Here is a 111,920-nt window from a genome sequence, read left to right as displayed (position 1 = left end):
GGCAGGGATGCTACTGGCAGGAGCTCCCACCCACGATTTGGGTGGCTGCATTGGGGTGCTCCTTGCAGGTGGGACTTCCCCACTGGCAGAGGCAAGCAGAACTGGGCAAGGCAGGGCAGAAGGACTTCTCCACTCCCTCCAGCACAGCAGATTGAGGGACTAGACTTGCAACTAAGGTTAGCGCAACAAAACTCATTTCCTTAACATGCATCTTTAGGACGGTGCATGGTAACCGAATCCAAACAGAACAGTAGGCTTCAGTTCTGGAGTGGTGGTGCTGGGGAAAACGAATTGTAATTATGGGAGGGAATCCTGGATCGAGCCCCCACCTTCTCCCTTCTGCCAAACACACTGCAATTAAGAGTGCAAAATTCCTGAGCGTCCTCCACATAATTTCTGAAAGCACCGACTTCAAAGACTTGAAAAGTGGGAAAGAGGTACAGCGGCTCACTGACGAAGGGATATAATTATAGCTGAAAGAGGGGGAAAGGGAGAGAGAGAAACGCACACCAGAGCTCAGAGTGCGATCAAGGGGTTGCTCATCATCGTCATCACACACAGCTTCCCTTTTCTATTTATCTTCTGCTTTTTGTAAGCAGAGGCCTCTATTTACAGACGCACAACCCTATTAGGAACAAAGGCACATTCTGTTTGATGTGAATCAAATGTAGCCTATAAAAGGGAAGTCTGTGCCAGGTTCTTCTCTGATAACATGTTGTTTTCTTCTTAGCTCTTTGATACTTTGGCTGTGTTTAACTTCCCTCCCTGCTCCCCATTTCTGGTGACGAGGCAGGCAGAGATACATTACTGACCCCACCCCACCCCACCCCACCCCACCCCACCCCACCTGCCTCCATGTGCAACAAACCCAACCCAACACCCCATGGAAATAAGCCTTCTGTGGCTTGTGCCACAAACCCAGTGGGTTAACTGAGGTCAGATGGGGTTCCATCCAAATGAAAGTCCGGGGAACCAATGTGACCATCATGGGCAACTAGTCCTCATGAATAAATGCATTGCCAAACAACTGTCATGTGGGTCACCCAGCCTCCCTGTGTAGCACTTTTTGCCTATTTTTGAGACTTCTTTTCTCCCCAAATGAACATGTGAACAAATGAAGCTGTGTTATACAACATTGGACCACTGGTCCATCAAGCTTCCAGCAACAGTTTGTGGGCTGGGGTGGAGTGTGGTGGCGCTGCTTAACTGCCTTTCCAACATGGAGGTCATCACCATTAACCAAGGGGGGGGGGAGGCAAGCACAGTTAAGGTGCAGCAGCAGGAGTGTCAGGTTGGCACTGTGCCAACCGCCCCATGCCCAGGTCACCCTCCCTCTCTTGGTTACCAGCAGCGACCTCCTCACTGGAAAAGCAGACAAGCAACACCCCCTCCCCACCCACCACTACTGCTAGCTTGATATTGTCTATTTTGACTGGCAGTAACTTTCCCAGCTCTATAATATCCTTTGAGGTGAGGCAGTACTTCAAGTTTGGTTGCACCAGATAGATAGTTCTATAAATGCATTATTCCATTGGCAGTTTGATTTTCAGTTCCTTCCCTAGAGCATGGAATTCACCTTTTCCACAGCTGCCAGCCACAAACTGGGGTGACCTCTTCATTGAGCTCTATCCCCTGAGGTCTCGTTCCTAGGCAGTCACCTCAGTTTCAGACCCCATGAGCATATATGTGAAGTTAAGTAATGTTTATGCATACACTCATTTACATTGAACTGCATTTGCCGTTTTACTGCCCATTCCCTCAATTGGGAGAAATCCTTATGAAGCTCTTCACAATCTCTTTTTGTCTTAACCATCATGAACACTCGGGTTTCGTCAGGAAATCTGTCTACCTCACTGCTCACCCCTAACTCTTTAATAACATCTCCTTTAGATTATTGATCTCCTCTCTCTCTTTCCCAGAAAAATAAGTTAGTTTATCCCAGGAGGCAATTGCAGAGTGGAGTTTTATTCTGTTTGGTGCGTTCTTTTATCTATTATTTTATATTTATTATTAGTCACTTCATAACAGAAGCCTCATATACAGGTATACTGTTAAATGTGGATACAAAGCTCCTTGTACCTCCATTACTTCTCTGCTATCCACAGGACATTCTCCTTGAGATTACTGCCTTCCTGCACTTTTCCTTTCCTCGGTTGGGATTTTCTTATACTCTCTCCTTCTCAGAGTATCCCTGGTTTGATAAAATCCAGACTGAGGGATGGGAAAGTGTGAGAAGGCAGTGATTTAGAGGAGAACGTCATATGGAAAATTAGAAAAGTGGAAAATTAATGGAAGTACAGGAAGTGGACTATTCACATTGAACCAAAATATGGATGAGCCTGTAGTTCTCTGGGTGTCATACAACTCTTATTTAATTCAAAATTTAAATTAACCAAACAAATTATGCAAATCAAAAACGCCAACATCAGCAATCAGCATGAGCAAACAAATGAAGTAACACAATTTTTTTTAAAAAACCAACCAACTGCCATCTACAGCAGAGACGTAGAAAACCAATCCTTAAGAAATAATAGCATTATCTTTACAAAGTAGTGAGGTTAAAACAGTATAAAAAGGCAATGTTTCTTCAGACTTCAAACAATCCATTTTCTACCACCATCAAAGCTAAAATAAGAATACAGCACATACTTTATTAACCCATTCCATTTCAGATTAATATTGAACTTTCCAACCACAAAGTTAGCCCGAACTTTTCATCTTGTATTTGAGGATTAATTACCCTTCAGTTTCTGACTTGGGAGTTTGTAATACTTTCCACTCTCACAGAACGGATTACACCATATCCTTCATAAAACCTCTCTCTTTGTTTTCCTGTATAAATCATTATTAAGTCAGCTGTGGAGGGGGGAAGGGTGCATTGGCAGTTGTGACTCCTCTGTGCAAACAAGAGCAAGACAGGAAAGCAAGCTTTTATAGTCTTGCGTTTGGCCTCAGGAGCTATTATTTGTTGCTCTTCAAGACTGGTTCCAAGTGAGGTCAAAGGGAAATATTACACATTGCAATTGCTCTCAGAAAGCTGCCAAAATGACAGGAGGAACTACAAATTGTCAGCTACAAATTGTCAAGCAGCAGGAACAAGCCAGCCAGCCTGCCTATAACATCAGATGTAAGGAAGTGACTGGCAGGTGTGAAGGGTAGACAATCTCTGTTACTCTTAGAACCTATGACTCCTCTGTTTCCATTTGTTTGTTTATTGTTTTTTGCATTTATATTCCAGCTTTTTCTCCACTGAGCTCAAGGTGGAGTACATGATTCTCCCCTTCCTCATTTAATCCCCATGACAATCTTGTGAGGTAGGTTAGCCGAGAGGCAGCGACTCATGTTAAGGCAGTGACTAGCCCAAGCACACCTAGGAAGAGCTTCATGGCCGAGTGAAAATTCAAACTCTGGTCTCCCAAGTCTTAGTGCAACAGGTGTGAATGGGGCCAAGTACGGTACTTCCCATCTGAATTCCTTCCCCCATATTTCACAAATGCTGATTCTCCTAGTGTAATTTGCATGAATGCACAGCTGAGCCTTGCATTTCTCATGTTAAGATTGTTGGATACATATTAATGCCACATACACAAGATGACACCAGGATATTCTTTGCCAATTGAGCAGAATTAGGCACCTCCAGTTCTATCTTTTCCACAATCAGACTAGAGTGGGTTAGAATCTTACTTCATCCTGAAACATTAATCGAAAAGGTAGAATAAATCTGACCATTATTTTCTACTCTTTAACCTTTCCGACTGTGTGTGCAACAGGATGACTAAAGGATGATAAGGAATCATTCTCTACTCTACCTTAAGAGATCTTAAGTATTCATCTGCCCCCAAGGCCTGAGGTTCACTGCTCTAGACCTTGGAATTTGCAAGACAGGGAAGTACGTATGTGTCTCATCTGTGTCACAAATGCTCTCAATATCTATTAAGTCAAAGGGTTCTCTAGTTCCCAGGGGCATTTCCTATACACAAGCTGCAGAAACCAGCAGAGTGTGGCAATGACTGGTGTCAATGGGTAGGAGTAACACCACCATAAGCAAGATTCCAGGAGCAGCAGGCCCCAGTGCTCATGACAGAGTTCAGAGGCCCCAGAGCCTGTGTGAATAAAAGAGTTATACCTCCAGTGTCCAAAGTGTGCGATAGCCAGCCTCATATAACCAACATACTTCAATCTAATTAACGCATGAAGGGGTTAATACCATAGAGTAAGCTGTCCTGCCAGGTTTAGTGAGAGGTCACTTCCGCTTACCCTGGGAGGCAATGGGTAATCAAGCCTATTGTTCTATTTTCTACCTGATGTCCTGAACCCCTGGCCTACCTGGCAGTAAGTCAATATGCCTAGTCCAAAGTCTGGGGGTCAAGCCACACAAGCAAAGTCCAAAGGTCAGGAAACACATTCTGGGGTCAATCCAAGTAGCCACGCCTGAAGTCCCATAGTCAGGATACATACCAGAGTCAAACCTGAAGCACAGTCCCATAAAGGTCCAAGAACATCCAAGCCAAGGGCCATCAACATGGGCAGTTGAGCAGACTCAGCACCTCAGCTCTGTTTCCTTTTTGTACTTTGCATGCTGATTTCAGCATCTGGGCTTGATGAGGCGTGTGGCCCTCACCTGTTCTAAGCCTACTTCAATTGAGGAATCACACCCCTCCCCCCCCAGAGCTAGGGAGCTCCACCTGGCCAGCTAGGGAGCTGGACTATGGGCCCTTGCCTGCCTCAGCTTCCTAGAGTGCCACTCCTGCTGCTCCCTATGCCTCAGAGCCTGCCACATTTGTGGGGACAGGGACCCCTTTGGCTCTGGCTCCTGCTTCTCCTGTACATTGACCTCCCTTCCCTCGTCATCGTCCATCACTCTGTACTTTTTTCTCCACCCCCCCCATTTGCCCCCGTGTATTCCAGTCCCAGCTACAACACTTACTGGGATCCTCTTCCTCTTCTTCCTCCTCCCTGTCATTCTGCCAATTCATGACACCTCTCACAAGCTACTCTTGAGTTCCTATACCAATAATTTAGGAAGTTTTACCACTGTAACCAAGCCACATTTTACTGCCTGTGCAACTTTTTCTGAATGCTGTATGGAAAAGCCCATGAACCAGACCCTTGGAGAGTTTGTAACTAACCCAACTTTTAACTTGCCAAACATGTGGTCTTTTCCTGTACTGGGGGAATAGGGAAGTTTTGGAACTCACAAGGGCATATTTTAAAGGTCTAACAGACTATATTTCCACATTCATGTTGGTCTGATGCAGTCGAAATAAAAAATAAAAAATAGTCCAGTAGCACCTTAGAACCAACTAAGTTTGTTCTGGGCATAAGCATTTGTGTGCATGCACACAAAAACTTATACCTAGAACAAACTTAGTTGGTCTCTAAGATGTTACTGGACTATTTTTTAATTTTTAATTTTTCTACACTTTGGTAAAACCACAAAATATGCAGCAAAGAGTTCTTGCCCCAAATTTGTATCTTGGCACCCAGGAATTCTTCCCTTCTATATCTATATATATTTTTCCTTGAACCAACACAAAGGGCATAGGAAAGCTGAAATTAGATGACAGGGACAGGAAACAGTGTCTAAAGGATAAAAATGGTCATTTGTGTGTTGTTCTGCATACCTGCCATACTATGATGTATGGCTATAAATATTTATTAGGCATCCAGAAACAGGAGCTCAAACAAAGGGAACTAAATGAAACCACAGGGCACCAATCAATACTCCAATTTTCCAGGCTATGCAAGGGGATGTGCTTCAGGAGTTGGAAGTTGTACAGTTTGGCTCAGATAAATTACGTTTGGGCCCCAGCACACTGCGATGGCAGTCTTGTTGGCCATATTTCTTGCTGGTGTGAATGCTGGCAGAATGTTAATACTTTTATATCCTTTTTTAAAAAAAATAGAAGTTCCCCAAACCCCACCCTCACAAACGCATTGAAAAATAATGAGGCGCTTAGTTCAGAAAGACAGGCTGTATTTTTGCTTTATTGGGATTTTATGAGGAACTGTTCATTAAACCATGTGCTACTTGTAGCTAACGAGCTTGCATCTGAGGCTTCTTTGGGCAGCAGGGACGAGAAAGACTGAACTTGGCATTTTAATTAGTTCAAAATGTCTGCTATGCTCATACACTCAGAAAAGTCAAGCAGAGTCTTGTTTCAGTTACAGATGGGTAGCCGTGTTGGTCTGCCATAGTTGAAATAAAAAAATTCCTTCCTGTAGCACCTTAAAGACCAACTAAGTTAGTTCTTGGTATAAGCTTTCGTGTGCATGCACACTTCTTCAGATACACTGTGTATCTGAAGAAGTGTGCATGCACACGAAAGCTTATACCAAGAACTAACTTAGTTGGTCTTTAAGGTGCTACAGGAAAGAGTCTTGTTTAATATGGACAATTATTAATATGGACAATTATTAATATGGACAATTATTATGATGCCATGGGTGAACCTTGACAACATTTAAGTTTGGATGCCTCAGCTTTCAGAAACATACATATGGCACATGGGGGGGGAAATAAAATACAGAGAGCCCACTTTAAGTATGGCAGGAGACAAGACTTGACAGCTGAGTCAGCCGTCAAGTTGCTGGTACACTTAAGGGCGATCTACTTTCACACCTCTCCATTCTTAAGGAAATCAGCCCTGAGTGCTCACTGGAAGGACAGATCCTGAAGCTAAGACTCCAATATTTTGGCCACCTCATGAAAAGAGAAGACTCCCTAGAAAAGACCCTGATGTTGGGAAAGATGGATGGCACAAGGAGAAGGGGACGACAGAGGACGAGATGGTTGGACAGTGTTCTTGAAGCTACCAGCATGAGTTTGACCAAACTGTGGGAGGCAGTGGAAGACAGGAGTGCCTGGCATGCTCTGGCCCATGGGATCACGAAGAGTTGGACACGACTAAATGACTAAACAACAACAACAACAACAACAACAACAACACTTTCACGCAGCTGTGTATATGCACAGCACTGGAAAATAAATAGATTCAAACCAGAGTCCTCATGACTCGCGAGGAGACCCTCCCTGGAGCCCAAAGAGGACTTCAGTGAGAGCATATGAAACTCCAGAGAGACCTGAGTGGGACTTTTTGTAGGCTGCTAACCCTCCCTGCTGCTTTCCCACATGTCCTTCAGCCTCCAGTTGGCCACAAATCTTCAACTCTAGTCAAAGAGAGAGTTGTGTGGTGAGAGATGGGGAAAGAGAGCTGGAGAGCTGAGGAAAATAGGAGTTAAGAGGTTTTTTAGAGAGTGCTCCCTACTTATGCAATTTTCGCTTATGGGCATGGGGCCTCGGAATGTAACCCCTGCGCAAGTGCGGGGGTGCCTGTATCATGCCTGTTTATCATATGTTGGAGATGTGATCATGCTACAGCGAAGAATTCACTATAAATCTTCTCTTTATGTCAAGTGTGCAGCATTTTTGATCCTTTGGATACAACTTCCATCAGCCCCAGCAAGCATGGCCAATGGCAAGGGATGATGGGAGTTGTAGTTCAGCACAATCTGGAGGGCAAAATGTTCTCCATGCCTACTTTATGTCTTTCAACACACATAACAAACTTAAAGGAGGATAACTCATATATAGATGTTCCTCCTCGTCGTTTTGCCGCAAAGCAGCTTACAAAAAATAAAGTGAAAAACAAGCAGATCAACACAGTAATGAAAACGATAAAAGCAGCAGTAAAACCAACTGGACCACCAACAGGGCAAAATGCAATTTAAAAGTACTGAAAATGGATATACCCACTAAAAGTATGTGTGAAGAGGGCAAACTTTGTGCGATACCAAAAGGAAAATAAAAAAGTGGTTTTTTTCTTCATATGTTGGGGGAAGGAGTTATTCAGTTTGGGGCGGCCACACTGCCTCATTTCCAATCGGTGCATATTCTGTGGCTTCTTGCTAAAATCCCATAACTTTCATAGCACAAATGTATTTTTTGGGGGGGGGGAGGTTCCACTCTTGCTGCACTAGAGCCCCTCCAGATGCATCCGCAGAACTTGTGACTCACAGGTTTCTGTGAGTGATCTATAGTTCCCAGCGCTGCCTTCATGCTGTGACTATATTCCTGCTGGCCACCGTCTCCCTTGCCCTGGGGCAGTCCAGTGTGGGAAGGGCTCCATTCAATGGTAGGAAAGCCGCAGCGGCATCTGACGTCTTGAGGTCCAGACATACAACAATCTGTACCTAATTTGGAATTTGGATCATTGTTATTTTTTATGTCCAGAGGATGTCTGGGAAATCTGAATGAATAGCAGATCATACTCTTGGTGGTTGTCGTCTTTGCTCATCTCTGTTATTGGAACTGAGATTTCCAACGTTGCTGCAATTTTAACAAAAGCGCAGCATCTTCAAGGCTTATCCTCAGACAATTCAATTGCTCTTGCAAAATTCCCAACGTTAGATGGGCAATGTGTTAACACTCAGGACCGCCTATAGGTGAGCTGAGGGAGAGGAAAAAAAGGAAATGAATCAGGCCCTCAAGGTCTTTTTTTGGTGGGCCGTGGCAACATTTCACATGCCCCCCCCCCCGACCCTGAACTGCCTTCCAAAGCCAGGTAAGCAAGGCACTGGGCTTTGGGAAGGCAGCACGAGAACTGGGGGGGGGGGGTGGACATCGGTTTTTCACCTCACTCCCCACCACCACGTGAAAAAGTAGTGTATGGCCTACAGGCTCTGTGTCAAAGCACTTTTGCAGCCCACTTGGTATGAAAAGTTGGGCTGCCTTGGTCTAAATCTATGCTTTCATATCCCGGCTTCTTCTTCCCCGCACTTTTGCCCCCAGCTGAGCTCAACACACTCCTGCAAAGCCCTCCCATGGGCTTTGTTCTTCCCCAGCAAAGCCACCATCCGTCACAACTTGAAGACTGTACTGTAGCGTTCCAAACCACAACTGAAATTTGAAATACATATTTCAGCCACATCCAGAGATGTCGACAATTTCTTCCAGATAGCTGCCTTGCGCTGTTGTGCTCTGAACACCCAAAGTATGGACGACTGCCATTTGCGGCTTCATTGCAAATCTTTAGCTGGAATTTATTTGTAACATTTGCCTGTGAGTACTAACCCAGCTTGCTAGAAGATATTCATATGATCAGGATTCCGTGATGCCTGAAGCCTTGCTACATGCATTGCAGAGTAATGGGAGGATTTGGGGTTAGGAATAATTAACGGCACAGAGGAGGTCCACATCCTGAAATGGTCTGTTTTCCTTTCCCATTGTCTTGTTGTCGGTTTGCTCCAAAGTCTGCTCTCTTTTCCCACCAGGGTTCCTATAATTTTAAAAGCTGAGCAAGAGGCAAATATATTACCAGCTGCACCCTTTTCACAATGTGGAGCCTGCCGTGGTTGGAAACTTTGTACCTGATCCATTGTTCTGCTCATGTGGCATCTTAAGAGTTGAAAAGCCCAGTCAGAGTAGGGAGGGAGTAAGGCAACAACAATAAAAAGAAAAAATACCTTACTTTGGTGGATGCGTTTCTTTAACAATAAATACAGCACCTCAGGGGGGAAGAATCCTGACCCTCCCTCCCTCCTGGATCATCCTTCTTTGCAGTCAATTAGCCTACATCACTTCCCCTCACCTTGGGAGGAAATGGGCAGCCAAGCCTTTTGTTGTACTCAGTCTAAATGCGAATTTGATGTGTGAGGAGCCCCAAGCTGCTCCTTCCAGCCGCATGGCTTTAACCAGCCTCTTTTGTTTCAGACAATAATGGAGTTTGAATCCAATGTTTTCCTATACCGATTGTATAGGAATGTTTACCATTTTGTATCCAAGCAACATCTTACTGCCTGTGCAACGTTTTCTGACCGTTGTATGGGAAAGCACAAGAACCTGACCTTTAAATGGTTTGTAAGTAAACCATTTTATAACTGTGGTCTATCTGTGTGCTTGGGGAAGTGGGAAACTATGGAAGGAGCTCTTAAAAGGGACATTTTGGAATTCACTGAAAAGGGCACATTTTAAGGTTTTGCAGCCTATATTTCCATGCTGTATGTTTTGCCATATTAAATCTCTGCAAGGGTTCTCTCACTTGCCCCAAACTTGGATCTTGGCCACCAGAATTTCCAACAGACTTTGCATTCAAAAAGTGCCTGGTTCAATTCCTGGCATCTCCAGGTAAGATTGGGAAGGACTCCCACCTGCCTATAAGGAGAGCCAGTCAGTGACAATACTGAGCTAGATGGACCAATTGTTCTTCTGACTTTGTACAAGGCAGTTTCCTATATTCAACACTGGCTCTGGCCTGGTGGAACACTCTGTCTCATGAGACCAGGGCCCTGCAGGATCTGATTTCTTTCCACAGGACCTGTAAGACAGAGTTGTTCCGCCTGGCCTTCGACTTGGAATCTGTTTGATTCCCAACCCCCCTCTTCTTTTTCCTTTCCCCTTCTGTGATGGAACTCCTATTTGGGGACTTCCCTGACTTTTTTTCTGGCCCATGTAGGACCAGTCTGGAAAGTTAGCCTTGGTGAAGACTTGACGTTTTTATCCCCCAAAAAGTTTTTGATTTGCGTTTCCATTGAAATGAGGCTGTATTTTAATATTTTTATGTTGTATTTTAATCTTGCTTTTAAGTTTTATTTCAATCAATTTGTTTTTATATCTGGCGTTAGCTGCCCTGAGTCCAGTCTTGCCTGGGGAGGGCGGGGTATAAATAAAATTTATTATTATTATTACTATATTCCTTTCCTGGAACAGGTAGTTGTGTCAGTCTTGTCATGGTCAGACTATGGTCAGACCATTGTCTTGTAGAAGCTCAGATGTCTGTGGCACAAAGCCTTCCATTTCTTTGTCTGATTGGAATGTTCTGCTCTGGAGATTGAGGAATCCCCTTGGTTTCCAGGACAGCATGTATGCAGGGCGGTGGTGGAGAGGGAAGGATCTAGTCATAGACTTTTTTGTCGAGACTCAGGAGGCTAATCAGGGCTGTTCCCTATCAAGAACAGCCTGGAAGAAGTATTTGAACTGGTCCAAATTCACCACGAGGTTGCAAAACGAATTGGCACAGAATGGTGCCCATGTTCTTCCTAGGCATTCCTTTATTATCTTCCAAGGAAACAGTCCCCATTGTTAAAGAACTGCATTCTCATTTTTGTGGCCACAGTAATTGGATGTTTGGTATTATCTAGAGACCTTGCAGCTCTGTCTCTAATTCTACTGTTTTAATTTTAATGAGCTTCTCAAGCTGTATGTTTTCTCGCACTTTTCTCATGCCACCCCATCCGTCTCACAGCCACCGCCTCATCTCAGGGAAATCCACAGCTTCACCAACCTCAAAGTGAATATCTCTGTGTGTACATATCACACATTTAAAATACATTTAAAGCACATGATTTATCCCAAATAATCATGTGAGCTGGAGCTTACCTTTCACAAAGCTGCAATTCAAAATATCCTTATACTACAGTTCCCATGACTCTTTGGAGGAAGCTATGTGCTCTACATGTGGTTTTTAATGCCTGGTTTGTACGCAGCTTAAACCCAGCAGCATGAGTTTCCTTTGTTTTCTGCGCATAGATTCCAAATTGAGTTTTGACAGCATTTAGACAGGCAGCTAACCCCCTTCAATTGCAGTAATATTGGTGGTGTGAAGCACTGCCTAATTATTTCAGAATCCCTTTTTTTCTGCAAAACTCTGGTGGGTGAGAATAATTACAGAGCCGGGAAGACAAGGCACATAACACACGCACATGGCTCTATCTTAATCTAGGCTTGCAGCATCACGGTAGATGAGATGATGATTTCAGGTGCACACAAAAGCTGAGCTCCTCCTCCTGCTCTTTATCTGCCATGCCCTCTGAACACTGGCTCTGCTGGAGAGGGAAATTCCTTTGCTTAAACATTAAAACCCAACCTCAAGAGGGCTGGGCAAAAGATGAAAAGCTCCCCAAGGCAGTACTTCTCCTCCTCTTTTTCAGGCTAGTTTCCATTTAAATGTCTGCAAAGGCAGCCTCCTGCTGTTGCTTATTTTGTGGCTGGTGGGAGGTCTCTTTCTCCCTGCTTCTTCAGGATGGGGCATTTCAGCAACTAGACACCAGAAAGCCACTTTCTGGCTTTCCTCTGCTGATTATGTTTGTGCGTCCCTTTGGGGAGAATGCCTCTTACCTTGCAGCCTAATAACAGCAGCTGGCTAAGCCTGGACGAGTGGTTTTAGGTGGCACTGGGAGGAAAGCCTGATGAGGAGAAGCAGAGAGAGGGAGAATTCAGACTGTGGTCACCAGCCTGATACAACCCCTTCTTCTAGGAGGGGCAGGAACCTTGGAGGGCTGGGTCACTCATTGTAGGTGCCCCCCAAGAAGATGTTCCTGTAAGGTCTCTGAATGACCCAAGAGCAGAGGTTTAGGATATGAGGAGATTAGATGATGACCAGGAGTGACAAAGTTCTCCGATGTCTGCTCTGCTAATGGTTTGGGCTGTGCTTCTGCACTGGGGGATTGAGCAGACCCTGGCCAGAGGAGGAAAGTCATGGGAGCACTGCACAGGTAAGAAGGGCTGGGTGTCAGTGTTGGGGTGGTTGGCTACACTTCATCCTCTGATCTTCAGCTCCTCAAATGAACTTGCCTTCTAAATATGGAATCATGATTATATTTCAGAGCTCAAATACATGGGCTCCCAAGTCCTTATCCCCCCCCCCCGAAATAAACCATGATGTGTGGAATTAAAAGATGGGAGGGACAGCAAAGATATCATGTAGGGTTGAAGTAGATTTTTTTTATATAAAACAACAACAACTGGCTGCTTTGGACTTTTCTGTGTCAGGTTCCATTTCAGCTGTGCAAAACCCTTGTGTGGAGAAGCATCTCTTGGCAAGACAAGAACTGTGTTATTGTGTTAGTTAACCTGGAAGTTAGTTTTCTTTCAGTTCTGTCATGTTATCTAGTTGTGAGTGAAAGTGAGTTATATTGATGAGCCTTTTGAGAACAATGCTTTTTTTCTCTCTCGCACTTGTTCTTCGAGAAATCTCAGTTGATTAAAGCAAAAGTGCCACGCTGCCTGATCCTGTGCGTGCTTGATCAGAGGTCCTCCTGTGGTCGATGGGGTTTTCTCCCTAGTCTATGTGTTTGAGATGGTAGCAGTAGTAAATTTACTAAAATATCATTTGATGGAAACTTTCACGGCATTCAGGAAGGAGAAGATTTTGACACCCACCCCACCAGTCCCCTCTTCCAATTAGCCATGTATTCAAAGATGCATTCTTGAAAGTAGCAAATTCTTGGGGCTGTTAACCGTGATAAGGTTGCCATATTTGAAAAAGTAAAAACACCGCGAAAGTTGTTGACCTTTTTAAATGAAAAGTTGTTGAGCTGTTTTTTAGACAAACTCCAACATTGTCAAGCTTTTTTTTTACATTTTTTTTTTTTTACAAATTGGCTTCAATTTCAGCCCTTTGATCTCTACAGTTATTGGAACCACAGCTGTGGAGACATATATGCTGGGTCTTCTGAAATAACTTTTAGAAGCACCTTTTTAATACAGAAAACCCGTGCACAATTGTTGCCCCTAATGAAGGCACTTGCTGAAATGTTTAGTCGCATTAATAAACTCTCCTGGCACCTGTCTGAAGCTCACCTTATTCTGCTTTTCTGGGCAGATTTGGTGCTGTTATTATTATTTTTAAAAAAAATCCATTCCACTTTTCTTTCTTTTCGTATTTCAGTCTCGCATATTAACATATTTTTGCGTGGTAAGTGCTGCTCCACATGTTACAACACTGCTGCATTGAGGACACATCTGTCTAGCTATTGACGTGCAACCCACATCACAAATGACCATGCAAGGGACATATGCCAACAAGCTGTGGTTTTCGGTGCTTCCCAAGTATGGGCACAGAGCAAAATAATCCCCACGTGTGCAACCATTGCACATTACTATCTTCATCTGAGATTTACATTCATTCCTAAAATGCATTTCTTCTGCATAGGAATTTTGTTCTACATCTAACAAAACAACTCTAGCTTTGAGACTCGGTTCAAATGTTCATGCTGTGCTAGAGCTACTGATCCTTGTTAAAAGCACCAGAGAAATTGTTTCTCTCTTTGCAAGTGTCTACACGAATATAGAAAATGAATGTGTTTGCCATCTTGAGCTGATGACTAGTTATATGCATTGCCTTCGTTTGCTTCTACTAAACAGTTATTTTGTGGTGGGTGGAGAGAATCTACCCCACAGTTAACTCACTAGGTTTTCAGGATTTGTCAATGTAATTTTAACTTTGCATAGAAATTAAACCATTTATATTTTGATTTGTTGTTAACAGCATTTAATATACTACTTGTTTGCAAATAGAACTTCTAAGCACTTTACTAATGGCAGGGATGACGCAAAACATAAACCTGACAGAAAGAATAAAAGCAAGTATAAACACAAAATGCTAAATTCCCCTTGGAATCACAAGAATTAAATCTAAAATATTCATATAACATGATAGTTTATGTGCCCATGGGCTTATCTGTAAGTGTAATTACATCTAGGCATGCCCGGTCAACATTTTTTTGATGCCTTCTCTTGGCAAGCGGGAATATTGTAACAGGCAGCGATGTGCTTTCTGGATTGTCCCAAGACACATTGCAGTGAACGAGCTCAACAGGGTAGTCTGGAAATGTCCATTTGCAAGTCCAAATCTATTCTGACCTGTTTTCTTTCCTGCACACGGTTTCAATTTTGGTGAGGTCATCATTTCCCCGCACATATCTGAGGGTGTCCAATGTTTGGAACTGGCCAGTAAGATACATAACTGACAAGGAACCAATTAAATACACTTTTTAAAATATATCTGCACATATTTTCTCCCCTCACCAATACAAAATCAAAGCAGTTTCAGTCATTAGTAATCTGTCTTGCTTTGAACCTGAGAATAAAAACTCAATTCCAGTAAGAAGAAGGACTAATGTCAATTTCAGCAGGGTCATTTCAAGGATAAAATCCTCCCGAGTATAGAACATTTCTGAATTGCCCCTCGATGGAAAAAGGAGAGCAAAATGTTCGAACAGACTGCATAAGTTCTTCAAAGCTCTTTATAGTTACATATTGCTAAGTGCTTTTAGTCTTTGAAACTAAGTGATGGGTGATGGGTGATTATTTCTATTCCACTTGTGGTTCTTTTCCATTCATATCAGCAGTGGGAAACATGTGGCCCTCCAGATGTTGTTGGATTCCCTACTCCTAGTCTAGCAACATCTGGAGGGTTCCTCACCAAACTGACCAAGCATAGTGAATCTCTCTCTCTCTCTCTCTCTCTCTCTCTCTCTCTGTGTGTGTGTGTGTGTGCGCGCAAGAGAGAGATAGAGGGAAGTGTAAACTGAGTATATGTTACTTAAACTATTCTTCCATATGTGTCTTAAATAAGCAAGATTCTTCGATTCCTGAGGTTAGTAATCTAGGATAATGAACTGATTTCTGGACAGCACAGCAATACACAATTTTATGCTTGTGTATTGTACCTCTCCGGGTGCTTTCTAAAAGGGATTTAATATGGTGGTGGTGGTGTTGCAAATGGGTCGTTGAGAACAGCTTTGGTTTTCCTCACCAAGGGTAAATTTGGGGGAGGGGAATACAGACTAGTGTTTTGATTTCGATGTTTTGTGGATGCTTCAAAAATCTTGTGTGTGCGAGGAGCACACTGATCCCAGAAGAAACACCTGGCTTGCTCCTGACGTCTCTTCACATAGTTGGGTTCTTCTTCTGGGGCTGCTGAGCAATCTCTAGGGATGCAAGTTTGATTTCAGCCCATTTCCTAGGTTTTCTTTATTTATTTTAAATTACTGAAACAATTGCACAGCTATACTCTCCTGGAAGTGACATTGCCGGTGCCTTTCCCACTGTTAAAAAAACCATATTGCCTTATGTCAACTGTTGGAAGTTATTTAAAATGTAGTCAAGGGAAATAATGGGGGAATCCCCATTCCATGGTAAATTTTACCTTTTGAACCCCGGATGAGATTTCTTTTGCCAGGTTCAGGAGATTTTTTTTGTCTGCGTTTATTTTTACGGTGCGCTGAAGCAGGGAAATCCCCTCTCCATCCTGAGCTTAATGTTCAGTGTTGTAATATTGTACTGCATAACATTAATTTCCATATGTTATCCTTTCAGATGAAGGATTTGTGTATTGCATGGGGTATTTCAAATATCTAGAATTGCGATAAGATCAGGATCTTCTATGGTTCCGTTACATAATCTAGACACAAGACAACAACAGCCCCCTCTTAGACTACTTATATTGAATTTATCGGTGGCAGAAAATGTTGTATTTGTCAGGCAGTGGAAACGGCTTTCTGCACCATCTGCTAAATATTAACTCATTAAAATAACAGGGACCACGAAGATGGATAAATTAATGGATTGTATCTGAAGAAGAAACAATATTTAGTCTTAAGTTTTTTATTTGAAAAATGAGGAAAAGGCACAGAAACCATATCATGCTAGGCGGAGATTTCTTTTGTGTGTGAGTTTTTAAATCTGTTTCAATCTTAGTCTTTACCAAGGAAGAATAATTGTAACCCTTTGATGGTGGGTCTGGTGCACATTTCAGTACAAACTGCACATATTAGGTGTAGCAACACCTTGACTGAGCAGTGGCTCAAGGCAACCAACTAGTACATATATTATTTATTAAATTTGTGAAGGAATTCCAGTGCAATCTAACTGCACAACCTTTGATTCTTTTCTTTACACAGTAGTTGTTAACCAGTCTGGTGCTACAGCACACAACTGGGAGCGTGGGAAATGCCAGTGGCACAGGAAAGCACATCTCTCATGAGCTGTGCCAGTTCTCAAAGTGGAATGTTTGCTTCGAGATTTTGCAGGAGCAGCGTGGGCTGTAAAGCAAATTCCATTTGCCCACATGAATGCATCAAATCTTCAGCGTGAAGATGGATCCAGAAGCATACAGGACATGAAAGAATGGACAAGGGGCGGACGTTCCCAAAGAACTCGGCCCTAGAGAAATATAAAAAAGCAAGAAAACAATTTGCCTAAGAGTGTATAAAAGCAATGGAGATACAGGGTTGTAGTCAACTAAGTCCTACTCTGACCCGCTGGAATAAATGAACCTATGTTAGTTATGGCCATTAATGTGAATGGATCTACTCTGAGTAGGAATAGTATTGGACGTTGCGCACATACAACATTGTACTATTTCAATTGTTCCATCTGCATAAGCATTGCAATTTGCCGGATGAAACACCCCCTAGTCCCCCCCCCCGTGCTGCTCTTTTGGTTCTCTCAACCCCCTTGAGCCAATTTTGGGGGGCTGAAGGGGGAGGGGATGGGGGAAAGCCCTGTTGCACAAGTAACAATTAGTATCAATTGCATATGCATTTCAGCTATAGACTGAAACATCTAAGGCAGTATTTCACTAAACAGTTCCCCTAGCATGAGGAGTTTTCAGTTCACAGTGAAAGTTCCCTGTGCAACCGCTAAATGTGTTCTAGTGGTGCCCCCAACCCTCCAGAACAAATTATGGGGTGCGAGCAGGGAGAAGAGAGGGTGGGGAGTTCCATTCTGCAGCTAAAATTCCTTGAGCTTGGACAGTGCTTTTCTTCTAGAAAAAAGGGTGTCAGTACTGCGTACTCTTGAGTGTCCCCAGGAAAAAACCCTGCACTTGGGGAACTCTTTAGTAAGAAGGCATCCAGAAGGCTGATCTAGAAAGCCCTCAAACACAGCCTTTGTTCTGAGACAGGAATTCTTAAATTGAGACACGATGGGCATGCAGAGGCCCTGATCCACACCCCTTTCTAGAGTTCACCCATATAGGCCTCTGAGTTTCAGTTTAAAATAATTAAGTGGAACATGTTCAACAGGAGAACTCAGCCAACTAGCCTTAAGTCTGAGAGTTGTGCTGAATTCCTGCTACAGGAATGGAGAATGGCCTCCATCTCTTAGGGCCTGGCACACATCTGCCATCTGACGAACAACCAGACTGATGGATAACTGGCAAAGTTGAACGCATTGCATGTACTGACAATACCAAAGGCTGATTCTCTCCAGTGCGTTTCAGAGACATGAGGAACCACTCCCAGTACACCTGGCAGGTGCTTCCATCACAATCTTTTAGAGCTGCCAGATCAAACCCACCGAACTGATGGTTGCACGTGGCCGAAATTAAGATGTCATGTAGTTTTTAGAACACTTGTATATTATGCAACCTGATGCTTTTTTGAGTGTTTTCACACAGAAGATATGAAGGGCATATTCCTCACTCCCAACCCCAGTTGTATAACTTCAAGTGAACATGTTAATATGAATGTTTGCTGTGGAGATTTTGCAGGAATAGCATTACGCTTGCAAGTTCAAACACCTTATACAAATGAAAAGCTGACGTTTAAATCGTATGCAGCATAAATATCTCAAGCAGGCTGTTGTGCTTGTGAGGTTCTGAGGGACTTTGTGCATCCAGAGTGCTATGCCAGTTTGGTTATTTTAGAAGCAGGGCTGCAGTCAGGCTGCTTTCCCTCCCTGCTCCCTGCTTTCTTCTCTTTAGGGCCCAGAGTGGAGCTCCATCTCTTTGCCAGCCAAGGGAGATTTCGGCTCCTGTGTAACTTAAGAGCTTTTGAAAAGGCTGCCCCAGGCATTCCCTTGATCTCTCGGATGATGTGGCCCTCCTCGAGTCTCTGTTAAAAGTGAAAGAAGGATCTAGTCAGAGTCTTCGCAACATAATTTGCCTCACTTCTCTCAAGTATCCGCAGCTGCTGTTCTGTAATCATTAATAAGATTCTGCATAATCCCTCGCTGCACTTTAATCATTAAGAGCGTCTGTATAATGTGGGAGGTGAACTGAAAATAACTGCTTTGGCTTTCATTTTACGTCAGTTTGAGGCCGAGGTGCTCCAGCATCTCCGAGGAATCTGTCTGCAAGCCGCAGACAGCTGAGCTGCTCAAAGTGCCTGTGGTGACCTACCACAGTCAGTCTTCCCATTGAAGAAAGCAACACGGAGCAACTTTGTCTACTTGAGGAGGAGCATCACACCTAAGGATCTAGGAGAAGGGATCTGATTTTTTAAAATGGGTAGTTCATTTACATCAGGGGGTGTCAACATTTTTGGACTCCCATGGGCCAGCGGTGAAGTGTGCTTTAATGGCGCCCAGGGCGGGCGCACACATGTGCCGGGAGAGCTGGACAAAAGGAGCCCACTGCATGCCAGCCCAGCTCTTGCCAAAGTGACACCAGCTCTGAGCCTCTTTGCAAGGCTGGAATGATCCCAGCCTTGTGAAGCGAGGTTTGGGGAGGGCAGTGTGAGCAGCACCCCCACCCAATAAATGTGCCCCCCACGCCCCTGCCATGGGCACATTTGCAAACTAGAGAAACTGTTGTGGGCATCTGGCATGCAGCACATTCTCCCCCACATGCACACAGGGTTCCTGCAGACACCCCTTTTTTCACATCCATGATCCTTTGTGCTCATGATGCTATTAGGTGCTCAAACATGATCCCACTTTCAACATAGTTTGCATCTGCAAAAGTTTGGGGGCAGTCGCACTGCTTCATTTCCAATCAGTGCATATCCCATAACTTCCTGCTTCCTGTTTATTTTTGTCCCAGTTTTGTTGCTCTGTAGCCTCCCTGGGCAACAGCCATGTGGTAGCATTGAGGAAATGTCACACAACAAATGAAAGCAGAATCAATCCACCACTAATATAGCACCTGTGTGGAGGGGCACTCACTCGCCCCTCTCCTGTAACCCCAGTCATTAGGCTTGGGAGAGAAAAAAGGAAATAAGAAGCCAAACCTATTTTTAGTATTATATATGCATGCGTGGAGGTGCAGAAGTTTGTTGTATATATCCTACCTCCATGCATCCATCTGAAGACACATCAGAACGTGTAGGATCTTTCAGATCTCAAAACTAATATATATAGATGTGCACATGCCTCTCACCATTCTTGCATTCATAAAACATCTGCAAGGGGGTAAACTTGAGGGCTAAGGAAAAGCCCAGTAGCTTTGATGTGACTAACGGCATGCTGACTGATACAGGAAATGAAAACAACATTAATGACAGCATCCAACCAAATCTGGTGAATCAGTTGCAGGCACAGGATAATTTACTTTGCCAATCTTTAGTTGGGATAGATGAATGCAAGGTTTTTTGAGTTGTACAACTCTTCAAGGTAGCTTGTTCAACCTAGATCAAGAGAAAAGCTGGCTGCCTGTGTGCTGTGGCTGCCCAGCTGGACTCATTGGCTCTTAATCCCAAACGAGGAAGGTTAGAACTGCAATTAAAGGCCGTCTACATTTACTATACTTTTAAAGCACATGACTACCCCCAAATAATTCAAGGAACTGTTGTTGGTTAACAACAGGTGCTGGAAATGGTAGCTCTGTGAGGGGTAAACTTCAGTTCCCATAATTTTGTGGGGGGAGTCATGTGTTTTAAATGCATGGTGTGTATTGAGCCTTCCTTACTTCCAACTATTAATGACAGAATTACAAAATGGCTATCACTTCCATACAATTATCAGGCAATTTTCTTGCAATGGCTCAAGACCACCATTTCCTTTTCCTCCTTAGGCAAAGAATAGCAGTTAATTTAAAATGTGGGTTTCTTTTTTTCCTTTTTAAGGAAAGAAATTATATAGGTGTTGCATAAGCATGTGGAGCCTCCAGGTAAGGTTTAATCCCTTCCTATTTGCCCCCACCCCCCAGCACAATATTTGGGAAGACATCAAACGGTGGGTGTTTTCCCTGCTGCTAAATGGACCTAATTTGGTGTTGCTGGTGTTTGTTTGAAACACCGCAGACAATCTTCACGCGGCTCAGCTGGTCCTGCGAGGCTGGTGTCTGTGCTTACCAGATGTTTTCTGTCATAGCGGCTTATCCTCTTTTCTTTTTCCCTCAGTCCATGTGATGCCCTAGGGCCACACATGTGTCTTCCTTTCTTCTGTGAATAATCTGAATTATTTGGAAACTGCCTATCTTTTTGTGGAGACGTACGTAGATTTGAGTGAGTTTGTTGATAGCTAGGCCTGAGGCCAAATCCCTGGAACCTCATATCCATATCTATCTAGTAATGCTGCGGTTGTCGGATTCTGGGCTGCTGAAATCATCTGTTTGTCGAGCATCCATCCTGATTTGATGGCGCAAAACTCACATGGAGGTTAGACAATGTCTGGTCTTTATTAAATGGCTCAGGACTGCAATGCCTCAAGGACTGCTTCTCCCCATATAAATTCATCCTGGCTATGTTCATCATCTGAGGCCCTTCTTTGTGTGCCTCTCCAGTGGCTCTCAGTTTGTGAAATTCTCTCCCCAGGGAGGTTCACCTGGCACCTTCATTATATAGTCATACCTCGTGTTACGTTTGCTTCACGTTGTGGCTTTGCAGGTTACAAACGTGGCAAACCTGGAAGTGTTTACTTCCGGGTTCGTCGTGTGCGCATGCGCAGAAGCGGCACTCTACTTATGGACTTTTCAGGATACAAACGGCACCCCGGAACAGATCGCGTTCGTAAGAAGAGGTACCACTGTAGACCGTATTTTTCGCTCTGTAACACGCACCCGACCATAACACGCACGTAGTTTTTAGAGGAGGAAAATCCATAGGCATGCCACCCGTAGGCATTCCCTCCATAACACGCACAGACATTTTCCCTTACTTTCTAGGAGGAAAAAAGTGAGTGTTATGGTGCAAAAAATACGGTATATATTTAGGTGACAGGTGAAAATGTTCCTCTTCAACCAGATCTTTGGCTGATTTGTATTTTACCACCTTTTAAATGTGTTTGTGGGAGGGTGGGGCTATTGTTTTATTATTTTGGTTTTAACTACTTATTTGTGTTTTCATCTTGCATTTCTATCTTGTGGGCTGCCCTGAGATGGAATAAGTGTTTAGTTTCAAAAAATAAAAGGCGCTTGCTTAGAATAAGGGATATCTGGCAACCATAGGACTTGATGGTCCACTTTCAATTCTATGTCAATGTCCTTATCTCTGTTTGGTTAAAAAAAACAGATGGGTTAAGAAAAAATCTTCTGCATGCAGCCAGCTAATCAGTTCTTCCCATTATTTTGATTAATCTGGAAGCTGTTTTCCTGGCATAAGTGCCTGGCCTTTCAGGAACAGGCTTTGTAGCCCTTTGCTGTGTTCCCCCAGTTTTAGTAATGCATTTTGTTGCTGTCTCTGGTGTAGATCTGCGTCCTTTGGATATTCTCTCCGAAGTGGTTCCTGTGAATGGGGTGAAGAGTGGGATACGGATGATCCAGATCCAAGGAGCACGTGGCTTCCAGTTCTCTGCAATGCGCCCTCGCTTTCTCAGTTTTCCAGCATCACGGATTTTCATATACTGTGACATCTTCCCAGAGGAATTCTCCATTGTGGTCACCCTAAAAGCTTTCCCCATGCGGTCCAAGGTAAGCATGTGGTAGGCTTTTTTTTTTTACACTAGAGCAGAATCACGTATCCAGAATCACGTATCCACCGATAAAATCGTGGTTGGTGAATTCAGTTTTCTAAACCTGAGCTTAATTATTACTGTAATCAATTTGGCAAACTTTGCAATATCACATGATTTAAATAGTTCATTCCATATAAACTGTAACTGGAACAGTTGTTGGCAAATTTACTTGGATGTAAATGTACTCAGATGCCTGATAGAATCACTATGCATAATTTATGCTGTAGGTGCTGAAATAAAACTGTCACAGGTGACAAGAGATAATCTTTAATTGGTCATGGTGTACTTTATGAATTATATCCTTAAAAAAAGAACTTGGAAAAACATCCTGGGGTTTGCTTTTTTTCCTGGATTGTGATAGCACAGGAAACAAAATGAAACTGGAGCTTGATTCTATCTTTATTTGGAAGTTAGGCTGTGTACACACTCCCTGTTCACTCTGCATCCAGTGCGTTCCCACCACAGGTTTGGGAATCAGTGTACACACAATGTTTGCCTCTATCCTGTCATTTCTTATTAAATACAGTGGTACTTTGGTTCTCGAACTCTATCCGTTCTGGAAGTCCGTTCAACTTCCAAAACGTTCGAAAACCAAGGTGCGGCTTCTGATTGGCTGATTGGCCCCGGAAACAATGCCGACAGCCGAAATGGACATTCGGCTTCCAAAAAACATTCACAAACCAGAACACTTACTTCCGGGTTTGTGGTGTTCGGGAGTCGATTTGTTTGTCAACTAAGCCATTCGGGAACCAAGGTTCCACTGTACTGTGTTTTGAGGTGTTCCCTGCCATACCAGTTTCAATCTGAAGTTAGCCAGAGAGCCCCGTAGATGAGTTTTAAGGTGGTGTACACAGAGAACTGGGAATTGTAGTTCTCTGAGGTAAATAGGGCCGTCCTAATAACTCTCAGCACTCTTAACAAACCACACTTCCCAGGATTCTTTGGAAGGAAGCTATGACAGTTAAAAGTGGTATGATACTGCTTTAAATGTATTGTAAAGCTGGGGCCAGAGTGCTCAAAAAATTAAATTAGTGATTCATATGCTGGTAGAAGAAAATAATGTATTTCAGGCTGACAAGCTTAACTGTGTTTTCAAAAAATGAGTTTTGGAGGACATTTATTCTGTGAACCTTATTGTTCCTCCGATGCTTAGGATTAAAGGTTTTCTTTTCTTTTTTACAAAATTTTTTGACAGATCAGGTTGATAAATAGGAGGAGCAGGGGGAAGCTTTCCGACTAACAGCCTTTAACTGTCCTTTCAGAGAAACGAGTACATCTTTACGGTTTTGGAGGAAAACAGTGACACTCTGCTGCTTGGACTCCGATATTCGAGGAATAAAATTCACTTCATCTTCTGGAGCAGAGAGCTTTCCAATGGCTGGCAGACACGGGTCACCTTCCGGGACGTATTTTTGGCAGACAATCAGTGGCACACACTGGTACTGGCAGTAACTAAAGGCTCCTTCTCTCTCACTGTGGACTGCAGCATCCCCACAGATGTGTACGTGAAGCACGTACAATTCAGGGGTAATTTTGCCACCACCACCATCCCTGGGTTGGGGCTGCATGGAAAATTGCACTGCCCAGAACTGGGAAGTCTGAAGGCTTTGTGCAAAACGTGGGAGCTCTTTTCATCAGGTCCTAGCCAAAACCTGCCTCTGGTTTTCTACAGACACACATACACACACCTCCATCCGCCTTCCAGACAAACAAGAGGCATTATCACAGGAGGGAGCGGCTTATGGGAGGGTGTGTGAGAATGTAAGAAAAGCCTGCTGGATCAGGCCAGTGGCCTATCTAGTCCAGCATCCTGTTCTCAGAGTGGCCAGCCAGATATATGTGGCAAACTCTCTGGCAACACCCCAGCACAAGAACACTCTCCCCTCTTGCAGTTTCCGTCAACTGGTATTCAGAAGCACTACTGCCTTCGACTGTGCAGGCAGAGCACAGCCATTATGGCTAGTAGCCAGTGATAGCCGTACCCTGCATGTGTCCTGGGGAGGGGCTGGTAGAGAGCCCCAGGGGCTAAAGGGCTGCATTTGGGGCCCCCACCTGCTGCCTAATGGTGCCCTATACTCTAGTCTGGCCTCCAGACTATGAAAGTGGGATTGTAGATAGGGTGGGTAAGCAACTAGGGCAACAAGATGCAATGTCATGGGAGCAATTAGCCTGTCATAGCCGCCTGAAAGGATTGAAGGCACAAATGGATTGCAGAAACAGCAGATAAACTGCAACCCTATTTTGCACAACTTTATAAACAAAAATATAGTACAGTGGTACCTCGGGTTAAGAACTTAATTCGTTCTGGAGGTCTGTTCTTAACCTGAAACTGTTCTTAACCTGAAGCACCACTTTAGCTAATGGGGCCTCCCGCTGCTGTCGCACCACCGGAGCACAATTTCTGTTCTCATCCTGAAGCAAAGTTCTTAACCCGAGGTACTATTTCTGGGTTAGCAGAGTCTGTAACCCGAAGCATCTGTAACCTGAAGCATCTGTAACCTTAGGTACCACTGTACAGGCGACTCCCCATTTACATGTGCTCAATAGGTGCACGACTGTGCATACACTCAGACTTTTCCAATGGTCTTTCAAATGTATGCAATTTCACTTAAATGCGAGGTGCCTTGGAACAAAACCCCTGTGTGAATTGAGAGTTGCCTGTAAGTAGTTTATTCCCTGACTCCTGGAGGAGCTAACCCTCTGAGCCAGACACCTGTATTGTCCAAGATTGATAAGCTAAGAACAAATCTTTGTGTCCCATCATGGCTTCTTTGAAGTGAAACAAACCACAGCCCCTGACTTGGACATAATGCCAAGCTAGGGGGCCATGGTTTGCTGCTCCTATTCAAACTAGGGAAGGTGGTGAAGCAGGAACTTCCTGTGTCTTCATGGTAAACCTTACTGCAAGGGTAGAGGGCATTTTCCAGCCTGCATTCCCTTCTAGGCAACATTTGAGGAGTGTATGTGTGTCACATTCCAGGGATGGGTGGAGCCTAGAGTAAAAGTGGGCGGAGCAATGAATGTGCATTTTATAGTAAGCTAGTTTCTGTACACAAACACCTCTCTAGCCTTCATCCAGGGAAGCAAGAGGCAACAGCAGAGAGTTCAAGGACATTCCAGCCAGGCAAAAGAACTGAAGGAGATTGTGAAGTAGGGCCATTAGAAGGTGTGGCTGGGAAGGATTCTGGCCTGGGGAGAGTCTCAGGGGCCAGAGAGAAAGGCTTGAGGGGCCACAATAGGCCCATGGACTTCAGGTTCCCCAACCCTTGATGTATGAATGCACACATCAAGAGCCCAGATGGAAGGTGTAAGTCTATTTACCTCTGCTGTTACCAGTGATGATGACTTAACTGTCTGGATACATATGTCCTTTCCTTTTTTATTCCCCTTAGGATTACAGATGCTGTTTTCCCCACATCTTTGACTGTGACAGGATCCCGGTTTTATGTAGGGAGCAGAAGGAGAAGAAAAGGTTTCTTCACTGTGAGTACACTATTTGTGTTGAAGAGATTATCATAGCCATTCAGCATACAATGGGCTGACTCTGCCATACATGGGGATGGAGATGTGCATTATCAATGCATGCCCGTTTAATATCACTTTAACTTTCATTGGTACCCCCAAACCATTTTGAGAATTATAGCTTGGCAAGATACTGAGAATTCCTTGTTTGAGATTCCTAGCTCCCCCCTTATGGAAATACAGTTCCCTTGATTCATGTACTGTTACGTTGTCGTCTTTATGAGGATATACGTTTGACTTTTATTGCACCTGTTTTGTGGAAGTCCAGGAAAGAGTCGGAACACCATGGTTTGGAACCACTGCTAGAGGACAAGAATCCCAAGACTACATTAAATGTAGCCAAATTCTGTGCGGCTGCAATTAGTCGCAGGAAGCAAGTGGTATCCCATGGTGACCAAACCCCCAAATGTTAATTGCAGGGGGCATGCTAATAATTAATTTTAATTTTTATATTTAAATGCTTGTTATACTCATATTGTCCTCTGTATTTTTGATATATTTTTTTTATGATCTGTGATGTTGTGTGTGTTGGCGCTGGTCTGTGACCGTATTAATAAATTCATTCAGTTCCCTTGATTCTCTGAGGAAGCTGACCAATTTAAGTATAGTATAGAGATAAGTAGAGACTGCAACAAAATGTTGCAGCATACCCATTCTTCTAGCAATGGGAAGGGCCAAAGCTCAGTGGTAGAGCACGTGTTTAACTTGCAGAAAGTCCCAGGTTCAATCCCTGGCTCCTCCAAGAAGGAGGATTAATTCTCCTACTGAGAATTAGTTAACTATTGATAGCCAGCGATAGAAATAACGCTGAGGCAGATGGACTGAGGGTCTGGCTCTGCATGAGCCAGTTTTCTATGTTCTTCCTAACAGGAATGCTTCTGTTTCAGCCAGCCATTATCACCAAGCAGGGCATTCCACTCCCCTAGTTTTCTGTTTTTCTTTTCTGGCCGACACTTAACATACCTGGGGCCTGTTCTGCAGTTACATGTTCCTGTGTAATGGTGGAGCAAGAGACACTGCAGGCGAAGTCAAACTCTGAGGATACTGGAGGAGCCATGTTTTCAGGCCAAGCAGTGTTGAAGGGACGGGGACTGCTGCATCATCTGACTTGGAACCCTCTTCAGCAGTGCTGGCTGGTGGCTATTGGGATTGGTGGGCCAGAAGGCAGGAAGGTCAACAGTGGGTGGAGCCAGAACCAATGAGAGGCGGAGCCAACTGATTCTATTTTTGTCCCCGTCTTTCTTCTGGCTGAGGGGCAATGCTGAGACTTATGAGAAGGAAGGGGACAGGCAGTGCCACCCAGTGGCGGAGGAAGCATAGGGGCAGGGTGAGGGCGAGGCGATCAACCCATAGGAGTGGGCTGCACCATGGGGCCTCTGGAGTCTGCCTGCCTCCTCCCAGTCAGCCGCCCTACAGCTGGAGAGGAGGCAGCGGGTGGACCATTTGGGCCGCACAGAGAATGTGCCACCGTGTCTCTTCCAGGAGAAACGCATGACTCGGGCATGCTGCAGGCCCCACGGTGAGTGCTGCCCACCATTTTGTCACCCCCATCAGTGTTGACACCCGAGGCGGCCCACACCCACTGCACCCCCCTTCCTCCGCCCCTGGTGCCACCCTCTAGACCAGCCTTTCTCAACCTGTGGGTCCCCAGATGTTGTTGGACTACAACTCCCATCACCCCTAGCTAGCAAGGCTAGAGCTCTGGGATGATGGGAGTTGTAGTCCAACAACATCTGGGGACCCACAGGCTGAGAAAGGCTGCTCTAGACTATTTGTAAATAAGAAGGCAGACAGGTGGGGTGGCTGAAGGCAGACTGAGGTTGGTGGGTCAGTGCCCCATTTGCCCCAGAGGGCCAGCCTTCACTGCTTTTCAAGCCAACACAGGTACCCTGAGGCAGGGGACGTGACAATTTTATGTAGGCTGTGAGGTGAGATATTGATAAAAAGTGGTCTGCGGTAAGAGTTTCTGTGACATTCATCAGCCATGTTCTATGCAGGCCTCATAAAACTCTGGAGTATGCAAAGCTCTGCGTAAAGATCAAACCAACTTCAGAACAGACCCTGAGGGAATCACACTGATGGAAGCCGTGGTACTAATCTGCTAGGAATGCTTTGGCTTTCCCTCTCTCTTGTAGCCTTTCCAGATAAACAGCAGATGCATACATGGAACAGCTTCTGTTCATTTCTGGGTTGCTGGTGATAATTTTTAGCCATTTTCTCAGATAGATCAGTAGGCTTTCATGAGCAGACATTGCAATAGATACATAATACCGTGTGTGGCTGGGACGGGGAGACACGATTGAGTGAGAGATAAAATTCTATTTTCCCTTCTTTTAAAACTAACTTGTGAAAAGAAGCCGACAGGAGCAGAGAAGCGCCTGGTTCAAGATAACTCAGCCTTTGGGGAGGATGATCTGAGTGTTCCATGCCCACAAATTATGTACAAGATAAAAGCTGATAATAAGCCTACAAAGCCAAAGGAAAGCCAATCTGATAGCCAAAGATTTTCATAGCAAAAATCACAGGGAGAAAGACACAGAAACTTCTAAGGCAAGAAAGATGAGTCAAGAGTAGGGATGGGGCAGAAATTGGATTCAGTTACCATTTCAAGGCAAACTTGCAGAAATTTTCCAAAACAAAATGTGAAATGGAACACAGCCACCCTTTGAAATTCACACTTCACCAGTTTTTGCATTACAGTTCTCCAGCCAAGTAATGTGCACAAAATGCTTATACTATGTTAAAGTGTGCATATAAATACATGTATTGGTGAGAAAAATATATGAAAGTGCATTATATTACAGAAATCACTTTGAAATAAATGTGTATATGAGGAAAAATTGCATAAAACAATGTGCATATTAGGAGAAATGTGCAGTAAAATGTTACCGAATTTTCATTAGGACTTTTTTTAAAAATGCAAATGTGTGCTATATGTGGAGAAATGAAGATTGGAAAAACAAAAAATGGAGAGAAGCCAGAACCAACACTTTCATTCATCTCTGGTCCATGTGATATCTGAAGAGAACACAGATATACCGAAACAATGAGAAACCCGGTGGAACACTAATAATCCAGCCATCTGTGGGGATTTTATTATTTTATTTTTTTTCAAAATGTCTATGCCACTTGCAGATTAACAAAACTTCCAGGGTAATAGTCGTTAAAACAATTTCAGATAGCTATAGATATCACTTAACAATGATGGAACTGTAAAAAACCTAAAGAGAGTAATAAAAACTAGCAGCAAGCAATAAAATTTATTGGATTAAAACCAGCTGCCATGTTGGAAAGGCTGACTAAATAAAAATGTCTGCTGCGGGAAGGACATCTAATTCAGTACCAGGCAAGGCTCTCTGGGGAGAACATACGATGTGTGGGCTGCCAGAAGGACCAGGGAAAGGGGTGGGACCTCTTTCTTCTGTCATCACCAACCTCATTTCAGAAGGCAGAGGGATTTTTAAGTAGGGATGGGAGAGAAATTTGATTCAGCTTGCATTTAAATGTAGAATTACCTAATTCACACTTCTCCAGATTTTGCAGCGCAGTTCTCCAGGCAAGTAATATGTACAAAAATGCACATACCAGGGCAAATTGTGCATATAAATTCATATTTCAGTAGCATACAAAAATGCATAGGTGAAAATGCTTTGCAAAAATGTGTATATTAGGCAAAACTGCATACAAAATGTGTATTTAGGAGAAATTTGCACTAAAATGCTGCTATGTTTTCAGGACGACTTTAGAAAGTAATAATCACAAGCTGATGTAGAAATATGGAGAACTGAACTTAAAACTGGACAAATGAGATAATGAAATTGATGTATTTGGCCATCCCTAATTTTAAGCAGGGGCCTCCAATTATCACCTTAGCAATCATACCGGTTCATATAAAAGAAAACCATATTCCAGATATCTGGGCCCCAGACTATTTAGGGGTTTAAAAGGGAAGCATCACCACTTTGAATTGTGCCTGAAAATGGCCTATCAGCCACATTAGTTTAAAAACTGGAGAGATACCTAGAGGGGTGGTTAAGTATCCCAGGAGGTTTTCAAGCAGGGGCTGTTGGGAATGCTCTGGTTTTCCTGCATTAAGGAGGGTTTTTTGACTATGAGATGTGTTCCATTTGGTTGGTTCAAGTTACAAAACCTACAGAACGGACACAGTATATCGAAACGAGGCTCAGAGCACTGTGAATCCACACACACAAATGTAACAAGTCATTGTGAGTGTGCCTTCTCTAGGAATTTACAGCTCTGTGGTCCTTAACCCCTTCATTTACTAACTAGCATAGATACTAGCATTGTTAGGTTTGACTGCCAAAACTTCCACACTTTTGCATCCCAGAAAACATGATTTGTTTCTGAGTGCATCTTTGCGACAAAACCACCTATCCCTTTCTTAATGTTTTGCGATGGTTAAAGGTCAACAATCGTTCATTTTTTAAAAAAATAATGTTTTCTTGAAATGCTTTCCATTGTAGTCAAAAAGAGTCTTTGCAAGATCAGGTAGAACAAACAGGAAATGAAGAAGACATTAGCTGAAGTGATTTATGCTGATCTTCATCTCGCACTTACAAATGATTTATTAAATTCAGATTATGACAAACAGCCTGAAGCGTACATCTCAAACTTAAAGAGAGTGAAAAGCCAAACTATTTGCACCGAAGGTGTGGGTGTGTGCTCAGGATGGGTGGCTGAAAGAGGTGTATTGGGGGAGTGCTAGAACTGGCTCTAAGGGGATAATTGGAAGATGGGGGGTCTGGCAAATTGTTTCTGAGATGCTGAGAGTACATTTAGAGAGAGAAACTAGTGCAGGAAAGCCATAAAAGGGATCCCGTTACTGTCCCAAAAGACTTATAGATGAATGAGAGGCATAGGGGAAACATTAATTCTAGACCAGGTGTGGGAATCCTTTGGGCTTCCACATGCTGCTGAACTACAGCTGTCAACCCAGCCATTGTGTTCAGTGACAAAGGATTATGGGAGTTCAGCAACATCTGGAGGTTCAGACGTTCCCCACACCTGTTCTAGGCAAATTAGGTGCTAGACACGTAGCATGCAGGGACACCATCTGTAAGTCCAGGGAATTTTGTCTCTTGCTCCCCTTTCTGAATTAGATTTCACATGCTCACTTCTCAGGAAGACTCAGAAGTCATAGCGGCCAACAGTAGATAGAGCCAGAGCCACTGATAGGCAGAGCCAACTCTTCTCCCTGCTGAGTTCCAAAGGGGGCAGCTCTGAGGAGGAAGAGGAGGAACTTGGCAGCCAGAGCCACCTCCAGGACTAGTAGTAAGAAAGAAGGCCGGGCAGGTGGGGGTTGGCTGAATGCAGATTGAGGCTGGTGGGACAGTGTCCCATTTGCCCAAGTGGATCAGCCCCCACTCCTAGCACCTCTGTTTCTGCCAGCTCACTGCTTCTAAATGTGCCCCTGAGGACATTATACTCCACGGACTGGTTGAATAGTCATTCCCTTATTTGAAGTGAAACCTATTGGAAGTGAAGGAAAATACTCACCACACTCTTACAACTACTGCACATGCGTGCTTTTTTCCTAATCTCCCTCCTCAGACAAGCAGCCAACCCAGCAGGTTTTTGTTACATACCTATGTTAAATAATGTATAGCTAGATCCTTAGTTCAAGAAAATATGGAATAGTAAGTTTTCTTAGATTACAGGGTGTGGGTTTTCCTCCACCAGTCGAAGCTTATTTCCACATTAGCTTCAGTAACAGTTTAATCCCTATCAAAGTGGCAGGGTAACCATTGCAGAAGTGTTTTATAACAAACCAATGTTAACATGGAGTAGTATACTGTTGTTTGAAAGGCAAGTGCTCCTTAATATCCGGCATTCCAGGAAGACCTAGTATGTTTGTGCATGAAATGTTGCTTTGATCTGCATCTACACTGTGGTGTATAATTCAGCCGTATACTTTCAACAAGGTCAACATAACATGAAAGTGTCATAATTTCTCTTGTGTTCCCTATTACCCTCAACGTTAATGTGGATAGTAAAAGAACAGATTAGTCAAAGAATTATTGCTCATATACCATACTTGTTCACCCATCATGTACACATTGGTGAGAAGTTGCTCCTGTGATTGCATAAAGAATAAAGGCCAGCAGCACAGGACTTATTTTGAACAGAGACTCTTTGGAACCTCTGAGCTCAGCCCTGGAATCAATGTTCAATGGCAGATTCAATAGCCCACTAACACATAGAGCAATATGAAGAGGCTGCCCCTGAGCACCTGAAAGGTAGTTTTCCCCTGTCACTGATGAGTCACAATTGCTCCCCACACATATGAAAATAGGGGCCCATGATTTTTCAAATGGGCTTAAGCCCCGTCATCAACTGAACAAAGAAAGAAAGAAAGAAAATCAATGTTGTAAGCATACCAACCATGGTCTTCCAACAACCCTGATTGATTTCATTCCCTAGTCTGTCTTCCTCTCTTTTCAGGGCTTGCTAAGGCAGCTGGTCCTGTTGCCAGGATCTGATGCTACCTCAAGGATGTGCACTGGCATGAACTTTAATCTAGCAGTGCTCTCCATCCCTAAAATTCTGCAGGATCTCCCCGTGAAACCAGCGGGCAATGGGCTGCTGAAATACCCTTACGGTCAGTAAAACAAACAAAATAGGTTTTGAGGTGCTTCCAACAACTTGCATTAGGAAACTATAGAGGAGAACAAGCTGGTTACCCTTCCAAGTGCAGAGAGAGAGCCTGGAGTTAGAGCAGATCTGGGCTGATTGACTTGCAGCAGCAGAAGGGTACGTTTCACTTTTGTCATATACCAGTAATACTATTCTGTTTCGTTTCCCCCTTCAATAAAATTGTGGGATTGATTCCTTGTAGTTAATGAACCTTTCTTCCTTGCGGACCTTTTCACTGATATACATAATATATTGCTTTAAGCTGCCCAGAAAACTTTGTATCTTAGGACAAATGCCGTTAATAAACAAAAAAATTGTACAGTGTTTCTGTTATCAAATGCAAAACAATGTTTCTTGCTTATATTTTGATGACAGCAACATATGTCTGCTTTGCTGTTTACTAGTGGAAAGGTGTCACCACAGAGAAGGCCCTGCCGGACTTCAGAGGCTGGCAAGACTCGGAGCAGAGCCTCTCCTGCAAATCTTACCATCCAGTAGTGTGTATATATATGGGAGAAGAAATTGTATACATTGTAGAAAATTATGATTCCCGTCTGCCTCAGCCACCATGGCCAGTGGTCAAGGTTGCCAAAGAGATATAATTGAGTGTTATCAGCCCACTGGTGACATTTAATTCTGAATCCTCAGATGAATTCTCCAAGTGGTTTTATGTAAAGATGTTAAAGAGCTACGAGGGACAAAATGGGACTGTGGGATTCCATAGGAAAATTCCCAAGGGGTTCAACAACAGTTCCACAGCGCAAGCTCCTAATTAAGTCAACTGTCATTGCGTTGTTTATGGTGTAATAAAACATTATACCCGGAGTGCTTCTAGATGAACTGTTCCTTTGCAGAAGATTTGGTTGTTATCACACACCACCATGGCTTGTTTATTGCCAACAAAACCACAATCTGAAGTGATGGTTTGTTGTTTTGCTTATGAATCTTGGTTTTTTTAACTATAGCTTGGTGTTATGTGTGAACCCAGCAGCCTGCCTTTACCATGGCTTATTTGGTGACTTCATCCGCTAGACCAGTGGTTCCCAACCTTTTTTTGGCCATGCCCCACCTAAGCATCTCTAAAATCCTGATGCAACCCCCACCATAACATATAATTTTTATTATTCAAAAAGTGAACTATTCACGTGGAGGAAGCCTAAAAGGCCACCCACTGTTTATAACTCATTCTCGAATCCCCCCCCCTTAAAAATCAAAGACCATACTTGTCCAGTGGCAAATGAACACAGAGAAAAACATGTTTGTAGCCAAGCATTATCTCACATAATCCAGTGCAGTTGCGTATTGATATCTATAATTGCATTTCTCGTGGTGCCAGAGCAAGTATTTATTTGCTGCTAATTTGCTTGGGTTTTTTTTTTACTGTTATCATTCAGAAGCAGACATGAAGGTGACTTTGGGGTCTCGCCCTCCCTGTACCAAAAGTGAAAGTGGTCAGTTCTGGTTTAATGCTGCTCAGAAAGGGCTATTTATATGCAACGGGGATAAATGGATTTCCTTGCTAGAAGGTAAGCCTTTCTGGGTACCGATTGATTGGTTGTATTTCTGTTCCGCTTTTCATTCAAATGAATCTCAAATCAGCTTACAAACAATAAATAATGAATTGGTTGGCCTCCGTCTGTCTCGGGAGACAATGCAGGAGTTTGCCTTTGCGGGGTGAAGTCAAACCTTTGGGGAATTACAGCACCGGCTGTGGCAGTAAAGACCAATATGGGAAAGACATGTTTTGTTGCGGCTGGGGCAGACGAGGGTGTTTGATTGTGCTGGTGCAGGTGTACCATGGCATTTCTTCTTTCTGCGCTCCTCCAAGCAGTCATTCCTCTTCTGGTCACTTTTGTGGTTGCACAACCTGAGTGCCTGTCTCCAGGTGCTGTGGTCATCCGTAAGGGATTCTTGCATGGGCGAGTTAATGTTGCCAGCCTTCATGTCATATTTCCAGACATCTTTGTAACGCAGGGTTGGTCAGCCAGCAGGCCTGGTGCCTGAAGCCAGCTCCTTGGGGATCCTGTCATCTTCTATTGTGTGTACACGACCAAGGCAGTATAGATGTCAATGAGACAGAAGTGCAAACATGCTGAGAGGGGCTCAGGCACCATGTTTAAACTGGCTTATAGGCATCTGAGCAGAGAAGCTAGATCTAAATGTGAAAGGTAAGTTTGAATAGGATCAGGGGTAAGGGAAACCAGAAGGAATGAGAGGGGAATTCAGGGCAGATAGAAGGCCCAAGGAAGAGGGTCACAGAAGGGGCAGGGAGAAGAAGATAAATTTCAGGAATGCTAATTCTGCTGGATCATTCTGCCTACAGAATCCCCTTATTAATGCCATTTGATTTCATAGTTGAAGAAAGACTGGACTATCTGGAAGAATACCAGAGTTTAGCTACAAATTCTGAAACCATGGGCATTGAGGTCTTTGTCATCCCTGACGTGGGACTCTTTGCAGCTACTGCTAATCGGTACACTCCTCCAGGGTCAGCCATCTACAAATGGACGGATGAGAAATTTGTGGCATACCAAAATATCCCCACTTACCAAGCCCAGTCCTGGAAATTCTTTACTATCGGAAAAAAGGTAAATTGTAAGTTAATTTTCAGTATTACTGGATACTCCACTATTCCCATCAGCTTTTCTCTCTAGTCTTTTTGTCACACCTCCCTTACCAGTTTCTTAACTGGCAATTAACCCCCATCTGACAGTCAACTCCCAACTGAATTGGAACCTTAAGCCATTAAGAATCTACTGTTATCCAGACCAATCGGATTAAATTAAAGTGATAATTATCTCTCTCTCTCTCCTCTGTCATAACCTGTCCTCAAGAACTACTACTATGTAGGTTTGCAACACTATGACAAATCAAGGCACTTTGATGAAGGTCACAACACATTTCCCCCTTCAAACACAAATAAATATACAGATATAGATTGAAATGGATATAGATATAATTCCTCCACACCTCCATACTGGTGTTCTTATTTATCTAGAACAGGGATGGGGGGAACTCCTTACCATTTGGCCAGCAAGGGTAGGAATTCCTTTAATTGAGAAAGGTGTATTCCTATCCACCCATCAGTTTCAACTCCCGCTTGAGCTTTTCCTTCAGAACTCTGCAGTTTGAAGCATGGAGGGGGCTGTGTTTGAAAGCGCCCTCCTACCCGCCCATCAGCTGATAAATGGTCAGCATGTGCCTTGATCAAGGCTTTCAAATGTGCCCCCCCCCGTGCTTCTTCAAACCTTCATGCTACTTCAAAGGGAAACATCACATGACATCAGTATGTCAGGTGTTGGGCAGGTGGGCAGCCCTGCCCACCTGTCAACTTTGGCTTGCCAGGGTGGGGAAGAGATCCAGCCCTCTGGCCAGAATAAATTCTCCACATTTGCTCTAGAAGAAGAGATTTGGAGCAGGCTGTGCTAGAAGACTTTAGCAGACCAAGAATCTCATACCAGAGATGTTTGGTGGCAAAGTGCAAGAGCTTTTCAAAGCTGACTTACATTGCACTGCTGTGTCTTGCTCTATTGCTATTTATGAAATATGGCTTCTGTAGCGGTTTCACTATTTTATTATAGGAAATTCTGAGAGCATTTTATGGAGTGTGCCCAATAAATATTCCAAATAAAGTATGTGTGGTTTGGGGTGGGGTGGGGGGAAGGATAGCATATTTTCGCATTTTGAGAGTTTTTCCTCTCTGGAAAAGAACCTGTTGTGCTTACAGGCCTTCAAAGTAGGCCCCCTCTGATACAATGCACCATTGACAACGTTCGTAGAACTGTTGGAAACTTCTGGAAAAGTCCTCTTTTCGTACTGCTTTCAGTTCTGCCGTCACAGCAGCTTGGATGTATGAAATGTTGGAAAATCTGTGCCCTTTCAGTGCAGATTTCAGTTTTGGAAAAAGAAAGAAATCCGATGGGGCTAGACTGGGAAAATATGGAGGGTGGGACAACTCAGTAACCTTAGTAACAATTTCACGCAGAATATATGGATTGTTCTGTGCAAGAAGAGAGACTGAGCTGTTGTAGCTTCTTGTTTTTCAGATTTTCCTTGCAGTGGCAAATTTTGAAGCAAATGAAAGGGGTCAAGAGTTTTCTGTGATTTACAAGTGGAACTACAGAAAGGAGAAATTCACTGTGTACCAGAGGATCAACACATACAGTGCTCGAGACTGGGAGGCATTCGTCATTGATGGAGAGGCCTTCCTCGCAGTGGCTAATCATAGAAAAGGTATCTAGTTGCCAATGTACAGTGACACCAATTGGCATGTGCAAAATCCCTTCCCTTTGCCATTGGACAACCAGAACCACCTGGCGTGCACCTGCTTTCCTTACATATGTTCTGTTCCTCTTAACAGCTGTGTGGCATGCATCAAGTCAACAGGTGCAACTTTTGGCATGGAAATGCCGTGATGAGGGGAAAGCTGCCCTTGATTAATTTAATCTATCTATCTAGTCTATGCCCTGCTTGCAAGACACAGAGGACAAGTACAGTGGATGCTAGGGTTGCAAACGTGATCCGTGCGGGATGCTTATTTGCAACCCACAGCATTCGCAACCCGCGTCTGTGTGTCTGTGCACGTGCGGGTTGCGATTTAGCGCTTCTGCACATGTGCAAAGCACGATTTAGCGCTTCTGTGCATGCGCAACCGCCAAAACCCGGAAGTAACCCGTTCCAGTACTTCCGGGTTTCAGCGGTCCATAACTCGAAAAAATGCAACCTGAAGCGGCTGTAACCCAAGGTATGACTGTATCTTAGATGACTTTCCAAGGGGATTAAATGAATGTGTATAGGGATAGGTCTGCCAGTCTCCACTAAACCCCTGTTCCTCGGGGGAGAGCTACTGCATGGAGGCATCTGGTTGACCACTGTGGAAAGCAGGATACTGGATTAGGTGGATCCTGGTCTCATTCATCCAGGTTTGTGTTCTTAGGAGACTCTTCCACCAAAAGTGACTCTTCAACAAAGAGAGATATTGCAAGGGATTGTTAAAGCTGCTGTCACTGTAGCTACTGCAATCAGCAGTCCAACTGACTGCAGCCTTCCCTTGTGGTGTTAATCAAGAGTTTTTGTAGGATCTATAACAGGGAAATAACGAGTTGCACTCTTCTTTCGCCCCCACCTGTCAGGGTTCAGAGGCTGCTCAGCAATTCACTTCCAAAAGCTCTGTGTCCTCTTTAAATTAATAATTCCTATTGGCTAAAACCATTTTTAAACAGTGGGTGTCTGCTTCATTTTGCACCAGCTTTTTCATATTTGCATCTGTACTGTGTTTATAGTATGTGGTTATACATATTTAGACCCTGGAAACAAATGGATGCTTTCTTGGTGTGTCAGGGCCTATGCAGTGTTAAGAGAGAGATTTTAAAAACCTGGATTTATGAAAGCAACCCTGGGGGTCCTCAATCCAGAGTGAGATTGCAACATGGCAGGATGTCGTTGTCGTTGTCATTTATTTATTTTTAACCATTTCCCCCATGTTGTTTTCCTGCTGGAAATCATCTGCTTGTGGTTTCTGTCCCCCCGCCTAAAATTGCACAGTAATGAATAGCAACTTTGTGAGGTATTTTCAGCAGGGAAATGGGTCCCCTGCTAGAGTGTGGGCCTTATCAGGTCCCCCACAAGGCCAGACTCTGGTGCTGTGCCTGGGTCCTCAGCCCAGCCCCTGAGAACAAACAACTGATTCTTAGTTTCCCACAAACAGTATGCGAAACCTTGGTTGAAAACGGGGCTGGTAGTTTAGATTTCAGGCATCTAGGTTAAAATTCTGCAACATTCCTCCAAACCATCAGAATGGTTTGTCACTTGGCATGGTTTGCACTTCACAAACTATGAGCCAAAAAGCCAAAGCCTGAACATCGCTAAGCCACAGGCTTGGGTTTGCCCAACACATCAAGGCAACTAGAGCTTCATTTAGCTCAGTGCAGCAGCAGCAGAACAATTGGGAAGGAGCACAGAAATCACAACCACCTCTCTCAGAGGCTGCACACTCACATGATTGCCCTGGGCTTAGCATGGCTTGCAAGCCTGGTCTCCAAACTACAGTGGTACCTCGGGTTACATATGCTTCAGGTTACATACGCTTCAGGTTACAGACTCCGCTAACCCAGAAATAGTACCACGGGTTAAGAACTTTGCTTCAGGATGAGAACAGAAATCGTGCTCCAGCGGCACAGTGGCAGCAGGAGGCCCCATTAGCTAAAGTGGTGCTTCAGGTTAAGAATAGTTTCAGGTTAAGAACGGACCTCCGGAACGAATTAAGTACTTAACCCGAGGTACCACTGTAAAGTGGAACCTCCTGGAAGCTTTTTGGGATCCAAAATCATTTGGAGTGCCCATGAAATGACCATATGCTGCCACCCAGTGGAGTCTGTTAACATAATCCATGGAAAGAACTGTTTTTCTAAAATGTGTTGTGTGGGAAGAAAAATTAAAATATATAGTTTCAGCCTTAGAATGAAGTAAACAGGGACAATATGGAAGTAAATGCTATTAAATCAGTCCTATTTGTACTGGGTCCCTCACTTGCTTTTGCAAAAAGGAAAATGGTGGTAGTGGTTGTGATTAAAATCTAATGCTTAGCTGACCAAATTCTTTATTTCTCATTCGTGTAATGCCTTACTCTCTTCCAAGTCCAGCCTTGCCATTAGGAAGGCCTCAGGCAGCTGATCTGAGGTGTCATTACTATATTTTTTATTATGGAGGAGGGAGAAGCTTACATCAGAGGGGATGTGGAGCATATGACCCCCCCAGCCCCATGTAGGCTTATTTATGGAATCCTATACATTCCATCCCATGCAAAAATTCCATTGTCTTTTGAAATCTTTTCAGGTGAATTGAATTATTAGCTCCCTTTTTGGTTCTTTATCTGGTCAAAAATGAGACAGTCATTTCCTTCAGCTTGTCAACAGCAACAACAAGAAGAACCCTCTCATTTGACTCTCCTTTTCAGATTAAAACCTTGAGGTCAGTCCTTGACGTCTGACATTTTTTCTTCCTTAGGGAATAACCACAATATAGACAGTGTCATATACAGGTGGAACGCCAGGACAGGCCTTTTTGAAACCAACCAGACCATTCCTACCTCGGGAGCCTACGACTGGGAATTTTTCAGCATTGGGCCTTATTCCTTCCTCGTGGTGGCCAACACATTTAATGGAACATCCACCACAATCAACTCTCACATCTACATTTGGCTCAGTGGAGCCTTCCAGCTCTTCCAGTCAATACTGGTAAGATATTGAGTAGGAAAAACCAATGTAGTTGTTTGATTGCTTGGGCAATGTATTTTGCTCTGAACACCACAGTGGATATACCCTATATAAGCATAGGGTAGGTGGGTGTGCTGATTTTTATACATAGTTCTGTATTCATGAAGCTGCACTGAATGCTGCCACTGCCACCAAAATGACATAGCCAAAGATTTCCCTTCCATTCATATATGTCAGTGCTGAAGTCTGTTGCACACAGGTAATGAAAACTGTACATGCAGATGTGACTGCAGATCAGGGGGATGCAAGTATAGATGTGCATTGTGCAATCTATTGTCTGTATCCCCCTCATAGTGCAGGTTGTCTTGAGTCACCATATACCAACTTTTGTGTTACTTGTTTTAATGGGACTGCAAAATAAAAGTGTGGGGTCATCCTTCCTTGATTTATTTTTCCCTTAGTGCTGATCAGCAGCATCACTGAGTATGCTAATTGGTCATATTAGCATATGTTAATATGCACAGTTACAGCTGTGTGTGTTTTTAAGTTCTGTTGGAATCTGTAACATTAGAGATTAAGTTCATTGGGGGACGGGTAAATGGCAAATAAAATCATGCTTGAATTCAGCTCCTCCCCCTCCCCCTCCCCCGCAACCTGATGCCCTCCAGATGTTTTGGACTGTAACTACCATAATGGCTGGAGCTGATAGGAACTGAAGTCTCCGACATTGAAAAGTTGGCATTTTTTAACTTCTTCAAATGTAATGGGTTTTTCTCTGTCCCATCCTGAGCTTGGCTAGCCATCTGCTGGGACTTATGAGCCACCCCAGTCAGCAGCTGTTGCTTGAATGAGTTTGCTAAAGTGTTTGAAGGCAAAAAAGAGCAGGTTGTCTAAGGCAGGCAATAAAGTAGCAAGATAGGGCATGCTGCCCGTCCTGATGTCAGGGTGAGCTCACCCTCAGGCCACTTCAGTTCAGATGAAGGGAGTTGCTACTTCCCTGTTCTCCACCTGCTGCCCGTGGTCTCAGGAATCACTTGGATCTCCTTCCTGGCTCCTGCTCCCTTTGGGCCTCCATGCTTCATCATGCGCAGTTCCTTCCCACAAGTCCCTCTGCTCCTGTGTTACTACTGAGGCACATCTCAGTCACCGTGGCAACCAGGCCAGCTTCCCAGCTGGAGATGGCAGCTGTGGTGGAGAGCATTCTGGTTGCCATGGCAATGTCACAGCTGTTCTTGGTCTTGCCATTCTGCAGTGTTCATCCCGCTGGCCCGGAGAGAGACACTTTTGGCCTCACCTTCCTCTTTCCATGAGGCAATTGAGGTCACCACTGCTGAGCCTCACAAAAAAATGGCAGCGCTTGGGCCAGAGGCTCAGGCAAGTGGGGAGCAGCAAGATACAGGAGGGGCTGATACAGTTCCTTCTCTGAAGCCAACAAAAATCCTTCATGGAATAATGCTTTAGGAATCATTCCTTGTGATGGAAAGCTATTGGAAAATGCTTCACTGGGATAAAAAATGCACATGGATTTTTCTGGCAAGCAAGCTGCCTCCGGGACTCTTAAATCTGCATCCATACAGCAGTTTATTCCATTTCCCATTACCCTAATTGTTCATTTCTGCATTATATTTGAACTTCCACACAATGAAAAAGCCACTTCCAGGAACATAGAGCAAGTTCATAGATCGTTTCCATGTTATTTGCAAGCAGGGTTTTTTTTTCCTGGAAGCAAATTACATGGAGATGGGTGCTATACTTGCACTGTAGATTTCCCGAAGGGCTTGCTTTTAATGCCATGTGAAAGCTCAAATTAACAGTTAGGGAAATGGAATAAACTGCTGTGTGAATGCAGTCAAGTTCCAGTCTCAAGGAACTTTGAAGAACCTACATGGATTTTCAGCTTTGGCACAATATTTTCTGGCTACATTCCTTCATAAATACATAGAAAACTGCTCTACACTGAGCCAGACCTTTGGTCCATTTAGCTCAGTGCTTTTAGCATCAGCTTTCCAGGATTTCAGAGAGGAAGCTTTTCCCATTCTTACCTGAATCTGCCAGGGGTTGAGCCAGACACTTTCTTCAGGCAAAGAAAATGCTCTTCCACTGAGCTACAGCCTACGAAGTATTGCAACGGAGGAAAGACCATTGCCTTGTTGAGACCACCCTCAGATCAGTGTAGATGTTCAGCAAAGGCAACCCTATTTCACGTGCGCTATGTTAGAAAATGGGTGGGTTTGCATGCACCATTTAACACAGCTCTGGAAATTGTGGTACTAGTTAAGAGCAGAGGACTGTGTTACATTTGTCCCTAGTAGGGCTGCTACTAAGATAATATCCTAGTGCAAGGGAATGTATGAAATAAGAGAGCAGGAAGAAGCATTTGCCAGACATTCTGCTAGCAATATTTCCAATGGAACCCAGCTGTGCAGGAAGCAGAATGGAACGTGGTTTTGCATTCTTCATAATTGTGAACACCAGGGGGTTTCCAAGTAAAAACCAAGTGAGTGAACAGGCTGACATATCTGGAAAGCTTTCTAAAATTGGGACCCACACCAGACCTTCCTTCTCACTGCTAACTAACTGCTAGGTCTGCTTCTGCAAGAGTTACGTGGCTACTCAAACCCTCTTGTACGCCAGGCTGCAGGGGAGAAACGTCATTCCTAGAGCAGGAAGAAAGAAATGGCTTTTGAATGAGAGTGGCAGGGGAAGAGGGTAGCCCATTTTAATTTTGGTAGAATTTTCCTTTTTAAAAGGTGATATGAGCACTAATATGGAAAAGAAGAAAAGCATTCACCTTTTAAAAAACACACCAAAAATGGGGGGTGGGGGGAAACCCAAGCAAAAAATGCTTCCAAAATGGCTTGGGCATTTGGTGGATAGATTGGCGGTTGGAGTTTTCTTTTATTTTCATGAGCAGAGGTCACAGGAACTGGGCAATAAGTGCCTGTGGCAGTATCCCAATCACCTTACACCAGGGATGGGTAGCCTTTGGCTCTTCATAGCTTCATGGCTGGGGCTGGTAGGAGTCCAGTTGGAGTCCAGTTGGAAAGCTGCAAGTTTCCCATCTCAGGCTTACACACACTACCCTCAGCCTTTATTAAGAGAGAGAAGAATCAGGTATGCAAGCAGTTGTGGTTTGTCATTCAATTACTGGCAAAATCAGCGTTCAAAGTCCAGCTTGAAAGGATGATGTCTGCACTGCTTGCCACCAAAAGGTTATGACAGTGGTGTTAATAAAAATCTTACTATATGTAGAAGCCCTTAATGCAGGAATGGGGAACCTTTTTCAGCCTAAGGGCCACATTCACTCACGGGTCAGCTTCTGGGGGCCACATACCAGTGGTGGGTGTGGCCACAGGCAAAAAGTAGGTGGAGCAACAGTGTGGTTCTTGCCTTTGCACAGTCCATGTACATGAGATGTTCTACATACATCTCTCCATCCAGACACAATTCAAGGACATATTCTAGCAAGGCAAAAACTCTCAAGGATGGGATGGAGCAAGGCCAGAGTGGGGCATGGCCTGGAGAGGGTGAACAGCCTAGATAGCACCTTAAGGCCTAGACAGAGTGGCCTACAGGGCTGAATTTGGCCCCCAAGCCTGAGGTTTCCCACCCCTGCTTTAATGGAACTGATGTGCATATGCTGAATGGCTTCCCGGCGGGGAAGTTGAGGTCTGGATTATTCTCCTCCATGTATTGTGTTGGATGCATTCTTCTGCAGTTGCTGCTCATTTTCTGAAAAGCTTTTCTTCACGCCTTCTCTTTTGGTCTAGACTTTTGGTGCTGCTGATTGGGAAGTCTTCCAGATCCAAGACAGGGTCTTCCTCGCTCTGGCGAACAGCTATGACAGTACAATTGTTGCCCCAAACAACAGCTTTGCCATCAATTCTTCCATCTACGAGCTTAACATCACTGCACAGATGTTTGTCAAGTTCCAGGACATTCTTACCTACAGGTGACCCCTTTTATGTATTGCTGAAAACACCAGCATTGTGTCATTTTAATAATGGAATGTGTTTCGGTCTACCAGAATGTTTTGATTCTTTTTTTAAAAAATTGTAAGACTGCAGTCTAAAATGTGTTCTTAAATTGATCTAGGTGGTCAATGTATCATAGAAAGATGAAAATGCTCACTTCTCTTAAAAGAGTCTGATTTGGGGAAATGATTTAAAAAATGTATTCTAAATAGTAAATGGTAAGAGGATGTTTTCCCAGGCAGTTATCCCATTGTTGTAATCCCTTCTTGTTTGGTTGGTTTCTTCTGCAGTGCTGTGGATTGGGAGTTCTTTTCAGTTGGAGAAGATAACTTTTTGGTGGTAGCAAATTCATTTGATGGTGTGACCTTTGCTGTAAACAGCATTATTTACAGGTAAGTAGGTGCACAACCCCCGAAGTGTCATAGCTTGAGTCATACTTGATTATTTTCATAGTGAATGAAAGTGGAACTGGTAAAAAAGGTAGGTAAAGGTAAAGGATCCCTGGACAGTTAAGTCCAGTCAAAGGCAACTATGGGGTTGCAGCACTCATCTCACTTTCAGGCCGAGGGAGCCGGTGTTTGTCCACAGACAGTTTTCCAGGTCATGTGACCAGCATGACTAAACTACTACTGGCGCACAGAGAACCTTGACAAGTGCCAGAGCACATGGAAAGGCCATTTACCTTCCTGCCGCAGCGGTACCTATTTATCTACTTGCACTGGCATGCTTTTGAACTGCTAGGTTGGCAGGAGCTGGGACAGAGCAATGGGAGCTCACCCTGTTGAGGGTTCAAACTGCTGACCTTCCAAGAGGCTCAGTGGTTTAGACCACAGCGCCACCTTATGATGGTAACTAATATAGGAAGGAAAATCAATCTGATCTCAACCTGTAGGGTCGTGTTATTGTAAGGGTCTGGGTGCAAATGGATTTTGTTTAGTCGTTTAGTCGTGTCCGACTCTTCGTGACCCCATGGACCAGAGCACGCCAGGCACTCCTGTCTTCCACTGCCTCCCGCAGCTTGGTCAGACTCATGTTCGTAGCTTCGAGAACACTGTCCAACCATCTCGTCCTCTGTCGTCCCCTTCTCCTTGTGCCCTCCATCTTTCCCAACATCAGGGTCTTTTCTAGGGAGTCTTCTCTTTTCATGAGGTGGCCAAAGTATTGGAGTCTTAGCTTCAGGATCTGTCCTTCCAGTGAGCACTCAGGGCTGATTTCCTTAAGAATGGATGCATTTGATCTTCTTGCAGTCCATGGGACTCTCAAGAGTCTCCTCCAGCACCATAATTCAAAAGCATCAATTCTTCGGCGATCAGCCTTCTTGATGGTCCAGCTTTCACTTCCATACATCACTACTGGGAAAACCATGGCTTTCACTATACGGACCTTTGTTGGCAAGGTGATGTCTCTGCTTTTTAAGATGCTGTCTAGGTTTGCCATCGCCTTTCTCCCAAGGAGCAGGCGCCTTTTAATTTCGTGACTGCTGTCACCATCTGCAGTGATCATGGAGCCCAAGAAAGTAAAATCTTTCACTGCCTCCATTTCTTCCCCTTCTATTTGCCAGGAGGTGATGGGCCCAGTGGCCATGATCTTCGTTTTTTTGATGTTGAGCTTCAGACCATATTTTGCGCTCTCCTCTTTCACCCTCATTGAAAGGTTCTTTAATTCCTCCTCACTTTCTGCCATCAAGGTTGTGTCATCTGCATATCTGAGGTTGTTGATATTTCTTCCGGCAATCTTAATTCCAGTTTGGGATTATCCAGCCCAGCCTTTCACATGATGAATTCTGCATATAAGTTAAATAAGCAGGGAGACAATATACAGCCTTGGCATACTCCTTTCCCAGTTTTGAACCAATCAGTTGTTCTATATCCAGTTCTAACTGTAGCTTCTTGTCCCACATAGAGATTTCTCAGGAGACAGATGAGGTGATCAGGCACTCCCATTTCTTTAAGAACTTGGTGCAAATGGATATGCATATGTAAATACCATGGATCAAATATCACAGGCAGAATTTTCTTTTCACCTGCTTAGGTCACATAAAACAAAATGCACTCTTCTCTCACATTCTACTTGGAATAATTAAAGGGTATACATGTGTGCACTAGCCCTCAATATATTGAAACACCAGATCCAGGAACTATCCCAGGAGCTCGTCACTGGATACCACTGTTGATTAGTTAATATTTACCCTTTAAGTACAATTTCCCAGACTGCTGAGAACCCATGCTACCTGCCCGCAACACACTCTGCTACCTGTTACATATTTCAGAAGCTTTTCCAGGAGGATATAAAATCCACCTCCTCTATTAAGTCAGCTACTTTATGAAAGAATGAAACTAGGTCAGTCTGGCATCATTTGTTCTCAATAAAACCATGTGAACTGTTAATGATCACTCGTTTGTTCTATTCAGTAACAGATGTACTGGTTTTTTTATTGTTTCCTCCACTTGAGATTAAATCCAAACCAATCAGCTCTACTTCCCTGGGTTTTATTCTTTCCATTAAAAAAAGGCATGATGTTTGATCTTCTCCATTCCTCTGGGACTAGCCAGACCAACCCAGTTTCCTTTTTGATCACACAACCAAAAAAGGAGAGCATAGCTGATGCATGTCCTCTGGGAGAAAGGATATGACTTGCAACAACTTGCTATGAAGACTGGCCTTGTGCATTGTATTGGAAACCTTAAGTGGAAGTGAATGGCCCTAAAATTATATCTGAATACTGTCAAGCAATAGCAGCCATCCAGTATTGGATTCTGGACTTGATTGTGCAGTCCTGGAGAGGAGGGATATGCAGTCAGGAGTGGGTGTGCACAGAGGATGCTGCACATGCAATTCATTCCCTAATACAACTGTTAGGACTGTTTTTCTTCCCTTCTGCCCCTCCCACTCCCTCTCAGGAATCGGCAGTAAATCACGGTGTAGGAAAGTCAAAAGGCAATGTAGCCCCACCTATGTAGCCCTGCTGGCTACCACAGCTCAGTCTATTACCCTCAATTTGTGCCCACAGTACATTTCCCTTCCTAAGCCAATAGCACTACCATGCGAATCTCTGAAAGCCACATAAGTTTGTACAATAGGCTACATGCAGAAGTCACCTCTGAAAGCCAGAGGTGAGGAGCTTTAGGCTTAGGGGCCAAAAATGGCCCTCTGAGCCTCTCTGTTTAACTCTTGGGGCCAGCTCACCCCTTCATCCCAGCCTATGCCTCCTCTCATGAAGCCACACCAGCTCACTGACCGTGCTCCACACACTTCTCAAGTGCTTTTGCCTGGCCAGGACATGTCATTGAATTGTGGCGATACCTCTTGCTTACCTGAATGCTGGCTGGGGAGATGTGCTTTCTTTGTAAATCTACATTTGATCCACTGTACGAAGGAAGAGACACACATCTGCTACACCACTCGCATGCGTCCCCCAGAAGGGAATGTGGCCCCTGGGTGGAAAATAGTTTCCCACACTTGCTTTCAAGTGCTGCCTTACGGCACAATGCCAGTGACCCCTTCAAATATCAAATATGATACAGTTATACTGGGTGTTAGGAGCGTGTCTGCTATCTATAACGTAGGCTCTTTGAACTGGTGTTAAAGGAGCGCATTTCCTCACTAGACCTTTTTCTGAATGGGAAAGCTGTTTGAAGGCAGTGGGGTAAAACGGATCCTGTGAGGTTGGTGATCATGAGCATTGAGTAACTCTTTTCTCTCTCTACTGCAGATGGCAAGGATATGAAGGCTTTGTAGCTGTTCACCGTCTTCCAACGTTTGGCTGTAGGGATTGGGAAGCTTTCACTACTGCAGCTGGCTCTTACCTCATGTATTCAAGTGCAAAAGAACCACTATCCAGGGTGCTGAAGCTGAAAACCTTTTGATCTGGACAGGGGTGCTTTGATTTGCTGCAAACAAGTGGGCAAGTCTGGACTTGTGAGGAACTACTTTGGCTACTCAGGGCTAGGATCAGGAATGCTGTACCAAAGAGTCACTGCCATGAATGCCAGAGATGCCCAGGTTGCCTCTCTGGATTAGGCTGAGTATGAGGCTGCTCAGGATTAGATTTCAAACCTGTTTTCCAATACCTGGAATGAGCTAGGAATATACATAACCTGGAGCTGGCCAGTGATATTAGTGAGTACAGTAACCTTGATTTCTCTCTCTCTCTGACATACCCACACCATCCATGCAAGACAAACACATGCCTACTTCCAGGAGCTGCTAATATAATCCACAATCCCGTGGGCAACAGAAACTAGAAGATGGCTTTAGCACATTATGGGCTACTGACCCTCAATTTAGCAATATGGAACAAATATAAGCATTTGGGTTCACTCCTTCCAGATTCCAGATGAATGCTTCCACTGCCATGTCACTTTATGGGAAGAGCTTCAGTGTGCACCATTTTGGCATATTCCAACCCACTGTGAGCCTCTGTGGATATTGCTGGATCCCTGAGAAAGATCCCAGAAGAACAGAAAGAAGATTCCTTAGGATATGGATACGCTGTATGTAGCTTGAGAGCTTTATGCTACAGCAAAGACCCAGCTGTTGTTTTTTCAAAGCTATTAAACCAGTTCAGGCAATTATTTATGGCTCTGGATTTTAGGAGTTCAAGGGGAAATATCTGAGCCTTGCTGATAAAATCTGAAGCCCAATTACTCCCTGAATACAAAGTACTGCAGTCCACACCAGAGAAGATGCACAACCCATACTGGCTTGGGGCGTCGTCATGCCAACAGTTGCACAGACCAGTGGGCTATGGTGAAAGCCCTGACCTTACAAAGTGATCTGTACATTAGTCTTCCACACTTTCAGCATAACTACAAGGAATGGAAAGTCAGATGTATTCTTGTTATGTTTAGGCTTTATGAACAGCTGTTGTGGATTTCACAAAATGGTGATTATTGACATTTGGGAAGCCATTAGTACCTTGTCATGTGGATCTGTGACACTTCTCTAGTAAGCTCTACCCCATTTTCATTGGTGCTTTCTCAGTCTTTGCTTACATGTTAGCCTGTGAATAATCCCCCAAAATATAACTAATTCTTGTTATTGCAAAGGATTTCAAATCATTCTCTATACATGATATGTTTATATTGTATGAATTGCTACTATTGACAATAGCAGTTCTTATAGGGAGGTGGAATTATTATTTATTATCCAAAGAATATTTGCAATTTTGAAAGTAGCACCCAATAAAATTGACGGAGTGACTTTGATAACCTCAGGGGTTCTGCTTCAGGGCTTATTTTTTGTTAGCACTGTAGACCCAAACACCCATCTTAGCTGAAATAAGTGAACAAATGCGGTTCCAGTTGCCATAACTCTCTAGGTCCACATTACCTGGCTACCAGACTTACCTAAGTTAGGTTCAGCTTTGTTTGCAAAAACACACTGAAGTAACGAAACATAAAATATGACTGCTGATTTTTACTACTACTTTGCATAATGCACGATTAATTTATGGAATTCACTGCTCCAGATTGTGGCTTTGGCCACTAGGACAAGTCTCAAAGGGGATTAGAGATGAGAACCTTTTACAGGGTCTGGAATGTGCTTATAATGCAGCCTACAAGGTGCAAGAAGAATGAGTGAAGGAATCCCATTCCAAAGCATCCTATGCAATCACAACTCCTAGTGAGATGTTCTTGACCACTTATGTCAATGTGACATCACTCTCCTGTGCAAAGGTCCCCCTCCCTTCCATCACTTTCACCATCTATATATTCCCTTCTCCTACATATTGCTTGCTTCTTGGAATTAATGCAGTTTTTAATTTGTTCATCCTAAATAAGAATATATATATGCTGATCTATGATTTTATAGATAGGTTTAACTAATCTGGTATGTTCAGCCCAGGCTAAAACTAAAAAATAAAATGGTTGTGTTCCTTACCAAGCCCAGGAGGGGGCAATGAAGGAGAATGTTGCAAAGGATGCTGTTAACAGTATGAAGGGGACTAAGCCAGTTAGTGGGGGTTTTAGTAATAGCATTTTCTAGGTAGGTCTTTTGGGCAATATAACCCTCATGTAGGAAATATGTGGTGTGTGTGAAGCAGTCTGAGGAAATGTTTGCCCTGTTCCTCCCATACCAGGCAAAACAAACAGCAGCAAGCCTGACTTTACTGTACTAGTAAGTGTACACTTAACCAGCAACAATGTAAGTCTATTTTATCTGTCTAAAACAGGGAGCCTACATGCTGCCCTCCAGATGTTGCTATGTTGCAGCTTCCCTAACCCTCAGCCATCATGGCCAGGGATGATGGCAGTTGTAGTCCAACACATCTGGATGGCACACCACTGGCTACTCTGGACATACACCAATATTCCAGCTGGGAATGGCTGTCTAGGGTCTCATGGAAGTTTTTCTGACCATCAGCTGTTACCTGATACTTTTAACCGGAGGTAGCAGAGATTTAATCTTGTACCTTCTGCATTCAGAGCAGGGGCTGTTATCGGTGAGTTGTGATCTCTAAAGTCAGTCAGAAAGCTGCTCCTGGTTCTCTGACCTAGATGATGTCACCTGTTTGTTACTTTCACATTTTGACAGTTCCTTTGAGGTGAGGGAGTCTTAAGACAGTGCCAAGCTTCTTTGAAAAAGCAATGTGTGAAGAAGTCCAAACATTTCGGCTAAACAGTGCTGTGGGTAGCTGTTGCCTAGGTAACACACACACACACCAACACACACCAGGCACAAATAAAGAGCAAAACCCTCCCAGCAAAACTTGCTAATTATTCCTTTTCGGTTATAACCAAGTCCTACATTCATCTGCTTGAAATAAGATGAATGGTGTCTTTCTGGGCTGGCTTCCTGCCCCTGGACCCACAGAGTGGAATTGTTGCTGAAAAGATACTTGATTTAGGCTTGACAACACCTGATTTAAGCTTCAGCATAATGTGTACGACTGTTTTCCAGACAATAAACACACACACACAACATACCAGATTTTATCCATTGTGCTTGCATTAGCTCTGATCCAGCATCAACAGCATAATATGTCATCCTTATGTATAATGGATGCAGGTAATCATCTGGTCAAGGAAAGGATATCACTTTTTTAAAGGATATACAACTTCTTTAAAAATGTGCAGTAGGAGTGCTCCAGCACTGTATCTGCGGGGGGGGGGGGGCGGATAGTCACACTCGGCAAGAAAATTACTGTATTTTTCTGTGTATAAGACTAGGGTGTGTGTTTTTTACCACAAAATTAGGTTTAAAAGTGGCGCTCATCTTTTACATGGGTAGTGCTGAGGGGTGTTTTCTTAATTTGGAGTCCCCCAAAATAGGGGGCGTCTTATACACAGAAAAATACAGTAAATACAGTCATACCTCGGATTGCGAACGTGATCTGTACGGAAGGCATGTTCGCAACCCACAGCGCCGCGTCTGTGCACGTGACGTCATTTTGTGTTGCTGTGCATGCGCGAGCGCTGAAACCTGGAAGTAACCCGTTCCAGTACTACAGGGTTCGGCCTGGTCTGTAACCCGAAAACGCACAGCCCACAGCGTTCGCAACCTGAAGTATGACCGTAGACAAATAAAATCCAGTAAAATATATCCACTCCATTCTTCAGCTTGGCTATGACAAACTGTCAATTGGCTTCTCCATTTCCGGAGCACTCTCTTAATAGCCACTCCACTTGGTCATTAAACATTAGTGTAAATTCTGAAAGTGCCTCAAAGTGCTTAATTTGCTGTTTTATGCCCATCCCCTTTTTTCAAATGCACCCTATAGGCAGGGACTGTATTGTTTTTTAATCTTTCTGAAGTGTCTAAAAATCTTTATAGGCAGCAGCAGTAGCAGTGCTCCTGAAACTAAAGAGCAAATGGTCAGGTGAGGGAATCTTAGACAGTGCCAACCTTTTTTGAAAAAGCAATGTGTGAAGAAGTCCAAACATTCCTTTTTAAAGTAGCACAGGATGAGCACTCCACTATGGTGGCAATGGAACCCAAAGAGCACACAGCCACCCAATATAAAGTTCACAAAACAGGCATTTGTGTAATGCGTCATGAGTGATGTCACAGGCACAAGTTGTCTGTGATACACAACTGCATACTACAAGGACATCCCAGGAGCAATGTGTGTGCTAACAGAAGGATGATTTGTGTTCCGCCAGTAATGTGACATAGCAGTTCTGAGTGTTGGGCTGAGAGATATCCCTGCAACCCAACCTTGAGGAAGTCATGGGCACAACAGCTGAATAGCAAATGTGCATAAAGGGATCATCTGAAAAAGACCCTAAGATCCTGTTCTTTTGGCACTGTGTTATCCCTCTTTTTTATTTTGGCTGTTAATTGCCAGAGTACTATTAAATTGGATTGTGTGTGCTGTAGAAACAGAGTCTCAACAAGCATGCATGTAGCTATACCCATTTTTCTAAAAAGGCTACTGGAGCTTTGAATACTGCAGCAGCTGAGATTATTTTAACAGTTTGAGGAACCACTTGAAATTTTATTTCCTTACTGTTTATTGTTTCAGCAAATGAGCTGCATTGCCTAGGAATTTTTGTCAGCTGGAAAGACTTGTTGAGTGTAGCAACTTGCCACTGCCATGTGCCCCCTAATTTTTGTTTAGTTTACATATAATCCATACCCTACTTTTCCGCCTTACTAAATACCAGCACCAGCTACATCTTAGGACCATCCTTGAGGAAGGGTGGTGGGTTTGCGATATGAGAAAGAGGCATATTTAGAAATAAGCATTTTCGGTCATGTGCTTCCTTCCTCCCTTTCTGTGGAAGAAGCCTGCTCAGGCTCGTTTGTTACATAATATATGCTTAAAATTGTCCTCTCTGATTATTTTCAATGCTCATCTTAAGAGTGGTCACCATGAAAATAGGTTAGTAACCTAACAGAGAGTGAAGAAGTGCAGACGCCAAATGCCATGTAATACGTAAGCCCAAAGGAAGCACATACCCTCTTCAGCTTTGCAACACAAGCACGCTTACATCAAACATAATTCCTGCTCATGTACATGAATCTATACGTGTGCATGCTTGCACAATTTACCAATTTGAGAGAAAGGACTTTGTGTTGTTCCAAAAACTCCTGAGAGAGAGTGTTTGCAGTGTCCCAAAGAATCAAGTAAAGGTCAACCATGTACATACTTCCCATTGAAATCAAAAGCATTTTCGGTGCCACCGAGTTCTAGACACTGCAGGGCTTTGGGGTCTCTCCCACAGAATCAAATCCTGATTGTAAACATCTCACAACAACCGTCCATTGTCCTAAAGTTCTCCTAGAAAGCAGATCTCCTTATCTCTAGTTTATGCTGGAATCCTTCTGCTGGTAATATGGCACAGAACATGGGAACCTTGGCTTGGACACTCTTCCTATATTTATATAACAAGTTTTCATTTTCTATTAAACTGTTGGTTTGTTTTTGTTAAAAAAAAAGTTGTTGCAGAACTAGTTGGACATAAATGTCCCAAGTCCCTCCCAACATTCTTTCCTACATAGAAAACTGGAAGTCCAGCCAAGGATCAACATTCCTGGCTACAGGATAGTGCTGATGGTCTCTTTAGGGACCCTTGTGCTAGGCAGGGATTTCAGATATTCCAGGTGCTTCTTTGTGTCCTCTTGGTTGTGCCGAACATAGTACACCACATAGCTGATGACTAAAGTAAACCAGCTGAACATGGTAACAAACATGGCGACATCCGTGGTTTTCTGGTGCATGTTGCAAAAGTTGATGCCCGAATCGAGGATATGGAGCAGTGGTTTCCCAGCATACTCCTCTTGCACAGATGTCTGGCAGGTGATCTCGTTGACTGAATCGGGGTCTAGTTTCACTTCCCACAAGACTTCCTGCAGAGTACATTCACAGTGCCAGGGGTTATTGGACAGGCGGATCATGGCATTTAAGTTGACCAGGGCTTCCTTTGGGATCCTCTGGATGTGGTTGCCAGAGAGGTCAAGCAGCCGCAGGCCATCGGCAACCCCTTTGAACGCTGCAGAATCAATCTTCTCAATGGCATTTTTGGAGAGGTCTATCTCCTGCAAGTGGGCGAGGTGCCTGAATGTGCTATTAGGGACAGAGGTGATCTTATTGGCATCCAGTTTCAAAAACATGGTGTCCTTGGGAATATCTTTTGGAATTTCATCTAGGTTGCTAGCACTGCACAGAACAGCTGTGGCCCCCGAGTAGTTGGTGCACTGGCACTGGTCTGGGCAGGAGGTACAACAACCGGAAGGGGCGCAGAAGAGGAGGCAGAAGAGGGCTTGAGACCAGAACAACAGCGCAGGCCGAGATGCTTCAGCTGCTAGAAACATGCTGGTCATCCAGTCAGGAGTGTGCAGTCCTGCATGGCTGCAAAGGCAAAGCAAGGCTCTCTCAAAATCTTTTGAACTAGGAATTCCTACCGTCACACACCAGCCCCCAGCTATCTGTAGAGACATATGTCCGGCCCAGCCATCTGCTCCTCATTCATTTCTCTTGTCTTCCAGAGGTGGGTAAGCAACCCAAATCAGTGCCGGATTAAACCCTGTGGAGGCCCCTAGGCAGTCGAAATCTCGGGGGGGGGGGGAGGCCCTCACTTTGAACTAAGAAAGCTTGGTTGTAATTTTCTTTCAACATCAAATCAATATTATTTTGACCCATTGTTGTAGGGCCCATAAGATGGTGCTTACTCTGCCTATTTGGTAATCTGGCACTGATCACCACAGGGAAGACAATATGAATAGGTTTTTCTAGGATTCGTGATTCTCCGGTTCAGTCTAAGACAGCCGACCAAGCACCTGCTGTCCTACAAAGTTTGAGGACATGTTACAAATGCATGTTACGAAGGCCTGACAGCCAGCCAGCCTTCCTTCCTTCACTGGAACTGTAGCCTTTTTAGCCTCCTTCAGAACCATGGACATGGGCGGGGGACACACAAACAAATGACGGCAGAAGTTAGCCCATATGGCCTTGGCAAATACATGCTCCCAAAGCCACATTGGCTGAGATTAGTACAAACACAGGTCTGGCACCAACAGTGGAAGCAGGAGGCAGGGGTGCTTAACTGGTTTTGGATCATAGCTGAAGAGGACTTTAAAGATAATCTAGATATTGGTGTTCTTCCATTTAGAAAGGGCAGGGGACATGTGAATAAATCCTGTTTTACATTTGAATTACATTTTACTGGCTACAATGCAATGTGTTCTGACATTTGTATTGCACCGTCCATTGTAATGTTTTTTTATGTGAGGAATTTTCTGTGTGGCAGTTAGTTTAACTGTCGCTCGGGGCCTTAACTGACACCTATGAAGAAAGGTTGGTATTAGAATTCCCAGTATGCAAATAAAGGATTGAATGCACATGTTGATTGGGGGGTGCAGGTTTAGAACTTTCAGTTAAACAGTGTGATTGGCTGGGACTGGAATGGAAGGGCCAGAAGAAGCGCATATAAGGTCGGCTGCTGGTCAGTGGTTAGTTAGTTGGCCGGAGATGGCTGGAGGTGCATGGTGTCTGTGAAGTCAGCCAAAAGGAAGAGACAAAACCAGAGGAAGAGGATGGATAAGAGGAAGGAAGACCTGAGAGGCAGGTAGAGCGGCTTGGTGGCTGAAGGACAGTGGAAGCATTTGGCTTAGGGTGAATAGAAAAGGGGAGAACCTGCCGGCAGCACTGAAGGAAGAAGGAAGAAGCAGCTTGAAATGCTGGACTCTGGTGAGTGGCAGGAGTAGTGAGGGAAGATTCTGACGGCAGTACAGCAAGACAAACCAGTACTTACACAGGTCAGAAAAAAGGATTGGGAAAAGTCCTCCACTACAGTGTTGGTGGGGATTAACTTGGGTGGAGAGAACAGAAGGGCAATTTGGCAAAAGATTTTTATAGGGAAGCAGTTACTTCCTTAAAGCTGTCTTCGCTTAACATTATAGTTGGATATAAGCTGTTGATATTTAAACTGACAGTAACAACAAAGCGTATACTACAGCACTATTTTAAAGTAACCAGCTAAACTTGTGCACCTTATAATCTTCTAGGTCATAAAGGTAAAGTACCTTCGTTAAATGTAATATCTGTATATTACTAGCTTTGTACCTTGCCTATCCCCCAACCTCACTGGGTTACTGGTAAGTTAAGGGTTCAGACAAAGTAAGCGAGACTGAATGAGCAACAATGGAATGAGAGATGGGTTTTGTTATTATAGATTAAGTAAGGAAATGCCCTGCCCTCCTTTCCTCCACAGGTGGCAAGAAGGAAATGGGCCTTCTCCCCTGTTATCAGAGAGGTATTAACAACAGGATGCTTCTGCCACATCCATTTAACCAAAGGTTTTCCCAGTAATTAACGCTAGATTCTACAATCATGTATTTTTCTGATATTTGTATTTTTCAGAATAGTTTTAATGTATGCAGGAGCAACCAGCGCTGTGGTGCCAGTCGCCCAGCAGCAACACTGCCAAGTGTGGCGGTAGGGGGGCAGTGTTTCAACCTTACCACTGTCTTGTCCCATTCAGGTAAGTGACAGCATCACCCCACCCATTCCTGAACATATTTTACATTGTGAACTGCTTTGAGATTTTCTTAATAATAGTAAGCGATATAAAAGTACTTTAAAATACATTAAAATAAATAAAATGTGTACCCTCTGCAGAGGGAAAAGCAGCTGTGGAGGGCAATGTGGAGTGGAGAAGTGATGAGTCTGAAAGGGGTTAGGCACTCCCTTAACCCCTACCACACCTCTGCTTTAAAAAGCGTACCCTTCAGAAGTATTTTTTCCTCAATGAAACCAGGTCTATCGGGTTCGCCACATGCATTTGTACATAACACTCAAATATTTATTTGAATCATGTTCAGAATATATTACCAACTTCGTATGGCTGTTGATAAAATGACCCCAATTTTAAAAAAATCAAGACACTGAAAACTGCATAACCGATGGCCATTATTGTTGCTGTTGCCTTTATCAATCCATGCCTCAACCTATGCTACTCATAGCCCATTCTACACCACAAATTTGTATCAGTTTTATACAAGCTTGACTATGATGGATGGGAACCGTAGTCTGGGGAAGGGTACTTACAATTCTATGACATCTCTAAACCTTCACTCATAGAACTACAATCCCCAGAGTTCCCTGAGGAAAGGAAATGACTAGGACTGCTACACTACAGCTTAAGTCTGTAGTATAAATATGCCCTGCTAGTGGCCAGCTGGGATCTAGAAAATTGAAGTTATTTTGCATTTGAACATCAGGGCATTATAGGGTGTTGATGACCAGCTGTATGTATCCTGTTATGGATCTCAGTCTTTGACTGTAGTGATGATGACGATGGTGATGATGATAGAGGAGAAATCCCCTCTATCTCCGGGAGAATCCCGCTGCTCCCCCCCCCCCCTTGTCCTACCTAGAACCGTTTTCAGCGGCGGCGTTCCTTTCCCTTTAATAGATGCGTCGTCGAGGGAATTCTGACAGGCGCAGCTTTTCCAAGCTGGGCAAGCGCCGTGACATGACAAGAGGCATCTGCTGCTTTCCCCACAACTATTAAAGGTACATGAGTCATAACGCCCAGAGGTTTGGCCATCTCTGCTGTAAGCCCAGCAGGGAAAGAGGCTGATCTCGCCTTTCCCTCCAGGCGATGTGAATATGACACTAAAGATCTCGCTGCAGCATCCGCCCACACGGCGCTTCTCAGACTTCCGAGCACGATGCCCGCAGTGCAAAAGCAGCTCGGATCTCGGAATCCCGCTTTGCAGGGCTCCGAGAGCCTCGCCAACAGTGCTTTAACTTAGATCGCTATGGATCCCATCCATCCTGCAGTTCTGTCCCCGTTAAAATTACAGGCTGGCCCTCCCCGGCGCACCCCTCCCTCCCTTCCCCAACCTGAGGATGGCGTGCAGGCGCGTTACCTGAGCTGAGGTCACTGGAGCCCACCGGACGCGACTGTGCCAAGTTTCTCCCGCGCCACCAGCGCAGCGCCGCTCTCCTGGCCACGCCCTTAGTCGAGGGGGCGGGCGCAGCCCGAGGCGGCGGCGGCACCGCGGCGAGGACTTGCAGCCCGCTTGCGCGCAGGACTTGTTGCTGCCATCCTCTCGCCTTCCTCCCAGTCGCACACAAAGCCGTTCATGGGGGCTGCCGGCTGTAATTGGATAGCGCCTGCTTGTCACCGACAGCCTGGAGGGGGGCATCCTTGGATTTTTTAAAGGGGCAGCTGCCGCTCAGGCAGAAGGGAGGCTCGCCTTGCCTCGCGCTCACAGCCATATTGCGCTTTTACGCATTTGGAAAGCAGATCCGGGGAGGCCAGAGAAAGCCGCCAGTCCTTGTTGCGTCTGCTGTCGAGCCGCCGGCTTGGGTCTCGCTCCGAACGCCGCTTTTATTAGCTACTAAAATGCCATCTGTGAAGTTGCATTTCAGTCCTCGTGTTGAGAAACAGTGGCATGGGATGGGGATCTCGCGTCTGCGCGCACGTGGCACATGCATACCCGGCATGTGTTTGCAGGCGCGCCTCCCGACACCAGGGAAAGGTCCACGACAAACGCCGTAGGGCGTGAGCCCCGTTTGTCTGGCCCAAATACTTAAAAGGCCGTACAGTAATTTATAGGCACTTACTACCATTCTACGTAATAGAACTTTGGTTGCAAGTCCGCGGCGGGAAGGGATCCACACACGTGTATTCGGATGTGTAGGGAATTTTGAGAGAGGGGAAAACCTTTATGGAAACTGTCTGGGGCCTGAGGCCTGGAAGGACTTCTCATTCTGTCTACTACAATTAAGCCTTTTTAGATGGGCTGAGAGATGTCAGTGTGGTCAGTAGGCTCCTGTTCATAGGTCCTTTGCTGTATAGCTGCCACATTACACAATATTTCGGGATCTCACTTAAAAATATGCAGTGTGTAGTATAGCAGGAGACCAGTTGTCATTTTCAAAACTTCAAAACTGCACTATTTGAAAGCTGTATATTTGATTCAGTATCAAAATTGTATTTGTATACTGCTTTTGTTTGTCCATTTTCAACACTGCAACACTACCGAACTATTCACTGGTCACAGGTGTTAAAATGTTGTTGCCTAAAATCTACAAGGGAGGAGAGCACATTGGCACTCTGGCCGTACTTTGAGCTTCCCATAGGCAACTTGTTGGCTTTAGTGAGGCCAGGATGTTGTATTAGATAGGCCTTCAGAGTGCTTTTTGCAAGTCTCCTTATGTTCACACAAACTCAAACTCATCTCATAGCATAGGTGTAACCAGGATTTGGGGGGGGGGGCAGAACACCCACTTGTCTTGTTCCAGAACTGAGCTACCTGTGACACAATTGGTCAGTTCATAAAAGCCATGCGTATCACCACTAGAATGCACCACATCATCATCCAAGTGACCTCAGCAAGCATTTCAATTTCAAATATTCTGATTAAAATAACTAAAAATAGAAATAATTTTTAAACTTGATTTAGGGGGGCAGCTGCGCCCCTCCCCCAGCTACGCACATGTCTCATGGACTCAATTTTAAATTGGGCCTTTGAAGCCTGGATAGTCTAAGGGGCAAAAAATGAGTGCAATCAAAGGTGTAATTTTAGGCTGAATGCACTTACCCATTCCTGTGCACAAGTGTTTCTGCTGTAGAGTGACCTCTTCTCCCAACTGCCGCCTTAAAGGACATGCATACATAAGCTCCAAACTGAATCCTGATGGTTTTTCAAGCACCTGTTTGTCTTGTAGCTTTCAACCACTTGGTTTATTTCAAATTTGTTTACAACTTTAAAGTTGGTAAGCACTTTACTATTAAAAAAGCACTTTAAGATGGGAGGAATGGCTTTGTTATTTGCATGAGCCAGTCAGTAGTGATAAATCAGCATGTGCAAATAAGGCTTTTATTGAAAACCAAAACAGGATTACTCTGAGCTTGATGTGGGGTATACTATGGAGGGGGCATGCACAGTAGGTTATCTGAATCCTCCAGATAGTGGTCTCACTGCTAAAATTATATCATTTGGTCACAACATATTCACGTTTCATATTCTCTGGGACCAGCCCATCAATACAATTCTATTAAAAACATGTCTTTAAGTTCTCTTTCATGAACCTTCCCAGATTTGTCTCAGGCTTTTAGAATATTTCTACATAAAACAAGAAATCTGCAAATGAATGGGAGATCAAACTACTTTGCTACAGATTAACAGAGAGAGTAAAGCTATTGAGGAAAAACTAGCTGCAGTCTTGGACAGTGTATTATACAATCTTTCCACCTATAAATAAAAAGTGGCGGCATTAATGGAATCTCTGGCATGGATATATCAACACTTGGCGAAAGCACAGCTTTTTATTAAGCAGCAGCAGACCAATGTGAGGCATAAGCATAGAATCCATTAACATTAGCACCATTGGACTAACATGAAATATCAAGATGGCCCAATATTAAGGTGAGTATGAGGAAGAATGTGAAGTAGGAGCACTACAGTCCAGAGAAAACTCAGAAGCAAAAACATTTCAGTAATGGCATTTGAAGCAGTTTCTTCTAATTAATTTTACACATAATGGATTAGTGGTATCTTACAAAGAAGGATTAGACCAGCACCATTTGGAATTGTGAAAATGCTCATGGGAATACCCTTTGTAAAATGTTGTTTCTGTGTAATGAGTACTTGTGAGCAGGGACCATCTAGTCACTTATGCATTGCCAAAAGAGAGGGCAAACAAAAAGGATTTGTCTGTGCAAATTACCTCCCTCCATTGAAACAAATGAGGTTTGTAGTGTTGTTGAAAAAGCATTCAGAGTGTATCAAAACACTAGTGGAACAGATTACTGGGAATTAGTAACTCTGGCCATAGTTCACTGTGTAGTAATGTTTCAAGTAACTTTTACATGATTTAAATTACACAAATGGAAATTTATTGAATGCATAACACAAGATAAGCTTATGATATTTGGGGAACATTTTCCTTTTTTTACCTGAGGCTAAATCCAGAGTTTACTATTACAGCAAGAAATTGTTACTAATATTAATTACCATGCTGTGGCATAGATTGTGGTCACATTCTTTCAGTAACTCTTCAAGCTAAGGTTGCATATTTCAAAACGTGACAATCCAAACACAAAAGTTCCAACATAGGTTGCCATATGTCCGGATTGTCCCAGACATTTCAGTGCTTTCCGCCCAGTTTCCGACTACCATATTCTGGAATTCCGGACGTATGACAACCCTACTTCAAGCAAACTAATTTAGGCTTTGAACTCAAATAAATTGACTTTACGTTGAACTCACACTGACTTCATTTGCACCAGTCTTTTAGATCTGGGGTAGTCATCATGGTGCCATCTTGTTGGACTACAGTTCTCATTGTTCCTGACTACTGGCCATACTGGCTAAGGCTGGTGGGACCTGGAGTCTGGCAACTTCTAGGGGGCACCACATTCATTAAACCTTACTAGGTAAGGCCCAACAGCTTCTAGCATGAAAAACATAGAAATGGTAAGTTGCTGCAGTTTTGTACGTTATTGTTTTTAAAGCTGAGAGCCTGGGCCTCTCGAAGCACAGTCAATTTGCCCCATAAATAAGGCAGAATAAGACTGAATATATGGAGCACTAAAAAGAGGGGTGTATTAAATGCAAGAGAACTGTAAGCAATGCAGACAAAGCTGTGTGCATCCAAATGGCAGTACAGGATCCATCAAAGAAAACATGGAGCTTTGTGCCTTTTTAGCACCCTGGCTAAAGGCCTATACTTAGAGGTAAGTTTTATTTTAGTGGCTATTAGCTAAAGCAGAAACAGTTATGTTCAGAGATGATGCATCTGATTGCCAGATGCTGGAACCAAATATCTGGGAAGCTATCTTCATCTTGCACTTTTTATTGGAAATCAAATGTTGGATTATTTGGACCTTGGTCTGATCCAGGTAGGGCATTTTATATTCTTATGGATGACTGTGACAGGAGCAAAGAGAGCATGGAGAAAAGTAATTTGATTCAAAGACTGCACTCAGATTCACCACAAGAATCAACACACTATCAGCTAGATGGCAAAACGGTGAGCACAGAATCAGAAAAGGGGAACACGGTTAAGAACATTCAAATGATGTGGGTGCCTTGAATGAACTAACTCAATTATAATTATGTCAACATCTGATGCAATTTAGCTATCAGCCTACTTGCAAATTGAGAAGACAATTAGTTTTATGTTGCAGTAGAACAGGGGTGAGGAAACTTATTTAAGCCCAAGAGGCAGATCTGAATTTGGCCAGCCTTTTAGGGGCCACATTCCTGTGGTGGATGGGGCAAAATAAAAGCTACCAAAAAGGAAACACATGTACAATATCTCCATTCCCTACCATTGTCAGAAACACACATGTATCAGACATGAAGGCATACGGTTCTCACTCACTTCCCTCCCTCAACACTCTCTTATCCACCCTCACTCTATTGCTGCGGTGGGTGGAAATGCTGCCTTTTACTTTTAAGCACACAATTTATCTCTATGCACTGTGGAACTTAGCACTAAAATTGGAGATAAGCCCTTAAGGAGCAGGCAGAGGGATCTCTTATCTCCATAAAATGACATGGGGTGATTGGCAGGTGGGCAGGGCTCACTGATACAGGCTTGGTGGGCTGGATTGTGGGATATGGTGGGCTATATTTGCCCCAAGGTTCAGAGATTTCCCATTACTGCAGTGAAAGCTCCTGTAGTTTCAACTGAAAAGAGCCTGGAGACTTTATAAAACTTTACCCTGCAGGGTCTAGGATCAACAGTGTAGAAAGCCCATGTGATGTCATGGTTAGTGTGTTGGACTAGGACCTGGGAGACCAAGGTTCAAATCCCCACTCGGCCATGAAGCTTACTGGGTGACCTTGGACCAGTCACTGTCTCTCCACATAACCTACTTCACAGAAAAGTGACCTTGGACCAGTCACTGTCTCTCCACATATAATAATAATTTATTATTTATACCCCACCCATCTGGCTGGGCTTCCCCTCACATAGCCTACCTCACAGAAAAGGAGAGGGAACAGCCATTTGCACCAACTTAAGCTCCTTGAAGGAAAAGGTGGTATACAAATGTAATAAATAATAAACAGTAAGAAGCATTGTGCAGAGGTTCCTTCTGCCTTGGCATATCTCCACAGCAAAGAACGGATTTGGTTACACCTTTAAAAGAACCCAGTGTCAGAATGAATTTCCAACCTCAACTTGGCCAGAACTGCATTGATGAAAGCAAAGCAATAGGTAGCAGTGGAAGAGCCGTCTTCTCTTAACCTTGGCAACCACTAATGCCTGGTTCAGAGATGCTTCTTCAGCTCAGTATGCCAAAGACTTGTCACGGAACAACATCAGACTTGTGAATTGATCTACTGAAAGCTGATGGCCTGCTTGCGACAAATTCCTAGCTCCAGAGTCTTTGGGAAATGGCTTGTATGCTGGACACAGGACTAATTTTTCCAAAGGCAGCATTGATGAGAGGACATGCATTTTGAAGGCAGTGCAGCTGGCCTCTTTCCATTACCGTTAGAGCAGTGATCACAACCAGAATCAGGCCCCACTGCACTGCCTACTTTGCAGATTTAGAACGCCATCCTGGGCGCTAGGATTATCTGTATGGGTTACAAGATACATTGTTAGCCAATGGAACAGCTGAAAAGGAAATCCAGTGCCCCAGCAGCCCTGCTCCAGGAAGAACAACAAAAGAATGCTCTGCCCCTTTTCTTTCTAGGGGCAAATACTAACTGTTATGCAAGGGCCAAGGTTACATTGCTTTCTACGGTCGTTTTGTGAGGTTCAGCTGAAGTGTTATTCTGCACACAGGAAAAAGAAAACGCACAAAGAAAATCACCAGAGGGAAAGATGTCAGTCAGGTTTTGATGCATTTCTAAAGAGCTGAGAGAGAAATGAGAGGAAGACTAAGGGTGATGGTCCTGTGTCCTCAGTAGTATGCCCCCAGGAGGACACATGCTTTCTGCAGGAGTTCTTTGTGGTTCACATAAAGAGGGATTCTCTTATCCACAACCTGCCACCGGACGGTCGCCTCCAGATCACAGCCCTGGAGAAACTGCAGAAAAAACCCCCAAAAGGAATATAGGTTACTGTCAGCTTCCTATCAGCCTCTCACAAGCCACAGTCACAGTCCAAGTGATATGGATAGATTCTCTCAGAACCATCAATACATCTACTAACAGGGTCTACCGGGTATTAAAAGAACCTGTGGGAAATAGTCAAAACAGGCACTCTTGGGGCCTGCTCCACTTTTTTCTACTTTCTACTTTGTGCTATATATAGCACCGTGCTCTGTATCTGATTACACCAAGGTGTGCTGAATATTCCTGATTACAGCCCTCAGGAACTGCAATGCAATATTTTAATTACTGAGTAGTATTAGGTAATTATCTCTCTCACACACTCAGACGCATACATGCACACACAGAGAACCACCTCTCTAATACCTGCCCATTCATTTCTTCCAGTGATTTCTTTTTCTATGCCCTCAGCATCGTCTTTCTTAAGCTTCCCACATATTTTCACTTGGTACCATGCCCATTCTGATGCTTAAGATCCAAGGAGCTGCCCTTTCTCCCTCTTACACAGCAAGATTTCATGCCATGGTTTCTGCAAAACCTGGGGCTTTCATCCCACTACCTCTAGAGGAGAATTTTGTGGCATAAGGGTAATAAGGGTGCATTATGGCATGTACCGAATTCATACGCTTCATCTCCACATCATTATGCTCTTCAAAGTGCACACTAATGGCCACCGTTTCTATCCAGGCATTGTCTGTGTTCCTGGGGTCATCCACGTATCCTTTGTATACCTAGAAGTAGGTGAATGAAGGGTAGATGGAAAAAGAGAAGACATAATGTACGGACTCTTCCTAAAGTTGGTGATCATTATGTTCTAAAGATCTCTCCAAATGACTGAGGTGAAGAGTAGATATTAAAGTAGCTTTTCCAAGGGCATGGTGGCTTTGCTCCTTTATTAAAGAAAATACACCTCAACCAAAGTGCCCAAGGATGTAAGGTTAGTACCAGGCAGCAATTAGATTTCATCAGACTCCTAGAGCTACAACTACCAATTCAAGCTTACCACTTGTTTCCTCCATCTTTCTCTTCTGCACCATGTCTCTGTATCAGCTTTCCATACTGGGCCTTGTAGGAAGGAACCACTGTGTGGATCTCTGGTTAAGGGCTCATGGGAAAGCATGACAGAGTCTACTCTGCTTCAGCACCCCAGCCCACAGATGTGATCTAAGGCAGCAGTTGAAGAGTGTATGACCAGAGGAGTGTCCACAGGAAATTACAAAGTACTGGTGAATTGTCTGGAGCCTGAAACCTCCTCTTCATTTTTAAAACACTATTGATTTAAGACTATGTCATGTGCCCATTTGGTGCATCATGCCCCAAAGCCTAATGGAATGTAGTTCCCCACCATCTTCTCATACATTATTTTGGGAGTGGGGTGAAGGGGTTCACTGACAGTGCCCTTGTTTGTGTCAAGCCCCACTGGTGCTCAAAGTACCTCTGTACCCTGATTCAGCAATTTCTGAAATTGTGGCCAGAATTCCCGTCTTAGGATCCGCTTCAACTTCTGTGGCAAAGCTTCCCCTGGCTCTAAAGATCCCTGGAAGAAAAATCAAAACATTACTTGATGTAAGAAGCAGCTAAAGCTTTCCACATAGTATGTTCCAAGATACTAGGCCAAGAAAGCAGGAGTTTCTATCTGGTTTCCAGCTGGCAAACGTTTCTTGGAATTGCAGGAAAGTATGCCTTTCAAGTGAATGAGTATTACAGTCAAATCTTGGAAACTCAAACAAGAAAGCTAGAATGTCTGGCTTGAACTTTTAAGAACCAATCAGACAAAAGATACACCTAACACAACAATCAGTGGGAGCTCACTGGCACAAGGCTAAGAAAGAAGGTCAGCTTAACATAGTTTTAGTGCCCTATTGTTTTATGAAAGGCTTTTTAGGTTTGGCATTTTCTCTGACAGAACCCCTGGAATGCAGGGGTTTAACAGCTCATGTAATTTATCACTCTGACTTTATTAAAACCTTGGCATACACCTCCCTTCTTCAGATATGGGCTAGATGTGAAGAAATATAACTACTTACCCCAGGCAAAGCCCAATGATCCGAAAAGGGGAATTTTACTATTAAGACTTCCAGCATTTTCTTTAAGCTTTTTCTATAAATGGATCCATCCACATTCCTCCTCCAGCTACAAACACCATAGAGAAAGATGTTACAGAGTATTATCCCATGGTTTTGAAGATACTTGATACAATGACTTTGAGGCAGCTATGCAGATCTGGGTCTGGACACTGTCTGGATGGAAGACCACATGGGAACCCAACATATGCCGCCTTGAATTGTGTAATGGAAAAAAGACAGGATATAGCTATCATTCTTTGTATACATGCATCTTAAAAAATGATAGTGAGAAGTCTCTGCACCACAGCTAGTGTGATGGACTTCTCTGGGGCCTGTGAAGTGTTCTCAGCTTCAAATACAATTTCTTTGACATTGTTCCCGGACACAAGGACAAAACGCTGCTTTTTGGAAGCAAGAAAGTGTCTTCTGAAGCAAGGAAGCTATCTGCAGCCCACATGACCTGCATCAGTCAGTTTTCAGGCTAGGGACATCCATGTTTCTTTTCCTGGCCTGTTGTTGTCATGGATACAGCACTTACTCCTGCAAAGGCGCTGCATTTATCAGCTGAGGCTCAAAAGTGCTCTGAAAATAGGCAGGGCACTTTACAGTATTAACTTGTGAAAAGCAGACTGCTTGTGGATGAGTACAAGTCTGAAGTGAGGAAAAAAATGCATCTTGCTGCTCTAAAAATGAACCTGGTGAAATTGCCCTTGATTGGAACCAAGAACTGAGGAGTAAGAACAGGCTCCTGCCCTTTATTGGAAATCAAAGTAGAAATCATGGTAACATTTCATTTATAGCTTATTTTGTGGTTTCTCACACAGTCCTGAGCACAGAGCTACCAAATTAGAGTAGAAGACTACACTTATAGGGATGAGAAATGGCACTCTGCTATCTACTCACCGTGTCACAACAGGGTGAAGAGCATGATTTGGTCCAAAGAACCGAAGAATACCTTGGCCCTTCAGGCCTGTCCTTCCCATGGGATTCCTATAAAAATATTAAAAGAACTATGTTGCTGCTGGTGTGATGTGGGCACCATAATGAAGATTCCCACTTGTTATCAGACTCACTCACAGTGGCAGGCCGTCCTCAATAAGATAGGTGCCATGGAAGCTCTGTCTGTTAATATCTCCATCCATACTGTTGAAGTTTATCCTTGAAAGATTCTCTAAAGAGCTGAAAGATAGGGACAAAGCTTTCATCTCCGCAACATGTCGAGTCAATGAAAATCAAACCCAAAGTAGTTTACCAGTACAATGAAATACAATCACTAGAAGATGGGTGGCATAAACAGAGGAAGAAAGAGCAAAAACAGTACAGATACAGTGTGTGTATGTTTCTGACTCTCTGAGGACATACATACTCTTTCAGGAAGTCAGGTGAAGCATTCTCCTGCCTTTCTGCACTGTAGAAGGGAGGGTTGTAGATCTCAAACTCTACCTGTCAGGGGGAAAGGATGTTTTAGACATATCTCAGAGTCTTCCAGAGCAGCACAAATTCACATTTCAAGCATGATCTATTAATAAGAACCCAGAAGCAAGAACTCAGAGTTCTTCATTTATGATTTTCCTTGTATCTAAATTCCAGAGTGTGTTTTTCTTTGTTTGGCAGCTCTGACAATACTCCCAGAGCTAATGTGCCACATGATTTTGCTTGTTTTTTCCTGTGTTACTGTATGTTATATATGATTGTTATTCATACTTTTATCTTGTTATGATCTTGTGAGCCACCATGAAAGCTTGTTAGCTTAGGGCAGCATATATAATCTTAACAAACAAGTAAGTATGTTTTCTCATGCATGAGCAATGCACCCGTGGCAAAAACTGCACATGGGCTCTCTTCAGACCCCTCTTATTGTGCCAAGGGAAGCTGACAATATTGCTACCATCAACTTTCAGTGAAGGTTGAGCCCAAAGGCAATTCTGTGGGGGGGGGGCATGCACACACACATTCTAATTGACGTCTATAGGCATCATATATACACTACAAATATCTGTATCACCTCTCTGTACACATTTTTTGCCAGTTTAATTGACATGGCTTCTCCTGTGTCAGAACTATAGAATGTGAGAGTATGGCAAATTCTTGCTAGAAATTTCTAATGCCCCTGTCCTCACAGAAGGACAGTTCGCAGGGTTCACTGGGGAGAGGTAATGGCTATTAAACCATCTTAAGATTGCAATATAGCTCTGCTCTCAGTCATGCACAACTGTGGTCACATATAATGACTTATGGCATCATTCCTTCTTCTTTATATGAAACCATATCTTGTTCCCTAAGATATAAAGCTCCTACCTCCCAAGGCACCTTCTCATCTGGTACAGGAAAGCAGACAGCAGTGGAGCTGGGATACATGAGGTTCCTGGCGCTCACATGATATATGGTGTCAAAAGATTCTGGGACATCCTCTTCATGGCATTCCTTCATCTCAGGGGCTCTGCTAGGAACTAGGTCAAACAAGATGACTTCTTCACACTCCACATATTCAAACTGTGGATCTCGCCATGCCATGCTTTTGTGTCTCTATCTTTTTGGAATTTATTTTATTTCCAGCCAACCAACCACTGCTGGAAGACAGTATTCTGATATACTCTTTTACTCAAAACTGGTTAGACTAAGGCAAATTCTATCACACTCATTGTCTACAATTCTGTTTGTGTCTTTCCTCCTAATGAAACAAGTTTTCCTCCACAGGTATAATTCAATTAGCAAAAAGAGTTACATTTCAGCATGTTATGTTAAGTGTTTTCCATGTTTTCTCAAGCTCCCAAAAGCAAGGAAATTACAGCAGTTAAGGGCCACACCTAACAGATGCATTATTTAGGTAATATGGTATGTTATCCTATTGAGCATCACCACTACCTTGGATCTGGATGGCTGTCAGTGGTAGACTTCAGTCCCAGATTTGTCTGTTTACTTAGGGTTGCCATACATCTGGAATTTCCTGGACATATCCAGAATACCTGACATATGGCAGCCCATGCCGGCAGTGCCATTTTTGCCGATTACCCATAAAAATAGCTCAAAAATGGCAATTTTGTTTGCTACTTTGCCAAAATGCTCAACAACTTTTCTGTCCAGATCTTCACTGTTTGAAATATGACAGCACTAGTTTACTAGAACTGACACATGGATAAATAATCAAAATTGCCATGTCCAGGGAAAGTACTGCTCAGTATAGCTCAAACTAAGTTGGGCAATTGGCCCATCTCAGGTCCACTTCTTGTGACACATTATGCACTCAGGTTCCAAAAACCAAGTAGAAAATACGGTACACACATTTCACTTCCGTTATGAACAATAGCATTTGTGTGTGCATGTATAATTCACAATGTTTCTCTTATAAAATACATGCAGGGGGAGCGGAAGGACAAATATGTCTGGAAAACCTGAAAACAATTCATGCTGTTCCCTCATATAACTGTTGAGTTGGAAGGGACCACAAGGTTAATCAAGTCCAACCTGCTGCAATGTGGGAATATTTTGCCCAATGTGGGGCTCCAGACCACAACCCTGAAATTAAGAGTCTCATGCTCTACTGACTGAGCTATCCCAGCAGTCGTAAGTGATGAGTACAAAGTAGGTATATACCACAAGTATCAGAATCAAAATTTTATACATATATATATATAGAGAGAGAGAGAGAGAGAGAGGAAACAGTCCTCAGACTCATATTTGTAGCCAGACATACCTATGGTGGGGACATCTTCTTCTGATCCAAACCCACTGCTTGACAGTGAGTGAACCACCCACCGCAGTGCCTTTGAAAACTGGAACATCTAAAAAGAAGCAGCCCATCAAACTTGTTAAGGCCTGTACTCATTGACCAGCACCTCTGTCCAGAAAGGGGGGGGGAGGGAGGGAGAGAGGGAGGGAGGGAGGGAGAAGATAAGTCTGTTAATTTAGTCTAGTTCCCAAAAAGGAACCTGGGAATGATCTTTTCTCTAATTCTGGTCCAGGAAACACATTGTTCTTACTGGTGAATCATTCATGGATCTCCCTTCTTCCCTAGAGAACATCCTCTCCACTTAGATAAGGTTAATCATGTAGGTGAGCAGACAATTGGCCACATTTCCTCTGGCTACTTAATGGCAGAAAGAAGCCGACACTTAAGAAACTCCTCTGTATGGAAACCTCTGTAATGCAGTGAAGTAATGTGGCTGACACAAGATAGGGCACCTGATCTTATTTTCTTCCCACCCTTTCCAGTTTCCTGACATTGACCGACAAGTTCACCCCATCCTCCTCATGAGCCTTCAGCATTCTCCAGGTGGGGAAGCCTTAAAAGTCACCCCTCACCTGCTCTTCCAGATACGCCAACTTCTGCTCCACCAGGCCTGTCCTTTTCACCCGATCGAGGTCCAGCATTTCTACCAGCATATCCATTCTTGGGGGAAGAAAATCAGTGTTAAGTGAGAGGTGCAGGCAGTATCCTATAGAAAGCCACTGAGCCCTCAAAACTTGCCATTTCGGTGTATCATTTATAGCTCTAATGAATGAGTAAAGATGTTTTTCTAAGACTGTCCATGGGGTGCACCTCTAAAATGGAGTGTGGGCTTATGACACTAATTTCCACAGTATGTGGTGTTCTAAGTCATGATGAACAAATTGTGGTAGGAAAGGGTAGGGCAAGGGTGAGGACTTCTGGCAGCTGCAAGGCCTTAAGAGCAGTATGCATGAGTGAAGAGCTAGCTCCACCAGGTTCTTTTGAGTTGTACCCATGAGCAGCATACTCAGTTGTTCTGGCATTGGTGACTACTTAGCATGGCAAGGATACCTCACCTTTCTGCAGTGTCACTGATCTTCTGTTCAGTGTTCTGCTTCTGTTGAGACTGTTGAAGCTGCAGGTAGTTTTCCTTCATGTACATCTCCCAGGACAAGAGAGCTGCCTCTTCATTCTTCTCAAGCTTCTCTTCTGCAGATCAATCAAACAGAAGAAGCAATGTAATGTACACAGTTCCCGGTTATGGAAGAGGAGAGGCAGATTGGCCATCCCTTGAATCCAATGTATATTAAAATATTCCTTTCTCTAATAAGATTAAAGCTGTTAATGTAGACATTCCCGTTGTTGCCTTTAAACATTCTGTGTCACCCTCACATGTTGTGCATACCATAATGTCATAGGAGTAGGAATTACATGAAGAAAGGCACAGAGGAGACTGAGGTACCAGCCAGCCAAGCAACATTGCTGTTGTTTTCCAGGGTCCCCTAAGAGAACCAATGGCTCTGGTGTCCCTGTTATAGCACATGCTTCAATCTCCTCCCTTCCAGTATTGATGAATGTCACAGGTCATCATAAAAATGGTCAGCAATGATGGAGGGGATACCCTCATATCATAATTCCAGTCAAGCTGACCTTGCAACACCCACTCTGCAAGGCCCTACCCAGCAGAGCTTCTTACTGAGTTGCTTATGCCGTGTGGCTGGCTTCCGGAGAATGACCCGCTTGATGAAGAGCTGAAGGTGGTTGAGAAGAATGAAGGGTGGTGGAGCAGGGGGCCTGCCATGGTACTCCTCAATCAGGTCATGGCGCTGAAACTTCCAGATTTGATCGGTGTGCTCCTGCACCTGCTGGAATGTGTAGCTGGGAGAAAAGAATACAAGAGTTACCTCTGCCACTCTGTGGTTGTAATTTAAATAGTGGTACCTCGGGTTAAGAACTTAATTCACTCCGGAGGTCCGTTCTTAACCTGAAACTGTTCTTAACCTGAGGTACCACCTTAACTAATGGGGCCTCCCACTGCTGTTGCACCGCCGATGTGTGATTTCTATTCTCATCCTGAAGGAAAGTTCTTAACCCAAGGTACTATTTCTGGGCTAGCAGAGTCTGTAATCTGAAGCGTCTGTAACCCGAGGTACCACCATACATATAGAGTGTGGTGGTCCTCTCCTAAACATCCCATAAGTAGTGATGGAGGGACAAAGTTTTGCAGAAGCACATCTCCATTCTGAATAGTGGAGGCATCTTGCAGAACTGCCTGCTACTATCCATTAATACTACCTCTGCTTAGCTGCTCAAGTGATGTCCTGAACTGGCCCATGCAACCTCTAGTTGGGTTCTGTGCATTTGGCAACCTGGGCTTGATGTAAATTACAAGAAGCTTAGTTGATCAAAGGGCAGTGACCATGACAGGTTTTCTAGGCCTGTCAGTCTCATTGTTGTTAGAAATGAACTAAGGGGAAAGAAATGATAGAAGTTGGTGCTGAATGTAGAACTCACTTGAACATTGCAATGAGGAGATTGAGGAGAAGGATGTTGGTGAAGAGCAGGTACAGGCAGAGCAAGATGACCGTCAGCCACTCAGGGAAGATGGGCTGTTGGTTTGTCTCATTGTTTTCCGGGCACTTGGGCTTGTATGGGTCAGTACCATTTGGGCTGCACTGATCCGGGTTGAAGTTCACTCCTGCCATAAAACACAATGAACCTCAAAAGTGCTGAGCTGTTCCTGGAACAGGAAGTCCTCATCCTATTTTCTTGCCTGCTGAGAGTAATCTGAAATGCCATATCTATAACACAGAATGACAGACGTCAAGCTCTGTTTAGAGTTTAGAAAACAAAGTTTTTTGAAGGTATGGAATGAATGACTCAGTCCTTTACTGACTGATATGAAAGCAGGAGCTAATCTGAGAGGAGATTCACATAATCACACACTTTTCTTCCTCCCTCTGAGAAATGTTATTAAAGATGTGCTGCCAGTGAATTGCTGCCAGAGACATGTCACAGGAGCTCATCTCCTGGGGACCCTGTATTTGCTTGAAGTGCTATTTATAGCAGCAGCCTAAGAACAAGAGCTGAGAAACCCAGTGATGTAGCTGCCTTGGGACTAAGAAGCAAATATTGGTGCATATACTTCAGATGATACTTAATCAAAGCAGAACTTACATAACACAAGAAGCACCATTGGGATAATTTTATCACACGTACAAGGTCAGAAACACATGATAACAGCATGATGGTTGCTTATGCCAGAGCAGCCTCAATCAAAAGCATATTAGGTAGCCATATTTTCCTAAAAAGCTTGATTATCACATGTTTATTTAGTTAATGACTGCTTCCACCATTGCTTCATGTTTACTGTTTTTTACACAGTACCCCCATGTGAGGTCAGGTCTGGGCCTATTTGGAGCTGTTTGAATACAGTCAGCCCACAACTTACACATTCCTGGGATTATGCCTAAAGCCAAATTTTGTATAGTCAAAACACATTGGGTTTGATGGCAGGTGGGGTTGCCAAAGTCTTTTTTCCCAGATGGTCGACCCCTTTCAATTTTTTTGGATTATTTTTTGCCAAACATATAAATTATGAGCTTACTATATACAGGCATCCTCCTACTTACATGGGGGTTACATTCTAGGCACCCACATGCATAAGCAAAAATTGCAAGTGGGGAGCATCCTCCAAAAAGTCTCTAAACTTGTTTTTTCCTGCTCTTCTGCTCTCTCTCCACACAACTCTTCAACTAGAGTTGAAGCTCTGAGGGTGGCTGGAGGCTGCGCAGAAAAGCAGCAGCTACTGCTGCTGCCCTACCCTGTGTTTCAGCTGTTAAGTGGGGACTCTGAGCAGTCTAGACAAAGCCTCACTGCATCTCAGATCTCTTTGGGACTTCCTACGCCCTCATTGAAGTCCTCTTCAGGCCAAGAGGACTCTCCAGCTGTCTACTACCATTTCCTGGTTTGAATCTATTTCCCACCACCACGCAAATATTGGGTCGCATGCAAGTGGGGGTGGGCTGTCTGTACTCTTAGTGGTGAAGTGAGGCATTCAAACAAATTGTCCCTTGCTAGTCCACAGTATGCAATGATTCTGTATGCTGTACCATCGATATAGGAAGGGATCTGTCCAAATATTGTCAAATAAGAATGGTAAACAACGCCTCGGAAGATCCAGTCCACACGCTTCTCATTGTGGATCAAGATGGCTTGCTTGGCGACTCCAAAGGACACAACCCAGACAGCCAAGAGGAAGAGGAAGAAAAAGACATCCTTCATCTGTAAGCCCACAAAACAAAGCAGAAATTTATTTCTTTTGTCTTTTTTGCCATGGAAACAATTGTTGCCCCAGGGCGTATTTGATTCTGGTACCCTCATCATAAAAGGAATGCCAGAGACTATGCAGTCACCATGGTGCTTATCAGTAGAAACAACTTACCATCCTCTTCACTATGATGATCTTGGGACCTAGAGTTTTACTGACTGTGAATATGTGCATCAAACGAAGGCAAAAAATAATAAAAGCCAGAGACAGAATGATCCTTCCAGGATATAAAGTGGCTGGAATCCATCTTAGCACAGGGGAAAGAAACAAAAACACACTTATTGAGATAGCAAGAGGAAATATTAGAAAGACATTCCCAAATATCACTACACCCAGACACAAGGAAGCAAGGAGGCTTAATTACCAAAGGACCCATATAACTCTGCACTAGTGTCCGACCTGCTGCAGCAAACAACTGTCATTCAAATAAACAAAGGGGATTGTGCATATGCTCCTGCTACAACTATTTCCTAAGGCATACCAACCACAGCAGCCAAAAGATGAAAAATGCCCATAGAAATAGAAGAGGCTTAGAGGCTTAGAGGGAACTGGGTTGGGAGTGTCAGGAGTGAGATTAGATCTCCAACCAGGAAAAGAGCAGCAAGTGATGCCAAATGCTCAACAATTCCAGTCCTGCCAATTCATGAAAGAGCCAGTTAAAGGGAACTGTGGCATAGCAGGCAGCAGCTTTGCATACATAAATGTACTTATTTTTCTAGACCATTCTTCTGAGAGATGTCAGAGCTGCTTCCTAAAAATGATCAGTGAGGATGACTGTCATATCTTCCACAACCAGGGTGCTGCCACTAGGGTGGCCCTATTCTGCATCATAGCAAGATGGATAAAGCCATCAGGATGATCAGAAGAAGAGTCTTCCCTGAATAACACAGGGCCTGATTTGAGAGGTATGGGGAGAGATTGTCTTTCAAGAGTTTGGGCCCTTAGTCATTTAGGGTTTTATACACTAATATCAACATGTTGAATTGGGCCTGGTAGCAAATGGGCAGCTTATAAGCTTCCTCATACATTGATCTAAAGGGGACTGAACTGAGGGATAAAAATACAACATAAACACAAGCCTCCTCCAATTATACGTTGGCAAAGTGATCCAGTTTGATGAAAAAATTAAGCATAAATCAGCATTTAGATTTTAAAAACCCCCACTCATTTTCCAAATATGCCTTGTTCTCTTCCCTTTCCAGCTAGCTGGAATCATTGCATATTAACTCACCTGCAGCTTAGCCCAGCTATAAAGATTAGGATGGCACACACATCTAATTTATTCCAGAAATCGTTGAGGTACAAGGAAGCCATTTTCACTAAGCCAAACCCATCTGGATCATAAAAAAGCTAAAGGAAGAGAAATGATTTTACTAACCATAGTTTATTGGATCAAAAAAGCATTGTGCCAAGGCACTATTCCCTTCTCTTTTGCATATGAACCAGAAAATTGGGACTTGCTCTCTAATTACAAACCAGGATATCAAATGCAGTTTTCTTGGAGGTCGATTCCAAAAGCTGAGTAACATTTTCTCATTTCTCACACGTAAAACAATAATCTCAAAAGGACCGGAAGACTAGGGAGGGAGGGAGGAATCTCAGGCCCACAGAACAAATATGGCCATCAAGGTTTCTATAATTGGCCACTGAGATTCTCCATGCCATGCCTCGTCCCCAGGCTACATCCCTCACTGTCTTTGCCTAGCACTCTTCATGAGTGCTTTTGCATAGCTGGAATGTATTCTTGAACTGTGATGATGATGCTTCTCTTGCTATTCTGGATGAAGAGAGTTGTGGTGTGTTTGTCTGTAGAAATCCCTGACTTTTGCATTGCTAGTAAAGGTAAAGGTAAAGGTAAAGGTACCCCTGCCCGTACGGGCCAGTCTTGCCAGACTCTAGGGTTGTGCGTTCATCTCACTCTATAGGCCGGGAGCCAGCGCTGTCCGCAGACACTTCCGGGTCACGTGTCCAGCGTGACAAGCTGCATCTGGCGAGCCAGCGCAGCACACGGAATGCCGTTTACCTTCCCACTGGTAAGCGGTCCCTATTTATCTACTTGCACCCGGGGGTGCTTTCGAGCTGCTAGGTTGGCAGGCGCTGGGACCGAACGACGGGAGCGCACCCCGCCGCGGTGATTTGAACCGCCGACCATGCGATCGGCAAGTCCTAGGCGCTGAGGCTTTACCCACAGCGCCACCCGCATTGCTAGACTATAATAAAGGCAAAGTGTACAAAGGTAGCATCTATTGCTCTATCCACTTTTGTCCCCAGTCATGCCCTGGCCTTACTCACTATTCAGCACTGTCTTGTGGCCACCAGAAGGTTGCCTATGAGGGTATGTGACCCTTTGGGTTGGAAAAAGTTCCCCACACATAGCCTATGGGAACAGGCACTTGAGAGCACTGTTTCTGAACTGCATTGTCACGGCAGCCTTTGCACAGCCAATACCTGCCGTGTCTCCTCGCACACCAAGGAGAAGAGCCAGAAATAGATGACATACTCCCGCCAGGATGGAGTTGGCTGGAAATCTATCATCAACACATAGGCAAAGAGCCAAAGGAAGGTGAAGTAGGAAAGGATATTGAGGTGGAAGATGACGACAGGAGCTGTAAAGAAGGCTCGGAAGCGGTTCAGGCAAGTCATAGGCTGCAGCCTCTTCTCTCTGTGAAAAGTAAGAAAGAATGATACAGTTTTACATCTTTGGAGGAGATACCAGAGAATTGTAAGAGCGGACTGGTCATAGCTGCTACCATGCAGTACAAAAACGTGAGAACTAAATCTCTATGCCAGAGAGTGGTGCAGTCAAGCCCTGACAAGTACCTGAATGTGATGAGGCCAGTGTAGAGAAGGGGGAAGAACAGCATACACATGATGACCCGACATATCCCATTATCGACACTCAGCTTCCCCCACCAAACTTTGGTTAAGAAAGCCTAGAAAGAGGAACAAGGTGCAATGAAGGTTGAGGCCTGTTTTCCATGTCCTGGGTAAGGTCAAGAACAGAAGGCGAAAGATGGGACATACTTAGGGATCAGTTTGCAGTGAGGACAGCAGGCAACATTCTCTGCTGAAAGTCTGTGGGCTTTATGCCAAAGAATAGAGGACAAATGCTAAATAGCATGACTGTGACTGTGGTAAAAAAATATGCCAGAAATTTGTGTGGTTTGAACTTGGCAAAGGTAAAAAAGGAGGGTGATAGGGCTTGTCACATGCTCTGGCAAAATGAAAGTGGCCATCATGTGTGGATCTCAGGACCCAGAAGGATGCACACAAGCATGAGCTGTGTTGTTAGCTGAGACAGAATCACTGGCAGTACAAGGAATCCCACCTATCGGGAAAATTTAGACCACACAGTAACTGTAGGCCTTGACTTAACTGCTGTGCCCCCATATCACACACTGATTTCACATCTGCAACCTAGAATGAATGGTGTTTCCACAATAGCTCCCCCCGCCTACAGTCAACACCATTCTTCCTGGTGCATTTGGTTAGCCACTCTGAAAACAGAATGCAGGACTAGTAGGCCTTTGGTCTCATATAGTGGGGCTATTCTTATGTTCATTCACTCACTCATTTGTTTCTGAAAACCCAGATGATATTTGTCTTATTTTTTTAGATGTGAACTAATGTAGTCCTGGTGGTATTGCTTTACAATTTTCCACCATTACTTGTTCTAAAAGGCCTGCTCTTTGCTGTAGAGTATCTGCAGTATTTCTGCAGTTCAAACCCTGAGTGTTCACCCTCAATGGAGCAGCAGGAACTACAACACAGGAATTCTTATAGGGGCATTCAAAGTTTCCCAGTAGCCAAATGGAACTCTACTTAGAGAAGGGTGACCTTTTCTGCCAATGGAGCATCAGCAACAATGGCCATGCATAGTGAGGTGTGAAGTTTCTCAGGCAGTAGTAGAAACAGAGATGGTTACTTTAATTAAATGGTGGAAATTGGGTGATGTTTCCCCAACAGTGGTCTCTCTTCTAAGTATTTCAGTTAATCCATTCTGTTGGGGCTACATATTGCACAGTTAGCTGTAAATCAGATTAACATTACTATTTAAGAAACAAAGTTTTGTCAGTAAGCACTCCAACCTGGATGCCCCCATAAGACACAAATTTCATATTTTTGGCCTCCAGGGCTAGTTGTAAGCAGGTGGTCTTCCCCCAAGCATCAGATATGCGGATCAACAGTTTTTGGGCTCTTTCTTCATCCTTCCGGTAACATTCAGTGAAGACACCTAGAAGAGTAACCGGGATTAGAGATTCTTATTATTTCTTTTGCATTTCTCTCCCACAGGTTCTCTGAGAAGCACTTCCACCTCAAACAAGCCTGTGAGGTAGCTTAGCCTGAGGATTAGTGAGCTGCTATGTAACAAGCTTAACAGCCAAAACTGTGAAAACCACAGTAGTGTAGTGGTTATTGTGTTGACCCAGGACTGGAGAGGCCTGGTTCGCAATCCCTACTCAGGCATGAAGCTCTCTGGGTGACCTTGGCCAGCCACTGTGGTCCTAGACTGAAGGGTTTTCCACCAGCCCTGCCACTATCCCTGCTTTTACCACTGAATCAAAGCAAATGTCAGTCCACAGGAAACCCCAACTGACATTTGCTCTGATTCAGCAGTAAAGAACGAGTTTCCCAGAGGGAAAAGCAGTGGGGCGAGAGGAAGTGTGGGCAAGCCCTGTGCCTCTCAGCCTTATCACAGGTCACAGGTGAGCATCATGTGCATTGCAGGGACATAATAAGCAATAGTACCAGTATAATGACACTGCATTTCTAGTCATAGAAACAGAGACTACAACTATGTGTGTGACTGACTGGAGTCAAAGAGCTCAGGAAGTAGGATATGTGTTTGGGGGGGCAGGGCTCTAAAAGCGACTTAGTTAGGGAACAGGCATAGTTGTAGTGTAGCTTCTTGATCCCAGTGTTCACCTGTTTTGGGATCATTGCTTACAGAGCATTTACATACAAAACACCCATGTTTCAGAATGAACTGAATTTATAGGATCTGTGTAGTTGTACTGAGGGATCTAGCCTTTCATGAGATAACGCCATGGTGGTCTGTAGTGTGAGCAGGGGAGACAGAGTAGGTATCACAGGAAAGCATCCAGTAAGTTGGAGGACTTAACGCACCCTGATCAGAGGCCTACCAGCCCAGACTCACCAATGGCTCGGTACTCATACTCCTCTGCCAGGCTCAGCATTTCCTCTGTGCTGTCAGTGTCATCTTCCTCCTTGGACAGCTCCTTCAGTATCTTGCTGCAAGCCAAAGCTGCTGCAGTGCAGTCCTGGCTCTGAAGCAAAAGGACTCAGGTTAGTAAGAACATGATACTTCTGGGTCCCAGGTTGACCGTGTAACCTTCAGGAGTCCTCTCTTTTGGAAGTGAGCTTGCTGCTCTCTCAGCCCTTCCCACTCCTAGTCTGCGGACGTCTTTGTCATTCCCAGCTTCTCACTGACTTCTCACTAGCAAACCTGTGACTGGCCTGGACTGCTTCAAACTCCAAGCAGAGACTCACAGGAGTAACAGCATCTTTGCAAAAAAATAAAAAATCCCTGTACATTAGAAATCCAGGATAATCTTCTATGTGGAGAATATCTTTCATTTTTTTTTAATGGAAGAGCATTCTGTCGTGTGCAGCCTCAACTGGTGCAACCCAGATTCAAATTTATCATCTAAGTGAGAACTAGGCCCAAGGCCTCTTCATGTTAAAGGAGTGCCAAAGGAACTCCATGTCTCATGCAAGGGAGCTGCTGCTAGCAGAGGCGATGAAGGTTGTGAAGGCTCAGGACTGTAAGGAAGACAAGTATGAAGACATCTTACCAGCTTTTCTTGAGCTGGGTATGGTACTATCTGGAGATGGTTGAAAAAAGAAAAACTTTACCTGGGTCCAGATGATGTCAGCCAGTTCCTTGCGGTTTTGGACAATTGCCCAAATAAGCAAGTCCCTAATGGGATCCATTGTGAATGTGACTCGGCCAGCAGAACGCTTGTACAGGGATCGGAGACTAACCCCTTGTACCTTTAAAAGAGGGGTGGGGGGAAGAACATGATTATAAAGCTGGAATCAGATAACAATTGCTAAGTGGTGGTGTGAGTGAAAGGAGGACTATTGTTCTTAATTTTCATGTTCATTTTCTGTCCTACTATCAAGCATACACACCATGGTCAGTGATGCCTTCTTCACACAAATGTCAATACTGGATTGGGTGTCTTCAGCCTCAAATTAATTTCCCTCATGGAGGCTGTGTACACATAACTTTAAAGCTCATTCAAAGCACATTCTCAAGAATTCAAAGCACATTCTCAAGAAAATTTTGGGCATTGTAGCTTGCTCCTCAGATTTACAATTCCCAGCAACCTGTAACAAACTACAGTGCCCAGCATTGTTTGAGGGGGGAAATGTGCTTCAAAGGTCTAGTGTGTACACAGCCATAGAATCACCATTCAGCTTCTGCCACCAACAGAGGGCACAAGGAAGGAGGCATCTAACCCCGGTACAGTCTCTTTTTCTCCCTCAGCTTGCTTAACTAATTCTAAGGCCATTTCCTTGAGTCTAGGAAGATACAGCACATCAGGCCTTTTCCTGTTTTGAAGTTATGGAACAAAATCTTGGAACTAAATTTAAGAGGAGAGAGGCTGGGATACAGAGATCCACAATCATATTGAAAGGAAGTAAAAATCAAAGATTTGCACCAGTGAGTGGAGAAAGGGCAGTAGACATAGAGTAAATGGAACCGGCAACAAAATGTTTCAGTGTGACGTGCAGGATTCCAGCTGAGCTATTCTACTCCCATTTTTGTCTCCATACCCCCAAACACTGAGTCAGCATTCTGTGGCAGTAGGTTGACAGGGTTTCCCTCCTTACAGTTGTATTTTTTTACTTCTGCAAACTGGAAGGTTTTTTCAAACCTGCTGATACCTCTCTATTGCAATTGGGCAGTGCTGTTTTGGTTACATAACTGATGGCACTTGCACCTTGAACATTGGAAATAGGCATGAATGTCCAGGCATAAATGTCCTGGATGCCAGTAAAAGAAATCTCCAGTATCAATTCTTCATTCAGCTTCTGCTGCTACAGCAAACTGACTGCAGGACGCAGTATAATATTAAAACGTATACGTATAACTAGCTTACCAAAGGTGATGTTCTCCTGGCATTGGTGCAGGGACCACTATTAGAAGTGGCGAGGGGATGTATGGACTGCCCTGTACTAAAAAGGGGTGGCATGAAAGGTTATAAGGGATTAGTAACATGCAGAGATACATTACATTGAGCTTGATATGAGGCACGGCGATAGAGAGCCGGTGTCTCTCAGTGTTCTTCGGCTTAGGGTACAGCTGCTGAGTGAAATCTCCCAACAGCTCCCTCAGAACCTGGGACACATGGTGCATTTGGACTCTTGGCACTTTGGAGAAAGCTGAGCGCTCCTTCTCTTCCATTAACACCTTCTGTAGCTTTGTGTGGAAGACGCTGGAGTTTGCCATGTTTTCATAGAGGTAGATCAGGGTGTCCCAGGTAACAAACTCCTTCAGGCGCACACCTTGCTCAAGAAACAGCTTGACAAAATCTGGCTTGTTGGCTATGAGGGCAGCAGCCATCATTGGGTGCAGATCAGAGGGCTGTTGGCCAAGAAGACAACCAGAAAGAGACAACATCAACCAAGGGTAATGCAGGTTGTCCTCCCCATGAGGGGGGGGGGGTTGCGGAGAGAGAGAAAGACAGACAGACAGACAAGGACATGGACACACACACAGCTCAAAGGTAATGAGGAAGCATACAGGAGTTGCAGCAGTCTCTAGAAAGGCAGCAGCTGATAGCTATAGCAAAGTCCCTGAAGCAGATGAAGCAGGCAGTAGAAAGCTAAGAGATAGAAGCTGGCCAGCATATGTTCAAGTGTTCTATCTCCCGTTTAGTCCACATTTACACCTCAGCAAAGCACAGAAAGCAGCAGGCAAATTGAAGCAAGCAGGTCTCACTGATGCTGATGGGGCACAGCCGCTTCCTCTCTAGCATGGAGTGATGGATGCATGAGAAGCCAATAGTAAGAGTCTTTCCACAGCATGCTACCCTAAGGGACAACAGGACAATAGTGGGTGAGCCATGCCCACGGGGTCAGTCAGCAACACATGCCACCCCCTCATGGTTACCACTGCCTCCCATTCCAAGAAGTAGCTGGAAGTTGCCATGTTGGCTCTGACACAAAATATGTATGACACAGGTGTTATTAACATGCGATGTTTCAAGGGATGCGGGTGACGCTGTGGTGTAAACAACTGAGTCTTGGGCTTGCCGATTGGAAGGTCAGCGGTTCGAATCCCTGCAATGGGGTGAGCTCCCATTGTTTGGTCCCAGCTCCTGCCAACCTAGCAGTTCAAAAGCACGTCAAAGTGCAAGTAGATAAATAGGTACCCCTCCAGCGGGAAGGTAAACAGTGTTTCCGTGCACTGCTCTGGTTTCACCAGAAGCGGCTTAGTCATACTGGCCACATGACCTGGTAAAACTGTCTGTGGACAAACGTCGGCTCCCTCGGCCAGTAAAGTGAGATGAGCACCGCAACCCCTGAGTTGTTCACGACTGGACTTAACTGTCAGGGGTCTTTTACCTTTTTAAAAAGATTTTTCAGCGAGGGCAGAACCCAGCTCTTTAGCATGTCACAGCAACAGGGCAGCCACTCAACCATACTGCCAGTGCGGCAACAACAGGGTTTAAATAACTTGGTTTACCTATTTGTAAAAACCCTAAAAATCTGAAAGTATTCGCTATTTGATGAAATGTTACTTGGAGCCCATGGGATAATTCAACCTTACTCTGCTATTGTCTTCTGGTGCCAATTGACCAGGGAGAGTGTTTTCTGCACAGACAATAAAAATTAGCATTTTTCCTGCTTTTTGTGGCAACCTCTAAGAAACATGATGCGATCCCTTAAGACAGTGTTTACACTTCTGATAAAAGTGGGTGTCTTAAAGATTCCTCAAAGTAGCAAGCTGTAAAAGTTGAGTTTTTAAGAGTTCACATCCAAACTGAAAAACCTCTGGCAATGTAAGAGTTGTTTTGCACCTTCTGACACCACGAGTTCTCTGAATAAACTGTTCTTTGATCATCCCAAGTATGCCTGCCATTGCCAGACAAGCATTATGGCTATTCTGTCCTCCATATGAACACTAACAAACAAGGAATGTGCTACATAAGACCATACATACTAGTGCACTGATCTATTATTCCCTTACAAAAAGTTCTCTGGGCAGTTTACAATGCAACTGAGTGAAATATACAAAGGCGAGCCAGGAATTACTGTTGAGATACAACAGGCACCCAGAACTTTGCAGAGACAACTGAATACATTTTTGTATTAACAATGCATCTAGATGAGAAGCTCTCTGCCTTAAGTGTTCGTTCTGTATTGTTTTTAAACCTAGCTTTAGTTGTTTCCCTACTGTTTTAAAAACTATTTTATATGTTTTTATGGCATGTTTGCAAATATTAGTCACTTTTTTGCCATGGCAATGCAAAGCTACTTACAAAATGACTGTAAAGAACTGGAAGAGCTGCCATTCCATTACTCTTGACCCTCTCTTCCTCATAATGTGTCTACAACATAACACAACATCATTGCATTGTGTCTCCTCATCCCTGCCTGCCAATTGTGTGAAGGTGGGGAGACACACCTCATGATAACATGTCACGGGTGTTACACAGTGTATTGCAGCACATATTAGGAGGAAGAGCAAAGAGACACAGAATGGCAGCAGTGCAAGGCAGCTCTTATAACATCTGGTTTCACCCTCAAGACACCCCATGCCTTCCCAAGACACATGCTTGCAGTCAAGCCAAGGCTAGTGCTTTTAGACCCTGCTCTAATTATGCAGGCAGAAAGCAGATATGCTCATTGCCAGTGTGTGTCACCAAAAGCTTTCCTACCTTCCACTCATGATCATCAGTGAAAATCTCACTCCGGGCAATATCCACCCTGTTCCATGCCACTGCAAGCTTCAGCTGGTGGTCCCAGTTTTCATGGCCTAAGTGATCTCTGTATCGAGAGGCTGCAATAGAGGAATAAACAAAAACATGGCTGAAACTAGGTTGCAAAGGACGGACCTTTATTGGCTGTCTTTTACTCATGCACATACAGAACTTGAAGGGGAATGAATGGCAAGAGAAACATATTGGGAGGCCTAGGTACCTTGCAACATAAAGGTATCACTAGCATACCCTTTTGGCCCCCAACTGCTTCTTTAAATATCCTGTGGATTTAAGCACATGTAACATACCCAACATTACTGCCTAGAGCTTGGTTACTCTGAGCATTTTCCAAAGAGACTTTGTTGTTTATGTTGACATTTAATGGCTGGAGCAAAGCTAGTATGGAATCATTTTAATGTTTCCATTATGTGGCTTGCATGTTTTATTAAGTATTTGAGCTGGTTTTTTTAAAATTGCTGTTACCTCCTATGAGCTGTAAGGTTAACAATCAAACTCAACACATCATATAAAATGTGTTTGTGTTAAATGACTTTTTATCTCCTAGGTATTGCTCAACATCCCAGTTCATGCAATGTCAGTTTCGGGTTATGATACCAGGTAGTATTTGTTGTACTTTACAGTTACTGACTCCTACTTCCATGCTTGAAAGGGTTAACCTGAGCTCAGGTTGCCAGTGAAGGTGGCTTAGCAGGCTGTCAGCAGCCTCTGGCCCCCCTCCTTTCCCCCCTTAATGCTTCCTAGAACAAGCAAAGAAGGAGCCATGTAGCTTTGGCTCCCCACTCAGCTGATCCTGTAAGTAAACCGAATCTCTTTAAAAGTGAGATTTTAAAACCTGCATCTTTGCAAACCCAAAGATTGCATGATTCCTTTTGTAAGGAAACAAAGTACTTTTCTTTTTAAAGTCGCTTGGAAACTTTTCATCTTTGTTTTACTGCCAGAAGATGGAGATTTGTTTGCTGTAACTTCTGGGAATTTCTTAAGTAAAAAAAAAAAAAATCATTTATTTGCAAAGCTAAGTTTCTGTGATTTTTTTTCTAGCCTAGGTATTTTAATAGGGAACATTATTTAAAGGTGGATGAGGGTAGATGCAAACCTAACCAAGTTTTAAAGTTCTTTGAGCAATCACCATTGTGCTTAACTCTGCTACTGGAGAGTAGGAATCTCTCTTCCAAGCCTCTCTCTCCAACAGTATTTTGCTCACTGCATATGGTGATCAGGTGTCCTTGCTGTGCCTCCACTTCCATGAAAACAAATCCCTCAAGGTAAGTGAAGTCTAAATTATGACACACAAAAGGTTCTACCGTACAGTAATGTCTTGTGCTGCATTCTGAAGCAATACATTCCAACAGAAGGGGATGTCCTAAAAGAAACAGTTTCACTTACTGATCTCTGTAGCTCATCTGCAACACCCACTGCACTTCTCACCTTTGAGCATTGCTTGAAGAATGGCTACATCGACATCCTGTTGTCCATCTTTGCCTTCCCTGAAGATGGTCAAGAGCTGCCTGTTGCGCACAATATCCTGGATCTGCAAATGTCAAAGAAAAGGTAGGACTGAAGGTCCTAGCTCATGATTGCAACTTCACCAACAAAACCCAGTAAAAGCTGCACAGAGACCATTTGCCTTACCTTTTTGGTCCATTCCACAATCTTACTCTCAGTAAACTGCTCATAGCTCTCTTTGAAGAATATGCTCAGTTTTTTCTGAATGAGGGAGATGCTTATTTGGGAGATGGGCAGATTAGCCACTTGAGCAATGACATCAGCCACCCGTCCTGAGCCTTCCACAACCACACAGGGGGTGCCATTGGTAATTGCATTGTAGATGGTCTGTAGAACAGAATACAGGAGCATGACTACATTTGAGCTGGTGCTGTCTCATGGACATCACTGTGATATTGCCACTAAGTTCAGAATCAATTTATGAATTAAGCTTGTAGAATGAAATCTTGGAATTCTGAACTGTATCATCACATGGCACAGGTGGGAGATCATATTTCGGAATATATATGCTCCTTTTATGCTGTAGTAATCTGTGGAGCATATCTGGGATTAAAGAGTAGTATAGAGAAATTCTTATGGGAACGAAAGTTTAAAAACATGATTCTCCCATCTGCTGTCTTAAGTGATGTAGCTCAGAATTCCACCTTGCTCTGCCACTTCATTCTGCCGATCAGCATGTTGAGCAGGTTTCAACAGTTTTAGAGCGATTCTCATTGTTTACAGCTAAGGCATACTCTCATATCTTCTGCTATGCAGAATCTCTTTGCTATGTGTGAGTTAAAAGGGCTTGAAATGTACAAGTCAGAACTCTCTGTGCCCTTACAGCCAGTCCCTGCTTTGTAGTTACAACTAGATGTGTTTCTGCAATGTCACAAAGACACCACAAAAGTGGTTATTATGTGATTGAGGCACACTGTGCTCTGAGAGAGAAATATCCAGGTGTTAACAATTACTGAATTCTCCTACACTCTGCTTCTTTTCCCATAATTAGTTGCCCTGATGCCTATAGAGTACTTACATCAAGAGTCCCAGGGCCACCCTCGAGTACTACACAAACGATTGGTATTTTAATGGCAACTCCTGTGAGGAAATAAAGGCTCAGTCAGTCCCATGTGCCGAAAGCTAGTCATTCTTTCCCTTCTTGCTGATGCCCATTGGCAGTTACCTTTGAATCCAGTTAAAATGAACAATATTTATCTCAAATAACATTAAGAGCAATCAATTAATAGCAGCTACATAATTAACATTTCTAATGATGATGAGCAAACACAACCATCATCACACAAGCCAGCGTTAAGCCACCATTGGTTACTTACTGTGGTATCAGTTGTTTGTCGCTTGCAGTCAGTCCCTTTGCTTATTTTGTTTAAATGATTTTTAGGGGAAAGTATCAGGGCAACATACAATAGGAGTGAAAAAAGGCCAATATACAATCCTATAAAAAGTAATAACAGGATACAGCAACAGCAGAAAACTTGTGCAAAAACATGTTTGTAGTTTTTTGTTTGTTATGAAAACCTCCACCTCCTCTTATACTTTGCAGCTCTTGTTTTATTGCTCATATAGAAAATAAAACCATGTCAAATTGTAAAGTCAGATTCTGGTTGGGATTCACCCCAATAACATGAATATGATAAGTCACCTTGGCTGCCGCAAACCACAACTTTACCTACTACCCTTCCAAGACAACACCCTTAGCACTTTTCCATTTCTGCCTAATGGTCAGCAACAAGCATAAACTCATTCTTTGGAGTTTTTTTCCTACAAGCGGATAGTATATAAATTTTAATAAAATAAATAAATACAATATTTGAATTTAGACTCACAAAAATAGATGACATAATTTGGCTCACTTAACAACCTGCTCCCTGGAGGGCAGTTCGTCACAACTGCCAATATGTACCCTTATGCCAGCAGCGTCTCCAGTGCAAAGCCGTTGTCTCATCCTGTTACCTTAGCTAATCAGACTTTGATATAAAACTATCTGAGTAGGAATTCCATTTGGGTTTTCATGGATATCAGCTGAGGTAGATCTGAGAGGCATACATTGCCACAGGGAATCCCATTGTTTTACTCAAGTTCTTCACGGAGATCATTTTCTCGTTGATTATTGAGACCTGAAAATCCCTTAGAATTGATACATCTCAATAACACATGTATTTTTTAGGCCAGGTCTTTATAACTCCTCAATTTCTGGTGACTATTCATTTTCTTCCACCTTCCTTAGGTCTCTCCATAACTTCTTTTCTTCAGGTCCAACTGTCACCAACTTCTTTTTCCCACTTGCCCTTTCCCATCATTCTGTGCCCCTCCCTTCACTTGCCCTGCATTCCACCATGTCACAAGACTAGCCATTTATGCTGTCACAACTAGGAACATAGGAACTGCCTTAGACGAAGTCAGACCATCAAGCTCACAACTGTACACTGACCAACAACAGCATTCAGACTTTCTTCAGAAAACAATCATTCCCACTTTTATCTGGAGATGTCAAGGATTGAACATGGGACCTTTAGAACGCAAAGCATGTGCTGAGCAATATCACTTGACAATATCTTGGCATCAAAAACAGACTAGTATATTCAAGACTGCAGTACCAAATGGAAGAAATTGCATACCACTGGAAGCAACATCCAAATCTAAAGAAACAACTGTTCTTCCCTCCCATCTCTAACAACAGTGCTCCTATTATATGGATATTGATTCCAGGATTCAAGTCTTTTGGCACTTTACCTTAGCAAATAATGTCCTGATATTTCAATGTCCTGATATTTCATGATCTCTCCACTCACCATCTGACATCATCAAGGCCTAATGCAGAAGCCTAAAAATAAGGAACCTTTGGTCCTCCAGGTGTTGATGGGCTTAAAACTTATATTGAATCTATTCCTGTAAATGTACATTGGTACCTTGGGTTCAGAACTTAATTCGTTCTGGAGGTCCATTCTTAACCTGAAACTGTTTTTAACCTGAAGACCACTTTAGCCAATGGGGCCTCCCGCTGCTGCCGGAGCACGATTTCTATTTTCATTCTGAAGCAAAGTTCTTAACCCAAGGTACTATTTCTAGGTTAGTGGAGTCTGTAACCTGAAGCGTCTGTAACCTGAAGCGTCTGTAACCTGAAGCGTATGTAACCCAAGGTACCACTGTAATATGTTTCAACTTTTTTTAATTCTGAATTTTAAATAACTGAAACCCACCCAGGGACTTATGATGAAGGGCAAGTAATCAATTTAACAACAACCAACCTGGCTATAGGCCATGCTGAATGGAGCTGATGGGAGCTGAAGTCCAACAGAACCTGAAACAAGTTTTTCATCATTGGCCTGGCTGACATAAATGAATTCCAAACAAGCCTTAGAGGAGGGAAGGGCTCAGATTGCTCATCAGACTTTTATCAGTAATGAGATACCCTGTATATTGCATCACAATTACCTTCTTTCACCTTCGTTTGCTCCGAAATGAACTTCTCAAGTCTGGTCCTCAAGGGGATCTCCACACCATATTTCCCATGTGTCCCATCATCCACCAGGATGAAGTGTGAGTGATTACTGTCCAGGCAAGAGAGGTTCCCTTGAGTCTCCTCATCCAGCACATATTCAGCTGGGAAGCTACCCTGTAAACATCCAGGGGTTGGGGGTGGGAAAAGTGGTCAGCAACCAACAAAGGACTTAATTATTGAGGCTCTAACTCTTGCTTCAAAATAAACGCTACAAATGGTGCTTACTTTGCTTGGAGTTTGGTGAGGTAGCAGTGGGATCTGCAGGGTGTTAGAACACAAAACTTTCCACTCCCCAAGAAATGGTACTTGTATATGGTTGGTCTATATTTATAATGCAGTACCATTATAATGAATTGTACTTGTATATGATTGGTTTGCATTTATAACTTATCTTTTTGGCCATTGCTCATCCTTCTTCATCTGTCATCAGAGTCTTAACAAAAACTTCTTTTTGCAGTGCACATGTGATCCTATACACCTGTTAATTTCACCTGCTTTCTTTCTTTTCTTTTTTTAGCAGAAGCTTAAATGCAAATTGGATTAAGTATATTGTGGGGGGGGGGGAGAGAAATTATATGGATATACCTGCACGCTATTTTAGGAACAGTAAGCACGTATGTATATGAAATATAGCCATATTTCCACCAGGATAGAACAGCAAAAATGACATTAAATATGACATGTATGGGATTGAGCTGTAAGCATCCTATTCTTCTAGTAGCACAGCCTGAAAATGGCTCACCATAGGGCAGATGAGGCTACTCCGGTTGTGTACTGTCCCCCATGTTGCAATGCCAATGGTGATAATCTCTCCTTTATAGTTGCTGCTCATGCTGAAGTCCCGTACTGCTTCTCCAACTTGCTTCATCACGCCAGCATGAGAACCACCAGTGATTATCCAGGCACCTGGGAAACAAAAAACATGACTGGATTAAGGCCATCTACTTCATTTCTGAATCTTTGTTCAGGATTAGGGAGCAATACTTCATATTTTTTTAAATAATAATAATAACTCTGCCAGCCACTTAGTCTGGTGGAGTTGAGTGTTTGTCTTTTTACTGGCTCTCATTTTAGCTTTCTGATCTACTTTTGTTGGGAATTTTATTTTAGGTTTTATTACTTCTTAATGATTGAAAACCACCTCAGGGGTCCATCTGATTCTTAATGATTGAAAGAAAAGGTCAAAATATTGTTATCAGATTAGGGATTGGGCTGGGTGGTCTCTCTGTGTCCCTTCCATCTTTAGGTTTCTATAGTTGTTAGAAGAGGCTGCTTAAATGGTCACACTGGTTAAGATACATTTTGCACAGCAAAACCCCCATTTTAAAAAATGGAGATTAGCTTAGGGCTGCCATACATCCGACATTTGTCCATCGAAAATGGTGTGGTGTCCAGGCGAAATTTTTAGAAAGCCGCTGAAAAGTCTGGAAAATCCTGGGTGTATGGCAGAAGTGTTGGGCTTTTTTGGTGATTTTCCTAAAAACTTCAATTTATTTATTTACAAAAACAGCTCAACAACTTTTGTGTCTAGATTTTCACTTTTTGAAATATGACAATCCTAGCTATTGGCTCTTAACGGCAAACTTTATCAATGGCTAGCAAAAATCTGAATGATATGTCCATAGTACACATCCCTACACATAGCAGCTTGAGGCAGATAGAATCAGACAAAAAGGACAGATTTTGGACTTCTGGACTTCTAAAGGTGCTGCAAGACTTGATGCGGATGCGGTGAACTTTGGTGGTAGTGGGGGTGTCAGTTGGAGTACTTGATGCTGTATCTCCACTGAAGTGCAACTTGTATATTTGTGAATAAATACAAATATTACAAAACACCAGTAAGCTTCCAGTGATTTCTTTCCATTTGAAACGAAACCTGTGTACGTGCTGCTTCCTTGTATCCCTCTTACCATCTGGAGAAGTGAGGGAGCAGGTAACAATATTACATAAAGAAACAGAGAAACAATACAGGAATATGTCATTTATTGGTGGCTTTGGAGCAGGATTCTGCCTTACCTGTTGTCTGCGCTACTTTAACAAGCCCCCTCCGGAATATGTTTTTCAGTCTCAGCTTCATGTTGAAGTTTTTAGCTCCTCCTGTCACAGATATTAAGAGGTTGGGTATATCAAGTCCCCAGTGCTGCGTCATCAGCTGGTAAATTACACTTGGGGGGGTATTAGAGGAGACACGCACAAACTGCAACAAGAGAATAAAGCAAATAAAGCACAGATGGTATGAGAAAGCTATTCTATGATTCTAGCAACTATGGCCAATATCGTAAGAGTTCCAGGCTCTCCACAGGCCCTCCCATTTAATTCAAGCATCCAAGGAATCTTGTGAATCAGCAACATATTCCCAAAGCTTTGTGTCTGAGTGGAATAGGAAGTCACAAAGACAACATAGAGAATATCTTCTGTGACTTTGGGGGGGGGGGCAGAAATATATTTCAAGCTACAAAGGGTTCTTTTTCACTCAGAGACAACTCTTCTTATTGTTCCACATTATTATTTATTAATTTATTAGAGAATATAAACCACTTGATAAAAATCTCCAAGCAATGCACATAAGAATTATCAGTGTAGCACTGATAAATTCAGCAAATATTAAAAACAAGTGTACATGAATAAATTATGTGTCTGGCTAGGCTTGCTAAAATAAAATAAAGAAGTTTTTATCAGACATCTAAAATAGTACAGTACCTGCCTAATGTTAATAATTCCCAGTATCTATGCTATGAAAGCTCTATTTCTGGACATTTTGGGAGCTGGGGAAAACAACACATAATCACAGGCTGTGGAAAGAGGTGCACTAACTGTGTTCCCCTCCCCACTCTGTAAGTTGAAGGGTGACAGGAAATAAATGTTCTGCCTCATGTAGGGAGCCTCCACATGCAGAAGCAGGCTCCCCACTCCTGACAGTTGCTCCCCTTATCACAGAAAACACTATTCAGATGAAATGCTCCATGATGAATCTACATGAACTGGTACCTCCACCCAATGTCACACATACCAGCTTGCCTCAGCCTGAGGTTCATGCACTCAGAACAAACATCTGCAGTGAGGGAACATTTGCATGCACAGCTTCCTCTCTGCAGACATTCAAGCAGTATATGCAGACATCAGGCACAGATGATGAATGACACTGGGGGTGGGACTACCTTGGGGGTGGGCTGCTTCAGATATTGATTCAGTGTATAAGCATTTCAACTGAATGGGACTAAATTGTCACCATCAATACTGTCAAGATTATAATTTTGTAATGAGACACATGCAGTTGGTCTTGCCTGCATGGCTGTGGGATTATTAACAAAAACAATAATACCCTGCTCATCTGGCTGGAGTTATAGCAACAAAATAGGATATATTCGTTGCATAGGGGCTAGCTTGGAGCCCCCATAACATTTAAAGGATACCTAGTAGGTTAGAATCCCTAGTAGGTTAGAGTATGAGTACAGTGTCTTACCTTTCATTCTTGCCCTTACAGCCTGAACACTTAATCAAAAATTTAATTGGCAGGTGGTTGTTTTTGTTTTTTTAACCCTCTTCCCTTACAAGCTTTATAAGCAATGCTCTCTTCTTAGCTTCCAAATCTTACTTGTGGTCTACACAACTTTCAACTGCTATGAATGCTAACCACTCATGTTGAAGTAGTAGGCTCCATTCCCTTGCATGTGCTAACTCACCTTCCCTGTTTTCTGCCCCACAGTTGTGAAGCTGAGATCCCCAAAAGCATCTGTTGGCACTTCCTGGACATGTCTTCTGGGATCCCATTCTTTCCCTTGAAACATGGCAGGCTTTATGGCCTCCTCCAAGTGCTGCTCCCTGAGATAGCCACACTCACACACTACTTTCCTGGGGGGAAATAAAACACCACCATTGAATCTAAGAAGCTACTTGGTAGCCCTCTCAGAGCAGCCTGCTGGATCCACAATAAAACAGAGGGTTATACTTATAGCAATTCATGAAATGACTATTAATTGGCTTTGCTAGAGTTGTCAAATTTCTTACAGGACAGAGCTTCTATGGCTTTAATCATTGTGCAATGGAGTAAATTTTGGTGCACTCAAGCTGTACTGTTCTTCATAAGCAACACTAAGTTCAGATACGAGATGGTGGCCTCTGGATAGTTTCGTTATGTAGTTCGTACTGGACTTACTTGAATCTGAGACCTGCGTGGAGTAACAGGTTTTCCATTGGTCTTGTATTCTTGTTGGAGACAAATAAATAATAATAATAATTATAGCTTCCTGACTGGTATATCTTCTAAGCCAGGCATAGGCAAACTTCGACCCTCCAGATGTTTTGGCCCTCAACTCCCATGATCCCTAGGTAACAGGACCATTGGTCAGGGATGATTGGAATTGTAGTCCAAAACATCTGGAGGGCCAAAGGTTGCCTATGCCTGTTCTAAGCCTTCCATGACAGTGGAGCATAGGGTCTCCAGGTCTCACCATTCCATAATTCACAATTCACTGCATTTCCTTTGTCAAAATTTTGGATTCCTCCTGTGGCACCTTAAAGACTAGCACATGCACTGATGCATAAGCTTTCATTAGATCCATCTGTTTTGTGTACTGAGCATATGACGATAACAGCTCAAAAATCTTGTTCATGCTGGATTTCAGTCCACCTGTTAGTAGACAAAGTATTGATCTCTTGCCAAGCTACTACAAACATCACTATTTGGGAGCATTTGCTAGCACATGCTAGCAGCTGAATTTCATCCATACTAGCAAATGCACATGATCAGTTTTGCCAGGGGCTGTGGGGTATGAATCATAGCATTTCCAAGTGACTTTTGCCTCAGCTACTCCCCACAACCTGGCCAGGTGACATGAATAGGTCCACAGGTGTTAACAGGATGACAATTCCATCCTCTAAATACAACTCAAGATAGCTTTTGTGCATGAAGATTAACAGTGCAATCCTATACATGCCTACTCAGAAGTACTCAGAAGTCCCACTGAGTTCAGTAGAGCTTATCCTTAGGTAAGTGCATATAGGATTACAGCCCTAATTGGTTTTGTTTTAAATTGGCTCCTAGGACAAACATAATATATATCTGTTTTTCTTCTGAATTTCTGTCATAACAGCATTCATAGCAAGACACACATGAAGCATGAGAGAAGCTCAAATGCTCTTAAGCGTTATGTATACACATGCATTCAGCTCAACTGAACACAATTTACACAGCATAGTCCTTTTACTGAGTTTGAATTTTAAAATTTTCGGTTTTATTTTAAATGTAAATTTAATTTAATTTCTCTATAAACATCTATCAATGTGATCTATCATGAGCAAAGAAAATTACAATGAATCAAATTCTGAGTAATTATCTTCTATACAGAGCAAATTTTGATATATCAAACAATTTCAATAAAAAAATAAAATGCAACAGGAAACTGAGGCTCTTCCTGACCATTGATAGGAATAATGGTTGAAGCCATAGTTAGAAGTGTATGAAGTGAATACAAGGCACTTACCCGGAATCTGACATTTGGGAACCTTCAATAAAATAGACACATTCTTTTTTCCGTATGTTTTCAGGGATCCATGTGCTGAGATTTTCCTATGATATTGGGAACAGAGCAGTCAACAAAAAGTAGCAGATAAAAAATAAAATACTACAAAAAAAGTGCTAATTTGCATCATTTGTATAAAATTCATTTCTGCACAATGCAGAATTTGGGGTCTTTTAAGGGACACAGTTCAGCTTGTAGCCAAGCTATCCTTTTAAGATGGGGTTATTTTTTCGCTTCAACCTGCACTCATGATTTCCACCCCATGTCAGTTTACTCCTCCAATGTATGACTTCTTTTTATTTAACTTACCTTTTCATTGGCACCAGAGTTAAAGTGAGCCCTCTTCTTGCTCTTACTAAAGGCGCTGTTACTTCGTCTGAGATTGGGGACCACATCAAGGTCATAGTAGCTTCTAGGATACACAGGATAGCCATCTCCTTCATCAGGGCAGACCTTATTCAAATCCGTAGGGAGTGTTCTGATTCGCCTGCCTGGCCCAGCCATGGCTATATTTCTCAGCTCACTCACTGTTGCTGTTCAGACTTCAAACACAATTGGAAAAGGATCCCTCAAAACCATCACCTCAGAGATAGTGGAATTCAACAGGAGTGCACTACCTGTATTTTAGAAACACCAAAATGGATCTGCTGACTGAAGCACTTCCATCATTTTCTCATATTTCAATTTAAGTATTATGGTGAATTTGCTAGATTCCCCCATGTTCAGATAGTACCACAACACTGAGGTCATGAATAGTATTCAAGTTACGCAAATATATTTTAAGTACTAACATGCTGAAAAAGCACTGAGCTACAGGGATAAATGTTGTCCTGTTAATTGAGCAACAGCAGGGGAAAGTCTTAAAAACACAAAAAGAGCCTTGCTGGACCAGGCCAAAGGCCCATCTAGTCTAGCATCCTGTTCTCACCGTGGTCAACCAGGTGCTTATTTCTAGTTAGACTAGATCCTCCTGACTGATGCTGCTTATTTGTAGACAAGACAAATGTAAGAGTAAAATATAGAATAATCTTAATACTTTCTGCATCTTCCACTACATCATAATGCCCTAACCATAGCTGTCAACTTTCCCCTTTTTTTAAGGGAAATTCCCTTATTCCGAATAGGATTCCTCGCAAGAAAAGGGAAAAGTTGACAGCCTAACACAGGGGTAGGGAATCTGTGGCCCTCCAGCAGTGGATAGACTATAGCTCCCATCATCCCGGACCGTTGGCTATGTTGGCTGGGGTGGATGAGAGTTAGAGTCCAACAACATCTGGAAGGCCACACAGGCTTCCCATGTCTGTCCTAACGTTTTATGGGAATCATGGCAAAATCTGTTTGGTCAATAATTCTTTCTCACATACTTTCCAGTATCCAATCCAGTTTTCTGCTGTTCTCTGCACTGAAAGAAATTTCTGCTATGCAGCAGAGAAACCCACCTTTATTGGATACATTATTAGTCTTCTACCCAGGCATCTTAGGTACCAATGTTTAAGGAGTGACTGGTACACAAGGTGGTATAAGGTGACATGGAGACCCGAAGTCTTTAATAATGGCAAATCCTTATATCTGTTACTAGATGTAATGTCTTTTCCACAAGAAAAGGCACAGCAGTTGTTCTCGCATTAAGGCTGCGATTCTGAGCATACTTTCAAGGCAGCAAGCCTATTTGAATTCAGTGAGACTTCCAACATGCTCAGAATTGTGCTGTATGCCTACCGTAAGCAGTGCCTCTCTACACACCACCCTGATCTCTCTTTAGTTGGGAAATATTTGAGAAATTTTAGACAAAAACATACAAATGGGCAAACTATGGTAAGTCTCTTCATTTATATGAGTTATCTACATTTTCTGGCTCCAATACTGCATCTTAAACTGTTTTCTTAAGATTAGTAATTCAATTATCTCCCCCCCCCTTTTTTTTAATTCACTTAAGGAAACATCTGAAACAACACATATTATGCCACTAGAGACTAAAGACCTCAGGTGGTTTTTATGATGCTTCAAATATTTCTAGCAAAGGGAAGGTGGACATATAATTGGGAATGGTGTAACCAGCAAAGTTCACATCAGCTGAGAGCCCAATAAAAAGTATCAGCATGTGCTCTAGTACTGATTGCACTTCTGTCACAGCAGCTTCCTAATAATGTCATTCTAACTCCAAAAATCGAAAAGACATTTTTCTAGCTCTGGATAGTCTCATAAATGGTCTCGCTGTAAGCACTTTGCCATGGTTTTCCTATAGGCATAAACTACAATCCTATGCACACTTATTTAGGAGTAAGAAACATTGAATCCACATACTTCTGAATAAATACACATTAGCTAATGAGGTACAGCTTGAAAGAAGAAAATACAAAGCATCAACTAATCCACGCATGCACATACAGTTAATATCTCTATGCACATAAGCATCCAGTTCCGTGTGCATTGCACAAAGCGATCTCAGACTGTTTAAAAGGCATCAAGGATTTCTCCTGACCTTGCAGTGCAGAGTATTTCAGTCCAGTCAGTAGAATTACTAAGCAATTTCTGCAGAGACTGTTTTATCCATCTCTAAATGTGCAAAGCATCACTTATGTGCAAATTCCCAGCCTTTGCTACTTCAGCCCCCTCTCCCCCATTTTAAAGGTTCTTAGAATTTGCAACGAAAAGCCACACACACAAACAGCTTGTCTCTACCTTTCCTGCAGCATCCTCCCGATCCCACTCCTACTCATGTACTTCCTGCCAGACACGAGGGACATACCTCTGTCTCATGCTGCAAGCTGGTCACTTTATGGCTGGAGAGGAGGAAGCCTTTCTGAAGTGACTGCAGTTAAGAGGAGGAGACAGATCAAGGGTTGGCAGCTTGCCAACAAATCACACTGCAGAAAGAAACTGTCCCCAGCCCCGCTCAAGAGCTTGGGACAGGAAGACAAATCCAGAGTGTGCTAGACTGTGTGGTGTAGAGTCACACATCTGTCTTGAACAATTGTAGAGAAAGCAGTCTAGTTTTTGAACAGTCCCACTGAGGAGCTTCCCCAAATGAGAAATACAAATGATGGGGCGAAAGTCAAATTGCTTTTTGATGCATGTTCCAATGTGGCTACTAGTCCACATGTATCAGAAACAAATAATGCCCCAATAACTTAAGATGCCTCTGGGGTCTGATCTGCATACAGTATGGATGCAGTATACTCGACTGCAATTAGCCGACTCTCCTTCCTGCTAGTGTTATGGTGACATTCTTGTAAAAATAGGCTAACAATTCCCCAGAGTGAATAACTGCATTTAGCTCACAATATTCCATATAATCAGGATAAAATACACTAAATTGTTTGGGGGGAAAGCCAAGGAATGGCCCAAGGTAGTAGGCCTGCATGGAAATCTTAGAGACTGTGACTACATGCAACCACAAGAGTCCAGCCTTATAAATACTACTGCATGTACTGCGCTAGCAGTACATGCTTCCAGCTGCCATAATATCTGTTGGATCCTTTGTGGTAAAAGCAAGGGTCAAAATTCACTTACCACTTCATGGGTCTTCCCTTTACATATTGATAAATAGCTGTCCCCAAAATAATGTTGTGGATGGAGAAAATCATTTCTAGTGGAGATTGTTTATTTATAAAAATATCCGTGAGCAATGCAATTAAAAGCAGAAGTCCTTATTTTAGCTTTCCATGTACACATGCAAAACCATTTAAAATAAATTATTTAAAGGTGGGAATAAGAGCCAAAATGGGAAAAGTTCTAAAAAGATAAGACTCCCTTCCTACACACACACACACTATTATCATTGATATAATAATAACTGAAAATGGCATTGCATTGCATAAAGCATTATTGTATTTTAATGGAGATACTGTATAGTAAGTCACCTATCTCACAAAGTACTAGTTACCAAAGCAGCAAAATAAGTGACAGGCTGAGCCAGAATGTTGTCCCCAATATGATAGTTTTCTACTTAAAATGATTTTTTAACATGGGAAAGCATTCCACTCACCTTTAATCTCATCTAGTACTGTCTATTAAACCACCTCTTTATTATATCACCTTATTAATACATCTGCTGCACATGAGACTCATGATGCTTAAAGTATTTCCTTTGACCACTACTTCTCCAAGCTCTCAGGCAAAGGTCTTTAACTATCTTGCTATCTCAGATGCAGGTATTATAACTGGAGATTCTAGTTAATAAACCAGTAATTTAATACATATGTAGCATAAGCTCTAGCACAGGGTTAGCTCATGTGATCCCCTCCATTTCTAAGTTTTATACTACAACTCTCATCACCATACTATTCTCATATGCTATTTTAGGCTGCATCAGAAGTGCAGTGTCCAGATGAACGGAAGTAATAGTACCACTCTATTCTGCCTTGGTCAGACCCCACCTGGAATACTGTGTTTACTTCTGGGCACCACAATTGAAGAAGGTATTGACAAGGTGGAACATGTGCAGAGGAGGGAAACCAAGATGATCAAGGATCTGGAAAGCAAGCCTTATGATAAATGGTTGAAGGAGTTGGGTATGTTTAGCATGGTAAAGAGGAGTCAGGGAGGAAATATGATGGCTATCTTCAAATATCTAAAGGACTGTCACATGGAATATGGAGCAAGCTTGTTTTCTCTTGCTTTGGAGGGTAGGACACAAACCAATGGCTTCAAGTTACAAAAAAGGAGATTGCAGCTAAACTTCAGGAAGAACTTTCTGACATTAAGAGCTGTTTGACAGTGGAATGGACTCCCTCAGGAGGTGGTAGACTCTCCTTCCTTGGAGGTTTTTAAGCAGAGGTTGGATGGCCATCTGTCATGGATGCATTAGTTGAGATTCCTGCATTGCAGGGGGTTGGTCAAGATGACCCTCAGGATCCCTTCAATTCTAGGATTCTATTATCACCGACCATTGGTCATGCTGGCTCAGTCAGATGGGAGCTATGGTCCACAACAGGCACCACATTGGCTATTCCTGATTTAGCTGCTTCTTTTCTCAGCCAACTTAGATGCCCTCCACCCCACCATCTGGCTGGCATCATGCTGTCTACAATATAACCACTGAGGTCCTGATCCAAGTCTATTTAGGCAAGTATGTCTAAAGCTCTAATGAGCTTAGAAGGTGCCCCTGAGTGCTCATGAATAGGAGTGCTTTTCAAGTTTTTACAGCTCTGCGAAAGGAAAAACCAACAGGCAATTATGTAAAAAATTACTTTAGAAAAGATGGAAAGTACATTAATCTCAGACATCAAGGTTACCAAACAGCTTCTAGGATATATGCTGAAGAAATATGAAAGGTGCTCTGGTGACTGAGATAAAGGGCAGTCAGAGACAAGCATCTTTTCCCATCCACACTGTAGTATAAATGCCAAGTTGTCACTTATTTGTTGCACAAGCTCTAGACATCTTTCCTCAAGGAAGTGTATCCTTTTATGGATTTTTGTTAACCTACATACAGTACCACCATATCATAACAGCCCTCAAGGTGGTTGCCAACAGTTAAAATATAAGAAGTGAGATAAAACAGTAAATACACCAATAAATAAAACACAGTAAAGTTTACAAATCAGTGCAAATGACACAAGCAACAAGAAGAAGACCACAAGAATGGAAGTCCAGCTGCATTCAGGTACTACATAATTAAGCACCATAAAAAAGCATAATTAGGCATTTCATGGCAATGGATAGTTTAGTTGCCTCCCTTAAAGTCCATAGAAAGGACACCAAGGGCCATATGATCAGATCACAACAGGGGACAAAGTTCACAAACACAAAAGTTGTTTCTCAAGTATGCCAAGTCCTGACAATTTCTGACTTTACGGGGGTTAAAAAAAAAAAATCAGAACTTTGATTTGTGTGCCCAGAAGTTTAATTGTAGCCAGTACAAGTGTACTTGTGTAATATTGTATTAGTCAACAACAAATAGAAAACTCTTGCGATGAGGCTACAGATGACAGCAAATAATAAAAATAAACTCAGCAGCTGCAAATTGTCCAAAGTAAAACTTCTAAGCAGTGGCAACTCCAGTAAGAGTGAAATTTGTTGTGGTAATTAATCTAGAGATTACCAGATCATGGCTAATTCTGGCCAAATCCCAATTCTTTAGGAGAGAGTACAAAAGACTAGGAACAGTTACAAGCTGCAGCTATGGTTTTCAGTAAAGTATGATCCCATCTATAATATTTAAGTCTTGTTAGTTACCAAGTTATAATAATCTCCATCTTGTTTTAAATTTGTCCATCCTCACTCAGCTACTGCATTTTCCCCAAACTCATTTGTTCCATTCTTGTGATTTTCACCTTGCATGTTATATATATATATATATATATATATATATATGCCATTTATCAATTGCTAATGAGTGGTGTGGGTAGGTAATCATGGGCATCTGCGGCCCATGTTATTAAGACACACAGATACAATGAAAAACAAGGTGTTGTTGTTGTTTAAATTTATATACCACCCTTCACCCGAAGATCACAAGGCAGTTTACAACATGAAAACACAAAATACATAATAAACTAGCAAAAACAAAACAAAGCTCCCAGACACACAATGTTGTAACTCAAAAGGTTGTTTTGTTTGTTTTTATTTATTTAGAAACTTTTTAAATTTGCATAGTTCTTTCTGAAGACTGGATGTTGCACTAGCACCAATGGAGCCAATTGCAAAGTAAATTTATTTTACCAGGATTAATATACAGAGGTGCCTTGGTTTTCAAACATCTCTGCTGACAAACGTTTCAGAACTTGAAGGCTGAAAACCCAGAAGTAAATGCTTCCATTTTCAAATGTGCCTCAGAAGTCGAATGGCTTCCACTGAGTGTTTCTCAATTAAATTTGCACCCTTTGCACCTTGGTTTCAGAACTTGAATGGATACTTTTGAAAACCGAGGTGCCACTGTACTGCTTAATCATCAAAACCTCTAAGTAAATGGGTACAGGATAGGCATGTAATGGCTAGATTTTTTGTGTGCCTGATCTACAAACTGAGCCAGAACAGTATATTTCAAACAGTTTTAGTGCAGTGTTCCTCACTCAAGTATAACTGCTTATGAAGTTTAGCTTTATTTGTTGGATATTATTGTTCCTGCCCAGATTATCTGAGGTATAGACTCAGACTGACAAGCTTTGCCCTGGGCAGGTTGCAATCTCTCAGCGTAGTCTACTTTACACGGTCGCTGTGAGGATAAAATTGGAGTGGAAGAAACCGCATGTGCTACTTTTAGTTCCTTAGAGGAAAGACAAGATAGAAGCAAAACTCATAAAAAATAGTTTCAATATACATACATACCACCTTAACCCACACCGGGGTCAAACATACAAACCGCACAGGGTCGCTTTAGCATTTCAAAAAAGGGGGGCCTAAGCTCCATGTATGCTACTTTTGAGGTTCTTGGCTGGAAAAAAATGTAGGAGCGATAATAACAATTAATTTGAGGAACAGGCGAGCGCCGTCAACCGCGGCATTCCTATCTCAGTTGACGCGCAAGCGCAGAGCACAACGCCGCCAAAAGGTACTAACGGTCTCCCCGGCGACTCCGCCCACTCATCTGACTCCACCCCTGGAGGTCCAGAGCCGCGACTAACTCCGCCCCCTGCAAGTCGTTTGGTTCAGGCTCGCGCAGCTGGGTGAAGAGGACGAGGGGCGGGGCAGGCAGTTTAAGCCCCGCCCCGGCCCAGCGTGCCGGCTCTGCCGTGAGCGGGATGGAGGCGAAGGCGTCTGCGCCTGCGCCCGGGCCCGCCCTTGGAAACGCGTCGGAAGCTGGCGAGCGGGCCTTGGCGACCCGGCCCGGGAAGGCCGGCGACCCCGCCGCGGCCATGAAACTGACCCGTAAAGTGGTCCTCTCCCGGGCAAAGGCCACCGACCTCAGCGGCGTCCGCAAGCTGAACTGCTGGTACGGGGAGAGAGGCCAGCGGCGGAGCTGGGAGGGAAGAGCCGCATTGCAAACCGGGGTGGAAGAGGGGTCCGCGGCTGACGGGCTGGGGAACGGAAGATCCGGGAGTTAGAATAATGGCACCACAATTCTATGGAGTTAGGAGGGACCCCAGGATCATCTAGTCCAGCCCCTGCAATGCAGGAATCTCACCACGCGGTCGAAACACAAAATAAAGATGCTAAAACCCAGTCCATTCTTCCTCCCCTGTTGTGCTGCTGCACCTGAGAGGGTTGCTACAGTTTCCTCCTGGCCAGTGTCTCTTTTGGCAGCATGCCTGGCACAAATCAACAGGTGCTTTGCCCCCAGCAGATGCAGCCTTGGGGGAAGCTTCGCCAGAAAATTGACTTCTTGGAAGTTGGAGTCCAACAGCAACATCTGGAGGACGCATACCTGATTGCTTGCACTGTTTTCAGTCATCCAGTGTCTGGCTCCTCTTCCATTGGGACGTTTGCAACATCCCTGCATACTCGTATGTGCATAGCAAATTCTCCACTGGTTTCGGATTGTGTGGAGAGGTGCTCATGCACATATAATTGTAGACGCACTGCAGAGGTGCAGAAAGACATGTGTACAGATATATTTGTACACAGGGGCTGAGGAAGAGCTTGTCATTGCAGTGCCACTCGACACACTTCCATTGAATGCAGAGGAGAGCCAGAATGCTTGTAAAGGCCTTTAATTGTGTCTCTTTCACAAGTGGCTTTCCTTTGCTTGCTATAAATACTGTTTCAGCATTTTAAGTGCATGATCTGTTTCACCTATTAAAAAGATTGTTTTTCTCTTTTAGGGGCAGCCGCATCTCAGATGTAAGTGTTGTTCCTAACTTTCTAAAAAAACAGTGAATTGGCATGGTGTTTGCCCTTGTTGTTTTAAAGGATAGAAGCAGAGAATTTGGATGCCCCCCCTTGTATACCTTACTTGTTGAACAGTCGGCGTATCTCAAAATTTTTGCTTTCTGCTTGTCTTCGGAAGCTAATTATAGTGAGAGGATGCATAGAATCCAGTTTTCTCCTGCATGTTTTAGTTATTGGAAAAGAGAAATGCTTCAGTCCTCCTATGATTAGTAGATATGGCAAGGTCTTTATATCAGTTATAGCACTTGCATTTTCCCAGCAGAGGAAGGAATGGGTTCAGGAGTGGTTCTTAGCCGTTCCTTGTTGAAATCAAACAGAGAGAAAGAGAGAGACCAGCTCCGAGGAGGAAGCAAAAGTTAATAACTTGATCCTTATTGCTTCTTTCTAGAACTATACTTCTATACTAGAAGTATACTAGAAATAAGGAGGTGATGAGGTGGCTATACAGTAGCACAAGTATCAGCAGCCACTATTTCATGCAGAAATTGCCAGTAAGTATGAAACAGAGCTGTCTGGCTTCCTTGAGATGCCGCCTTTCTGTGCTTTGTCTTGGCCTAGCTTTCACGGCCAGCTGGGAATTACAGTATTGACATTATGGCTGTAATGGACCCAGAGCCTTCACTGCCTGTACTGATCTCCATTAAGGAGTATAGCTCATTGGTAGAGTACATGCTTTTGCATTCAGAAGCTCCCAGTCTTGATCCTTGGCACTTCAACTTAAAATGATTACTGGTAGGAAAAGATCAGAGCAATCACAGTCTTAAGAACCTAGGAAGCTGCTGTTGTCAGAAAAGAGATACTAATCTTTTGTAAGTAATTTGGAAGCAGAGCATCCTGCCTTGGCACAGGTGACCTTTCCAGCCCTGTAGTCCTGGGATTTATTTATTTTTTTAAATATTGGTTGATTCAGAGTTCTTTGGCCCTAAGGTAAATAAATGGTTGCAAAACAAAACTTCCAATATGAGTGCCTAAAATTTCTAACAGGCTTACTGGGTCAGTTAGCAAGCTACATGCTTCCTCCCTGCCCCACCAACAAGAGACTGCTAAAGTTTGCTAAAGCTTCTCTTCTGCTTGATTCTCTTTTTCTAGATTTCTATCTGCCGTGAGCTTCCCAACATTGAGGTAATCACGTTCAGGTATGTGTTGGAGTCTGTTAAAAGGTAATTTTTGGCTTAATAAACCAAGCCAGGGGAAATAAAAATCTCCCTTCTGAGGATGAATAGGACTCTCCCTTGAAAACCTAACCAGTCCAGGCTATTTACCTGCTACCATGTTGAGAATGCATAGCATTTTGACTCCTTTTCTTCATCTTCTTACCTTGATTGGTTGTTGGGTTGCCTGCCTTCTGCCACACGCGCTTTGTATCTCTTTCATACTTGCCATCAATTCTGCTTGGAACAGATGTTATGAAACTAAATAATGCCCACCTTCCTTCTGTATAATAGAATATTTTGCTTGTACCACTGTGAATATGAGCACCAGCTTAAAAATAAACTTAGATATATAGGATTCGAGATGTGCAGTACTGTACTAGCTAACAGTAAATAATTGTTGATGGCCATTCTACATACTTTAATTGTGGGTTTCCTACATGTGCAGGTAAAAAGAGGGGGTAAGCTTACATACAACACTCTGAACTCTTATTATTATTATTATTATTATTATTATTATATTTATTGAATTTATATACCCGTAGGTCTCAAAGCAGGTGACAGAATAAAATCAAAATATAAAACCACAAAATACATAATAAAACAACAATCCAATAACACCCCCCTAAAAAAATCTCCCACATTTTATGAGAGCATAGGATTTCAATCAAATCAACCAAAGGCCTGGTTAACAAGGAGTGTTTTTGCCTGGCGCCTAAAGGTGTATAATGAAAATGCTAGGCAAACTTCCCTGGGGAGAGCATTCCACAGACAGGGAGCCACTGTAGAGGAGGCACGTTCTTGTGTTGCCACCCTCCAAAACACCCTAGGAGGAGGCACACAAAGAAGGGCCTTGGAAGATGATCTCAGGGTCCGAGTAGGTTCATATGACTTGAGGTATTGTGGTCCTGAGCTGGTCAAAACCCGCACTTTGAATTGGGCCCTGAAACTAATTGGTAGCCAGTGCAGTTGGACCAGGATCGGTGTAATGCTCAAACTTTATATTTCATAAGTGGCCTGGTCACCTATGGCTACCAACAATTCCACACAGGCGAGGTGGAGGATGTGTGCAGTGATCTGTTCCTCCTGTGCACTCAGCATAGAACTGCAGCTCGCAGTTCTTCTTCTGACAGCCCCTAGCTGGCTAATATTTTTTTCCAGCTAGTCAACTGGGGGGGGGGGGGGGCTTGGTAAAAAGCCCTATGCAGTTTATTTCTAAACCAAATCTGTGCCTTGTATGTGGAGATTGTAAGTTAAGATCCATTCTGATCATCTCTTGGATGTGAACATTTACACACGCCCCTGCTGAACATCGGCACTTCGTCTTCACCTGATGGTAATAAACAGCTTTAGCCTTCCCAGTTACAATCAGCCCTTCTTTGCCCTGTCAGTGATGGGCACTAAAGTTTTGTTTGCTTCCTTTTCTGTGAGGGTAGAGCCATGTCAGGTGAAACCGAAAGGAGCAATACTAGAAAGAAAAACGGAAGGCAAAATTGTGCAGTGTGCATGTTCCTATATTCCTTTCTCCCACTTACTTGGGAGAAAGCCACCATGAACACAAGAGGGACCTATTCTTAGTAAATATAATTTTGCTATTAAACTGCAAACTGTTATGGATGCTGACAATAAGAAAGACCCTATGTGGTAATATTTAAAAGATATTTGAAAGAGAGGGTGTGTTGTTTTTTTAAAAGAAAACCATGCAAAATATAGACAGTGTGATAAAGAGATGTAAGACTTGGTTGTAGGAAAGTTGTGGACAGCCCTGAGATCTATGGATGAAGAGTGGTATACAGATTTAATAAATGAATAAAACTAAATAAAACAGTAATATAAACAATACTGTCTGTAGTTTTAAATTGGCATGATCTCCAAACCCCTTGTCCATTCTGCTGGAGAGGGTTTGGATGCAGCAGAGGTGTCCCTCTAACCAACTCTGCCTGGCTACACCATCTTCTGTCACTGAGGGAGCTCTTGGCATTGGTGGGGAAGGCCCACTGTCAAGGAGCTGCTGCCTAATGTGACTGCCCAGATGGTGGGTTGTACCAGCAGGACCTAAGCCAGTGGTAACCAGCAGAAAGGGCGGTGGGAGGGTAGACTTTGAACCAGCACTTGATCTGCTGCACCCTGTGCCAACCCTGCTGCTGTCATGAGGCTTCCTGCGTCCCCCTGCAGAGAGACAGGGCAGTGCTGCAGATAATGTGTATTTCTCCCGGGGAATCGCAGTCAGATCATGAGCTTTATGTCATGCAAGCCTGATACAGATAACAACATTTGCATCTGGTTTCCAACTTTCCTTTGCTTTCTCCAATAGTGCAAATCACATCTCCAGCCTGGAGCCAATGAACCAGTGCCAGAACTTAACGGAGCTTTATCTCAGGAGGAACAATATTGCAAGCCTCCTTGAGCTGTTCCACCTGAAGAAGCTGCCCCGCCTGAGAATCCTCTGGCTCTCTGAGAACCCTTGCTGTGGTCCTGATCCTCATCGCTATCGGATGACGGTGCTGCGCAACCTTCCAAATCTCCAGAAGCTTGACAATCGGAGTGTGTATTACGGCAAATTGCCCTGCCTCTGTTGGTGTTTTGCATTTGCTGATTTAAACTTCTCTTAGGTCTACATGCAGTAAAATGTGGTGGTGGTAGAATCCTACCATTGGGGATCCCATTTTCTTAATACTACCCATGTGGGAAACCCCTTGCAAGTAAAGAACTAGCCCACAAGGGCTCCCTGTGCCAGCCCTAGAGCACTGAGCCCGTCTAACAAAAATGCTCTCTCTGCTTTTTTCCTGATATTTGCAGTGGTGACAGAGGAAGAACTGTCCCACTCCCTGCTGGAAGGGGAAGAGATAACGTCACCCCCGGCCAAATTGGACGTGGAAAACTTCTGCCAAAACTCCACCACTGAATCCAGTGTAACGGAGTCTACAGCAGAGAATGAAAATGAAGTCATGAACTTCACCTTGGAGGAGACAAAGTGAGAAGGGCTCTGTTTCTTGCTGGTGGTATTTCTTTATTGCGACTTTATTAATACACAACGGGGGGTGGGGGGTGGAGACCTGTGCCTCTCCTGCTATGATACGATATATTTATTGTCATTGTCCCATACAGAACAATGAAATTGAAAAATCTACATAAAACATTCAAAAACCCCTAAAAACTCTGAAACCCCATTTTAAAATACAATATACTCCTATAGAGACTCCTTATACCGCGTTTAAAACCAGAATTGCATTTGGGTAGAAACTGTTTCTCAGGCAGCTAGTCCTGGTCTTTATGACCCTATACTTTCTTCCAGAAGGCAGAAGTTGAAAGAGATCATTTCCAGGATGCGTATTATCCTGCGCTATCTCTGCAGCTTTCTTATGGCACCTGACAGCATAGATTTGATCTAAGGTGGGAAGAGTGCACCCAATTATTCTCTCTGCAGTCTTTACAACCCTGGACAGCATTGTTTTCTCCCTGGCCGTGCAGCTCCCCAAACCACACACACAGACCATAAGTTAATACACTCTCCACAGTACAGTGGTATGTTGTTGAATTCCATTTCCCATCAGCCCCAGCTAGCATGGTCAGTCATCAGGGATGATGAGAGATGAAACCCAACAACATATCAAGGGCCACAGATTTCCCATCCCTGCTATAGAATGTCCGACTCAACAGAGATTCTCCCTTTTCCTGTGTAAATTCACATAGTGTGTTATTGTGTGGGACGCCAAGAGCTCATGTCTTGAAATGCTCTTGTGATTTGATCTCTTGTGTCCAGCAGGAGCAGCTATCCTCTGCCATTTCCGATAGCGCTGGTGGGTGCTTCCATATGGCTGCTTTACTTATTTCCTTTTTCTCTTCCTTTTATCCTGCCCAGTAAAATCCGCGAGCAGCTTGGGATGAAGCCTGTTGCTCCGAGGGAGAAGTTTGTCTCATTGTGCCCTAGGCAGATGGAGGGGAACCGAAAGAAACGGGTGCGTGTGAGAACCTTTCCCCACTCTCAGTAGTTCTCTCTGTGTTTTGTGCGTGATGCGCTATGCCACTGCTTTGAGCTAAGCCCTGCTGTGGCGCTCAAGTCAGGAATAGCTTGGTCCTGCTTCTTTGAAATGCTGCAGGATCCTATAGGCAGGGTAAACTGCATATGTGTGAATAATTTGCTGTCCCTGTGCAGCAGCATGTGGCATGAGGGAGAGCTACCCTCACAACACTGGAGCCATTGCTGAAAACCTGGATGGGGATGGGGCATGGTGGTGGTGAAGTCAGAACTGTGCAGTTGCAGGAGCTCCGGTTGGATGGCAATGCTCCCATACAACCCTGATCTTGTTGCCACCCCATAAAGCAAAGCCGCAGCAGTGCCAGTGTCCGGAGGGCAGCTCCACCTCACCATGCTGCTGCTGCTGAGTAGTAGGAAGGAGTTGCTATCTCGCTCTCCCTTGGTAAAGCAGATCTTGGCTACAGGGAAGAAGCTGCTGGCCGGCCTTGCTTCCTCATCCCATGGTTAATTCTAAGTAACTGATCTGCCCTTGCAGTCTGGGAGGGGAAGGTCAGATTTTTATCATAACATAACTGGCAGACTCTCAAAAGGTAGCCTGTTCTGACTCATGCATTAATTGACCTCATCCTGAGATATTTTGCCATAAGCAGCAGGAAACCAAGTGCCCCTGTTCAGAGATGCCTGGTCTTGTGGTATTGCCCTGCAGATGGGACAGCGTTGTTTTCAAGAGCAGTAGTTGCTGCAGATTATAAGCAAGGGAGTTCTGCCGCATGTTTGCGCTTCTCAGAGGCATCTTGCTGGCCACTGTGAGAACAGTTTGTTGATCAAGACGAGCCTTTGCTCTGATCCAGAAACCTATGTTTGTGTAAGAAAAGTGAGAGGGCAAAGTATGGTTAATAATAATAATAATAATAATAATAATAATAATAATTTATTATTTATACCCTGCCCATCTGGCAGGGTTTCCCCAGCCACTCTGGGCAGCTCCCAACCGAATATTAAAAACACAATACAGCATTAAACATTAAAAACTTCCCTAAGCAGGTCAAGTACTAGTAGAGACTAGAATTCAGCAAAGTAGTGAATTTCCTGATCCATTTTTGATCCCTTTGTCTTGTGTGTCCTGGGTTAACAGAACAACATCCTCAATGCCATCATGATGCTCCTAGAAGAGCTTGATTCAGATGGACTAGAAGTTGTCCATCAAACAACTGGGAACAAGCTCCAAGCCTTGCAGAAGAAGGAACTCCATGAGGACCGATAGCGAATCCAAGGCAGCTGTTTTGTGGATCAGCGGAACTAGCATCACCAGCCCCGGCTGCTCCATCCCTGTGCTGTTTGGGCTTACTGTGGGGATGTGCTACTGAACACAGGAAGAAACGTCATACATTCCTTGTGCATCATGCACTCGGACCATGCTCTAAGGCACGCTTTCCTCTGCAATCACAACGTGTGTGCCTGCATCTATGCAACTGCTACCCAGCAACCTGCAAAAGCCTTTGGCAGTGGGGGCAAACAAGTGTACACCGAATTACAGCAAGTAGTTGTCACATGGAAAAAGGGGTCAGCATTTGTGGCCCTGCCTTCTCCTTAGTGCCTCCCCAGTAGAAGAAGAAAATCACTCCTCGTCTTGCTTCAGTTGTGAATCTGTCAGCCAAAGCTGCTGATGTGTTAGCATAGTCTTAATACTGGAACACAAATCCCTATGATGATGCTGTCATCCTCCTTCAGTCAGGAGCTTCTGATCCTTGATCTCAAGGCCTGATTTACACAAAAACTGAGACATTTTTTAAAAAAAATCATTGAACTTCAAATTTAGTGGCAAACTTCTAGGCTTTCTCTTTTCCTTTCCTTCTCTTCTAAATAGTGATTTGGACTTAAAAAGAATGTTACCTGTAGTCAGAATTCTGGATTTGTATAATGGAGCATCTTGTTTCTTACTTGATTAGAATGCGGTCTTGCACCTTTTGGATATTGCCTTGACTTTCTTCTGCCACTTGCTTGCTTAATCTACACAGTAACCTAAAAAAAGAGAAAAAGTAAGTTTACTTAGTTGTTGTGACGGAAGGACCAGGGGAAGTGTGGTTGATGGTATATGGTTCAGGAAGTGTATTAAAGTCTGAATCCAACAACAATACAAACTTTGTCTCTGCTCACTATAGTATCGGCTCCGTTGTGTTTAGTCTGTCAAGCTGCATCAGGTGCACAGCAGCACACTTTAAGTGGATGCTGCTAAGTAACTTATAGGTAGTGTGTTCTTACTTGTAATAGGAAGCTCTTAACTACAGTATCTAAAAGAATAATATGTTTTCCTAATAATTCTGGTTACAAATATGTCTCAACCAAGGGAACTGTTTTCTCTGATTACATATAAAACACAGATCTGATATTTCTGCACTCCACCTCTGGATAGATGGCACCAATTGAGAATTGCTTACTTTGTAGTGCTGGTTTTCTCTCCTGTCTTTTTTTCTGTTTCTGTGTCCCTTGGAGTGGATGGATGTTACACAGGTACAAGCAAGCTCTGAGTTCTCAGCCTCAGAGGTAGGCCCAAAATGCTACTTTTGGCAAGTCGTGGCCACTTTTCCCACACAAGATGTTATATGTGCAGGAAAGTTCAAGCTGTAGTTCCTGAATCTTCCTTTGCAGGCAAAATTCGGCACTTTTTGTTTTTGACACCTTTTTCTCTTCCGCACACCAAATTCAAAAAGCTGTGGCTTTAGAAAGTGCTCACCGTTCTTCCTCTGCAGTCCTAGGTTGAAGTTACACTCACCTGATACCATATGACAAGTGGGTGTCCACAACCATCTGTCAAACTGACCTGTGAAGGGCTGACCCCTTTGGTTCTCCACCCCTGTCGTAAACAATAAGACTTGTTTGAAGAAGCAGTAGCAATGACTCTCAGGGCATGGAGAGGGCAGTATTCACAATGTTTTAAGCCACAGGTGCCAGCCTCTGAATGGCTCTCAGTTTGATAATGACACAACTAGTAAGGAGCTACTTGTGGAAAAACTGAGCTGAAGGCAAATGTGCCAACCAGCAAAGCCTGAGTAATATTTACCAGTTGAATATTCTCTGAGGAATCCGATTTCTCTTTTGTTGCAGTAGAAATCCAACATCTTGTAAAGGATGTAGGTTTATCACAGGAGAGACCATTTGTGAAGTAATACTGGTTTACCCTAATGCAAGTATTTCACTGTATTCAAAGGAATGCTTAGCATAATTACGTAATACAATTAGCTGTTAGATAGCCACTACCAAACACAACTACCAAAATCATAATGCCCGTGTCATAATCATAACAAATCTATTATAGGCCCATAGTTGGAATACGGTGTTCAGTTCTGGAGAAATAATATTATAGGGCTGGAAAAGATGCAGAAAGGGGCAACCAAAGTGACCAAGGAACTAGAGCAACTCCCCTATGAGAAAAGGTTCCAAAGTGGGACCTTTTTTAAAAAAAGGCAAGTAGGTAGGGACATGATAAGTGGGGTACCAGCCCAAGCTGGTAAAAGATGGTGCTAGCCGCTGTCGCTACTCGGACTTAGAGTAACAAGGTTGGATCAAGGAGCACCTCAGATCTATGCATCTACAAGTGCAACCCTGCCCAGAACATGCATTATTGCCCAGTTCCTGGGTCCACAAGATTTGTCTTGTAAGGATATGGCTTCTTGG

General features: G+C 43.4%; 4 protein-coding genes and 3 long non-coding RNA genes across 11 annotated transcripts; 3 read left to right on the top strand and 4 right to left on the bottom strand.

Moving 5' to 3' along the window:
- Positions 1 to 11,939: 11,939 nt before the first annotated feature.
- LOC308478084 lies at positions 11,940 to 17,200 on the bottom strand. The gene is made up of 2 exons (XR_013986862.1): positions 16,661 to 17,200; positions 11,940 to 12,484 (listed from the first exon to the last, which is right to left on the bottom strand). It is a non-coding gene; the product is annotated as an uncharacterized lncRNA (long non-coding RNA).
- Positions 12,352 to 48,975, top strand: TSPEAR (thrombospondin type laminin G domain and EAR repeats). 2 transcript variants are annotated; one of them, XM_081007296.1, is made up of 13 exons: positions 12,380 to 12,492; positions 20,569 to 20,612; positions 22,132 to 22,352; positions 23,659 to 23,897; positions 25,789 to 25,879; positions 32,381 to 32,537; positions 33,967 to 34,098; positions 34,928 to 35,160; positions 36,619 to 36,805; positions 39,578 to 39,807; positions 43,557 to 43,738; positions 44,051 to 44,152; positions 47,473 to 48,975. In XM_081007296.1, exons 3-13 carry the CDS (start codon positions 22,197 to 22,199, stop codon positions 47,624 to 47,626), a joined length of 1,863 nt encoding a protein of 620 aa, XP_080863422.1. In that variant the 5' UTR covers positions 12,380 to 12,492; positions 20,569 to 20,612; positions 22,132 to 22,196; the 3' UTR covers positions 47,627 to 48,975. The 2 variants fall into 2 exon arrangements, with proteins under 2 accessions (XP_080863421.1, XP_080863422.1); XM_081007295.1 differs by lacking the exon at positions 20,569 to 20,612 and having other exon boundaries at positions 12,352 to 12,492.
- Positions 18,126 to 27,275, bottom strand: LOC308478085. The gene is made up of 2 exons (XR_013986863.1): positions 26,882 to 27,275; positions 18,126 to 18,618 (listed from the first exon to the last, which is right to left on the bottom strand). It is a non-coding gene; the product is annotated as an uncharacterized lncRNA (long non-coding RNA).
- Positions 48,976 to 50,681: 1,706 nt separating the features above from the next.
- On the bottom strand, positions 50,682 to 59,767 carry LRRC3 (leucine rich repeat containing 3). 3 transcript variants are annotated; one of them, XM_081007327.1, is made up of 2 exons: positions 57,582 to 59,767; positions 50,682 to 54,057 (listed from the first exon to the last, which is right to left on the bottom strand). In XM_081007327.1, exon 2 carries the CDS (start codon positions 54,027 to 54,029, stop codon positions 53,244 to 53,246), a length of 786 nt encoding a protein of 261 aa, XP_080863453.1. In that variant the 5' UTR covers positions 54,030 to 54,057; positions 57,582 to 59,767; the 3' UTR covers positions 50,682 to 53,243. The 3 variants fall into 3 exon arrangements, with proteins under 3 accessions (XP_080863453.1, XP_080863454.1, XP_080863452.1); XM_081007328.1 differs by lacking the exon at positions 57,582 to 59,767 and adding an exon at positions 57,080 to 57,175; XM_081007326.1 differs by lacking the exon at positions 57,582 to 59,767 and adding an exon at positions 54,865 to 54,979.
- On the top strand, positions 55,079 to 59,946 carry LOC308478074. Of its 2 annotated transcripts, XR_013986845.1 has the most exons (4): positions 55,079 to 55,463; positions 56,068 to 56,188; positions 57,122 to 57,222; positions 59,761 to 59,946. It is a non-coding gene; the product is annotated as an uncharacterized lncRNA (long non-coding RNA). The 2 variants fall into 2 exon arrangements; XR_013986846.1 differs by lacking the exon at positions 59,761 to 59,946 and having other exon boundaries at positions 57,122 to 57,237.
- A 3,559-nt stretch (positions 59,947 to 63,505) lies between these two features.
- Positions 63,506 to 101,828, bottom strand: TRPM2 (transient receptor potential cation channel subfamily M member 2). The gene is made up of 34 exons (XM_081007265.1): positions 101,616 to 101,828; positions 97,093 to 97,155; positions 94,653 to 94,960; positions 94,305 to 94,390; positions 92,505 to 92,673; positions 90,838 to 91,018; positions 89,564 to 89,727; positions 88,755 to 88,935; positions 86,338 to 86,399; positions 85,446 to 85,646; positions 85,242 to 85,344; positions 83,754 to 83,875; positions 81,104 to 81,454; positions 79,717 to 79,854; positions 78,998 to 79,127; positions 77,928 to 78,073; positions 76,660 to 76,772; positions 76,288 to 76,501; positions 75,071 to 75,189; positions 73,954 to 74,086; positions 73,622 to 73,793; positions 72,024 to 72,207; positions 71,206 to 71,387; positions 70,586 to 70,718; positions 70,103 to 70,190; positions 69,495 to 69,582; positions 68,099 to 68,250; positions 67,167 to 67,243; positions 66,878 to 66,979; positions 66,704 to 66,790; positions 65,762 to 65,867; positions 65,170 to 65,271; positions 64,349 to 64,465; positions 63,506 to 63,709 (listed from the first exon to the last, which is right to left on the bottom strand). The coding sequence occupies exons 3-34, from the start codon at positions 94,845 to 94,847 to the stop codon at positions 63,584 to 63,586; spliced, it is 4,524 nt and encodes a 1,507-aa protein (XP_080863391.1). The 5' UTR covers positions 94,848 to 94,960; positions 97,093 to 97,155; positions 101,616 to 101,828; the 3' UTR covers positions 63,506 to 63,583.
- A 173-nt stretch (positions 101,829 to 102,001) lies between these two features.
- On the top strand, positions 102,002 to 110,386 carry CFAP410 (cilia and flagella associated protein 410). The gene is made up of 7 exons (XM_081007352.1): positions 102,002 to 102,219; positions 103,049 to 103,067; positions 104,205 to 104,251; positions 106,581 to 106,810; positions 107,066 to 107,240; positions 108,129 to 108,225; positions 109,381 to 110,386. Exons 1-7 carry the CDS (start codon positions 102,029 to 102,031, stop codon positions 109,507 to 109,509), a joined length of 888 nt encoding a protein of 295 aa, XP_080863478.1. The 5' UTR covers positions 102,002 to 102,028; the 3' UTR covers positions 109,510 to 110,386.
- Positions 110,387 to 111,920: the final 1,534 nt, after the last annotated feature.

The sequence above is a fragment of the Podarcis pityusensis genome (assembly GCF_964106645.2).
Source record: "Podarcis pityusensis genome assembly, chromosome: 5".
NCBI lineage: Eukaryota > Metazoa > Chordata > Lepidosauria > Squamata > Lacertidae > Podarcis > Podarcis pityusensis.
Note: the sequence above shows the minus strand (reverse complement) of the source record. Positions and strands in the feature narration are given on the sequence as shown.

Bases quoted from the DNA above. Each gene is read 5' to 3' on its own strand.
- TSPEAR (XM_081007295.1), top strand. From the start codon at position 12,399: ATGTCTGCTCTGCTAATGGTTTGGGCTGTGCTTCTGCACTGGGGGATT. The intron at 32,538-33,966 runs GTCAGTAAAACA...GTTATCATTCAG, and splicing joins GCTGCTGAAATACCCTTACG to AAGCAGACATGAAGGTGACT. The intron at 43,739-44,050 runs GTGACCCCTTTT...TTTCTTCTGCAG, and splicing joins CAGGACATTCTTACCTACAG to TGCTGTGGATTGGGAGTTCT.
- LRRC3 (XM_081007327.1), bottom strand. From the start codon at position 54,029: ATGACCAGCATGTTTCTAGCAGCTGAAGCATCTCGGCCTGCGCTGTTG.
- TRPM2 (XM_081007265.1), bottom strand. From the start codon at position 94,847: ATGGCTGGGCCAGGCAGGCGAATCAGAACACTCCCTACGGATTTGAAT. The intron at 85,647-86,337 runs GTAAGTACTCTA...TCTGTTCTACAG, and splicing joins GTGGCCCTGGGACTCTTGAT to ACCATCTACAATGCAATTAC. The intron at 70,719-71,205 runs GTAAGAAGCTCT...ATTGATCTGCAG, and splicing joins CACACGGCATAAGCAACTCA to AAGAGAAGCTTGAGAAGAAT.
- CFAP410 (XM_081007352.1), top strand. From the start codon at position 102,029: ATGGAGGCGAAGGCGTCTGCGCCTGCGCCCGGGCCCGCCCTTGGAAAC. The intron at 106,811-107,065 runs GTGTGTATTACG...TGATATTTGCAG, and splicing joins CCAGAAGCTTGACAATCGGA to TGGTGACAGAGGAAGAACTG. The intron at 107,241-108,128 runs GTGAGAAGGGCT...TATCCTGCCCAG, and splicing joins TTCACCTTGGAGGAGACAAA to TAAAATCCGCGAGCAGCTTG.